At 42.4% G+C, this 144,179-nt stretch overlaps 5 protein-coding genes across 10 annotated transcripts in view; all 5 read right to left on the bottom strand.

Annotated features, from left to right (window-relative positions):
- Positions 1-51,633, bottom strand: part of LOC308301402 (unconventional myosin-VI-like) — a 216,719-nt gene extending 165,086 nt beyond the window's left edge. For all 4 annotated transcript variants that reach the window (XM_080745378.1, XM_080745379.1, XM_080745380.1 and 1 more), the window contains exons 1-2: positions 51,503-51,633; positions 12,893-13,027 (exon numbers count right to left, since the gene is read on the bottom strand). In XM_080745378.1, coding sequence (XP_080601504.1) covers positions 12,893-13,009 — 117 coding nt within the window. In that variant the 5' untranslated portion in view covers positions 13,010-13,027; positions 51,503-51,633. The remainder of the gene's footprint in view (positions 1-12,892; positions 13,028-51,502) is intronic.
- Positions 51,634-57,780: 6,147 nt separating this feature from the next.
- On the bottom strand, positions 57,781-61,536 carry LOC308300923 (transcription initiation factor TFIID subunit 1-like; the record flags this gene model as incomplete). The annotated part of the gene is made up of 1 exon (XM_080744820.1): positions 57,781-61,536. One exon carries the CDS (start codon positions 61,534-61,536, stop codon positions 57,781-57,783), a length of 3,756 nt encoding a protein of 1,251 aa, XP_080600946.1.
- A 1,560-nt stretch (positions 61,537-63,096) lies between these two features.
- Positions 63,097-63,897, bottom strand: LOC308300921 (phosphatidylinositol transfer protein alpha isoform-like; the record flags this gene model as incomplete). The annotated part of the gene is made up of 1 exon (XM_080744817.1): positions 63,097-63,897. One exon carries the CDS (start codon positions 63,895-63,897, stop codon positions 63,097-63,099), a length of 801 nt encoding a protein of 266 aa, XP_080600943.1.
- Positions 63,898-76,837: 12,940 nt separating this feature from the next.
- senp6a (SUMO specific peptidase 6a) lies at positions 76,838-114,214 on the bottom strand. Of its 3 annotated transcripts, XM_080744353.1 has the most exons (25): positions 114,156-114,214; positions 109,367-109,457; positions 107,826-107,886; positions 105,446-105,555; positions 103,707-103,823; positions 103,285-103,302; positions 102,643-102,716; positions 99,419-99,516; positions 98,228-98,726; positions 95,186-95,424; positions 94,093-94,230; positions 93,736-93,769; positions 92,868-93,059; positions 89,340-89,372; positions 88,781-88,974; positions 87,926-88,128; positions 87,353-87,469; positions 86,906-87,028; positions 85,404-85,496; positions 84,492-84,859; positions 83,578-83,666; positions 82,363-82,451; positions 80,936-81,004; positions 80,003-80,153; positions 76,838-77,321 (listed from the first exon to the last, which is right to left on the bottom strand). In XM_080744353.1, the coding sequence occupies exons 1-25, from the start codon at positions 114,184-114,186 to the stop codon at positions 77,055-77,057; spliced, it is 3,498 nt and encodes a 1,165-aa protein (XP_080600479.1). In that variant the 5' UTR covers positions 114,187-114,214; the 3' UTR covers positions 76,838-77,054. The 3 variants fall into 3 exon arrangements, with proteins under 3 accessions (XP_080600479.1, XP_080600481.1, XP_080600480.1); XM_080744355.1 differs by lacking the exon at positions 89,340-89,372; XM_080744354.1 differs by lacking the exon at positions 103,285-103,302.
- A 1,651-nt stretch (positions 114,215-115,865) lies between these two features.
- LOC308300920 (proteinase-activated receptor 3-like) lies at positions 115,866-124,298 on the bottom strand (the record flags this gene model as incomplete). The annotated part of the gene is made up of 3 exons (XM_080744816.1): positions 115,866-115,894; positions 118,290-118,698; positions 123,849-124,298. 3 exons carry the CDS (start codon positions 124,296-124,298, stop codon positions 115,866-115,868), a joined length of 888 nt encoding a protein of 295 aa, XP_080600942.1.
- Between the last annotated feature and the right edge of the window lie 19,881 nt (positions 124,299-144,179).

Here is a 144,179-nt window from a genome sequence, read left to right as displayed (position 1 = left end):
AGCACCAGCACAGACTGAGAGCAACAGCAAAGAGTTACTGAGGCAAACATCAAACTGTGGACACCTGATGGCCTCATCAGAGCAGCTGGAGTTAACTACTGTATGCCCCAAATTCAGTAATCCACATGATGTGTGGCAAAGCTGTTTGCACGAGCATTTCGTGCACGCTCAATTGTTGACGCAGCCCTCAATGAACTGTTGAAAGCAAACGTGTGTAAATGTCCATCTACTACAATACACACAACAGTAGGCCTGGAGAGGCAGTGTCAGCTGAAGCAGGTGCACGGCAACCAAGTGATCAGAAGACAGATATGAGCAGAGATGTCTTCAACCTTTGTCCTCTCATACATGTGGAACGCCCTTCCACAAGCCTTAAAGGAGAGCAAATCCCTAGCCTCCTTCAAAATTGGTATGAAAAGTCACCTTCAGACAGCTGCTACCCGTGACTTGTAAATAGACTAAGCCCACATGTCCCCCCCCCCCCTTTCTTTTCCTTTTTTTCTGCCTTTGTATTTGATATTATGCTTATGAAACTGATATTATCATAGATAAAGTACTATGTTCTATCCGTCTGTCTTTCAATGTTATATGAGATACTTAAAGTGTGGTTCCTGTGGAAATAAGCCTCGGCTTTCTAGGATCTCCTTTTAGTTGACCTTGTACCAGTGATTTGTACTGTCATGAAACTGCTTTTTCTATTGCAAACTTCTAATAAATTCTTCAATCAATCAATTCAGGACATATTTAGGACAAAATCAGTTGAGTTTGTTTGAGGTTGACCCTCATTTCTTTTTGTGAGGTCAAGCAGGCACGTGCACACATCAAAGGGGGCTTGAGCCCCTGCCCTTTTATCCGTCTGTAAAAAGTGCCCTCTCCAGACACAGTTTTTACTATGGTGAAAGAAATGCAAATGCCCTCTTTCCATGCCATACCTGAAGGCAGCATTCAAGAGAATTGCCTTGTCCAAACTCTCCTGAACTTGAATGCAGCATGTGTAGAAATCCATGCCGTACACCACATCTCCAGTATTGACTTGATTATGCTTAGTTCAGTGTGGTATCAAGCACAGAAAATAGCCTACCTCCAACCTCATAACGCGTTGCTGTGCAACTCGTTGTGAGCTTGGAGGTCTGCTATTTTCAATATTTTTACCAAAAAGCCCTTTTAGAAATGTCAGCCCCTGCCTCTCTTAACACATTGACCGCCATTTTAACATACCTCCGTACTCCCACCTGCCATTCGTCTCCATAGACTTCCATGTAATTGGGTGTGCACGGATCATGCACACCCATGCCTAGATAATGCACCACGTGTGTCCACATTGCTCACAGCTTTCAAACAAAAAAATCCGAATGGAAATCCGTTCAGGCATTCATGAGATAACAGCCACTATGTTTAACAAAGATGGCTGCCAAAATGGCTGCCATGCTTGAAAGATGGGGTTGCTATGGGGGTTAAACATGCAATTTCGCGATTGCTATCATGCCTACTCCATTTTTGGGGGTCAAAAAAAAATTTGGAAAAAAAATTTTTTTGATTTTTTTTTTTTTTTTTTTTAATTCTCGGGACTATCGGGCCTGGCGGGGAAAGACATTGGAATAATCTCGGGACTATCGGGCCTGGCAGGGAATGAGTTAACATTCTCTGCACGTCCCTGAGGTCAAGTGACATTATTGCTTGACTAAATGTCCAATATGCTGTACCTAAGACACATGATAAAATAAATACTTAGCTATGGATAATTAGCACCAGGTAAAGCAAACATTCTTCTTGTGCAGGTATTAAACAAATCCAGCAGATTAAAATAGCAGTAAGTCACAGTATCATGTGCATGGTTCCGTCACTCCCTGCCTATAGCAATAGTTCAGAACTGCACATGTATCACAGCTAAAGCCATGCCCCTTCTCAGGGGCATGATCTCTATTGTAAGCCTATACGTATATGCTATTTGACCTAAATGACCGTAGCTTATATCTTGACAGTACTAATATTATGTTTTTCCCTGTCACAGTACGGAGCACATAGCCTGTAGTTAAACAAAGCAATCTCTCTCAACAAATACAAATACGAAATATTTGCAACTTTATATGTTTATTATATATGATATGAGTATTTCCAGCTTGTCAGAAATATAATACCTACGTGTGCAGTTTCAGATTGATTGGCCCAATGGCAACAAAAATGAACACAGACAGACAGAAAATAGAGTTTTCTTTATTGTATCGTAGTCCATACACTACAATACAAGTTCAGTAATAAAGAGAGGAGATCCTCCTTCTCCTGTTTACCGTCATGTCTTTTGCTTTCACTGCCTTGAGCTGCTTCACGTCTATTTGGGAAGTATCTGGCAAATAGCCTAGTAAACTAGACTCCTCCTGCCTTCTGATTGAGTCTGGTTTACGAGGCTATCTTGCGAAATCCTTTTTATCCTTTATTTATTTATTTGTCTGTCTTTAAACCAACTCCCAGAGGGATCAATACGCCAAAAGTTCATTCCAAACGCACAACTACTCTGTCTGGAGTCTGCAGCCTCCAGCAACAAACACAACACACACTGACTGTACTTGCAAGGGCCAAATGTCTACACATACAAGAATAGTATCCTTTGATTCAGGTTGGAGGGTTAAAAACACTGTTCTAAAAGGTTGATGTCCTCAAAAGTATAGTAATGGAAACGTGTTGCAATGGACGCTGAGGGAGTGAGTGAGTAAGCCTGTCACGATTATTGCATAATCGCCTAATCGCAATTATTTGAGATTTAGGTCATTTGTCATAATCTGCCCTGTGCAACTTCAAAGGCTAAAAGCCAAATAGAAATTGATTTTTTTCCCAGTGTTCAAAGACAAAAACATAATTAAATCACTAATCGCAATTATTTAAGTGACAATTAATGAATTGCCAAGTAAAATGTCATAATCATGAAAGCCCCCTTGAGTGACTGACTGACTGACTGACTGACTGACTGACTGACTGAGGTCAGTGAGTCTGTCCCTCCTCTCCCCTCCTGTCCCTGAGATGCCAGTCAGCACCTCCACAGCATCACAGCACAGTCACCTTGCATTATTCACCACATACCTGTCACCAAGCAACACTCATCATGAGTGGCAAACACACCAGGGCAAAAGGCCTCATTTATTTTATACAAATAGACAATTTCTCCTCTGAGCAAGCAAAAAAGAAAATGTCCTTGCACTTGCACCGAAGACGCAGGTTCAAATCCAGGGTAGAACATCAAAGTTACAGAGTGCAGCTTTAACATAAGTTTAAGGCATTTAAATGGTGCTTAAAAATAAGTGTGTGCACTCCTCCATTCTCAGTTTTAACAGTTTGGCTCAGTAACGCCATGATAGTCTAGTAGCCAGAAAGTGAACCCGGACATTTTGAGTACCCTAAAGTTTTATGTTAGAAATGTTGAGTATGGGTCCCCAGCAGTTAAAAACTGCCGGATGCTAACTTGCATATGTTGGGCAATTTTCATAATTAGCATAATCAGATTAAATTAGCATAATCACCTATAATAATGAAAAATATGTCAAAAACTGATTGACCGATTTGAACAATATTGGAGTGGTTTTGGGGGTTATTGAGGATGCTGAATCCATTTCTGACATTTTCTAAATTCAAAATGGCCGTTTTAAACCGGAAATGGCCATATACCAACTTAAATTGGGATGATTTTGATACTTTTTTGTTGATTTTCCAAATGATGACGTGACTATTTTTGATAGGCTATTGTGGCAGTCATTGTTCTAATAATTTGTGTGGATTGTCTATATTTTGCTTTTGAAATGCAGATAATCTATAAGCATATAAATAACCACATTTATAATTTAATTCATAATCAAAATCAACAAAAAAGTATCAAAATCATCCCAATTTAAGTTGGTATATGGCCATTACCGGTTTAAAACGGCCGTTTTGAATTTAGACAATGTCAGAAATGGATTCAGCATCCTCAATAACCGCCAAAACCACTCCAATATTGTTCAAATCGTCCAATCAGTTTTTGACATATTTTCCATTATTATAGGTGATTATGCTAATGTAATCTAATTATGCTAATTGTGAAAATTGCCCAACATATGCAAGTTAGCATCCGGCAGTTTCTACATGCTGGGGACCCTTACTCAACATTTCTAACATAAAACTTTAGGGTACTCAAAATGTCCGGGTTCACAATGGGGCTCTATGGGCTGGCTACTGGACTATGACGGTGACTGACATGTTGGTACTTCGAACCTGTGGCCATGCCCAAGTCTAGCCAACTGCCTCAGTACTGGTGAAAGATAATCTGTCTCTCTCCCTCCCCCAACCCCCTTCTTTAACTGTCTCTGCTCCTATTATCTCCCTGTCTTTCACTTCCCTGCCCGTGGCTCAGTGCTATGGAGGGCTGAGAATGTGGAAAGAATGAATCGGGTGTACGTCACCTTGGCCATCCAACCTTGGCACATTAAACCCATTCAAAACGGGTACACATTTTGTGTATTATTATTTTATGCTTCAACTACTGAAAAATAGCAGATATACAAGCTCACAGCGCGGCACCGAGTGCCGCGCTGCGAGCTTGTAGATCTGCTATTTTAGAAAAATCGTGGAAATTTGAATTTTGACCCGAAGTGTCTTTTGAATCCTTCAAAGGTTTTTTGAAAAAACCTATGTTTCTATGTCAGCAATCTGGCCAGCCATCGTCAAAGAAAAGATCCTTTTTTACTTAACTGGAGCTCAGTTAGTCTGTTCTTGAGAGACTACTGTGTCAGTGGTTCTCAAACCTTTTCATGTGAAGGACCCCCAAAATGATGTGTATTTGTCCACGGACCCCCATCTCAAAATATGTAGTTCCAGGGACCACCCAGAAGCAAAATTTGAGTTACAAACGTTCGCTTTGAAAATTCAAAGATTTGCACACATTTTCACGACTTTTTCAAAAATAGCAGAACTACAAACTCGCAGCGCGGGGCACTCGGTGCTGCACTGTGAGCTTGTATATCTGCTATTTTTTAATAGTTAAAGCATCCAATAATTTTAGGCTTAAATGGGTTAAAGCCCTCGGGCTAGCATTAGGGTGGTGGGGGGTACAGATGTAGCCGTTGGAGAGGAGCAGAGAAGTCCCACGCTTGTGTGCAACTACAGTATAACTACTACATGCTTTGGCTCCGTCCCCGGCTCCCCAGTGAGTTCTATCTCATACTGTGTGAGTGACTCCAGGGCCAGGGTCGAATGTGTTCACACAAACCTCTGCGTATTAGCTCACCAGCGTGGTGAGTTGCCAAATGCCAAGCATGTGGGTGATTAAGAGTTGGAGCCTGTTCACTCAGGAGTAAGGCAGCGTGGTGGAATATAGTGTAGGGTAGGGCTGTCACAATGTGACATTTTACATGACGATTAATTGTCACTCAAATAATTGGCGATTAACGATTTAATTGTGTTTTTGACGTTGATAATTACATTTCTGTTTGCCTTTTAGGCTTTGAAGTTTGCACATGGCAATCATGACACATAACCTAAATATACAAAAAAATTACAGACATATTTGACAACTTTATACTTAAAAAATAACATTGATAGTGGAAATAGCCGATCTACAAGCTCACAACGTGTCGCGATGCGACGCGTTGTGAGCTTGTAGATCTGCTATTTCCACTATTTTTTACTTTAAAAAGAATATATATGAAACATTTTCAACATTCACGATTATGAAGATTGTGAAAAATAATCGCGATTAGACGATTATGTAGTAATTGTGACAGCCTTAGTGTAGGGAACAAAAACACTCTTTCTTAACCCATTAAAGCGCCATTCCCAACTATGTTGTAACTGACAAAATACTTTAAAAACGTTAAGGATGTTCACCATTACAACACCAGAGGCAGTGCCACAGATCACGTTCAACCCAGAGTCAACGAAAAAAAGGGTAAAACTCGTTCTCCTGCTATACCACCAAAATGTGGAACGCCTTACCGAAGGCCTTAAAGGAGTGTAAATCCCTAAAATCCCTTAAAATCGCCCTGACAGGCAGCAGCCGCTCGTAACTGGTAAAAATAAACCTAGGCTAGCCTTACCCTCCCCCTGACCCTTCTATTGTAAATATCTATATATTTTCTTGCACGGATAGAACACTGCAAAGTACTGTGTTCTATCCGTCTGTCATTCAATGTTATATGAGATATATAAAGGTTTCCTGTGTAAATAAGCCGAAAGGCTTACTAGGATCTTCTTTTGGTTGACCAGGTTGTACCAGTGAACTGTACTGTCATGAAACTGTAACTTTTCCTATGCAAACTTCTAATAAAGTCTTCAATCAATCAATTAATCAATTGTTCACCATTGTATTTTTTATTGTCCGTTTTAACACTGCAATTCCCTTGACATAGAACAATTTTTAAAACTATACTTTTATAGTTATAGTACTAAGACCTGAGCCAATTCTACAAATGCCTTCTGAATCAGTAGTTTTAGTGTCAAGGACCCCCAAATTGATACATACTGTACTGTATATATATGGCCGCGTTTGGATTTTTATATAGCCAAAATCCAAAATGACACAGGTGCTGAAACGCATAATAAGCATAAGCGTATTGTATATAGCCAATATACAAGCTGGCAACGCACGGCGAACTTGTAGATCTGGTATTTTTTTTAACATTTTGGAACATTTTCAACAATAATGACCAAAATAGGGACGGCTTGGGGCATTAAGGCTCAGCCGTTCTACCGCTGACCCAGGTTCGAATCCGACCCGAGGCTCTTTTCTGCACGTCCTTCCCCAATTCTCTCTCAACTGCCATTTCCGGTCTGGCGGTCTCACTCCACTATCACTATCCTAATTAAAGGTTTAAAAATGCAAAAATAACTAAAACAAAATCAAAATAGGTACACCAGGTTGAAAGGGATTAAGCTGCAAAAAGGGCCAAAACCCAAGGCTTAATTCAATGCAACGTCAGTAACACTACTGGAGTGACGTTTTGACCACGTGTGATTACGATAGCAAGCTCTAAATAACAACAAATGACTCTTTGAGCAACACCAAAGCATAGGCAGAGTGATGGAGAACATCTGGGATGAATTACACTATAGCGCACACACACACAACTGGTCATTGTAGTACTGAAGTGTGTGACACCAGTGACATGCACTGAAAGATCACCCCCCCCCCCCCCCCCCCCCACCCCTCTCTCTCTGTCACCAATTTTATCCCAACTTTTCTTTTCATGTGCCTTTAATCTAGCATCTCTCCCTCGCTAGCTCCCTTCCTTTTCTTCTCTCCTCCCTTCCTCTGTCCCTTGCCCTTTCAAACAGCGTTGCCAGATTTTGCGAGAGAAATAAGCAACTGGGTCTATGAAAACAAGCCCAAACTATATAGGCCACATATTCACGTTAAACATAATGTGCACTGGCTATTTGAAAGATCTGCTATTTTCAAAACAATCTTGGGAAAAAAAGTGAAGAACTTGAAATTATTACAGTAACTATCGGCTAAATGATAGTTAAGAACCAAATGGACCCGTATGGGTACGTAACTCAAAGAGTGTACAAATGGAACCAAATGGTCTCTAACAGGTCCATTTGGTTCCATTTGTACACTCTCAGAGTTAAAATAACACTGATTTTACAATATAAATTGCGGTATCAGAGATAGAAATGCCATTTAATGGGGGTCTGTACTCCGTAGCCTAATGCATGCCAAACTGGGGTCCTTGAAATTAAAATGGCTGTGAATCACTGCTATAGAGCCATAACAATATTTTCTTATAGGGGGTCACTGGTATACTGTATCTTGTCAAATGGGGGTCCACGGGCTGATAAGTGTCCATTTTTTCCTTGATATGAAAAAGTTTGAGAACCACTGCACTAGGCAACACTGCTTTCAACATCTTTCCTAGGGTGGTTCGTGGGCCAGCAAGCTAGCAGCTAAGCCACAGAGCTGGACTGGTAGCCTGTCAGACACTGGCACAGACTGGCAAGAGCAAAACACAAACAGAACATTGTTACTATGTCCCATCGTTTTAGGCCACAGGAAATGCTACTCAGAGAAAATGAGGTCAAATCCATTCAAAAAAGGGACGGAACGGAAACGCACTGAATAAGGAGTTTAAATATGGCGAAATATACGGTATACAGTAAACGAGGGGTCTTCAACAGGGGGTCCGGGGGCCCTAGGGGGTCCTCAAGAGATACACCTAGCATCACTACTTTGCGGGGAACATTAGCCGGTCGCAACCATTACCATACTAAATATCAAGGAAATATTCAAAAAAATCACACCCGTGTGAACTGAGCGGTGGTTTACCCACCAACCCTCCCCCCCTGTACTGTACTGTACATATTCTGTGTTCTATATCTATGAATTCGATGTGTTCTAGATCTATGAATTCTGTCACCTCCCCCCCCCCCCCCCCAGGCTAGTCTCAACAGCACCCTCTTACCCACCAACCCCTCCCCCCTTCCCCCCTGTGTGCGTGCGTGTGTGTGTGTGTGTGTGTGCCTGGCCTGGCCTGGCCTGAAAACAGCGCCCCTCCCTTAACATGTGTGGTCATAAAAGGTACTACACCACATTCTTCAGGCTACATACAGACCCACCCACCCACCCACATACAAACATACCTACACACACGGCCACGCTATGGAGACGGTGTGACCACCGCTCAAAAATGTAAGTCTTGGACAGCTCCCAAGTAGGCCTTTTTGACATATTATTTCCATCATACATGAGGAGGAAGTACCTTTTTCCATCAAGCACTGAAGAATTATCATAAACATCCTGGTATCAGACTTGGTGAAAAAATACTCAGAATGAATAAAAACCAATAAAGCCACATTGCATTGTAAAATAAATGCCATATTTACTCACTCCTAAGGATCTACAGTATTTGGTTCCATTTGTGCACTCTCAGAGTTAACACACACACAACATCTTACAGTGTAAGAACCAAGCACTAAAGAAGTCATACTGTCCTATTGTGTCAGTCAACAGAATGATCATGATACTTTGAATGATGGGTAAAGTAAAAGATACAGGAAGACAGGTCATTTTTGGATGTAGGCCTATGCATTCTATCTCTCTGTCATTTGGGTTAGGTCATATCTCTCTCCACTCCCCCAGGTAGATAGATACCTTTATTATCCCAAGGGGGAAATTTAGTTAGGTACGGGGCCGAGGGACTATAAAACATTCTCACTGTTTCCATATTTCAACTCTTGTTTTTCTTGTAAATTAATGCCTTACAAGAGTATCACGCAAAAGCAGCGAAAGTACTGTATATGGAATGTTATAGACTGAACCAATACAACTGTGTAACTAAATAATTGGATCCATTGTTTTTCCTTTTCTTTTTTTTCCTGAACAACTTTTGGTCATAGGTTTCCACGGGACAATGATGATACAGTATACGAAACATATTATAAATATGACTCTCAGAACAAGCACACAGTCCTTAATTAAAATGGTCAATGGTAAACAAATCAGACCCAGGGAGGTAATAAGGCCAGCAGTTATGCTTAGCCTCAAAGTACAAATATAGGATACGAGAGAGAGAGAGAGAGAGAGAGAGAGAGAGAGAGAGAGAGAGAGAGAGAGAGAGAGAGAGAGAGAGAGAGAGACTATTTCGCCTACGCAATAACCCGGCTAGAGGCACAAGAAATCAGCACAAGAAAGAAGGAGAGAGGGGGAGAGGGGGAGGGGGATGGAGGGACGAAGAGGGAGAGAGAGCTTTTTTCACCCACGCAATAACCCAGCTTTGGCTGGGTGGAACAGAACAAAACAAATGACTAGAAATTGGACCCATGCAGATTTAGACCAAGTTAATGGTAAGATTAAAGTACAAATTGGATATATATCATTCTCACTAGCGTGCGCGCACACACACAGATCACCATGAGAGCTTTTTCCCTTGTTCCTGTAAACAGCATTAGAGGGCAGACTGTTTGAGGGGAGATACTCAGTTCAACAGACCTTCCGGGGGAAAGCTTAGTGGGCCGGACACCGAGCTTAGGGGTTACTATGGAGAAAGGCTCTCTGAAATGTTAAGGGCTTTGCTTTGCACCGTGTGGATAATAATGTTCAGTACTTGAACTTTAAGGTGGAAAAAGTTGGTGAAAAATTAAAGGGCAGCAAGTTGGAAAACCTATTTGTCGACAGGTTAAGAGCCACTTGACTTTAGACTTTGGACCACTTCACTTTCCTCCTTTCCAACTGGCTTTTCCAACTGGCACTGCAAATTATGCCGGAGCTTCTCATGACGAAAGAATTTCACCCACTTTGGTATCGGTATTGGTACCCGATATCCTACTCATCCGTAGATGTGACATTAAGTCCATACAGAGGATAAATAGTGTTGCCTTACACAGTGCCAGTTATAGTAGAAGGCTAACATCCAGCACTGATCTCTCACATACTCTGTGCTGTTCAGAAATGGCAAAAAATAACAGATCTACAATGCATTGCATCGTGACGGGTTTCGTACTTGTAGAGTAGGTCGTACAACGAAGTATATAGGGCTTAAGTGGTTATGGCAGTGCAGACCAGATTCTTCCTTAAAGGTTATCCAAGAGAATCTATGTAATTCTGATTTGATTAATTTATTAGTCCCGTGGGGGAAAGTGAGGTTTCAGCTCTACAGGGTAGCAGTACAGGGACATTTGACACTTAGGCCTGGAGGTGAAGAACCGGTGACCTTCTGATCACCAGACAGCCTCTCTAGCCACTAAACTACAGCACGGTTGCCCCACTATAATCTAGTACTATATATAGTATTGAGATAAAAAGACGCAGGCTAAGATGGCTTGGTCAATGAACGGTTATCCAAAGTTGCCTTGAGATGGACCCCAATTGGGAAAAGAAAGAAGGGGCAGACCAAAGAACACCTGGCGAAGGACGGTGATGACAGAGCTGAAGGAGATGGGTCTCTCATGGGACGAAGCACAGTCCAAAGCACGAGACAGGGCTCAGTGGCAGAGTATGATTGCGGCCTTATTTCCCATCCGGGACGAAGAGGAGAAGTAAGTAAGTGATATATAGGATTAAGTTAGTTAACAGTTAGGGATGGTCCGATCAGGTTTTTTGGAAACCGATCACCGAGCAAAACCGATCACAAAAGTTTGATCACCCGATACCGATCAATCACCGATCCGATCAAGTTATTATTTATATATTATTTATATTTTCTAAATGTTAATGTTTTAACTTTAATTAATTAATTCACTTATGAATTCATTTATATATTTGCCTTATAGTTATTTACCAGCATTACTATGTATTTATTATCATGGCAGTAACTAATTATTCCTTCAGCACTGTGGAAATCAATACCCCAAAATGGCCTCAAGTGGGCATACTGAACGGCTGGTTGATCGGACGCACCGATCGGATCGGATCGGTGAATTTACCTTTTGATCTAAACCACCGATTATCGCCGATCACGCTTTGATCGGCCCGATCCGATCCATTGCCGATTGATCGGTAACATCTCTATTAACAGTGTACAGTGTCACCTACTAATGCAATCAGTATAGCGTAGCATAAAACTCATGACCCTGATATTGATTTAGCCTGGCTTGCACCTTGTGCCCTGTAATTGTAAACGTAAATTGAAAAGTAAACTGAGTGATGATGAATAGGTTCAATAGGTTTGGTCCCAGATATCAACCACATGAAACACCTCAACACCAGCTCACCTAGTTTCACCCACGTTATAAGAATTATAGGTATTGTTTTAATACTCCCCCCTTTGTCTATGATGGTCATTCAAAAGCCTTTTCTCCAAACCTTGCCAAAACACATTTTGAACACATTTCGGCCTAAAATCACGCACATTGGATGGCAAATCACAACCTCCGCTGCTGCTTTCTCACATGACCCTCTTCTAGCGCCACCATCAGGCCGTTTTTTGCAAAACACATTGTTGAACACTTCTCCTACAGATTTTGCCCTAAAATCACACAAAGCGGGACACAGAGTATCTCTAAAGTCATGTCACCAACATGGATTTCCCATATTCCCTCCTGATTGGCCTTCTAAAGTTTGTGTATGCGACGTGACGGTCACTTATCTCCCGATTAGGGAGTCTTACTGGTTTAAGAATTAGAACCTGCTATAAGTTAGAACTTAACTATATGAACCCTAGCGTCTATATTCTGGGCATGGCAATAATTGGCAAACACTGTGTGAAAATGGATGAACGTTGGCGACAATAGACAAACACCTTAGTAAGACTCCCTAATCGGGAGATAAGCGACCGTCAGGTCTGTAGGAACAGTGTCCAAAAATGTGTTTTAAAAAATCGGCCTGAAGGTGGCGCTAAATGGAACGGATCCATGATGATGACATGAGTGTAGAGCAAGTGTGTACCGATTTGCGTGATTTTAGGGGCAAATTTGTAGGAGCAGTGTCCAAAAATGTGTTAGAAAAAATCGGCCTGAAGGTGGCGCTACATGGGACAGATCCATGTTGAAGAGATGAGTGTAGACATACTGTGTACCGATTTGCGTGATTTTAGTGCAAAAATTGTAGGAGCAGTGTCCAAAAATGTGTTTTGCAAGAATCGGCCTCATGGTGGCGCTAGAAGAGGGGCATGTGACAATTGAAGGTTGTAGTTTGGCAGGCAAGGAGTAAGTGTGCAAAATCTGGCATGGATTGGGGCAACGGTTGCGGAGATATGAGCAGGGCAAAAGTGTGACGTGTGACGTGTGACAGACTCACAGACTGACTCACAGACTGACTCACAGACTGACGGACAGCTGGTCGAGGTTTTGACAGTAACTGCGACCTGATGGTCGCAACAAGCTACATAAGCTTAGCTATCTTTGACTGAGAGATTTGGTGTAGTGGGGAGAAAGAAGGGGAAACAGACCCCTGGGACACCCCAGGAAACGGAGTATATAGGGTAACATGACCAACCTTTCCCTTCTGTTTGAGCGGTTCTATGGTGAGGCTGTCTGATCCGATGTCCACTATGGTTCCCAGCTGGAACCCGTCCGTTGGGTGGGGCGCCCACACCGGCTTCCCATCCTCCATCTCTCCACTCGGAGGACTCTGGAAAATACACACACACAAAAACAAATGTCAATAAAATACCATCAGGGTATATCACCATGCTGGCTTGTGGTGTAGTGCAGGGCCACAAAATGTCCACAAAACTGTGAAAAGTGATGACTCATCACTAAACCATCGTTTTGTGAGGCTATTTTTAGCCCAAGGAAAGTTTTTTGCGCAAAACAAATGCTTGCAATGGATTCAGAATCATGACAAACCCCTAGTTAGACCCCTCACATCCTACTTAAAGCAGTTTTTTTCTGGGTATTTCCCTCCTGTATAGAAAGTCGATGGGAGCCCAACTTGATTTGGCTGCTGTGGTGACCCAGAAGGTCGCGAACTCGGGCGCCCTAGCTTAATCATTAGAGCATGCCCTGGGCTACATCTGTGCAAAATTTGGCACTTTTAGACTGATATCCCCCTAATGCCCCGCACTAGTGGACATTTTTGTCAAAATGTAATATTTACCACAGACATACAAAATGTGTGGACAGACAATAATATTACCAGAAACACATAAAGAGCTATCCCTGAATGACCATAACAGGTCTGTAACTTTGAGTGTTCACTCTCAGAGTTATCCTTGCAAATAAAATGTTTGAGAACCACTAGTACAGTGCTCTCATATAATGTGTCATACATAGTGTCATAGTAAACCAGTGTGATACACATCTGAAGAAAACCTGGAGACTGACATTCAGTAATTGGGTCTTATGATCAAAATAAGATAATTATAATGGTGTGTAGGGTGTATAAAAAAGTAAATCTAAAATGACGCACAAACAAGGCCAAGCCTTGACCCCTGCCAACTGGATAAGATCATAGGCATTATGGGTGTTCACTTGTGGAGTTATGGCAAAGAGTACACTCTGAAACACATTGCAGTTCCTCCTCGGAACATTGTAAAACTGCTATGGAAAACACAACACACCAACCTTCCTACAGTATATGGAAGGAATTACACTGCTTGTGAAAAAGTGTCATCGATAGATTAACCATACAGAGCAACCATTAGCAATTATGTGAGCTTCATTGTATAGAAGTGTACCTACCATTGCATTTAGGACAATTATTATTACAAGCCAGGCATTACTATTACTAAACAGTTGTTTATGACACTGGAATACTGATGCAACCTGTCCTTTTAAGGAAATTCTAAATGTATGAGGAAACCTGCTAATAAACATACACATGCATTCATGCACACAGGCGCACGCACACACGCGCACACACACACACACACACACACAGTCTTATCAAAACACATAATTGCCTTGTCGAAAACATCTGAATAATAATTCGTATTTTTTGCATAATCGTTTCCATGTGGCTATGTCCATCTTCAAGCTTACAATGTTTAGAGTAAAAAAAATATGAATCTTTGTATACTTTTGTCATATCTGCACTGTGCAACTTTTGATTAAAAGGCAAACAAAACACACACACACACACACACACACACACACACACACACACACACACACACACACACACACACACACACACACACACACACACACACACACACACACACACACACACACACACACACACACACACACACACACACACACAGAGAGAGAGTGCTCTCCTGGGCCTTGTGGTGTTGCATTGTGGTGTAGTGTTGTTGTTATCCAGTCAGACTAACAGCTGATCCTGTTACAGCTCATGCTGTGCCAGAATGAGGCCCTTTCACCTCGGGGACAAGTTTCTTACCCCGGGCCGCGGTGTTGTTTTACCCAAAACGGGTTAACCGCAATGACGCCTACCTTCCCTTTTCTAGGTTGAACCTTCGCAGAGAATAACCCATCCACAAGCTCAGAGTGCGTTGCAACGTGATGCATTGTGAGCTTAATGTATATGAGCTATTTCCAGCAAAACAGTTTGGTATTAGTAGGATTACTATTACTGCAACAATCATTCACAACCACTGGTCTAGCGGTCCAGGGCACTTAGGCTCCAATGTCAGCTCATCACAGGCTCGAGTCCCGTTCCCGACGACCTTTGCTGCATGTCTCTCCCCATCTCTCTCTACCAGTTCATTGCCCAATTCCCACTAAAGTATACACAGAAAAGTGTCTAGAATATTTTGTTATATCTGTTACCCGTGTTACAAACATTGTTAAAGGTAAAGTTAAAAGTAAGAGGATAGCTCACCGGAAACACGTAACGTATATATTTCATTACAGTTGAGTGAAAGACCTGGTGTTGTGATTTCATTTACGACCACTCTGGTTTCTAGGTTAGTCTGTGAAAAGCTGTAGCCCACAAGGTCAGGCCACAAACGAACACCATGTGTAAGTAAAACAGGAAATACAACTTCTGAAAGAGCCCTTGGAACAGAGTGTTTACATGAATACAGTGTCCTGGATAGTAAAGCTGTGTAATTATATCAAAAAACTATATTTTAGAGCCAATAACTGACTAAATCTTGCTCATGTATGTAGGTTAATCGAATAATGAAGCAGTTTTTTCGAGAGCCAGCGAGATCCACTACTGACGCTGACGGGTCAGTGACAGGTCGGTGGCGCGTCGGTGACGGCCGTTTTAATTTACCGACCGTCTTAAAAAAAACGACCGTCACCGACCGACATTATTTTTACTGGCAGTCGGAAAATTAAACGGCGCCGTTGGAAAATTAAACCGACCGGCGTCAGTTTTTACTGCCTGCCAGTCGGTGAATTGACCAACTGACTATATAAATACCGTCAGTAATAGTTCTGACCGTCGGTTTTTCTCTGAATATACACTGAATGAATACAGACACTTACTCACCCCTGCTGTTTTTTTCTCCTTAATTTTTTTTTCTATTTCTGTATTTCAACAAATCAAAATGAATATAAGACCTGTATTAAACTTGAATAAAATGTGAAGAGTATCCGATCTAAAAGTGTGTAATTGTGATATCACCTATAGCAGCATGCTGGATAACAACTCAAGTCTCAGTATCATGGTGTAATTCTGGATACACCGTTTCTAATGTCCTGAATCCTGCGTGAGTCCTGCGTGTTCTGTGTGAATGTGTGACTACTGTTTTGAAACTGTTGCACATCCAAAGGCAATCTGGGAAAAAACACTCTTCTGTACTTCTACCATACTTTATAATCAACAAAGTGATTCTCAATCCTTTTAAGTTCAAGGATCCCCAGTTTGATATGCCTTAGGCCACCACAGACACCGGTCCATATGAAGAGAATCTTTGTATTAACAGAATGATCATATGGTCGACTGCAATTCTTACATTGGAATATAAATGCATTACGTAAACAAACAGTCGATCATTTTCTTTAGCTATGTGTGCACGCCGTGCAGCATAGGAACAACCTGACGGTGACATACAGAAAGATGAGAAGCAAATAACCTAGCATGCTGTATGCCACATTGCCTTTTTTTTCTGTAGCTCAGATAAAGACCCAAGGGGGGCTTAGGAAAATATATAAAGGCAAGCAAAATTAAGGATAAATAAATTGCAACGTGGCGAATCGTAATTGCTTCATTGTCTTTTCTTACAGTTCTGTTCAGCTACAGTAGCTCTGAGTTGATTAGCTGCACCTGAACAGTTTAGAGATAGAGCCACTGCTGAATTGCACTTTTTTATGCCTGCTGCTAAACTCTGGATTCACCTATTAAGAACCCTTAATAAAGGGTTAAAGCTACAATTCAGAACTTATAAATGAACAAAACGTTCATTTGAAAAGTTTTCTGAAAAAAAAAAGTGTGTGTCAGTGGCGGTCAAGGACCCGCAAAACTATATGTACAGTATTTGGCCACGGACCCCCATCTGAAAATATTTTGTTCCAGGGATCACCAGATACAAAGATTTGAGTTAAAAATGTTTGCTTTAAAAATATACTGTACATACAGCACGAAGTGATGTGCTATGAGCTTGTATATCTGCTATTTTTGAATAGCCAAAGTATGATATTTTTAAAGTACTTAAAATCTAAAATGACACAGATGCTGTACAGAGCTGTACGGTTTAAATGTGTTAATGCAATATTTAACTTGCACATCTGAAGTGGTTGGAGCTGGGGGTGGTCTCCCCTCCAAAAACCTTGTGTCAGGTAGGACAACCAATGTTTGACAGGTAAAGCGGATGGAACCTTGGAGGAGCGGTAGAAATTTGGTCTCCCACGTGGGAGATCTGAATTTGAACCCAGGTAGGAAAGGAAACACATGGATTGCAGCTTTAAAACCCATTTAGACCTGTTGCCACCTATGCGTTGTTATACCTTTCAAACCGGGAGCCACCTCTGTGTCTCATGACTGATACTAAACAGTGTTGCCACTTGCCACCATGGTAACAATGCCCAACTGAAATTAACAAAGCCCAACTGACATCACTGACTGACATCATCAATACATTGCCCAAATTTGGAAATGACATCACAGACTGGCCTGGAAATGGAACACCATAATATGGGTATAAAAGAGTGCCAGCACGAAAGAAGAAGAAGCCAGAGAGACGTATACAACGGGTATTGCACAACTGGACATGGACGGTGACTATTCTGCCCAACGGGCACCGGTCTGGGTTCTCCAACATTACTTCTGAGACTCCTACATTCAACCCCTCATCGCACACCCCCGGGCACAGGACTAGTTAGTATAATTTGCTATACATATAGCAACAGGATTTATTTTACGTTTTTGGAATTTGAAGGTTTTCAGAAAAAAGGTTAGGTTTTAGAAGGAATTTTTGGAATCGGCCTCAGGTCTAAATGGGTTCAAAATTGTTACTATGTAACAGTGGTAAAACAGCGCTGTGCCACGCCATCCCAAGTCTTTTTGAGCAGGATCACAGGCACGCACATCCATCGATGAAAAACAACCCTTAAGTTCACAATTCTTCTCTGCTTTGTGCTGATTTGGGGGTGAAAACAAGCCACAGTCAACTGGCTATATGTCTGCAGTCTTTTAACCCCACCCGTGGATGGGTCATGGCAAGGCATACAGTAATATTCTATGATTTTTCAAAGGTACATGAAAACACTTTCTGGCAAGGGCAGAGCAGACGATGTTTTAGCTTAGCCTCCATCAAAGAGTTAACATTAGGAACGAGCCTGAATGCATGTCAATGGTCTGCTAACTCCAGTAGTGTAGGTGTTAGGCGGCGTCCGTGTAAATGATGTCACGCGTCCAAAGATAAATTCGCCACAGCAACAATGGATGCAAGGTAGCCTCAATAATGATGGGGGGCAGTGGCGTCAGTTCAGCAAAAGCTAGGGTATGGCAAAGATGGGAGTTATCATGCGCACAAAAAATCTGTTTTTTTACCTGGGTTTCTACGGTTTCTTGGGCTGGATATGGCAGCCTGGAACGGTTGTTCAAGTGCAACTAAACTTGGCATGTTAGTAAACGTGCCACAATTAACAATAATGCATTGTACCTGTGCAGCTGACCTGCAGAACCTGGGAATACCGGTATACCACATAATAACCAGCACAGATAGACAAAGACATTCGTGGATTTATATTTAAAACTAACTTTTGTTTTCACCCCTGGACCCAAGGTATCGCAGCTGCATACCCCTGCCATACCCAAATGACACCCTTGGGGGGGGGGGGGGGGACTTTTACTGCAGACAGAGAGCCCTAGAAGGCTCAGGTTTTTGTGTCAGTCTCAATCCTCAATGCCTGATAATCAATTATTCAGACAATGCTTTGTGAATCACTTAAGACAGCACCGCAGGCCTTGAGTAAAAAATATCGCATCAGTGTGTCCTTACCGGGAAGAACTATCAACAGGCTTTAAATGGACCCTTACAGGTCTGTAACTCTGAAAATGTACAAATATGTTTGTTTTATAAGCAGCCAGGTGAGACTTATTAGCTACTGTGATTGACAGAGTATCAAGGATAGAGTCCGTGGCAGTCTGTCATTCATGGTAATCGGCTCACTTTGTTGCCAACAAACTATGCCAAGTTCTGCCTCAAGTCTTTCCAGCACACAGCTGTGGCTAACTTGAAGCTCGTCTGTAGCAGTCAAGGGCTCTCTCTATGACAGACGGCGATCTTGGCCTGATGTCAAACTGCAAACTCCATGATGCGGGAGAAGTTTGAATGGAGGCTTTCATTCACGGGCCAAACACAGGCCAAACAATTGAGAACTATCCACAGAAAATCCAATTATTAGCACATAGAATTGGACAATAATTGTGTATAAGACAAGTGCAGTTGATTTGTTTATCTCGTGATAGACTGTGTCATGTAACCTAAAGGACATTGTTTTTATATTCACGGCGGTTAATAGATATATACCTTTATTATTATCCCGAGGGGGGAATTCAGTCGCCCAGAGGCGGCAAAGCAGTTAAGGTTACAGTGTAACAAGTAAAAGAGTAAGGAAAAGGTACTGTTATGTAGCCTAGTAAACTGACTCCTCCCATCTTCAGTTCGAATCTGCAGAGGAGTCTAGCCTCCAAGCAACACAAGCCATTCGGGCGGAAGCAAGCGCTCTTCCTCGCCAATCAGCATTCGAGCTCAGGAGCTCTGTGATTGACAGTGCGCTTTGGCCAATCAGGGAATTCTATGACGTCGCTTCGGTGCGGAAGCGATCTGTTTGTTTTTCTCTGCAGTCTGCAGTCACCGTTAACACAGTAGCTTTTTTGATACACTCGGACTGAACGACCTGCAAAAAACACTCTCCCGTTTTTCTCTATGGATGTTTTTCTTCAGATGAAAGGCAACTGCAACAACGTTTAATTTCGAAAGGTACAGTAGACTAATAATATGTATGGCTTTGCAATCTCGGTTCTCTTGCTAATGTTTTCGGTCTGAAAATGATTTAATGGGACAGACTGTGCTAACATAGGTAGCCTAGCTATTCTCCTGTGTACTCGTATTTTTGTGGAAGGAACTAATCATATCATTTTTTGCACTCACCATAGCTTTGGCTTAATCTAAACCATTTCCATATAGAGACAGTCATTCTGGCAGGAATATCGCCTGTGACTTGTGCTGTTTGTCCTTAAATATATCTGTAACATAGACTACATCTAGCCCTGAAGCATGGTCACTCATGACCGTCATGTTTCAGGGCTACTTTATATCAAACCTAGTTTTTAAGCCACTATACTGTTTGCATAATGGTGGATGTTCAGTTTCTGTTGTTGAATACTAATTGATTGGGCAATAGGTGCTGACACATCTGTGATCTAAATGCACGTATTCACAACTTAAATCACACCAAGAACTAGGCTACAAGTTAAATTTAAAAGACCATTGTCTGTTATTTTTGTTGTGATTGGGCCGTTCTTTGTAGATGAAAATACATGAATTGACCCATACAACTAATTAAATGTATCCTTTAGCAATGTAAAACATTTGTGATAGAATCATTACCAAAAACGTATGACAATCAATCTTGTCTCTTTCTCCTCTAGGAAATGGAAGCTGGCGGATGACTGCATCAATGGACAGAGTTTGATCCACACATGCATTGGCTGTCATCAACAAGTTTATTGACAATATTTGTATGGTCTCAATAACATAATAAATACAATTACAGAAATCAATTATAGGAATCATTCGTTCCTCTTAGGAATACACAGAGATGATGTCTACTTTCTAATTTCATAAGAAGTTGACTGTATCTTTGCTTTAGTGTCATTTATTAAACACTTTTTTATAATATCACAGTATTAGAGGAAAAGAACATCAACACAGTAGTCAGTCTTCTAAAGAAATTATTCTGTTTTGTTTAATTAATTTTCTCAGTTATATCTAAAGTATTCATCACTTTTCTGCTACTTCTCTTCAGCATGTACATGTACAAACCAGTATACATTGTATACACTTATTATCTGAATACCCACTGATGGACTGTAAACATGTGTAAATATGCTGCTAACCTTATATCATGGTTGACAAGGTTTAAATGATTATTTTGATCAGCTGAAAATTAAATGTATATGTAATGATCCTGTAGTGTTTACTACACAATTACTTTGTCCTTGGGTGTGAAACATTTACATTAGAGGAACCATAACTATTTAAAAGAAATGCAATAAGGGAGATGTTGCACGGAGGTCTGGAGTCTTCAAGTACAGCAAGAGGATGAGCCATTAAGATGGACGACAGACAGCAAGGAGATGTGTGCTCTCTCCAGTTCCATGTATTGGTGTTGACCTGTTAGAAAAAGAAAAATAAATAACAATGGGTGTTGTTACTCTTAAGGCAAAACCATTTTCTTAGATCGGTCATGTTGGCAGGCATTTCGCCTGTTGCTTAGGCTTTGTTATTCGTGTCCTTTATATCAATCTATAACAAACCATTATATAATTATAACCATTATAGATTTTTAAACCACTGCTGTGTTTATATTGGTGGACAATGGACATACAGTAAGTAGCCTCGTAAACCTAGACATACAGTTTCTGTTGAGCAGTAAAGGAGTTGCATAAAACACAGTGGTTGATATAATGACTAGTTAGTTATTTTACATTGATAAAAATAGAAAAGGAAACCCGCACACTCTGCTCCAAATGACGAGCGTTTATTGACGACATTTCGAGCTACAAGCTCTTCATCTGGTCTGGATGAAGAGCTTGTAGCTCGAAACGTTGTCAATAAATATTCAGTCATTTGGAGCAGAGTGTGCGGGTTTCCTTTTCTATTGTGATATTTCTCACCCAGCACCTCATTAAGAGATGTGCGTAATATTTTCTACTTTTGATCACATTGATACAAATGACATGGTTAACAAAGCGAAGTATACACAGGGAAGTTAGCAATATTAGCATTGCTAGATTCCATTAGCCACATCTTGTTGTAAAATGCAAAAGACATAACCTCAGCAAGGCAAAAGATCGCAAAGTTACTGTCTCTTGACTATACCTTTTGAAATGATGTTGCCTTGGTTTCATCTGGAGAAGTCCATGGGTCCATGCCGGTCAAACAATATAAACATTAAAACGAAATACTGGCGCAGGAGGGAGAAAGCAGTGCTTCAGCGTCTTCTTGCAAATATATCCGGCTAAACTAAGCAGACAAACACCAGGCGTCCCTGATTGGCTGAAGGGGTTGTCTGTCAACGCTCTACTCCCGCCCATGCTCCCGCCCAGCCCAATCGCTCTGACACTGCTGGAGGCCAGTCTCTCCTGCTCGCATTCGAATGAAGGCAGGAAGGGAGACTGGTTTACGAGGCTAACTGTTATGTACAGCAATACAAGGCAACAAAAGCATCAACAATACCGTGCAACGGCATACGGAAGTCAACGTTAATGTGCCCCTAAGCAGAGAACTGAACCCCTACTCAGTAGGCTACACAGTGCTGTCACATGGCATGCCTCCCAAAGGGACAGGCAGACAAGTTGTTAAGTGTTCTCTGGTTTTTGAGTCACACTGATGATATAGAACAAAGGTCATTGGTAACTTATTGTCCCCGTTGTAAAAAAGGCCCAGGTCAGAAGGTCAGAAGGGCTGACCATTACTTATGAGTTTACGGATCTCCATTGCCAATTACAAAGCATTAGATGTATATTGAGCTATTCAATGGTTGTACTGTACAGTGACTGAATACAACGAAAAACACTGAATTCAACGAAAAACATAATAAAGTAAAAAAAGAAAAAAAGTAAGAAGTCCCTTAAGCGAGTCAGAACTAAATGACATCTGTGTTTGTAATAATAAGATGATTTAAAACAGTGATCCGTCGTCAGGATATGAACCTAAAATATTAAATCTGTTTAAACTTCCTTGTACTACTACTGTGACTCCACCCAATGAGAACTGAGATTACTTTAACCCAGTAAGATTGAAGGCCTGTAGACTAGAGCATATAAGCAAGAAAGTAAATGGAATGATAATGAAACGTTTTGTAAAAGGAAAGTATCTTCAGTTGCCCAATTTCAGTGGCTGTGAAATGGCCTAATAAAATGCCACTATGATGTCTTGAAAGCCAGAAATGTTCTAAATCTTCAAGAAGCGTAAATCAATACAACACAAAGCACAAGAAGATGAACCTCAATGAGGAACAGGGCTGGCTTTGATGCTTCTACTTGCCTGAGGCATCAGCAGTGTTGAAAACACAACAAGACCTAGCCTGATCCAACCGTAGCCTGTACAACACACACAGTCACACACCAATATAAAAAATACATTTATCCATTTGTAACTCTGACAGTGTACAAATGAAACCAAATGGACCCTAATTATTGTTTTAAATTAACAACTTGAACCCTCACATCCCTATTCTGAGGAGAACTTTAGCCAAAAATAGAGTGAAAGGTCAAGTTTACTCAGTATCGACAATTTAAGTAGTTAAATGTCTGAAAAAACACATTAACACGAATCCAACATAGACTGATGACTGCTGTCAAACAAGTCTATGAATGTACCGTATCTATGAAATCGATGAGAATCTGCAACACAATTTTATACAAAATGTAGTGGGGGTCCCTGCTGTATCTCCCTCTCAAGGGGTCCTTGGCCTGAAAACGTTCAAGACCCCTGATCTAGAGTTTATATTCTAGACAAATCACTGGTACTACTCAGCAGGGCAGGTAGCACATCACAGAGACCTGTCAATGTTAAAATTTACTGTGATTCAGGCAAACTGATTTTCACATTCTTTGAGGAGTGGTACCAATTTACCGTACACATATAATCCTCACTCAATAATGATCTTAACAACAATAAGGCAAAGTTACAGCTTGAAAAAGTCAAGTCAGAGAACTGGCAACAAACTCACAGGCCAACAGGTCTGCCAACAAGGCAACATACTCTGTCTGCAGGCCCTATATCTACATTTAACATCACATTAATGCAAATGACCAGAGTTGTTCCAAAGTAGCCTAAATGGGCACAAATAGCCTAGTAGACAATAGGCATACAGTGTCTACTGTCTATGCAAAGACATGTGTCTATTGGCTACAGAGTACACTAGTCTAACCACAGTACCATCGATTCCTTTAACAGTAGGGAGAGCTATAATACTGAGAAATATGGGAGAGAGCCCTTTAGGTCCCCTGGGATATGAATACTAATTACTGTAGCATTTTAGTAGAGTGTAAAATTAAATGTTGTCAACTAAACCACAGCTCAAACATCTGGTAATAATGATAACCATCAGCATCTAAACCAGAGGGTTTTATTGGTCAGGGACTGCAGTGCAAGGCATTAAGTTAATGGCGAGTTCACACAAATGAATCCAAATTATTCCGCTGGGAATCAGTGAGCAATGAAGCAGTGAGCAATGATTAGAGAGAACACAGTCATATAAAGAGCCTCTGTAATGCCCTTCCGATAGACGGAAGGGTCAAATACAGGCCAATACTCACGCAGGTAGTGCACGCACACACACACACACACACACACACACACACACACACACACACACACACACACACACACACACACACACACACACACACACACACACACACACACACACACACACACACACACACACACACACACACACACACACACACACCCCTTGCTTTGAGAGCCTTGCTCAAGGGAACACTGAAGGGTGAAAACATGAGTCAAGGTTCTCCCTGTTGTTGACCAATGACCTTCCAGTCACAGTGTTTCTCTGACCTTCAGTCAACCAACATTCCAGGTTAATAATGAGACACTGCTTGGTTCAGCCTGTAGAGTGTAGAGTAGACCTTCACAAAGTAAACTTGTATCATTTCAATCAGACCATGCTGTATGCCTATAAATGTATATATTCTTCTGACATGTTTCTTTCCCGTTTTTCTCCTTGCTCACCCCCACTCTGCCCCCCTTTTCCCCCTGAAATCTACAAATGCTGAAGCTTTACACCTGTACACCTGTGACATGACAATGTATTCTGATTCTGTATGGCATATTTAGACAACAGATTATCTATTAAAACTACTTTAGAAACTTGAATAACAAACAATACCCCAGGGATCCTAGAATGATCGTGTGTAGGCTAAATGAGAAATGCTCGTAAGTCGACAACAGGCAATCATCACAGCAGGCCTCATCACAGCATCAAGGATTATTTTGAGAAATTGGAAGAGCTCTGTAACGCCAGGGCTCACAGACTGGACTAAACTAATGACCGAGACTGCATCGTATGAGTATATGATCGCCAGAAGGAACGATGTTAAAGGCAAATTCCATTTAATGTGGGACTATTTCTTTCTGTATATCAAGGGTTTGCCGGGAGGGACATTGTTTAGGGGAGGGTCCATTTAGTATAGAATCATTACGTATGCATTACGATTTAAACGATCACTACTAATGTATATCTAAGAATTGAAGGGGTGTTGTCCGATTAGCTTAGCTCGACTGCCGTTTTCTTTTGTTTTTGTTTGTCTTATGTATATTTGTATTGGTATTTTATTTATACTTATATATATTTGTTGATGTTGATTACATACTGTTTAAAATAAAAATAAAAATATTTGAATGACAAAAAAAAAAAAAAGAAATGCTCGTAAGTCGTAAGAAAGAATCAAGGAGAGGTTTTGGCATATTAGAGGTTAATTATGTGTACTGTGCATAGAAACCCACAGCAAGACCCCAAGTACAACACAGCAATCCATGTTATTAGAACAAAACAACATTAACCCCTGCCAAATTTCAAACATGTTGAAAGTGTAACTATACTTCTCAAAGGCAAGCGAAAATACAGGCTTAGATCATCTATTTTCGCTATTAGTCATGACATGAGGCTAAGTAAGTATACAGGGCTTCAGTGGTTCATGTAGACAGACACACCTGACCCGTCATGTGCAGATGGCAACACCCACAACGCAGCCAGGTATGAGCAATCCTGGGAATCGTCTTTTCCCTTTTTTTCTCTTTTAACAAAGCAGAGCAGAACGCACCTGGCTCTCACAAAGCACTGACATGTTCACCAGAGACGAATTTGGTTGCAAGCCTGTGTCTCAGAGTTTACATATTCAAAAGATATTGATCTAAAAATACCATTCCAGAGTATATGTTCTCACATGCAGAACCAGAGCGCTATGATAGGCTGCAGAGTTCAAAGACGTGTGGTATAACAGTAGGCTAGTATGAGACAGTGTAATCTGCCGTAAACAAAACAGAATATAGGACATGAAGGGTGCATTGACAATAAGGCTCATTGTTATTTCTGTAATATGGAGTTCAATAGCACCAGTATATAGAACATCAGATAGAATTCCATACATTGCATGTACAGTATTCCATAACACCTATAATACAACACTAGGGTGGATTTTTGACAAAGGGATTCATCTCAGTGGCATTCTAATTTGCACCGTGTCTACTCACCCAATAATTAATTCCTGCGACTTGGGGTCAGCTCTTGTCATCTAGTTTCATACCAATTTGAAATTTGTGTCAGAAAATATGTATAGTATGTATAGTAATAATATGTATAGTAACATATCTCCACTTTTCCATGAGATTAACACAGACCACATTCTCTGTACTCGACGGAAATGCTTGACACAACAGCACTGAACACATGTAAACTTCTTCAAAGAGCACATACTGTACTGTATGTATGTATGTATGTATGTATGTATGTATGTATGTATGTATGTATGTATGTATGTACTATGTATATATGGAACACACAAATTAACAGGTGCAGTTGGTGTGGCGTAATTATAGTCACACCTTTGCGTCCCATTCATAATGCATTCATTGAAGGAAGTTGTGTTTGGGTGCTCCGGTGAATGCTGTCCCATACATAAGTCCTTCCTTAAAGTGGGCCTGTCACGAAAAAACAAGTTAAATCTTTGTCAATTTTTTGCCAAAAAGTTGATGATGTCATGGCGCGCCCGTACTGTACCATAGAGTTATAATGTACTGTACCTATAATAATGTAGGCCTACATTCTCAGGGTCGCACTCGCAGCCCACAGAAAGCAACTTCCTCTGCTCGCACAGGGCTACTGGGCTAGCACTAAAGCTAAAGACACGAAAATGTATATAAATCTGTGCATATAAAAATTATATTTCCACACAAATCTGGTTGTTACATTCCCATTGTTCATGAGAATATGTTTGTTTGTGTTTATTTGTTGAAATGGCGGAATCGCTCAAATTCATAGAGAGGGGATGCTGCCTCTCGCGGGCAGCGGGGCTCTAAAAGCGGGGGGCTTTTCCGCCCGCTCCCCGTAGCGGGGCATGTCAGCAGCACTTTAAACAAAATGTGTTCAGTTTAAATGCCCATGTTGCTACTTGCTAGCAGCAGCAGGCTCATCTGTGTGTTTGAGAGTCACAAGAGGATATCGTCACAGTCAGGAAGAAACCTTGTATCTCCATGTTTTAGCTTTTAGTGTGTTTTCATAAATTAACGCCCTACTTGATCATAGCACAGCATCACACAAAAGCATCAATGGTGGCAGATCTACTCGGAAGCTTTGAACTTCGAGCCTGCGGATCTGGTACTTTTGCTATTTTTGAATTTGAATCCAGAAACCGTTTTGGACATAATGAGGTTTCCACCCGACAGAGACGATTATGTAGAGCATTACAGATGGTGACTCTGGCTCTCTGTCCCAGACGAAAAGTCTCAGCACTTTAAAAAGCAAAGGACACATGCGATAGCAGTCTGTTTCTGGGGGGCAATGATATGCTGGAATACAGAGCTGCTGTGTCACTGTAGCGCAAAATGGTTCCCAAACTGGGGGTCGGGACCCAAATGATTTTTGGGTGATCCCCGGATGATTAGCCTAAAGTGCAACATTGTTTTCTCACTCAAGTCAACAGTAAATATAGAGGGTATCTGACAATTTAAGGACTTTCAAGACCTTTTTAATACCTACAAAATAAAATAGAAATACTAATAAGACCATTACTACGTAAAAAGCATCCAACATCCAAGTATCCATAACATACAGTAGTGTACAGAGGGCGAGGATGCGGAGACACATAACATACTTAGGAAAATGGGTTGAAACATAACATACTTAGGACAATGGGGAGACACATAACATACTTAGGCTTAACACATTCTAGCAAGAGAAACTCTTGCCTAAAGGCTTTAAACGAAAGCACAGGATGTGGTTGAGAATAGCATCGTTTAAAATAGGCAATACAGATGGTGTGAATTGGCTCATTGTTAATTGTGTAGCCTAGGATAGGGAGCAATCCACAGTGTCAGGCAAAGTTATCCGTTTGCACCTCTGAGAGGGTAAAAATATAGTATTTTTTTATCAATATTGAGAGAGACCGCGATTATTCGCAGGCATGGGCTTATCATATGGCCAAGAGCCAAGACATAAGGGGAAAAATGCAAAATAGAGAGGAGCTTATCTACAGTATAAAGAAAGCTTAGATGCTTTCAACAGTTTAAAGTTTAACCACATGAGCCCTAGCGTCACTATTCTGGTCATATTAAGCCAAGATAATTACATTCTGCGAAAACAGGAGAATATTCTACAAAAACAGCGGCGAAGAGATTTGGGAATTCTGTACGGGGGCAAAAAGGAAGTACAGACCCCTGGGGGATGCCAGTGAATGAAGTATAAACAGGGTTCAAGTCAGGGGTCTTCAACAGGGGGTCCGGGACCCCTAAGGGGTACTCAGAGTTACTACAGGGGGTTCTTCAAATCTTTGTGTGATATCAAAGATTTATATCAACCACTTGAACTAGTGTCCATATTCTGAGAACTTAGCCAACTTAGCCAACAATAGCAGATCAATAAGCTCACAACGCCTCGCAGTGCGAGGCGTTGTAGATCGGCTATTTTAGGCAAAGAGCTTTGGTGTAGAGGGGAAAAAAGAGCACACCAAGTACAGAGTGAAAGGTCAAGTTTATATTGACGGTTCAAGTGGTTCCATATCTGATAACAGTAACACAAATTGACATAAATCCAAAATACACTGATGATTGTGTTATGGAATCTGACTGGGGTCCCTGCTTCATCTCTCTCTCAGCTAAGGGGTCCTTGGCCTGAAAACGTTGAACACCCCTGGTTTAAGTGGTTAAAAGCATATGGGATTTGCCTTGGTTTGAATGGCGCTAATGCTGAATAAACTGTGTTTGACCTCAACACTGATGATGAGGGATGATCTAGCACATTGTTTAGACAGATTATTGACTGATCAGATCTAAACACAGACTGTCAAGCTAAGCAACATTTGATTCGTAGTAAAAAAATTCAAGAAAAGGCACAGCAGTAAAGCAGAGGAAGTGGTCGTGAGCAGTTTGATTTGGCCTGGCAGTTATGCATAATGGCCCACTCATTGTCTCCCGCCGGGCGAAAAGACAAACAGGGGATTGTTGTTGGACTCCTGTCCCAACACTGACTGAGAGCGTACTGTGGTGCTGGTGAAACATGTCACGTGACCAACAGAAACCCAGTGATGTGTGTGTGTGTGTGTGTGTGTGTGTGTGTGTGTGTGTGTGTGTGTGTGTGTGTACGTGTGTGTGTGGAGACAATGGCCCTGCAGGCAGCACTGACGAGACCAAAGTCAAAGTCCACAGAGAATATATATAGAATACAGAGAATACAGTGTGTAGGCCTGCCTAGTGCCTACAGCACTTAACGTCAAACTCCATAGGGAATGCAGAAGAGTAGGCCTGCCTACAGGCCTTAAAGTCAAACTCCATAGAGAATACAGAAGAGTAGGCCTGCCTACAGGCCTTAAAGTCAAACTCCATAGAGAATAATTTTTGGGTTTCCTACATTTTGTTTTGAACTATTATTAATTAAAAGATTTTCAAATACATTCCCAAAAGATGTCATGAATTAAAAAACCTTTTTCCCCCAGTAATTTCATGACGTAATCCAAGAAAAATCTAAGAAATTCCATAAATTAGAAAACAACTGTTTATTAAGAAGCAGTGAAAATAGCTGATCTACAAGCTTGTATATCTGCTGTTTTCACTGTTTGCGTCCCAGGCAAATGTCTACTTTCTCTTTTGGGTCACAGGCTAAAATGTTTGGAAACCACTGCAGCAGAGTATGCCAGTCTAGTACAGCCATTAAAGTCAAACTCCAAAGAGAAGACAGTAGGCCAAAGTCGCCTGTAGGCTAGCCTCACAGCCCTCAAAGCCTTAGTGAACTGAATGCCACGACTTCTCCTATCAGCCACCTTTCATAATGAACTCAATGACATCATTTCCTATCACTGACTGAGCCATGATTATTCATCACAATCACTGTATGTGATCAGACTTCTGGCATGTGGTGAAAGAAGGAGCCAAAATGTTGTTCATCATTTGTTCATATCGTAAACAACGTTTTTACTTGACAACTGCTTATGTCGTCTCTGTCGGGTGTAAACCTCATTATATCCGAAGTGCATTCCAGTATTCAAATATGGCAAAAGTTGCAGATCTATACAAGCTCAAAACTTGGCATGAAGCTTGCAGATCTGCTACTTTTAACACGGGTGTTAATTTACCAAAGAATACAAAATGTTAAATGTGGAGAGGTTTCTGCCCGACAGCAACTATATCGTCGTTGTCGGGTGAAAACCTTGTATGTCCAAAACCGTTCGGTTTGCAAACTAGTGAAAACAGCCGATCTACAAGCACACAACGCCTCGCACCTAGATCTGCTGTTTTCACTACTTTTGTGCAAAGCCTTGTATGATGAAGCAGGGCTTTACTTTGCCAAAGAACATACAAATTTGAAACTTGGAGATACGAGTTTTCCGCCCGACAACGACGATGTATATATACGTACACACACACAGTGGAGGGCCTGTATGAGGCCATCATCATGCAAGTTCCAGTGTCTGCTAACAAGCGTTATGCTCCCTTCCTTCCCTCCCACAAAGCTGAATGCCAAACCTCACTGGCTGCTGCTTCTCTAATAGCAGCAGAGTGGGCCCACACTGACTGCCGCAGAGTGGGCCCACACTGACTGCTACAGAGTGGGCCCACACACTTGTCTAAACCAGGGGTCCTCAGAGTTACTACAGGGGGTCCTCCAAATCTTCCAATCCTTTGTATATTAACAATTTGAACCCTAGTGTCCATATTCTGAGAACTGTATCCAAAAATAGCAGATCTACAAGCTCACAACTGAGCTTGTAGATCGGCTATTTTCGGCAAGGAGGTTTGGAGGAGAAAAAGAGCAGACTAAGTACAGAGTAAAAGGTCAAGTTTATTCGGTAATGAAGGCTCAAGTGGTTAAATAACTGAAAACACAAATTTACATGAATCCAAAATACACTAATGATTGTGCTGTCAAACAATGAAGCTATATGGAATCTATGAAAAGGTTGAGGGGGTCCCTGCTTCATCTTTTTCTCTCTCAACTAAGGGGTCCTTTGCCTAAAAACGTTGAAGACCCCTGGTCTGTGTAGTCCTATACTTCATTCTCCCCAGGGCATTAACTTAGACCAAACCTAACTACTCCCCCACCTAGGAGGAACCAGTTTTGTCAGATCAGGTGTATTCTGGTCGCTGTCAATGAAAGTTCTTCTGAATGGGATGCGGGCTGTGTGAATACAGTCATGATTATATGACTACAACAACATTAACACTAACAGGATTATGCTGTGCTGTTCACACTACTGGCGACATAAAGCCACAAAAACACTCAAGGGTGGTCATTCAACTACATTGCAGTGTTGCTCAAGCCATAATGTGAAAATGAAAGGGAAAGCAACGCAAGAATACGTTTTTCTCCCTTTCACGGAACGGAGCAGTAATTGTGGGGAGAGAGAAGGCAAGTGGAAAATAAATGGTGAAACATAAACATATGACTGACTGACGACGTCATTGACACACAGAAAAAAAAGGCGATGCCAGCCAGCTCAAGTTTTGTTTTGTAGTGCGTCACGCATCACATCATGCGGTGACAAGTGTCGCCTGTCAGTTTGCATCTTTATGTCTCTGGCTTCCATTGGCAGTGTTTCCCCTATAGCATTGGTTCTCAAAGTGGGGTTTGGGAACTCCCAGGGGTCCTTGAGGGAGTTCCAGGGTGTCCCCAGCTAAATGATAGTTAGGAACCAAATGGACCCTTATGGGTGTGTAAATCAAGGAGTTATGGAACAATTTGTACACTCTCCGTAGCCTAAAATGCATGTCAAACTGGGGGTCTTTGAAATGAAAATGTTTGAGAATCACTGCTAGAGTCGTAAAAATCTTCTCTTATGGGGGTCCCTGGTATCTTTTCAAATAGGGGTCCGCGGGCTGATAAGTGTCAATTTGGGGGTCGTTGACATGAAAAGGTTTGAGAACCACTGCCATATAGGCTATGCATTCAGCAGCAGTGCCCCTGCCGCTCTGCAGTTGAACTTTTAGAACAGAGCAGAGAGGACCGGAGACGAGAGGTGACAGCTCCATCCTGTCCCACTGAAAAAGTTGACGACACTCTTTGATCTTGCCGCTACTGTACGCGATGTCACTTATTCACTCTTCTTGTTCTTGTTATGTCTGAGTCTGAGCACACAGAAACAAATTCCCAAAGCAACTGTAAGTTGGTTTTGGCAATGAATGTTCTGACTTTGAATATTATGTTAATGATCTCAGTTTACAACGGAAGTCTACAGTGCGTGCCGGGAAAGTCACAGGCTACTGTCTTGTCTCTGATCAGGAATGTCATTTGCCGAAAGACGAGACCTCTGGGGACTCCCTGTTGAGGACCCATGTCCTAGGGGGAGGGACGCTGATTGGAAATTATTATTTTGCAGCCTTGTAGTCGCTAGTGAGACCGCAGCGTTTGATGGCGGTCTGTTTAACCTCACGTACCCGTCACACACAGCCAACAGGCAAACGTTAGGCCAAAAGCAGGCAAACATTTGGATCCACCGTGAGCTTGTAGATCTGCAATATTTTGCTATTTATAGTACGTACGTATATATAGTGTTTAACACATTGGCCGCCATTTTAACATTGACTGTATGGCTCTCCTGCCATTTTGTTTAATAAAAAAATGTATATATTTTTTTTATATTGACATTTTTCCTAAATTCTGTGTTTTTTCGACAATGTCATACAGTACCTGAAATGAAATAGGACAACCTCTAGTCTCACCAAAAAATAAAAAAATAAAATAAAAAGCTTTTTTTTCTATAGTTGCAGCCATCTCAAAATAGCCATTTTTGACCAAAATCCAGCTATAATTGAAAAAACTGGAGATATTGACCTTTTTGTGATCGATCGCTTTTCAAGTGGATAATTCAGTTGATATTTGTATTTATGGCGTCAGGCACTTATCAGATAAGTGTACTAGTGTAATAAGTGTAATTGTGTAATAGGGCAATAACTGGAATAGTGTAATAGGGCTGTAATAGGTCACCTCTTGCCCTTAGGGCGTCATACTGACTTCACACAAATAGAAATAAGCTTTTTACCTTTTATTCAACATTCAAGTGTTTTATTTTGCACAGATCACATTTTGACACTTGCTTTGGTGATGTAAACGTAGCCTATGTTTTCTCATGCCAATAACGTTCCTTTGAATTGAATCGCTCTCATGCTCTGACAGAGCATGAGAGCAGCTCTGTTGATGTGCGCAAACTACTGGCTTGCCTCAGTGGCTTGGTAGAGAACTGATAGCAATCAAGTTACTCTGCTTGTTGGTGATCCGGCCTGGGTCTATACCGGATGCGGAAACGTGTCTTGCATGCATGTGAGTGTTACATAACCGGATACAGTAGGCGGGCTTTAGAACGGAACAGACTGCAGCGATCACACACGCCCAGTGGTGATATTGCTCCAGGCGCGAGCTCGTTTCCTTCCTTCACGGCTTCAGGCTGCAAGCACTTGTTGCGCGGCGCGCCTCAAACACGCGCACATGCGCGATTGCGCGTGCACGCCATAGGGTGGACGCACGCAGCAGCATCAGCCAAGTGAGGAGGAAGAGTCTTCTAGGTAAACTAACTGTTACAGTTAGTTTAGGTTAGGAGGATGGAAACAACAACAGTAAACTTACTGACAATGACGATCGCCGTGTTTGCGTTTCTTCCTGTTGGATTCCACTCGTCGCGACGCGTTGTAGATCTGCTGTTTTCACTCCTTTTTTTTGTTACACCGCTGGGAGTTTGGACGCGACCCTTTCGTGATAACTGGAATATAATACACCTAGAACAACTCCTCCATCAGGCTCCATGGTCGCGCTTGGATGCGAGGCGTTGTGTGCTTGCAGATCTGCTATTTTCACCAGTTTTGTTACATACCGATGGAAGTTATATGGACGCGACGCGTTGCTTTTCTTCAGACCGAGAACAATGGTCGCCTGATTGAGAACTCCGCCGGGGGGGATATTTTCTCCTCTCCACTCCCGTAGCAGGGCTTGAAGATCGTTTGTTGGTCGAGTGGACCGGCCGACGGCGCTGCATCTTGTCCAGTAGGTGATGTCTGTGTTGTTTGTAACCGCCTCACCAGGCTTTCTATGTGTTTTGTAGTGGTGTTGTTTGGTTCAGTGGCGTCAGTTCAGAAAAAGGTAACGTATGGCAACATGACTGGTGTCTTGCACGCGCGCGACACCAGTCATTTTGCCATACCTTAGCAACAGGCACAATGAAAAGTACATTTCATTATTTCCCCCTGTAGCCAAGGTATGGCAGCTGCATACCCCTGCCATACCCAATTGACGCCCCTGGTTTGGTTCAGAGAGGCTGAGGATCTGTTCGGTGTCGGACCAAATGCTGGGCCCTGGGTACAAGGATTCACTGCGGCCCCCCCATGAATTTTCTTCATAGGGGGATTTCAAAAATAGATATATACAAGCTCACAGCATGGCACCGAGTGTCGCGCTGCAAGCTTGTAGATCTGCTATTTTTCAATAGCAAAAGTATAAAATAATGAAGCCCCTTCCACCTTGGGCCCTAGTAACTCAGACTCAGTCCCACTTTGTGACGCTCCTGCTCTGATCTTGTTGTCTGGCTGGGACATAATATTTTGTCGTGGAGACTTTGGGGGTTATGAAGCTGTGAGTTCTGTTGGCCCATGTGGCAGGTTATGGATTTCCAAGTGAACATTTTACTGGATTTTGTTTGATTTGTGCAAAATGGTCTCAGATCCAGCTGCTCCGTCGCTTCTGCTAGCCCCTGCACCAGGGACCAGGCATGTACACACATAGACATCAAAGGGGGCTTGAGCCCCTGCCCCATACCATAACTAAAAGAATGGTCCACCAAAAGGCCCCTTTAGAAATGTCAGCCCCTGCCTCTCTAAATATTCTCTGCACATCCCTGCCCCACATCCCTCTACATGCGTGTGCCCAGTGTGCCACTGATTGCACTCTGCGGGCTGCCACGCTAAATGCATTCACTGTGGTTTATTGAGAGTTTTATTCATTTTTATTGAGATTTATACATTATTACACTCTTGTTTTCACTTTGATGAGTGATATTGTTGGTTCCCTTTATGACAGAAGGCTAAAACTTTGTCACGGGCTGGGGAAGAGTGTAATTAAACATTACATTATATAAAAGCAAATTCTCGGGACTATCGGGCCTGGCAGAGAACGACATTTAAAATTTCTCGGGACTATCGGGGGAGACAGGGAATGAGTTAAGAGGTTAACAACATACTGTAACTCCAGTGAAGAGGAAATAAACAAAGAGCGCTGCGTGTGTGTGTTTCACTGACTGTAATACTGTAAGTGTGAATGCGTTCACTGTTTAGAGGCTATGCACCATGCTGACAGGCTGACATGACCTGTGGTGACCCCTTGCACCAAGCAACCTGCCTCCATCACAGCACGGCAGAGCCTGCATCAGCAGGCCTGTCAAGTGTCACCACTGTTACATAATGTTGGCAATTGTTTTGAAATGATAGCATTTATGTTTGCATAGTCGCAGAGGTGTAAAATACTGTACTAAGTACATTTTCTTAAGTACTGTACTTAAGTACAGGTCTGAGGCTCTTTTACTTTACCATTCCCATTGTTTTATGCTTTTACTTCTACTCCCCTACATCTCAGTCAGACTCAAATGTTGTACTTTTTACTCCACTACAATTAATTGTAAAACTTTAGTTACTAGTTACTTTGTGGATTTTGATAGGGCTGAAGTGTGTAATGTATAATCTATTATTACTAAACATACATTACACACTTCAGCCCTATACTGTATACATTTTGGCCATCTGAAAATAGACGATCTACAAGCTTACAATGAGTCGCGATGTGACGCATTGTGAGCTTGTAGATCTGCATTTCTTTTAATAGCAATTTTTTATACATGTTATACATTTGGAAACTTGTGAAAACGGACATTCTGCATAATGAGTACTTCCTGCTTTTGGTACTTTAGATACATTTTGATACCATTACTTTTACTCAAGTCAATTTTGAAATCCGGACTTGTACATGTAACAGAGTTTTTCTACTGTACATTGCAATATTGATACTTTTACTTAAGTAAGAAATATGAGTAGTTTTGCCACCACTGCATAGTAGCCTCGAGCGTCTCGAGTGTGCAAATCGGCTATGTTTGCAGCGCAACACCGCCGTACGATAAAGTATTTAATACAAAAAAAGGGCTTAAGTGGTTAAGAGCAGTGCGGCATCCTTTATTCTAAAAGCATTTAGTGTGACAAACTGTCCTGCCGTGCAGCCATTTGCCTTTAAGAGGATCACCGTGTCATTAGAGCCGGTTTCGCTGAAGCCACAGGTCACATGAGTCCACGACCGCACATCAATCGCAATTAGCACGTGACGCTACCACCACCACAACCCATTAATGGTTAATGGCAGGTTTGTTCACTCCACCAAACTCTGGTACGCAGCCAGCCAGCCACACCTTCTCTTTTCTGTACTAAAAGCACTTTGGATGATCAAATATTCAAAGTGGCTGCTGAATTTCCACAACCTCCACAATCAATCCTGTCCTGCCCACTAATATTTACAACCGGAATACTTTATTTCAGAATATGTCCGTTTTATTGTTATAGAATACCATACTTTCCTGTACTGTGCTCAATGGCCTGGAAATCTGAAAACCATAAGACTATTATGTCGTCCATGTCGGGGTGCCCAAAACTGTCACTTTTCAGGATTCAAATATATGGCACGTCTATCCAAAAGCACCTTACAGATTTTTCACTTTTGTGACATTTTTGCAGCAGTTTACATTGCTTTTGTGACGCCCCATCCATATATACATCTTTGCCCCCATTAATGTTGCATTGTTCATGTCCCCCCAGTCTGCCCACAAGCTATATATAAATATATACTCTATTCATTTATTTATTCATGCTTCTATCCAAAGCACAAGAGCTCTGCCGTGAGTGCATTATCAGCTACACTGTACATCAGTGGCAGTGGTGGTCCAGAGAGCATCACAATCATTAAAACCACTTTATCCATTTCTACATTGGCCATTTAAAAATAGCAGATCTACAAGCTCACAGCGCGTCACGTCATGCCACGCAGCGAGGTTGTACATCTGCTTTTTCTTTTTTTAAATGTATGGAAAATATCTAAAATGTTTGGAAAATGTTGAATATAGCCTATATTTTTTTAATGGGACAGTCTGCTCAATGAGTACCTTTATGCCAATACTTTTTGTACTTTTACTCAAATACATGCCAGACCTTTACTTTTATTTCTGCATTGTGGTGAAACATTAGTCATGTTTCCATAAACGTATTCGAATATAGGAGGCGAATTATCAGAAATGCGCATTAAGACAAAGCGAATTTAGCCTGTTTCCATTAAACTGATGAAATGTGATTCTTGGGAGCTCCTGCCTGGGTCTGTCTGACCGACCTGCTGTAAATACTTCCCGCGGGCTTGCACACAGTGCTGCACAGAGCTGGGATGGGGCTGATTTTTTCAGACCGAATCCGAGACGTGAGCACTGCTGTGACTCGCTGCACACTCATCCTGCAGCGTCGCGGATGCGAGCTGCTTTGAGCTTGTAGATCGGCCACTTTTGGCACGCAACACGGTGTGATGACGAAGGGTTAGCCAGGATTTACTTGGATGATGTGACGGACGAGGCTTGAACACAACGGAGCCGTAAAATAAACATCCAATGCAAGGTACAGTAGTAGGGAACACAGCGCTAACAAGTTGGTAGCTCCCTTCAGCCAAATCGATATCATGCAAGTTCAATGCATTTTCATTCAAAACTTATTCACTTCGTGTTTCCATTACACTAATGCAAATTACGTTTTTTCGATAAAGCCTCAAAATCCACCTCCTCCAAAAGCATAAAGGTTTTTGCGGATAATGAAAGTCTATTCGAATTTTGAAGTGTTTCCATAAAAAGATTTAAGTGTAAAAGCCTTAATGCACATTAAGAGGCTTTATGGAAACGCCACTATTTACTTAAAGGAGTAGTTCACCACTTTTCAACCTGTCTTCATATAATAGGTCCTCACTAATGTTCATGATAAAATATCACCATTTTTTTCTACTCAGTCCAAGTCTCCTAGGAGAGCTGTGGGAAGTTCAGAATCCATCGTCTTGTGACATCATCATTTTCCAAAAAAAACAATTAATCAAAAAACATATTTAGATTTTTATTATCGCGAGAACAATGGCTTCCACTTTAAAATTGCAACTTTTCAGGAATAGAAAGCCTGCAGTTTCTATAAGCTGGATTGGCAATCAATGATGTCACAAGACGATGGGTTTCTGACCTGCCCACAGCCCTCCTCTGAAAAAAAAAGAAGAAAAAAAAGCTATTTTTGAGTGAGGACCAATTATATGAACATAGGTTGAAAAGTGGTGTAGTGCCCCTTTTTTTATAATTTCTTTTTTTTTTGGCTTTTATTGATAGTATACAGTAGACTGACAGGAAACAGGGAGAGAGAGAGAGATGGGGAGTGACATGCGGCAAAGGTCGTCCGGATCAGGAATTGAACCGGCGACGCCGCGGCAACCATGCCTATGTGGCGGTGCCCATGTGGTATGCGCCTTGACCAGTAGGCCCCTTTAAGTCAAAATTGCGATACTTCTTCCATCACTTGTAATGACTGTCACTTAGCATTCTTTGAACTCAACTGTTCACCCAGACGGTGCTACATAGGGTGGGAGTGTGTGTGTGTGCGTGCGTATGTGCGCGTGCGGGGAGGATCAGCCCATAAACAGGTGACTCCTTTCAAACATAATCAACACACCCAGTACGGGTGTAGTTGGAAGAAGTACACTGAGACTGAGTAGTAAGTAAGAGTATTGTATTCAAACTATTCAAACAGTATTGAGTAAAAAATACAAAAGTATATTTGCATGAAAATATAATTCCAGTAGAACCAAAGTAAAGTACTCACATTATTTCCAAATGTATCAAGAACAGTTCTGTTCTACGATCGATCTAACAATGCAGTGCAATGTGAAAAACTGTGCTCAATCGGTTAAAGTATGTCTTGTGATAATAATCTACAGTAAATCAGAAAGGTAGCCTAATAAATCAGTCAAATAATTGTTGTTGAGTAAAAAGCACAATAAAGATGCAGTGGAGTATTTCCATTGAAAAGTGGAAATAATAAAGTAAAAGTGCTTGAGTAAACGTAGCTACTTTCCACCACTGCACAGTGCACACACCCATGAGTGGACATGGACACACGCACGCACGCACGCATGCACGCACGCACGCAGAGGGCCTTCCCTTCCCAATCCCAACACACCCACACGTTTATGTCATATGCTTGTTTGTACTGAGTCATTGACTCCACTAATATAAGGCCTTTAACCATTTTCAACCTGGCATCCCTATTTTGAGCATGTCTTTATATGTGACCAAAAGTAGCAGATCTACCGTTGTTTCCAGTTGAGATTGGCACATTTAACCCAGGTTTTTTAATCTCACTCACGTCACTTTGTCTGCTGAGTGCTGACCTCACTCAGCAACGAAATAAACAAAAATAAAAATAAAACAATTCACAGGAGGCAAGCAGTGATCAGCCCATGATGTGCACTGCAATGTAGTTTCAAACGCAAAAAATAAGAAGACGCATGTGACATGTGTGATCTGGGCTGCTTGCCCCAGGAAATGTGCCAAGCTCAATAGGGAATAACGGTACAAGGTAAGTTGTTCAAAGCATAGTATGTAACTTAGCCCTGTGCTGTTTACATAACAAAACAAATTTAAAATAATTGTACCAATCATTTAATCAAGAATTATACCAATCATTTAATCCATTCATTCATACATTGGGAAGTGAAGCGGCGAACCGTCGACGCCAGCGTCCTCACTTCCCACATTCACACACCAATGGTGGCAACTGGCAAGCTAACACCATTGGAGGCAATGCGGGGTTCAGTGTCTTGCCCAAGGACAATTCCACACGTGGACAGGGCTCTCAACGCTCTCAACGCCTCGCGCTGCGAGACGTTGTGTGCTTATAGATCTTCTAGTATTTTCACAAGTTTTGTCAGTCTTGTATGTTGAAGCAGGGCTTTACTTTACAAAAAAAAACTTTGTGTGTATAATATATCCTACATGCACACACACATTTTATGTCAGATAGATTCAAAGTCTATAAATGACCGAGTGACACGTTTAAACTCCTCCCCACAAACACACCTGACTCACCCACACCCTTGTAAATGACTGAAAGGTATTTTTGATGATTTCAGCACAGAAGCCTTTCATTTCCTGGTCTTAAAGTGCTGAGCTTGTACAAGCCCTGTGACACAGCTTAAAGATTGACCAGAACCGTCTTGCCGAGTCGAAGTCTAACGCCAATAAAATGTATCCATCCCATAAGCAGCTGAAAAGTTGTACATTACACAGACAAGACGAGAGGAAGGGCTTACGGTAAGTCAAGCAATCGAAATCAGCCCCAGAATCCATTTAGGTTTCCTGCAGGGACCTTCTTTGAAAAGAGGAAAGCGGAAAAATAACTATTTTTGGACCTAAAGAAAGCTCTTTGAAGAGACACTAAGGAAGACTGTCAATTCTACAGCTTGCTCTCAGCCCAACTCTGTCGAACACAACACACAACACAAAGTCACTTCAGAGCAGGGGTCTTCAATGTTCTTTCAGGTCAAGGACCAGAGAGAGAGATGAGGCAGGGAGGCCACCACTACATCTTATACAAATGTTTCTCAAACTTTTCAATTTCAACAAATGTCTCCCTTTAACTCTGACAGTATACATTTGTACACTGTCAGAGTTACAGACTTGTATGGGTACATTTAGACCCCCCTAAAGGAACCCACAGAGTCCCTGGAATCCACTTTGAGAACCACTGTCTTATACAATTATGTTGCAGATTAAACCTTTTCATCAATTTCATAGATGGCTTCGTTGACTATCAGCATTAACTTGTGTAATCAATGCTTTTGGACATTTAACCACTTAACCTATTTAGGACTGAGGCTGATTCTAAAAATGCCTTCTAAATCCTAACCTAAGTTTTCTGAAAAACTTCAAATATTGAATTAAAAAATAACAAAAAATGAATGCTGCTATATACTGTAGTGTACAACAACAACAACCCTAAAAGGGGTTCTCTTCTCGTCTTAAATGAGTTAAACCCTCAACACGTAAGTAAACTTGACCTTTGGCTCTGAACTTGATCTGCTCCTTTTTTCTTCTACATCAAATCTCTTTGCTGAAAATAGCTTATACAGTAGGTCTGCTATTTTTGGCCAATGTTCCTCTCAGAATAGGGATGCTATAGGGTTGAAATGAAACTAAAAAGGTTACTATCACACAAAGCCAAAGAGCAAGCATAGACGTGTCTAAATAACATGGAATTGATCTTGATTGGCTGTAGAGCAGGGGTCTTCAACAGGAGGTCCAAATCTTCCAATCCTTTTTATATAAACAACTTGAATCCTAGTGTCCATATTCTGCGATCTGTAGTCACAAATAGCACATCTACAAGCTCACAACGCCCATTGTGAGCTTGTAGACCAGCTATTTTTGGCAAAGAGGTTTGGTGTAGAAGGGAAAAAGAGCAGACTAAGTACAGAGTGAAAGGTCAAGTTTATTAGGTAATGACGACGGCTCAAGTGGTTAAATATCTGAAAACACAAATCGACATGAATCCAACATACACTGATGATTGTGCTGTCAAACGATGAAACTATATGGAATCTATGAAAAGGTTGTGGGGGTCCCTGCTTCATCTCTCTCTCAACTAAGGAGTCCCTGGCCTGAACACGTTGAAGACCCCTGTTGTAATGGGTTTAAGGGTGCTGCCCTGGCAGAAATCTCTTCTTCTCTCAAGCATGTAGTCGGTCAGTATAATCTGCGTCTCCTATGAGAGTTCACTTCCTCAGAGCAGCCTATCCAACAGGATGGACCCACAGAGACACTGTGCAGACAGACAGCAGACATGAGGAGGAATAAGGCAGGAAGTCTCTGTGGCGTCAGAGTGCAAGAGACACTGAGATAAGACACTGAGCAGGAGACAATGAGGAACAAAAGAATGGAGCCCCTATTCCCTGTATTCCCCAAGACGAGAAGCATGCAGCCTTGGATCACTGTGCTTCTCAAACTGTTTTATGTCAAGGAAGAACCCCCAATTCCCAAAACGATACGCATTTGGCCACAGACCGCCATCTGAAAACGTTTCATGCCGGGGAGCCCCAGAAGAGAAAGATGTACATATACTGTATGTACAAACTCACAGCACGGCACGAAGTGACACACTGTGAGCTTGTGTATCCGCAGGGCCGCCACTACTATGACGTACACAACGCGCTGTGAGTCACACTGACAAAGGGAACCAAAAGACGACAGCCAGTTGTGGGTCAGGCACCAAAATGGTTTGCAGAGGCCCTGTATATCCGACATTTTTAACTGCCAGATTTTGCTGGGGACCCCCTGGAACATCCCCAAGGACCCCCAGGGCTCCACAAACCCCACTTTGAGAACCACTGGCCAAGGCTCTCACACAGCGCATCAACACATACTGTAGAGTGTACACACGCTAACTGCTAGCTCAATTTGTCACACAAGGATAACAATCAAAGTGCAAATTGGCCAAAACATCGGAGTAGTTAACCAGGAAATGAGCAGCAATAGACGTCAACTACTACACTGTCAATGGGGCATGAAACCACATTGGTCTCACAAGGAGAAGGTTGTTAGGAATAGGATATGAAGAAGTCCCCATAGAAGACAAGCTCAAACACCTCTTTCTCTCTTTCTACGCGACTAGAAAATGCAGTAAATAAATGAGTCAGTGAGGCATCCCTATATTAGGGCATGTCATTAAACTAAGGTGGTAAAAATATTAACAATTTAGAAAATATTTCAAAAATAGCAGAAAAATAGCAGTTCACAACTTCATGAAGGAGTAGATCAGTTATTTTCAAAAGTGGCCATAGCACTTGGTTGTCCCAGGTACGATTCCAGGCTAGCCTAAATTATAACCCTCGTAGAGAACTTTTATTTTGAAGACGTTTCTCTCTACAAGAGTTATAAGGTGGAGAGGGGAATCACTGCTGGTTGAGCCCGGTTTTCCGCCTAGCTGCTCCAAACATGCACAAATGCAATATATAAGGTGCTCACCGCATTGACCAAACTGTTCTCTAGTGAGCAGGCAACACTGCGACATGTGTCAGTCCATATGTTCCCAATAAAGAAGTGTTTACTCAAGCTTGTCAACAGTTTTTACTAGTAAGACGCCTCAGGGCGACAAGCAACTTAATTAAGGGCAAAGTCGCGCCATGTCTTGGATTGAATTGAACCGAGTGAGCTTGAGCTAGAGGGCTGCTAGATTCAAACATCTGTCAAAGTTTCCCTTGCATAAAGCTGCAGCATGAGCTACGAGATGGGCGTAACCACTTAAATTGGCCTATATAGTCCCCCAAGGCTCTAAACTAGGCCCTGTCCTTTTTTCTCCTTTACGCTAAATATCAACCTCAACTTTATTGTCAGCCTGTAAAGTGAAATGCTTTGTAATTGGTCCGTCATTTGCAATGTTTCGAATAGGGGAAGAAGGATTAGAAAGAACGATCTGATATTTCTCTTAAAATGTCCTTTTCAAAAAGACAGAATGCAGCGAGTGGTGATTGTCTGTCAGCTTGTAGATCGTTTTTCTTTTTTGCTGAATGTTCGCACCCAGAATAGGGACGCTAGGGTTCGTTCATATGGTTGTAGAAGCCAACATCAAAGCAACGGAAGTCAACACAGACATGAGGATTTAAACAAACATAGCCCAGAAGTGCATCACGCTAGAGTCAACAGGGATGTCTCACTGCACTAACAGCTGGAGGCACAGCACAGTGACACAAAATAAACTGACTTGCCTGTTCGTTCTGGCTGACAAGCGTCAGTTAAATGCCTCAAATGTGCATGTAGGCCTGTCACAATTATTACATAATCGCCTAATCAAAATTAATTTGAGATCATCACAAATATTTTTGGGGATACAAACAAAATTTCAAACATTTTAATAGTGGAAATAGCCGGTCAACACGCGCAAAGATGATTTTTCTTTTTAAAGTATAAACTTCATGAATTATGCAAGTTAGTTGTCATATACTGTATGTCCTGTGCAACTTTAGTTTACAAACCCTAAAAGCCAAACAAAGATTATTTTTTTATTCATAATGTTCCAAAATTCAACGACAGAAACGCAATTATTTGAGCGACAGTTAATCATCAAGCAAAATGTTATAATCAAGAGTGACAATCCTAAATATGATGGCTAAGAACAGTCTTGCTTTTGCAAGGAAGTGGCACCTGCTTCCAAAGCATGAACTGTTACTGTGTCACCTTTCACAGTCCCAATACTACTCCTACCTTTATTGCCATTTTTCTTTGATCTAATATTCATACTGATCAAGAGAGAAAGTTAAAATGACACGAATATTCATAACCCCACACAAAATCATTGACGTCGAAACAGCAGGCTGTTTCAGCAACAAGCACAGGTAGGCTTACTAGGCTACTGCTTTAACCCTAATGATAGTCTTCAAGAGATAAAGTGGCTGCCAGTGGTGGTTTCAAGTAAAAGAATGGAATTCTACATTTACTTGAGTTAATGTAGGTTTTATAATAATAATCCAAATCTATAAAGTTTTCAAATAATTGTAGTGGAGTAAAAGTACAATATTTGCCTCTGTACAGAAAATGTGAAATACTTCAATAAAGTAAAAGAAATACCTAAACATTTTACAAAAGTACAGTACTTGAGTACTTAGTCACTTTTTACACACACAGAATATTTTAAAAAAATGCACCATTTACACCACTGGTGGCTGCACAATGCACACTGATATTCTATTCTGGACGCAGAGTAATGAAAACCAAGGTTTTCGGCAGCTAACGGCCTTCTTCAGGGTAGTACTTTAAAACACCTTCCAAGCCCCGGCAGAACCCCCTGAACCCCGGTACTGCCGTGCAATCAGCGTTTTATTTATAAACATATTTTAAAAAACAAACACACCAAATGATAAACAACGCGCGCGGGTCGTTCAGTGCAAGCCAGCAGGACGTGCACACACTACGTGTTTGGGCGGCCACTTACTTGGAAGCTGCTGCTGGCTGTATTTCTGCCGTTCATTTGCATGGAGCGAGATGGGGTAATCCGCGAGAAAAAACAGCGTTCGAAAGTACATTACGTCCTCGTCGCACGCACATCGATCTAATTCCATGTATTCCACTCATTCCGAAGCCTTGATTTCGCCTGTCGTCTGGTCGAAAAAGACGAGGGGATGGGCTAAACCAGGCTGCAGCACACACAGTGAAGGGGAACGTAATGGCCGCTCGTGGAGCCAGTGGCAGAGCCAGCCGATGACGTCATCACGTTTCTGACGTGATCCGATTGCACAACGTCTCTTAAAGAGACAGAGCACGACCTGCGACTGTATTTTTCAAAAAATTATGATTAATTTCATAAATTACGGGGAAGTACGGGAATAGACGATTGGCTGATGGGACCCAGTAGGAAGTCCGAGGGAGTGCGGCCAGGCTTAGAAGGTGTTAAAGTTATACCATGTAACTTTTTTTATAAAATAAATCTTAAAATGGTCCTAGCTGTTAAATCGCTAAAGTTTTAGAACCCCCACTCCGTTATTTTCAGCTTCTAAAGCCTTCTCTTTATATGTTTTCTATGATCCCTGCCTGGGACCGGTTTTCGCGGAAAAATTGCGTCATCACACTACCGGCCAATTACAGCGAGGGTTATACACTGCCGGCCAATCACAGCGCAGAACATACACTGCCGGGCTCTCTGGTGGGTTTAGGAAACACGCCTTCAGGAACACTGGAGGAGTCTAGCATGTAACTCCCCAACCGCTGCTCGTAGAAGGACACGGGAGACCTCATTGAAAGCGTCTCGGCGAGGCGAGGCGGACGCGGTGGTCTGACGGCCCGGTCCGCGAGCGAAAAGCGGACGAAAAAAGCAAACGCGACCGCGGTTTGCTATACTGCTACAGACCACCAGTTGAGCAACTTACACAGTATAGCTTTAAGCCTAACCCAGCTAACAACAGCTAGAACGCCTTGGCGTGTCCACACACAGTGCAGTAGCACGTGCGCGCAGACCAACCGGTGTGAGGTAATTACTGTAGCTGAGGCACTGTCTGCCTGGTACAGTGAGTGAGTGAGCCTATAAACTCCATACCAGCAGGCCTTCTGGGGGCCCAAAGGTCACACCACAACACGTGACCCTGCACACAGCAGCAGGGACAGGCTTCTATGTACTCTTTACATCAAGGATCTTCAACAGGGGGTCCTCAGAGTCACTACAGGGGGTCCTCCAAGTATTTGTGTGAAAGAAACGTTTTTCTCCTTTTTAATATTAACCACGTGAACACTAGTGTCCTACTGTCCTTATTCTGAACTTTACCAAAAAAATAGCAGATCTACAAGCTCACAACGCCTCGCAGTGCGAGGCGTTGTGAGCTAGTAGATCGGATATTTTTTGGCAAAGAGGTTTAGTGTAGAGGGGAAAAAGAGCAGGCTAAATACATAGTGAAAGGTCAACTTTATTAAGTATTAATGATTCAAGTGGTTAAATATATGAAAACACAAATTGACATGAATCCAAAATACACTGATGATCGTGCTGTCAAACAATGAATTATATGTATTATGTATGGAATCTATGAACAGGTTGTGGGGGTCCCTGCTTCATCTCTCTCGCAACTAAGGGGTCCTTGGCCTGAAAATGTTGAAGACCCCTACTTTACATGACCATTATTATTGTCACACAAATAATTTGCGATTAACGGTTTAATTGTATTTTATTTGTATTTCTATTCTTTTGTTGAACACATATATGGAATATATGAATAGAAAGGTGCATTTCTGTTTGGATTTTAGGATTTGAAGTTGCACGGGGTTACAAATGACCTAAATATGACCTAAAGAAACGACTGACATATTTAATAACTTTCAGACAGTCTACAAGCTACGACTACAAGGTAGTAGATCTGCTGTTTCCACCCTTTTTGAATTTTGAATGTTTTCAAAATGAAAATATATGAAAATGTATAGAAAAGAATATGACGATTATGCAAAATAATTGGGGCCATCTCAAATAATTGCGATTATGTAATAACTGTGACAGGCCTTTGACTGTGTGTGCGTAGTCATGGTTACAGGTGGCTTACAAACCAGAACTATGGGTGTGGTACCTTTGCATGTTTAGCTAGGCTGAATCACCTGAAAACCACTGGTTCTCAACGTCTGGTCCATGGACCACCAGAGGGTCCAAATGGACTCTTAAGCCCCTATCAGAGTCAGTACCGCGGTGAAGAGCTATCCACCGCGGTGTAGTCTTTTTGAGTCATAAAACTACAACGTTACGTCATTCCTCGCGGTGAAGAGCTTTCCACCGCGAGTCCCGACACATCTCTCTGTTTTTACTTTCAGACAGATAGGCTCTTCACCCCGTTCACTGATTGGTCGATCTAGACCAGTCAGTCACAGTGAATAGGACTTCACCGTGACTGACTATGATGGCCTTCACTTATTTTCTGACTTGAGGTGGAAAGCTTTCCACCTAAAATTTGCGGTGGATAGCTCTTCACCTTGGACTCTGATAGGGGCTTTACGGGTCTGTATAACTCGTCTTGAGTGTTTACAAATGGAACCCCTGGAGAAACTTGAGAAACAAGGACCTACAGTATAAACTCGCAGTCTTGCATCATCCTCTCAGTTCACGTTGAACTCTCATTTCTCACAAGGACCTCTTCTAGCGCCACCATCAGGCCGATTTTTGCAAAACACATTTTTCAACACTGCTCCAACAGATTTTGGCCTAAAATCACGCAAAGCGGTACACAGTATCTCTAAAGTCATGTCATCAACATGGATCTGTCCCCTTTCCCATATTCCCTCCTGATTTGCTACAACTGCCTTCTAAAGTTTGTATATGCGACCTGAGGGTCGCTTATCTCCCGATTAGGGAGTCTTACTGGTTTATATATCAATTACAAATCCAAATAAGCCTAGAATTCAAGGAGATTTGTTTGTATTTGTCACATTCCTGAGCCAATAATATTTGGGCACACCACTCCTTTAAATAGGAAAATCATTAAATAGATGTAATCTGCAGGACAGGTGCCTAGTCCTTGTGATAAATGTCACTACATTATGTATTCAACAATGTTTACCAAAGAATAAAAAGTGCATAACTTTCCAATTGTTTGACTGATCCTTTGCAAATGTTCCAAACTTGTTTCACTTATAATTGTTTGACCTCTGTGTGTGCGTGCGTGTGTGTATTGTCTCTGTCGGGTGGAAACCTCATAGGCCCAAAAACTGTTACTTTTCAAGATTCAAAAAGCAAAAGTAGCACAACACCGCATTTCGAGCCTGCAGATCAGCTACTCTTGATGCTTTAAGAGTGGGACACTGTATGTATGATCAATCGACAAAAAGTTCAAATATGGACATATAGGAAGTTTCTGCCCTGACAGCAATGGTATAGAACAGGGGTCTTCAACAGGGGGTCTGGGACCACTAGGGGGTCCTCAAGAGTTACTACAGGGGGTCCTCCAAATCTTTGTGCGGTAGAAACTTTTTTTTTCGTCCTTTTTTATATTAACCACTTGAACCCTAGCGTCCATATTCGGAGAAATTTAGCCAAAAATAGACGATCTACAAGCTCACAACGCCTCACGCTGCGAGGCGTTGTGAGCTTGTAGATCGGCTATTTTCAGCAAAGAGGTTTGGGGGAAATAGAGCAGACTAAGTACAAAGGGAAAGGTCAAGTTTATTAAGTATTGACTGTTCAAGTGGTTAAATATCTGAAAACAGCACACATTGACATGAATCACTGATGATTGTGCTATGGAATCTATGAACAGGTTGTGGGGGTCCCTGCTTCATCTCTCTCTCAACTAAGGGGTCCTTGGCCTGAAAACGTCGAAGACCCCTGATTAGGAAAGCATCTGGTGTGAAGGCTCTTGACACACAGACGGTGTGTGTAAGGTGAAACTCTTCATCACAGGCACCGCGAGACCGCGGTCTGCCCTGCCAGGCATGACTAATACAGCTCATATTCCACTAATTACAAAGGCACATGGGGGGTGGGGGGGGGACTCAATGGAGGTCCCGGACTCTCCCTGTCTTTACAGTATCTCTCACCCCCAGTAACAGGACACTAGGTGCACGCCCTGCCCCTTCCACTGGTGTGGTGATGATCCGTCTCTGCTAAAGTGAAAGTTCTTCAAAACAATATTCTGGCGAGGTGTAATCGGCATTTGGGCCTGTCACAGTTATTACATAACCGCCTAATCGCAATTAATTGAGATAATCGCAATAGCTTATTTTTAGCACAAGAGATGAACACGTTTCTTTCAAGCTTGTAGATCTTCTACTTTTGATACTTTTGAATGTGAATCCTAAAATGTAACAGTTTGGTACATATGAGGTTTCCACTCAACAGAGACACTTATTCAGATATTTCTGATATTTTTATTTAGTGTTGGTGTACTCAAATAACTTATAAAAAACAAGAGCCATGGTATGGATGGACATGGACTTTTTTTATCAGGAGCGTGGACTCATTTCCATAATGTTGCATACAGGTAAACACACTCGCTGACACCTGCATTCAAACAAAGTGGTATTATAATCGTATAATAACCACGGAAAGATACAAGGAGTGGCCATGGCCATGTCTTTTAGTATTCAACGCTGACAGCAATAACTACTGGTACTGGTGTTAAATACTTTTTCCTGGAAGGACTTTGCTCTCTCTCACTCACTCTCTCACTGAAACTTTTACTGCAGGATGTCAGTAAAGAACAGGACTGCACTTTAGGACAATGAATGCGTGTATCTATCTATGATATGTGGCATAACTTCTTTAACTATGTCAACTCACTCATAAAAACGCTGCTATGTAAAAGAGAGCCCAAAGGTGACATTCTTTTCATAAATGGAGACATACTGTAATGTTGTAGTTTTTTTGTTCTTAGTATTATTATTATTTTCAATTTATGACTCAAAGACGATCCTAAATCCTGTGGCTTTTTAGCCTGACAACTCTTCCAGCAGTAGAACAAAAAAGCTTCAGAGTGATTATATAATCATCCAACCAACTTCAAATGACAGTGTTCACTTGGCCATAAGCTCTCAAAATACATAGTTGGGATTGCATTATGACACATACACTGCTATATAGGGGGCTATTGTAGGGGTTAAGTGCTAGTGTGCCAAATGTAACCGGCTGATATAGGGTCTATTATTTGGTTACATTTTGTAAACTCTCATCATAGGCAGAAATGGACACAACTTGTAACTCTGAGCATGTTCTGTGTGGTAGGGCCTCTCCGAAGAGGCCAATCCCACCACTTAATGGTGTCTCTTTTTAAAACACACTGCCACTGGATTCATCACAAGCACCACAGGCATTATGATGTTTGCATCCCCGATTCAAGGCCTATACAGTATGTAACATGAACAAACAATGGCATATTGACTTTCCTATTGAAAACAGTGCAGCAAGATGCGTACAGTATGTAGCCCATGCATGCGTGCATGGATGGGGGGGGGGTCAACTAATACACGCACGAGTGCATTCTCTGACTGTGCAGCCCGGTGGGTGATGTCTTTCTGTGTTAACTGGACTGGACTGTACATATCGGTGTGTGTGTGTGTATTGTGTAATGAACCTTAGTTGTAGTGATAATGCCAGCAGCAGCATTCTGCTGCTAGAGCTGGCATGATCACTACAACAAGGTTCATTACATAATTGACATGCACCGACCCCGCTGGGGTGGGTGGGTGCTGCTGCCTGTCCCTATTATAGCCTGTTGTTGTCAAAATGAACGCATTATTGTTTTACAAAAAAACCCGGCTTACGTGGTTCTGTGTTGTTCTGCACAGCTTGCATGGATAAAATACAACAATAAATAAATCTCGCTCGTGGAAATCAAACTATAACAAACAGCAAACAACAGCAGAGTGGCTGCTGCTATTGTTTACGACTCTCTTTTCCTCCCGAGTCCCGACCCGAACAATCAATCGCCTCCTCGCTCTCCCTCTCTCTGTCTGTCCCCGGTGAATGTGTGACAAGGCAGGCAGGCAGCCTCCCTGTGTGTGTGAGTCTGCTAAAGCTCCAGCACTACCACAACCACCACCATACCAGGCTAACTAACATCATCACAGTGTGTGTGTGTGTGTCCTTGCTTGGAGAGCCAGGCATTCGTTCCATAATAATGTGTGCGTGAAATCAGGATTTTCGTAAAAATAAAGCCTAGGTAATTGTTGTTACCTTACCTCAATCAGCGATCAACTCGCCCGACGATGGGTCTCCACCCGTCCCCGGCCCGGATCAGATCTAATACAGAATAAGGAGCGAGTTGTGCACTAAGGCTGCTGCTGCTAGCTTATTGCACCGGGGTTGGTTGGTGGAGATCGGATGAGACGGAGCTCTCCTAGCAGTACAGCAAGCAGCAGGCTGGGCCAACCTCCTCCCTCCCTCCCTCCTCCTCCACCTCCTCCCAGTGGCGTCAGTTCAGCAAAAGCTAAAGTATGGCAACATGACTGGTGTCTTGCAAAGACACCAGTCATGCTGCCAAGCCTGCCATACCTTAGCAACAGGCACGATGAAAAGTACATTTTATTATTTCCCCCCCTGTAGCCAAGGTATGGCAGCTGCCATAGCTTGCCATACCCAATTGACGCCTCTGCCTCCTCCCATACTCTCCTCCTCGGTGCGACTCCCTCGCAAGTCTATGGGAATTGCAATCGTGACGTCACGCGCACCGTGTAAAACCCAAAACAATAGCGTGTGTTTCCCACTTGGAGGCGCTGTTGCGCAGGTTGGGCGATTTGTCCAGCGATTGGTGGTGGTGCACTCTTTATCCATGGGCATTTCAGCCATCAGGGCCAGTGGCCAGTGGGGTGGTATTCATGGAACTGAACTGACCAGGTCAGGTGACCTTTCATACTAGTCACACATAACACTGATAGTTTTACTTTTGTTTTGTTTTTGTAATTATAATGAATGTATTATTTATGTGTCTGTGTGAATCTGTGCATTTTCAGAAAACTGTTAGGATTTAGAACATGGGGGGGACCCACTGCTCACTTCAAACTGTGTTAGATTTTTTTCTTTAAACCAGGGGTCTTCAACGTTTTCAGGCCAAGGACCCCTTTAGTTGAGAGAGACATGAAGCAGGGTCCCCCACAACCTGTTAATAACCTGTTAAAAAAAACCTGGTGTACAAGATATTAGTATTACACTACACCACTAAGATACCCATGTACCTGGCAAAATACTTTATAAAGGTTAAGGATGTCTATAATTACAACACCAGAGGCAGCCCCACAGATCACGTTCAACCCAGAGTCACCAAAGGGTCAAACTCATTCTTCTGCTATACCACAAAAATGTGGAACGCCTTACCGAAGGCCTTAAAGGAGTGTGGATCACTAGCATCCTTTAAAATCGCCCTGAAAAACCACTTACAGGCAGCAGCAGTTTGCAACTGGTAAAAACAAACATAGCCCAGCCCTACCCTCCCCTGACCCCTCTTTGTATTTATCTATACTGTATGTTTTTATTTTTTTATTTTTAAATTGTTTCCCCCTTTTTTTTCCTGACTATACTGTGTTCTAGCCGTCTGTCATTCAATGTTATATGAGATACTTCAATGGTTTCCTATGGAAATAAGCTTAGTCTTTTCTAGGATCTCCTTTTAGTAGACCTTGTACCAGTGAACTGTACCGTCATGAAACTGTACTTTTTCCTATGCAAACTTCTAACAATCAATCAATATAGATTCCATATCACAATGACGGCACAATCATCAATGTATTTTGGATTCTTTAACCGTCAATACTTAATAAACTTGACCTTTCATTCTGTACTTAGTCTGCTCTTGTTCCCCTCTACACCAAAGCTATTTGCCGAAAATAGACAATCTACAAGCTTGATCTGAGCTTGTAGATCTGCTTGTAGATCTGCTATTTTTGGCTAAAGTTCTCCGAATATGGACGCTAGGGTTCAAGTGGTTAATATAAAAAAGGAGGAAAAAAGTTTCTATCGCACAAAGATTTGGAGGACCCCCTGTAGTAACTCTGAGGACCCCCTAGGGGTCCCGGGCCCCCTGTTTAAGACCCCTGCTTTAAATCCTTGAAAAATGAGTTATCATTGTGATAACGGAACGTGATGTATACCACATTAGTTCCATTGATCTGAGCTGGAACACAATTGATCGACAGATCCTTTAAATGAACATGCTCTGAAAAAGCACACGGCCCACCCAATGTCCACTTAACACGGCAGCCACATTAAGTGGTCAGATGGGTGGGAACTGGGAACTTACTGTAAGTGAACACTTTCTAGACGTTTCAAGTGGGCCCTGATCCAGTCATTCTGCCGTGCAGCCAGGGGCGTCACAACGGGGGGGAAAAGTGGGACTGAGTTACTAGGGCCCAAGGTGGAGGGGCCTGGAATTATTTTGTACTTTAGCTATTGATGAAAAATAGCAGATATACAAACATTTGTAACTCAAATTTTGCTTCTGGGGGGTCCCTGGAAATCAACATTTTGAGATGGGGGTCCATGGCCAAATACATATCATTTTGGGGGTCCTTCACATGATACATTTTGATCACCACTGACAGAAACATACCGGTAGGTTTTTCAAAAAACCTTAGAAGGATTTGAAATATTCAAAGACTTGCACAAGTTTTCACGATTTTTCAAAAATGGCAGATCTACAAGCTTGCAGCGTGGCACTCGGTGCCGCGCTGTGAGCTTGTATATCTGCTATTCTTCAATAAAGTACCCAGGGCCCACAATTTGGTGCGACACCCCTGCATGCAGGGTTCGGATTGGTTCCTAAACGATTACCTCTGAAAGGAGTAGTTCACCCCCAACATTTTGTTCCTATCGATTACTCACCCCATGCAGACTTGAATTCATGGATATGTCTTTGTTTTTGTTGCATTCTTAATAAGCCAATAATTTGAGGAGACTCAATTTGTGTCTTCATTACAGGGAACAAAGCAGGCTCTTTGTGTCTCCATAGGGAACCACTGCTGGTCATCAAATTATTGGCTTAGGAAGTCTGAAGTCTAGGGTGAGTAATCGATAGGAAAAAAGTATCTTTGGGGGGTGAACTATCCCTTTAACGGTCCGATTCCTTAACGGTTCCCTTTAGCGATTCCTATAGGGAGTTCTAGATCCTAAGGGGTCTGCAAGAGAGCGTACAAATGGAACCAAATGTTGCACAGAATGCACACTCTCAGAGTTATGGTGGTCCATGAAATGTAAAAGTTTGGGAACCACCGGTATTGCATGGCAGAAGTCCACAACCAGCTCTGATGTGTGATCAAAAAAGGGTTCCAGTAACAGTAGCAAATGTGATGGAACCGATCCCGGTTCCTCAATTTTGGATCCGATTTTTCCCATCGAGGTTTCCAAAAATATTTACATCAATTATTTTAAGCCTAGAACCAAGCCATCCAGAATCCTGTTGATTCATGACCATAAAACATTTGATTCTGTGAAAAACGTAAAACAAAGTGTATTTATTAAATATAGAATATGATAAAAGTATTAATATTATTATCTGTCTTCATAGAATCAAATGTTTTATGATGATGAATCAGTAGGATCCTGGATGGCTTGATTCTAGGCTTAAATCTCTATGGCAGGGTTCTTCAATGTTTTCAGGCCAAGGACCCCTTAGTTGAGAGAGCGATGAAGCAGGGACCCCCACAACCTTTTCATAGATTCCAGTTTCATCGTTTGACAGCACAATCATCCTGTATTTTGGATTCATGTCAATTTGTGTTTTCTTATATTTAACTTGAACCGTCAATATTTATAAACTAGACCTTTCACTCTGTACTTGGTCTGCTCTTTTCTCTGCCGAAAATGGCCGATCTACAAGCTCACAATGCCTCGCAGATGTGCTATTTTTGGCAAAAGTTCACAGAATATGGACACTAGGGTTCAAGTGGTTAATACAACAAACGTTTCTATCGATTTGGAGGACCTGCTGTAGTAACTCTGAGGACTCCCTGTTGAAGACCCCTGCTCTATGGGAAAAACTAATGGGTTCTGGATGGATGGAACGAGAAAATGGCCGCTGCTGCTTTATGCCCTATAGCAGGGTTTCTCAAAGTTTCTCAAAGTTACTTTGATAATATTTGGAATGTATCAATATCACTTCAGTTTAACCACTTAGACCCTCAAGACTTCATGCATTCTTTTTTCAATCTACACCAAATGCCTTTGCCAAAAATTGCTGATATACTGATCACAAGATCAGCTATTTTGAGTCGAATGTTCCCCCCTGAATAGGGATACTGGGGTTCAAGTGGTTAAACGTCAAGTATAAAGTTATTCAATCTGTCATGATGGAAACAGAATAGTCTCTCACGGTTTCCTCATGACATTCTGTATATTCACAAAGTGTAAAACTAAGACGCCTCAGAGCGACATGCCAATTCTTGGCCATCTGGCCAGTGATGTAAATCGGACCAGTTACCCATATATGGAGACCCCTGGAACCCATATATGGAGATCCATGTTCTGTATTTTGAGATATGCTGTGAGAGCCCAAACATTCTTACTCATTTATTCGTTATGTGAAGTCCTATGACATCTATGACATCTGACATCATACCCTTTTATGCCCATAGCCATACATGGAGATCCCAGCCACACAGATATGGGCTGTCTTGGCCATCTGTCTTAGCCATATATGGATTCAGTTAGTGTGGTATGTGGCCGATGTGGCCTCCATATATGGGCATTCCCATATTAAGTCCTGTTAGATATGGTCTTAATATTGATGACATCAGGGAACTCCATATATGGGCATAAAAGGGATTCTGTTAGTGTGACATCAAAGTGAAGCCAGAGCGTGATGTCAGAGCGGCAAACCCATTCTGTTCAGAGTGGTTCCCCTGACATCACAGTGACATCAGACTCGCATGATGTCAGAGCGACAAACCCATAGAACCACAGTGTCAGGCAGACAGAGATACATAAAAGTAAGGTACTGTAAAGTAATAATAACAGTTTAATTCAGGGGTGTCATGGATGAAAACATTATTTACAGGGGTGACCTGAGCCAAAATGCCAATGTTTGAGAACCTCTGCCCTATAGTGCCGTGCAGCCTAGATACTGTCTCCCATACAGCTTGAGGCATGTGAGACAAACTGGGGAGTCAGGATCACAGTTCAGGGTTTCTCCAATGTGTGGTTCGGGGACACCCCAGGGGTCCCGGGAGGGGCTCCATGTGGCTCTCCAGCCAAATGAATAATAATTCAACTAGCTTGTAATAATAACGATACAAAGTGCTTCAAAATCACCACCTATATTGGTAGGACTCTCATGTATACTTTCTATTCTATACATGAATCAAAATCATCGTTTCAAATCAGGGTCCCAAAGAAAGAATAATTAGTCATGGGGATCCATGACCTTTTTTTGAAAAGCACTGACCTAGTATTTAGAGGAGATAGAAAGAACAAGAAAGGTTGAGTGCATGGTAAAAAGGCCTCCATTCAGTCCAAACATTGCAGAATACAAATGCAAAAGAACCATCTTATAATTGCCCACAATCTTTTGCCTCAATTGTAGGCTACTATTTGATTTGATTGATGACTTTGTTTCATTTCATATTAAAATACAATAAACTTCTTTATATTTAATGTGGTGAAAGTTGCACACATTCTTGCTGACCAAACCACCAAACCAAAACTTCAACATAAAACGTGAAGAATTCGCAACGGTCTGTGTAGTAAGAGATATTTGCAATGCTATACCGCTCTAGATGCCAGTACATGCTTTCACCTTGGGAATGTGGCGTGAGACAAAACAAAGTTTAAGAATTCATGAGTCTTCCCAAATCACAAACCGCTCATCTCCTTGGCCTAACTTTCCACACCAAAACATAATTCAAGAATCCATTAATGTTTCATTGGGCAGTAATATAAAACTGAAGTCCCCTCCCAACAGTCTATACCAGGTCGTAAGTGGATAGCAGTAGGATGAGTGTGTTTCATTATTGAATCACCTGAAAGACCTTGTGCCATACTGCCCACTTCTATGGAACCTAAACTACAACACAAAGTGAGGCATAACATGAATGTCTGCCATACTAATTAAAGTCCCAGCAGCTAGGTACACCCAGGATTAAAGCTGTAGTTGGTTAGTAAATAGACATAATTGGAAATGTTAAAGGTGTTATATCTCAAGAGACATTTTAAAATATGGGGGAAGATTGTGACACATACAATCTGTAATTGCTTACTTAGAGATGTTATTACCTGCACCAACAGAGTGCACAAGTACTGCGTTCGGTGTATCTGTCCATTCTGTTTGTTTACACCTAGCCAATCAGGGACCAGCATTCCTGGTGAAGCCACCAACAGTCAATGAGGTACCAGCATTCTTGGTGACGTCACCATCAACAAGTGCGACCTGATACAAATAACAAGGGGCGCTCTGCTGAGCACCATGAGTGCACGAGACGCAAGTTGCCACCTCGACAGAGTGCAGTCTAGTTTCATACTGTGTTGATGAACTTTACTTGATCTTGAGGCCTGTCCTACCCTTGGTCCTCTTTGGCTTCTTCTCCGGGGGGCCCTTGAATTTGTCTTTCTCCTGTTTCCGTTTCATCCTCTTTGGCTCCTTCGTACCTCCTTTGTGCCTTGCTTCCTTCCGCAACCCCTGTGTGTGCTCGTCGGAGACGGCCATCCTGGTGTAGGCGTCGATGACCGCTGCCTTGTGCACCGTCTCACAGCGCACGTCCTCCTTGCCATCCTCATCCCTGAAGGTGCGATAAATCTTCAACTGGCGCCCAGCGGCAGAGGAGTTCAGGCTGGTCACCGAGGAGGCATCGTCCTTAGAGGAGAATCCTTTGGAGCGTTCCTTGCGCCCCGGGCTATCGTGGTCGCTATCCTCACGCATCATCATCCTCTGCAGTTCCTTCCTCTCCTGCTCCTCCTTCTCGTGGGACAGCTGGGAGCTGGTCTTCTTGTTCTGCAGCAGGCTCTCAATGTTCTTTCCCATCTCCTCCAAGGAACTGTCCTCGGCCGAACTGCTGTCTGTGTCTGTGGAGAGCACCTCAGCGGACTCCAACACTTTGTTCTGCAGGTCAAAGATCCCCTGGCACTCTTCCTTGTATTTCTCCTGGTGTTCAGCCACAGTGCAACGGGCTCCTCTGGCGAACCTGCTCAAAGGTTCCTCGCCCGTAATTGCTTTATTCGTTGACATGGCTCTTACCACGGAAATCACCTCCCAGCGGGAGAGCTTCTTAATCTCTTCTTCTGGAACATCGAATTTGCGCAACAGTTGCTTAGCACTCTTGAGTGGCAGTCTCCGCAGATCGGCGTCTGTACCCGTCACAGTCTTCTTGGCTGGCTGAGGCTCTCTGTCATCCTTCTGTTGAGTGGGCTTGTTGGGCACTTTGACATAAGAGAAGCCCTCTCCGCAGCCCGTGGGATCCGCCACACCAGTGACCTCTAACAGACACCTCCCCTTTATGGCAGCAATGAAGGCTCTCGTTGTGTTCCACGGGGCTGTTCGGACCTCATCGTCAATCTTCATCTGGAAATCCTCTTCGTTCTCCTCCTCTGGAGCTAAGAAAGATTTCTCACCATATCCAGCATCCTTGAGCCTTTGTTCGCCAACCAGCATACTGTAGTAAGCACAGCACTGCTCGGGAGACACCATGGCTCTGAGCTCCTCTTCTGTGGGCAGCCTAAAGCCAGTCTTCAGCACCCACCAGTTAGAGTCCTTCCTTCTCGCCCTGTCTGTTCGCTTGAAATCGGCACAGAGTTTTAGGCGTTTCCGGATGCTGCTCTCTGAGTGTGACGGAAAGGCCTTCTTTATGTCTTCCATACGAATCCGCCGATCCTTGCTTTTCGAAAACAGACGATAGATGAACACCTGGAGGAGGTTTCTGATGTGGGTGTTTGCTCGTTTGGAGTTAGGCCCTGGAACCTCAAACAGGGGACATTCTTGACCAACCACAAAGATGTTTGTGACCTCTCTTATGTAGTAGCCCTGACGTGTTCGCAGAACCAGGAAGTCTGTGTCCGGCATCTTGTGATGGTAGATGGGAGCACGGAAAAGATTGTTCTCAAACGCTTGCAGCATTTGTCCCTGGTGCAGAGAACCCAGGAAGGGAGACGTATGGCAGTACACCGTCTCACCATACTTGCAGTCCAGTGCACCAGGATCCTTCCCGGCGTTCCTTTTGTAGTGGTTTTGGATCTTGGTGGCCATGCCAACTTGCATGACGAGCGGAGGGTATTCCTCCATGTACTCTGCCAGGATGAGGTCACCATCTTTGCCTGTCAAGTCCTGGGCTGTTCGCATAAAGAACATGTCTCCGCCACCTGATGCCTGGCGCTCCTGCTCCCTCATCTGGGCCTTTTTCGTTATGTGTTTGAGCAGAGGCTGGGCAGAGTGGGGACCAGGCTGAGCCAACGGTCCAAAAGAATACTTCTTCATGGAGGGTCGGTGGAACATCCGGAGTTTGGCGGGGGTCATGTGGGTCGGGAAGAATGGCTGTTGGAGCTCTGCAGCTGGGGTGGAGTGCTGAATTACATTGCCAACAAAGCTCCCTCTCGGGCCCTGTTGTTTGGGGTAGTAGAACTCATCATTGGAGAGATTCCAAGGGTCCTTCTCCACATCAGGCTGAGACATAATCTGCTGTGGTTCATCCTTTATCACCCCAGTCTTACCCAACAGGATCCGTGTCTTCTTCATCACTGACTCCTTTTTATCCTCTCTGGATGGGGAGTTGGACGTCCTCTCCTCCTTCTCGTCGGGAATTTCAAGAATGATGTTTTCGTCACTGTCCACAGTGAGGACGGGTGGCGTGAGCAAACAATCCATTGCCTGGTCGTCCCAAATAATGTGGTCCTCCCAACGGCTGTCGATGGGGAAGAAGTTGTCTTCATGAGGGGCTTGATGGTCATTGTTGTCTTTGTCCTGCTTTGAGCCATACATCGAAGATGCTTTAGGCACTTTTTGCATTTTAATGCCCTTGTGCTTCACATCCTCTCCATTCCAGATGATGTCATCCTCCCACGGGAGCTGGGTGGCCATCAGGAACAACCCATCCTCAAGGCCCTGTTTGTCCCTCTCACCACTATTCTCTTGAGAAGGCTCTAGTAATTTGGAAATCTTCTCCTCACTCTGCTCCTCTTTCATTTTGAAGCCGTAGTTAAAGTTGGTGCCGTCCTCAGGTACATCCAGCATGTCATACCACAGCTGAGCAGGACCATATCTCCACTCCGGCACACTGGGCCGAGACTCTGTGTCCTTGTCCCTGTCGCAGCATGTCTGGGAAACCTTGGATTCTACAGGCGCCATCATGGTTATCTCATCATCTGAGATACACTGTTCTGGTGGTGGAGGGGGAGGGTACTCGCAAGTCCAACCAGACTTCTTGAGTGGCTGATCCATGTGCTCATTCTCCGGAGATTGCGGCTGATGCTCACGATGTTTACGTTTCTTCTTTCTGCAGGCTGTTCTCCATCGACTCCATGTCGATGGTATGTTCTTCCCAGGTCCAAACAGTCGTAGGAATCTAAGCACCTTCCCAGGCTTGAATTCCGGGAAGAGCTCAGTAGCACTTGGCAAGGCTTTGGCAGCATCCTTCTGCATGATGCCAGCCAGTGGAAGGGTGAGGCTTCCTGGAGGACCACCTGCCCCAGAGCCCTGACACACACGGTCAGTCTCTACCTCAGAGTCTGACAATGTGCTGTCCATCTTACATCCTACTGAGGAGGGAGCAATGATGGAAGGCAGGATGATGCTATCACCCTCTTCCCCAGCACTTGCAGTAGTCTGAGGAGAAGGTTCCTCTTTCTTGCCAGGTGTAGGGAAACTTGGAGGTGGAAGGGGATGCATGTGATTAGAATCATTATCCTCCAAGTCTTCATCATAATTCTCGTCCTCATCAGTTTTCCTTTCTGGCTGCAGACTTCCCATGGCCTGGCAATAATTTGTTTCATCAATCATTTGTTTTGTCTCATCTTCAGCGACTTCACTGATGTCCGAGTAATCAACTGCATCTTCTGTGCTTTTCAACCAACCCTCTGCATCCGCGGCACCAGTGTCCCTGTTCTCTTCTTGCTCGTCCTCCTCAGCGGCAGTGATCTCTGCAATGAGTGAGCTCAGACCCAGGGAACGCAAACCGGCCAGGTGCTTCTTGCACTCAACGTCTAGAATGCCGTCATCCTCAAGCTGGCCATCCTCGTTGATGTTTCCAAAGAGGAAGCCAATCGTAGAGAAGGGGCAGTCCTCGTCGCTGTCTGAGTCTGACATGCTTGTGTGGCCTCTGTTACATGAATTCGAACGAGATGCCACACAAACACTTGCTGCCATTGATGACAGTTACCTCAGCTGCCAGCGCTGCTCAAACTAAATAAGAACAAAGAACTTGGAAGCCAGTCTATGATGTCAGACATATATTATGTCACTACTATGACATCATGATGTAGTCATCTCCATATTTGGGCAACCAAAGCCACCTCTCCATTCATTCAGCAGTTAAAGGATTGGAAAAATGTAATATTAAAGACTTCAAAAAGTTACCAATGACCTACCTTCCCCAGATCTTAACAGAACATTTTGTTTCAACTTGTCATTAGTGTGTCAGGGAATAATATCAGATAACTAGAAATACTGTTCCAACAGTGTGGGCTCGCTGCTCCCTCATTGGCTAAGGGCCCTGCCTTTGTACTGCTGGTAATGTTTTTGAGGAGAATAAACTTGACCTATAAAGTTTTTGTATAACATACTGGTCTAGTCTTTCAGCGACCCCAAAGGTTTCATGTGGGTGTTGTTGTCATACTACGGACACGGACGGACACACAAAGCCGTGCTGTACATCTGCAATTCTTTAACATTCGATAAAGCCTGTTTCTAGCGAAAATGTAACTAATTCGGCGACAGTAACATTAGCGTTTTCTCACCATCAGTTGATTCTTCATATCCATATGAGTCAAACCGCTGAGATAATTTTGTTTATAATTGGAACACAGTTCTTATATGACGCGATATGAAAAAGGTCTATGGGAATTCAGAATGGGAGAAGAAAACCACGAACCAGGTACGGTAGGATGTGTAAATTACGTCACACTTCACTACTCTATTGACCAGCTTTGCAAGCTGGTGAAAAATCTTGAAAGTATTGAATCTGATTTAGAAGGCATTTGTAGAATCGGCCTCAGGTCTTAAAACAATTTTTACAATTGGAACAAATGGACCTTTAGAACTCTGAGAGTGTACAGATTTCAGACATCAGGGATCTCCATAAATGGAGATTTACTGATCCGACCATATATGGGGATTTTAATATTTAAAGATTTAGATATTATTATTATTATTAATTACTACTAAGAAAGGACTGTTATTCAAAGGTTGGAACTAGGACCCGCCACAGTGGTGTCTGACTAGACTTAAACTGGGATATCTAACAATATGTTAAAGGTAGTCAAAGGTTTGTGCGGTACAAAGATATCTGGGTTGTAAGGCCAAATATTTTGGGAACTGAATTCCCAAAAACTTTATTTAGTCCATTATAATACAGATCTGCTCAAATGTACCGCTCACTTCAACCTGGGTTTGATTTTACTGTTGTTTTTGGCTACTGATGATGTTTTAGCTGTATGACTGTTTTTATACACAATTTGTTGTATCCTTGCTGTGAAGTGCACAGAGAACCCTTGGGGTAACGATCTTTTATTTATAGTCTATAAATAAAAAATAAACTGAAACTGATGAATTGGAACTATATTCAACCTCAAATTCAAAGCTGATTTTAGACATTTCTGAGCACACAACTTCTCTTGAAAGAACCACATTGCAGTTCAGTTTCACAAGTCACTCCAAAACCATTCCGCTGTATTCACCGTTCTCCCTCATTTCATTGAGCTGCTTCTGAGTGTCCTCCTCCATACATCGTATGTTGTCCATTGACAGGTTGATCCATTTGTCAATCCAGCAAAACAGCTGTCTATTGAAGAGATTGACCAGGCGCTTCAGTTGGCTGTGTATCCAGTTCTCCATAGTATTTTGGATGCCCCACCACTTGAACTTCACTGTGACAAGCTTATAGGCACACATGCGAGGACAACCGGAGTCACTCGCAACGCCTTCCTTCCAATTGGGTCCCAGGGGCCCTCTTCCTGTCTCCTCTGACCTGAAGGTAGCAGGATCCTCATCAGGCTTGTAGTTCTTTCTCGATACTTGACTTGCAACGTCGATGTCAACAACCTCAGCATTCTCCCATTCGTTTGCGTCTAATCCGTGAACATTGTCCTCCTCTCCCATGTCAGGCTTGTGCCACGTTTCACACTTGACGAAAAAGTTGTCCTTCATGTACAAATTTGTAGAAATGGTCCGACAGTAAGGGTATGCATTCCAGGACTCCTCGTGGAGAACAAGAGAACCTTCTGGCGCAAGCATACTGACTATTGTAGGTACATTATGCTTCATGTGGAAGACCTTGTGTGTGTATTGGCCTTTCACGCCATTTTCTTCGTAGGGCTCATTGACCAACACCTCCACGCCCTCTCCTCCGCCTGTCTCTTTCTTACTCGCCACTGCGGTCGAATACAGCTGGCCCACCTGGTACTCCTCCACCGAAATGGGCAGGACGACTCGATATTCTTTAATGATCATTCTGGCTGTTGTTGTATTCTGTCTAAAACAGTGAGCAGTGGCTGTTCATAGAAGACTCTGGTCACCTTCTTCTTGTGTCCCTGCCTTAAAGTCTAGCTCAGGTCTCTATGCGTCTATAGACATATTTACCTTATATACTGTCTATACTGTGTCTTCTGACATCACAATGACATCACAATATAGCTGAATGCGATTATTATAGACTATAGGAGTCGTGTCAAGAAGATAGGCTAGTAGAGCTTCTGCTTGCATCTGAGCTCAAGGAGTAATGGCCACCCTTTATATAGAGCTTGGCTGTGTGCTTGTGGCATCAGACACCATCAGGCTGATGTCAGCAGCTAGATGTATTTGCCGGCTCCATATATGGAGATATAGGTTGTCCTGGAGGTGAAGGCACCTTGTCCCTTTTATGCCCATATACTGTACACTGTACAGTATATTGATCTCCATACTGTACAGTGTACAGTATGGAGATCCCTGACATACCGGTATATAATATCAGACCTCAGTCATATCTATATTTGGGAAAATATGGACACATTTTGTCCAACTTAAACAACCAACTGCAACCACTTGCAAATGTTTCCGTCCTTATCCCTTTTATGCCCATATATGGAGATCCCTGATGTCATCAATATTAAGCCCATATATGGGTATGCCCATATATGGACATCTCAATCTCATGTGGTCTATGACAACAAACATCTACAGATGTCAGTCATCTCCTTATTTGGGGAAATATGGCCACATTTTGTCCAACTTAAACAACCAACCAGGTCTGTGCACTTTTTGGTCAAAGTTGATACCATGGCAAAGTGCCAGCGCTCACCCATCAGTCTGCAGTCTCTGCACGTGCCCATGTGCGCAACCCCGCTCTTTATAGTGAGGCCACTTCTCGCCCTTAGGACATATCACTGGTATACTGTAAGGCTGACAACACACAACACACCCATATATTGTAACATAGTTTCTGTCGGGTGGAAACCTTTAATGTTCAAATTTTGGAAGTTCAATTTCGACTCCCAAACGGCTGATTATCAGGAAAATAAAAATCTTTCAGAGGTTAAATATATAAACTACAGACACACTTAGCCATTTATAAAAATGGTCCTCGGAGATTGTCTGGAAACTTTGGTTATGCACATCGACCAGTGGGTGCTGGGCTAAGAGGCTTCAGTTCACAAAATGGATAGAGCCCGCACACACAGAGGTACAAAACCTCTATATTTGGACATTTATTTGGACCTCTTCATCAGGTCATTCCTTGGATATTGTTTGAAATTTGCAAATGGTCCAGAGCTCAGAAAACCTTTAGAACCACTGGTTTAGAGGTTCAAATGGGGTAAAAATGGGGTGAATTGTACAATGCGTTCATTATTGTCTCCACCAGGCCGAAGGCATGGGGAGACTATGTTTTAGCCCCTGTCCGTCTGTCCATGTGTGCGTGTGTGCTACTGTCCATCCGTCTGTGCGTCCATCCGTCTGTTAGCAGCTAATCTCCAGCGTTGTTGGCCGGTCTCGGCCAAATCACGAACGCAGCGTGCAATTTTCGTGAAATTGTGTACGCATATTTCCACTAGGCAGAGGAAGAAATGCCACTTCAAAATTTACAAATCAGCCTCATGGTGGTGCTATAACACGTCGATTCCTGTTTTGACCGCACTGTTCAGTGTCTTTGTACGGGCACTCCCTAGAGGCCAAGAAAAAACCTTTTTACCAGCCTTTCATAGCGCCACCAGGAGGCCGACTTATGTAAAACACAATCGCAAAACACTATGAGACTTTATCTTGGTCATGTAGGTTAATTGATTAATCAAGAATAGATTGTGTTGTGATCATTATATTTCTTACAGTATATATTAACAAATAAACACAGAAATATTCAAATAAGGTTTTTATAATAGAGTAAAGCGATTATTCTGATTGTAAATAATGTTTCATATAGCATATCTGCTGATATTCATTTCATAGATGCATACATGAAGAAATCATGAAAAGATATTTCATGAACAAAAACTCCCGCACTCTGCTCTTGCTCAGCTGCTCATCTTTATTTTAATTGACAGACGTTTCGGTCCCCCTGGACCTTCTTCAAAAGTGTCTTACAGCCATTGTGAAAACCTTTGGACTGAGCCAAAGAATGCGGTAATCAGTCTATGCAGAAAACAACTGACTGATGCACACATCTCTGTTCTGTCAAAAGGTCTTATTTTGTCCGCACTCCGGTGGATAGACAATTTGATGCAAGAGTTGACTTGTTTTTTCGTAAAATTAAACTGAAACAGATTTATTCAAGTAAGTCAATAGACCAAGATCAACCTTCTGTTCATGAAACTAGTAATGCTACACCTTTTAAACCTAAGAGCTGCACCTTTAGTCCATTTGTGAACAATGCCTCTGTAAATACCTATTGCAGACTGGTGGAGCAAGAAGCAATGTCCAAATATGGGAAAAAACAGCTCCACCCACCAAGGAATATGTCCTGTGAAGAAGAGAAAGCACTAGATGATTTGGTAAAAGCCAATTGTAACCATTGTACCATTGTAATCAAACCATCAGACAAAGGTGGGGCTATTGTAGTACAAGACTATGAAAAATATAAGGAAGAGATTTTGAGACAAATTGGAAATGAGAAATTCTATAGAAAACTGAGTGGTGATCCTACCCCAGGTTTTCAAAAGGAGATTTGTGTGTATCTGGAGACTGCCCATCAGAATAAAGTAATTTCAAAGAAAGAATTGGAGTACCTGAAATGTAGCCATCCTATACGCCCAGTTTTATACACCTTGCCTAAAGTTCACAAACCTAAAACACAACAGAATAACTATCCAGGCAGACCAGTGGTAGCTGGTATTGGTTCATTATTAGAACCACTCTCCAACTTTGTAGATCATTTCATAAAACCATATGTACAGTCACTACCCTCTTACATTAGAGATTCAATAGATTTCATGAATAAGATCTCAGAGATAAACAATGTGAGTGGTGACTGTCTACTGTTGACCCTTGATGTTGAAAGTTTGTACACCTCTATCCCCCACCAGGGGGGGTTAGCATCTTTAGCACACTATCTTAATAAATATCGCCTAACAAATGACATGCCGCCAAATGAATTCATTTCACAGCTGGCAGAATTTGTATTAAGAAAGAATTACTTCAAATTTGAAGAAGACTATTACCTCCAGATTAATGGGTGTTCAATGGGTAGTACGGTAGCTCCAAGCTATGCCAATTTATATGTTGGTCTCTTTGAAGAAAAGTTTGTTTATAATCCCACAGAGAATCCATTCCTTGACAAAATTTGTAAATGGTACCGATATATAGATGACATTTTCTGTCTTTTTGAAGGGGACACAGATGAACTGAATGAGTTTTTAACACTTCTCAATGGGAAAGACCCCAATTTGAAATTTACAATAGAATATGCTAGAGATAGAGTACACTTTCTTGATATGTGGGTTGAGAAGAAACAGGTACACTATGTACCACCCTGTATAGAAAAGATCCAGATCGAAACACCCTGTTGCTGGCCAATAGCTATCATCCCACACCCCTCAAGCGGGGTTTACCAAGAAGTCAATTCTTTAGACGGAGGCGTATCTGTCACACTACTGAAGATTATATCGAGAAATCATTAGACATGAAACAAAGATTTCTAGAACGAGGTTATCCAGAAGATTGTGTGGAAGAAGCTTATCAAATGGCCCTGCAAAAATCAAGAAATGAATTGTTACAAAATAAGATTCCAAACAAAAATAAATATTCAATTATGTTCAGTACAACTTACACCCCCAACAGTTATACATTGGGACCTATTATTAAAAAACATTGGCACATACTATCATCAGATTCAGCCATATCAGCAGATCTGAAAGATCCACCTCTGATAGTGTATAGAAGAGGTCGCAACCTTAGAGATAGCCTTGTACATGCCAATATAAAATCAGACAAAAAAAGTACACAGACTTTGTTGAAACCTCTCCCGAACGGCTGCTACAAGTGCCCAATGTAACAATATGGTCAAGGGTAACCATTTTTCTCATCCCCATACGGGGAGAAAATATTCTATCAATGATGTCATCACTTGTACTACTACTCTTGTCATATATCTGATCAAATGCCCATGCGGGCTAGTCTATGTTGGTAAAACATCACGCCAGTTAAAACAAAGAATGAGCGAACATAAAAGCACCATAAGGAGAAATGATAGGAACTATCCAGTAGCAGTACATTTCAATGACTTCAAGCATGATATCTCATCATTCAAGTTCTAGGGGATTGAAAAGGTGACTCTACCAGAGAGAGGGGGGAATATAGATGACATCCTCAACAAAAGAGAAGTTTATTGGATTTACACCTTACAAACACTAACCCCTAAAGGACTGAATGATGATATTCGTTGGCATGTAATGCTAACGAATTCACTGTAATTCACTAAGAATCACTCCTTGAGAGGAGTGAGATTGTCTCACACCTGTGAACAGGAAGGGGAGTGTATATATACTAGAGGTTCGCGGCCCTTCGGCCTGCTCACATCTAGAGATCGTGCCTGCTTTGCAGGCGCTCACAGCTACGTTGCAGCAGTGATCCACCCACATCCATCCATCCATCCACAACCATCCATCCATCCATCCATCCACATCCATCCACATCCATCCATCCATCCATCCATCCATCCATCCACATCCATCCATCCATCCACATCCATCCATCCATCCATCCATCCATCCACATCCATCCATCCATCCATCCATCCATGCATCCATCCATCCACATACATGCATCCATCCACATCCATCTATCCATCCACATCCATCTATCCATCCACATCCATCCATCCATCCATCCATCCATCCATCCACATCCATCCATCCATCCACATCCATCCATCCATCCGTCCGTCCGTCCGTCCGTCCGTCCGTCCGTCCGTCCGTCCGTCCATCCATCCATCCATCCACATCCATCCATCCATGCATCCATCCATCCACATACATGCATCCATCCACATTCATCCATCCATCCATCCACATCCATCCATCCATCCACATCCATCCATCCATCCATCCATCCACTTCCATCCATCCATCCACATCCATCCATCCATCCACATCCATCCATCCGTCCATCCACATCCATCCATCCACATCCATCCATCCATCCATCCATCCACTTCCATCCATCCATCCACTTCCATCCATCCATCCACATCCATCCATCCATCCACATCCATCCATCCATCCACATCCATCCATCCGTCCATCCACATCCATCCATCCACATCCATCCATCCATCCACATCCATCCATCCATCCGTCCATCCACATCCATCTCCATCCATCCGTCCATCCACATCCATCCATCCATCCATCCATCCACATCCATCCATCCACATCCATCCATCCATCCATCCATCCATCCATCCACATCCATCCATCCATCCATCCATCCATCCATCCACATCCATCCATCCATCCATCCATCCATCCACATCCATCCATCCATCCATCCATCCATGCATCCATCCATCCATCCATGCATCCATCCATCCATCCATCCACATCCATGCATCCATCCATGCATCCATCCACATCCATGCATCCATCCATGCATCCATCCACATCCATCCATCCATCCATCCATCCATCCATCCATCCACATATCCACATCCATCCATCCATCCATCCATCCTGTACTGTACTGTACTTTACTGTACTCTACTGTACCCGACTGTACCGTATTGTACTGTACTTTACTGTACTCTACTGTACCCGACTGTACCGTACTGTACTGTACTTTGCTGTACTCTACTGTACCCGACTGTACCATACTGTACTGTACTTTGCTGTACTCTACTGTACCCGACTGTACCATATTGTACTGTACTTTGCTGTACTCTACTGTACCCGACTGTACCGTACTGTACTGTACTTTACTGTACTCTACTGTACCCGACTGTACCGTACTGTACTGTACTTTGCTGTACTCTACTGTACCCGACTGTACCGTACTGTACTGTACTTTGCTGTACTCTACTGTACCCGACTGTACCGTATTGTGCTGTACTTTGCTGTACTCTACTGTACCCGACTGTACCGTATTGTGCTGTACTTTGCTGTACTCTACTGTACCCGACTGTACCGTACTGTGCTGTACTTTGCTGTACTCTACTGTACCCGACTGTACCGTACTGTGCTGTACTTTACTGTACTCTACTGTACCCGACTGTACCGTATTGTACTGTACTTTGCTGTACTCTACTGTACCCGACTGTACCATATTGCACTGTACTTTGCTGTACTCTACTGTACCCGACTGTACCGTATTGTACTGTACTTTGCTGTACTCTACTGTACCCGACTGTACCGTACTGTGCTGTACTTTGCTGTACCGTACTGTGCTGTACTTTGCTGTACCCGACTGTACCGTACTGTGCTGTACTTTACTGTACTCTACTGTACCCGACTGTACCGTACCGTATTGTACTGTACTTTGCTGTACTCTACTGTACCCGACTGTACCGTATTGTACTGTACTTTGCTGTACTCTACTGTACCGTACTGTACTGTACCCGACTGTACCGTACTGTACCCGACTGTATCTTACCGTATTGTACCGTACCCCCCCCCCCCCTCTCTCTCTCTCTCTCTCTCTCTCTCTCTCTCTCTCTCTCTCTCTCCCCCTGTGCAGCTGACCCCCCCCTTCCCTCTTGTAACCTGAGAACTTGGTGATGATAATGACACATTGGTCTACAGAGGATTGCGCAATAGGTATTGCGAAATAACCATACAAACACAAACTGTACGGTAAATATGCATTTTGAAAACATGAAATGTTGACAGCGCAAAGCGTCCAGGTTAGTCTGTCCTGGTGTGTGTGTTTATGAGAGGTGTTGTCAGATATTGTAAATGTAGATACAGTTTGAAGTGTGTCAAGTGTGTCTCACCATTGGAATGTTGGTTGCTCGAATGTAGGGATTTGATGAGAGGGGTGCACAATGGCTGTAAGACACTTTTGAAGAAGGTCCAGGGGGACCGAAACGTCTGTCAATTAAAATAAAGATGAGCAGCTGAGCAAGAGCAGAGTGCGGGAGTTTTTGTTCATGAAATATCTTTTCATGATTTCTTCAGTATTCACAGTCCTACGCACCTGCACCTGAATCTAGTGGATGTGCGAATACTTCCCCTACATAGATGCATACATACCACCACAAGGTAGCCTGTGTCAGTGTGTTGGAGAGGATGATCATGGAACAAGGGGTCATCCGAGATGCCCAAACAAGGAGCAGGCCTGGCTCCACCTATAGGTCACACGAGACTGACGTCATCATAGAAAGTATGCAGAGACCGATATCAACACAGCTGATGTCAGACAGAACTACAGTAAATAATAACCAATTAATAGCCCGGTGGCAAACTGCCGCCTGGTCTCTTTTAAACGCCCGGGGTCTGACCCCATTTTGCTCAATAAACGCCAGGTTCGTTTAAACGCCTGGGCCATTATTTGCAATTTAGTTTAACTTATGGTCATTTATGGTCCAGAATCACTCATTACCTAAAATAATTATTATTATTAATTTTCAATTATTATTACTATTATATAGTTTGAGTAAAAAAAATACCAAATAATGGCCCAGTGCTGGCCGTGCCAAAATAAATAAAAGCCTGTTACCAATAGCCGCCTGGCCTCTTTTAAGCGCCCGGGGTCCGACCCCATTTTGCGAAATAAACGCCCGGGCTACTAATTGGTTATTTACGGTACCCATACAAGGAGATACTGTATGCACACTCCATTAATTGCAATCTAGGCAAAACTAATCTTTCAAGTCATATTGCCCAGCCCTTACTCTGCTCCATGCATGGTTCGGAGGAAAAATGCATTTTATTATGGTCCACCCTTGAGATCCTACCTTCTGTGAGGATTTGGTCGACTCACACCTTGCCTAAACCTTTCAGACATAGGCCTGCCATCTCCACCAAAGCATTGAGATGATTTGGAGCATCTGGTCTCCTCCTCCAGTACATGTACTCAAGTACTGTACCTACAGTACAGTAAGATCTTTACTCAAGTATTTCCAATTTCCAGTACTTTTACTTCTAGGCTACTCCACCTCTCAGAGGCAAATATTGTACTCCACTACAATTATTTGAAAACTTATGTTACTAGTTACTTTGTGGATTTTGATAAAAAGATACATTACCCACTTCAGCCATTTGTAAGTAGCCGATCTACAAGCTCAATGCCTTGCATATCGTGATTCGTGACACATTGAGCTTGTAGATCTGCTATTTTCAAAAGATTTGTATACATTTTGAACTTGTGAACTGCGACATTACTTTTGTACTTTAAGTATATTTTGATACCGACTTTGATACCTTTGTACTTTTACTCAAGACACATTTTGAATCCCGGACTTACTTGTCGCAGAGTATTATTTTCTACATTGATACCTTTTACATAGTAAAAAAAATGCAAGTACTTTCTCCACCACTGAATCCTACCTTCTGTGATGATGTAGCTGACTCAACCTTTTCAGACCATCTTCACCAAAGCACCGAGATGATTTAGAGCAGTGGTTCCCAAACAGTGGGTCGGAACCCATTTCTGGGTCGTGGACACATTTTTGTGTGTCCCTTAAATTTGTGTTTCCTACTTTGTTTTTAATCATTTCAAAAAACATTCCCCCAAGATTTTCATGAATGTAAAAAGAAAATGCAATGATTTGTCAAAGTAATTTCATTAATAAAATAAATCAATAAATTCCATAAACTAGAAAACAAATTTGCAATTGGAAATGGCAAGTGTGGTAGCCTTGGTGCCCTTTCAAGTCAATGGGGAAAATGTATTCACTAATATTTCAATGCCCATATATGGAGATCCCTGAAGTCAATATTAAGCCCATGCCCATATATGGACATATCGTGTATCATCGTCCTTGATGATTGGTAGGAGACATTTTATTTCACAAGATTTCTTGTTACTTAGGGGAGGCCATGAGGTGGCTGTCGTCTTCTCCCCCTTACTGACGTCAGCCTAGGCAGGGTTTGAACCACTCACCTACCGCATGAAGGGCATATGCACCAACAGCTACAAATGTGGTCTATATACAGTATGGACATACTCTATCAGTCTCATGTGGTCTATGATGTCAGACATGATGATGTCAGACATCAAATCCATATCTGGGAAAAGTGTATTTTTAATTTAAGTCAATGGAGAAAATATATAAATTAAACCATATAACGTATCTCTTAGTAAAATGGCACGCACGAGTCTCCCGATGAAGCCAGTCGAGTTGGAAGATGGAATAAAGTCGGACAAGTACTATTAGGGTCGTTTCATACCATTATAAGGAGCCTAACTAATTTCGGTTCGGGAGTGCTCCCCGACCCGAAATTATTTAGGTTCGGGGGGAGTTCATCCATACTTTCTTAACGGCTAGTGCCTAGTCGCTTGTAAATATTGGAGGTCCATGGCATGACGACGTTTGTGGCCGATACATGAGCGTTGCAGCCAGGGCGGATATATATCTGACTGACCTCGCGCTGCAAGCTGAATGACTGGAAGTCCATTAAGTAGCAGGCAGCTCCAGCAGGCAGCAGCACCAGTGACGGGGACACGGGGTCTCTTCTCTCTCTCTCACTCACTCTCACAAACGCTCAACATTTAATCTACAAGCTCACATTATAGATGTGCCGCGGCCGCCTCATTTGCTGCATGCATATATCATCACGCAGTCACAACTCGTGGAAAACCTATCAACACGGAACATTAGCAGAGTTGTGTCTATGCTTTTCTTTTCTCTTTAAAACGGTCGGCGAGAAGCGACCAAAGCTCTCTCTCTCTCTCTGTGTGTGTGTGTGTGTGTGTGTGTGTGTCACGCGCGCGCCTGCCTGCCATCACTCAGACCCAGCTGCTGTCTGTATTCGCTATGAAACACTCAATACACGGCGTCCACAATCATTTGGAAGTCGGCGTGTCTCCCTCCCAGAAACGAACGCTGTTTCCTTGGATTCACAGCCGAGAATATGCACTTGAAGCCGGGCTGAATGAATGAGAAGACACCGCTAAGTACCGAAATTAAGTCGGGAGGTCACAACATTTAGGCAGCACCGTAGAGCCGACTAAAGTCGGTTGACGCCCCCCCGAACCGGGAATGGAAACCCATATTTGGGTCTGGACACTGCCGAACCGAAATTAGTTAGGCTCCTTATAACGGTATGGATCGACCCTTAGTCTGGTTGCTCCGGCAGGGGCACCCACACAAACGAATAAAATAGCCGATCTATAAGCCTGTGAAGAATTGTGAGATTGTAGATCTACTGTTTTCACTAGTTTGGGTTACGGGCAAATTTCTAATTTCTCTTTTGGGTCTCGAGCTAAAAAGTTTGGGAACCACTGATTTGGATCTGGTGGAAAACCTGACAACAACCCAGGCAGGATCAGATGGACTGACTTGAGCATCGTTGTCAGGGCAGAAACCTCTCATCTCCATATTCAATTTATTTTTTTGTAAATTAACGCTCTACTTGATCATACCACAGCGTCACACAGAAGCACCAAAAGAAGATGATCTGTACGCTTGAAACGTTGCGCCAAGCGATGCGTTCCCGAGCTTGAAGATCTGCTACTTTTGCCATTCGTCGAATCCTGAAAACATAACAGTTTTGGACACGATGAGGCTTCCACCCGCCAGACGATTGGATATTATTCCACTGTTAGTCAGGGAATGGGAATATTATCAGAATACCTGTCAAAGCTGGGAATAAATTCCTTAATCAAAAGAAAAACATTCCTTGGTCCAAAAGTGGACCCCCTGCAACTATAAAAAGTGATGACTCATCACTAAACCATAGTTTTTTGGGTCTGTTTTAGCCAAATGAATGTTTTTCGTGCAAAACAAATCCTTGCAATGGATTTAGAATAATTAAAAACACCTAGTTAGACCCATCACATGCTACTTAAAGCATATTTTTGGGGAGTAATTATTTTCCCTTATAGTATAGTGTATAGTAAGTGAATGAGACCCAGAATTACCCTAGCTGTCAAAGATTCTCCGAGGGATGTTGAATTTCAATCTTTGTTAGATACGTTACTAGACAACTTTACGAACACATTGGTGAAGAAATTGTTTGGTAAGGAATTTATTCCCAGGTTTTATTAATATCCCCTGACTATGTCTAATGTGCCCTTTATTCTCCTGCATTCTAACAACAACGTAAAGAACTGCATGTCAGAATGCATATCCCATTAACTACCGCACCCCGCCATCTGTTTGGTCTCTAGGATTAGTTTCTGTTCTTTTGTGTCGTGGTACCACCATTTTAATGAAAAACAATAAATACATAATAAAACAAAGACAGCAAAGTTGATCTTTTTTTCCTCTTTTTTTTTCTCACCGCGCTCTACTACACCACTCGTTAAAGCATAAAAGAAAATAAGATGCAGGAGCATGAACAGTATATTCCGCACAAGATCCCCCCCCCCCCCCCAGATTAACACATCTATTGAAAACATAAATTAACGGTGAGGGGTTGTCACGCCATAAACGAGTCAAGTCAAGTCAAAAAACGTCGAAATTACAAAGGCAGCGAAAAAACTGATATTCGCATATGTACAGTTAACGTTTCTTCTTTTTATTTATTAAAAATCGTGTGTGTGTGTGTGTGTGAGAGTGTGTGTGTGTGTGTGTGTGTCTGTTGTCTGTGGTTAATGGAAGGAATAACGAACAGTTTTAGATATGGAGGGGTGGGAGTGAAAACACCAGCAGCATACAATCAATGATTGGCCCCTCTGTGGTGAAAGCCTTGATGGAGGCTAAGGGGGAGGGGAGGCTAGCAAAGTCATGGGCAGGGCTCTGAATAGGCTCTATACACAACAGCCATACCGGACACAATTTGGGCCTCTTTTTTGACTTCCTTCACAGGTGTTACCGATGATACTTTTTCAAGGAGCTCTCCAGAGTTACACTCTGACCAGAATGGAACAGAGCCTTCATTTAGTGTCACTGGTAAGACCTGTGAAGGAAGTAAGGTGAAATCATTGAATTGCCGGTCAAGACATGGACCCAGAAATACGAGGAGGACGTGTTGGAGACGTTGCTTAACGACTCAGAGAAGATCATTACCGACTAACAAGGAGAACCACACTGACACAACGGTGCGGTTCTTGGTCACCCTGACGCCGGAGTAACTGAAGGAGGGCGAATGCTGCCGGCCTCCATAAGGTCTTCAAACTGCTCAGTTTCTTTCCAATATGGCTGCCGTGCATAGAGCCCACTAACAGGACTGCACCGCGTTCAAGAGATTCAATAGGCTATACGCACAGCAGCCATTTTGGAGAGAAGTTGGGTCTCTTCTCACTTCCTTCAAAGATATTACCAATGATACTGATGCAGGCTCTGTTCCATTATCATGTAGCATGACCCCATGACTCTGAGAGCATACAAATGGAACCAAATGTACGGGTATGGGTCCATTTGGTTCCATTTGTATGCTCTCAGGGTTACACACTTTTAAAGGGGTCGTTTGGAATTGGAACCCCCAAGGAGCCATGAGGGACCCACTGGTGTAGCAGAGTGTTTCCAGCGAGCCACAATATCAGATAGCAGATAGCAGATATACAAGCTCACAGCGCGGCACCGAGTGCCGCGCTGCGAGCTTGTAGATCTGCTGTTTTTTTTAAATCGTGAAAATGTGTGCAAGTCTTTGAATATCTTTGACCCGACTTCTAAATCCTTCCTCTAAATCAGCTGTTCTCAAACTTTTTCATGTCAAGGACCCCCAAAATCAAGCAGAGATTTGAGTTACAAAAGTCTGCTTTGAAAAATTTGGACACATTTTCACGATTTTTCAAAAATAGCAGATCTACAAGCTCGCAGCGCGGCACTCGGTGCCGCGCTGTGAGCTTGTATATCTGCTATTTTTCAATAGTTAAAGCATTCAATAATTGTAGGCCTAAATGGTTAACAGAGCCCCATTAGTATCATTGGTAACACCTTTGAAGGAAGTAAGAAGAGACCCAACTTTCCTCCAATATGGCTGCTGTGCATACAGCCAATAGGAACTCGGCGGTGCCAACCAGACCAGGGGGGGGTGTGTGAAGAGGAAATCGGGGTTTCAGAGTCTTTTTAATTTAGTTTTTTTGTTGTTGTTGTCATTTTAGGGGCTGATGGCTCGGTTCTGGGTGAGCAGAGGAGGTGCTGCCGAGCCCGGCCCCGCGGCGAAACAAGTCTCTTCGATTTCAGGCTCCTCGTCGGGCGATTCCGACGCCAGCGGCGGAGAGGAGTCGCTCTCCTTCCTGTCCAGGTCCTGCTGCGTCTGGATCTGCAGGATGAGCTCCCGGATCTCCTCGCGCTTCGTCTTCATCCGCTGCTGAGGGAACCAGTCGGCCAGGTGGACAGGCAGGTGGAAACTGGGAATGGGGTTCTAAACGTTGACAAGGAGGGAAATGAGAAAACACAAGGCGGCTGGCTGTTAGAGCAGTTGTTAAATGGAGCTGCTACGTAACAACTGTTAAATGTCCAGTTGAAAACTGTGATGAAGATGAAACCATAGAACACCTGCTGGTAGACTGTCACTGGTCACAGTATATCTGGAGGAAAATGTCACTAATTGGTTTTAAAGTAAAGATTACTTATGATGCTGTAATGTATGGAGTGTTTGAAGAAGAGCTGTCTGCCATGGACCAGGAGTTCATGTGGTCAATTGTATGTACTGTGGTAAATAAAATCTGGAACACACGAAGTGCCATGGTTATCAAACAGGAGGCCATCTCAGGAGAGGTGGTCCTCAAACAGATAATAACTGAACTGAAAAGACAGAGAACACTGGACTCCAAACAAAAAAGACTGAAACCATGGCACCTATTGACTTTGTAAAGAAAAAAAAGGGGGGCATTTGTTTTGTCCTAATAACTTCTACTTATTTATCTACCATATGTCTATGTCTTTATATAAGCCTTTTCTGGCTCACGTGAAAAAAGTGGTTAAAAAAAATAATGCCCTTACATATTTTGTATCTAATTTAATATATATGCTCTTGTATTTAAATGCCTAATTTAATGCAAATGTTTAAAATGATTGTGAAACATGAAATGATTAAGATAGGAAGGTTGCAGAGAGAGAGAGGACGAGGTCCAAAGACAACTAAACAAACTAAATGAGAACAACAACAACAGCAAAAGGAATAAACCCAACATTTGAGAAAAAGCCAAGTAGTACAGTGTGTGTGAGTGTGTCTTTGGGAGGAAAAAAATAGCAAAACTAGCAGATCGACAAGCTCATGACACGTCACGTCTCAAGATTGTAGATCTGCTACTTTAGTGTCACGCTGTAGGGCATTCATTATGAAATAAAACAAAACAAAACATTTAAAATATGCCTGGAGATAAGGTTTCTGCCCAACAGCATCGATATGTGAAGTGGTAATCCCTCGACTAGGCCTGTCACAATTACATAATGCCTAATCGCAATTATTTAGGATAATCGACATACATTGTTTCCATGTTGAAAAATTGTGAAAAAGAAATAGCTGATCTACAAGCTTGCAACACGCCATGAAAAAACAGCTGATCTACAAGCTTACAACATGTCACAAAATACAACATTATGAAACTTTGTCAGTAATTTCTTTGTACAGTATTTTTTAAGTTTAAGCTATTTGTCATGTCTGCCCTCTGCAGTCAAAATTGTACTCATATGTTCCAATGCTTCCAAAAAAGAATTAAATATATCGTTGTTGTCGGGTGGAAACCTCGTATCTCCAAGTTTCAAATTTGTACGTTCTTTCGCAAAGTAAAGCCCTGCTTCATCGTACAAGGCCGTCTCACAAAAGTAGTGAAAACAACAGATCTACAAGCACACAACGCCTCGCGGTGCGAGGCGTTGTGTGCTTGTAGATCGGCTGTTTTCACTAGTTTAAATCATTTTTAAACTGATAAATGCAAAATGAACGGTTTTGGACATACAAGGTTTTCACCCGACAACGAATATGTGTAATCGTGAGTGACAGCCATACCCTCGACCCCACCCACCCACCCTTCCAGCCTACACTCTAACCTCGAAGAAGCTCTCCACATATTGCAGGATATAAACTCTAACCTCGAAGAAGCTCTCCACATATTGCAGGATATAAACTCTAACCTCGAAGAAGCTCTCCACATATTGCAGGATATAAACTCTAACCTCGAAGAAGCTCTCCACATATTGCAGGATATAAACTCTAACCTCGAAGAAGCTCTCCACATATTGCAGGATATAAACTCTAACCTCGAAGAAGCTCTCCACATATTGCAGGATATAAACTCTAACCTCGAAGAAGCTCTCCACATATTGCAGGATATAAACTCTAACCTCGAAGAAGCTCTCCACATATTGCAGGATATAAACTCTAACCTCGAAGAAGCTCTCCACATATTGCAGGATATAAACTCTAACCTCGAAGAAGCTCTCCACATATTGCAGGATATAAACTCTAACCTCGAAGAAGCTCTCCACATATTGCAGGATATAAACTCTAACCTCGAAGAAGCTCTCCACATATTGCAGGATATAAACTCTAACCTCGAAGAAGCTCTCCACATATTGCAGGATATAAACTCTAACCTCGAAGAAGCTCTCCACATATTGCAGGATATAAACTCTAACCTCGAAGAAGCTCTCCACATATTGCAGGATATAAACTCTAACCTCGAAGAAGCTCTCCACATATTGCAGGATATAAACTCTAACCTCGAAGAAGCTCTCCACACATTGCAGGATATAAACTCTAACCTCGAAGAAGCTCTCCACATATTGCAGGATATAAACTCTAACCTCGAAGAAGCTCTCCACATATTGCAGGATATAAACTCTAACCTCGAAGAAGCTCTCCACATATTGCAGGATATAAACTCTAACCTCGAAGAAGCTCTCCACACATTGCAGGATATAAACTCTAACCTCGAAGAAGCTCTCCACATATTGCAGGATATAAACTCTAACCTCGAAGAAGCTCTCCACATATTGCAGGATATAAACTCTAACCTCGAAGAAGCTCTCCACATATTGCAGGATATAAACTCTAACCTCGAAGAAGCTCTCCACATATTGCAGGATATAAACTCTAACCTCGAAGAAGCTCTCCACATATTGCAGGATATAAACTCCACAGTCGCTGAAGTTGTCCTGCTGAGGCACACGTGGGCTGGAGCCCTTCATCACTTCCTTGGCAAAGCTCCGCCGCGTCCCTTTACGCACCTCCCACTCCACCTCCAGGTACCTGGAAAACAATCACAGACAGACAGGTGTTTTAGTTTTGGTCTTTTGGATAGAAATGTCATTTAGTGTTAGTCATACTTTAGTCCTCTGAAAAGTTTTAGTCTACAGTTGATTTTGTGGATCAAAAAAAATACTTTGGCAGGCCTTGATGCTGTCGTAATGCCCCTTAACTACTAGGCCAGTGGTTCTCAACCTTTTCAGGCTGTGACCCCCAAAATTAATCATATTTGAACTGGGGACCCCCCAAAATAATCATATTTGATCTAGGGGTACACAGATAAATATTGTGAAAATAGCAGATCTACAAGCTCACAATGCCTTGCTACTGGCTATTTTCACAATTATTGTCTCCTCATATTATTTGACAACCAGTTACACCAAATTTGATAGTACAGTTTGTTGATTATCAATTACTTTTGGATGCAGTAACGTTTTTTTCTTTTTTCTTCTTGAGGTCTTGGATACTCAAATACTGTACTTATGTACAATTTTTACTTTACTGGAGTATTTCCAATTTTCAGTACTATTACTTCTACATCTCAGAGGCAAATATTGTACTTTTACTCCACTACAATGATTTGAACTTTATTAACTAGTTACTTTGTGGATTTAGACTACAAAACATGGGTCCCGCTTTAGCCATTTCGGCCATTTGAAAATAGCCGATTTACAAGCGCAAAGGTCTTAAAAGCCCGGGACCCCCACATGTCCTGACCCACAGGTTGAGAACCACTGCACTAGGCCCCACCATAGCTAACAATAAAAGCAGCAGTAGATACTTACTCGCGCAAGGTTTTGACCACTGTGGACCTGGTAGGACCACGTAGGGAGTCCATGATGAGGATACAAGGCCTGTGAGGAACAAAAAAAGATGTATATATATAATTATTGAAGCATATTCAACACTAGGCCAGAACATTCCTAAACCAAACATATGCTGCAGCCATATTCCTGACATCCAGAGCAATTGAGGGATTTAAAAGAATAATAATTTTAATGCACAATAGCTCCCACTAGTGGTTTAAGTACAGAATTATGTGACTTTTTTGAAGGTGATGGCATGCAAGAATGTTTCTAGAGCCAGGGATCTTCAAAATTTCTCAGGCCGAGGACCCCTTAGCGGAGAGAGAGAGATGAAGCAGGGACGCTCACTACATAATTTATATTGTATAAAGTTGTTTCTGATTAAACGTTTTCATAGATAGATTCATAGACTTTTTTTTCCTCTTTTTTTATTCCAAGATTTTGCAACCCATTTTTCACCCACTTCCAATTGCCTAAGCTGTAATCCTGTGCTCTGCTCTCCCTCTGCCAACCTGGGGAGGACCCCGAACTGAGCTCATGCTTCCTTCAGTGCATGAGAAGTGAGCAGGCCGCTTCTTATCACCTCTGACAGGGGGGAGCTTTCCCGGTTGGACGTAGCACGCGGAAGGAACACGTTATTCCAACCAGTTCCTTTCCCCTGCGCCCCAGCTGGCCAGAGGGAGGCATTATAGAGACCAGGATTACTGCATGTTTTTGTGAGGGTATCTAGCTCTGTAATTGGTTTTCTCATTTTCTTTTCTTTTTTGGCACATGTAGGATGCTTGGGTTCAAATGGTAACAAAAAAAGAAATAAAAGATTGGCAGCCCCCGCTGTAGCAACTCTGAGGTCCCCCTAGGGGTCCCGGACCCCCTGTTGAAGACCCCTGTCTCTAGAGGCTGGGCTTGGAGGAAAATGTAGGACAGAGTTTATAGAGCACGGAAGTCTGATGTCATTTACACATCCTACCTGGGTCGCGATTTTTTCATTCTGAATTCCCATACTTTTTTTAATATTATAGATAGATACCTTTATTATCCCAAGGGGGAAATTCAGTAAAATTGTGTCAAGCAAGAACCGTGTTCCAAATATGAAGAATCAACTGACAGTGAGAAAAGGCTAATGTTACCGCCGCCAAATTAGTTTTATTTTCGCCAGTAACAGACTGTATCAAAAATGAATGGCTTGACTATCGTAACCGATAAAGAGCCACCTCCCCGACAATATCGGCGAGACGGTTTGTTCATTTTGGACCACAATGCTTATACGGCACGATTTTCAGATGACACCAATGTTATTTTCCGTAGAGAAAGACTTCCGCGACCCAGAGGATGAACCAGTGACGTCAGGACTTCTCCATAGCGGCTGTGTTTAGGAGGCCACAGCACAGAGGTTGTGTTTGACTCACTGTTTACAGAGGGTGGGTTTGGAGGCCCAGGCAGAGTTGTCAGGACTCACAGACTCCTCAGCAAGAGTCCCATCCTCACTGCACTCATCCTGCACATGGAAACACAACATTTCATTTAGAGTTGGGACCCGGAACCGGATCAAACATTTAGGGCTGTCACGATTATTACATAATCGTCTAATCGCAATTATTTGACATAATACTTTTCAGATGACAGACTGTGGTGTTATATCACATGATTATACTTTTCAGATGACAGACTGTGGCGTTAAGAGGGTTAGCTCAGACTGAAGTCTATCGTGCCAGTACACCTCTGCCAGAGTAGCCTACAGGCCCACTGAGCAGAGAGAGTACCGGCACTCAGCCCTCATCATACGGCTGAGATCGGGACCCATGGCAATTCATCATTGCAAACCCTGCTCATTAGCAACAGATGCCATCCTAATGTGTAGTTAAAGTTAATGTGCACACATTTGAGCGGTGCCAAAACCGCTCCTACAGCTGACTTTGCACATAATGAAATCAACTCATAAAATAGGGGCGCTCACTTTACATATTTGTGAGATTGAATTCTGGTATGCAGCGGTATTACATTTGCAAAAACTGTCCAGACCAGTGGTTGTTTAGCAGGGACAGTGGAAAAGTTATTTAATTTCTTATTTCAATGTTCTTTTTTAAGTATAAAGTTGTCAAATATGTCAGTAATTTCTTTGTATGTTTAGGTTATGTGTCATATCTACCATGTACAGCTTCAAAGCCTAAAAGCCAAACAGAAATGTAATTGTCAATGACAAAAACAATCGTTAATCGCAATTATTTGAGTGACAATTAATCGTCATGTAAAATGTCATAATCGTGACAGCCCTACAAACATTGAGGAACCGGAATAGTTTCCAACACATTTGGACCGGGTTTAATCACACTGTCAGAGCTGGTTATGTGGACTTCACGTCTGCTATACAATTACAATATCACTGGTTCTCAAACGTGTGAACCAAATGCATTCATTCCCATTTGTACACCGAGTTACAGGCTTGTTGGGGTCCATTTGGAACCCCCTACAGGAATCGTTAAAGGGAAGCGCTCTGAATAACAGCATCAATTCCATGTCTAGTAGTCAAATGTAAATCTCCATATTTTTACCTTTTTAACTTAAGGTTAACAAGGTTTCCACCCGACAGACGAAATGTAAAAATAAACCATAGAATCAAGTACCTGACAAGAGCTTTGGTCATCAGAGAAGGTATAGGTGTCATCATTTCCTTTCTCTGACCCGTAACACACGCTGATTCTGTGCAACCCACCTAAAAAAATATATATTATTCAACAATTTCCAAACTTTCTCAAGCAATAATTTCCACAAACACCACAGTTCAGATGTTCGATGATAAAGTTAGCGGTTCAGTGTCTTGCTCAAGGACACAATTGCAGGAGGATTGATCTGGGAACCTTCTGGGACCCAGGTGAGCTCTACCTCCTGAACCACTTTCGCATGGTTGTTTTGTATGGATAAGAGTTTCAACTAAATGCCTTAACGCTTATCTAAAAAGGTTCTTTACAAAAGAGCTAAGAAACAAAGCAGAAAGATAATAATGGGAATGGAATGAATTGAGCAAAGACATTGAAGACAATTCAAACAGAGGGACTCACTTGTGTAATTTAATCCATTTAGGACTAAACGCAAATCTGTAATTTTAGATTGTAACCACTTTAACCATTATTTTATGCTTTAACTATAAAAAAATAGCAGATCTGCTGATTTTGAAAACTTGTGAACATTTGTGCAAGTCTTTGAATACTTTTGACCCGATTCTATAAGTGTCTTCTAAATCCTTCTTCTAAATGAGTGGTTCTCAAACCTTTTCATGTCAAGGACCCCCAAAATTACATGCATTTGGCCACAGACCCCCAATCTCAAAATATGTTGTTCCAGGGACCACCCAGAAGCAAATATTTGAGTTACAAATGTTTTAAAAATATATTTTCAAATACTTAAAAAAAAAAGAAGAAAAAAAATCTAAAATAGCAGATCAACAAGCTCGAAGCTGTGAGCTTGTAGATCTGCTATTATTCAATAGTTAAAGCATTCAATAATTCTAGGCCTAAATGGGTTAAATAGAGGGTCTCACTTGTGTAATGTTGAGGCTCAGCCTCGCCCTGCACACCGTTAACCATGGGTGCTCCTGCCGCACATGAAGTCTCTTGTGCCCCGTTGCTAAAAGAACAAGCGTCCTTGGCCTGGTCCCCATCACGGTTCACGTCCGCCATCACCTCCATTAGCCCACCAGGGGACCGGTGCAGCGCAGGGCCCACTACGTCATCTCGTTCTGGGGACAGAGGTCGGCAGTGGTCTGCTAGGCTGTTCTCTGGGGGAGGCACAGAGGAGGGGGCTGGAGCGCTACCAGAGGCAGGGCAAGGGCCCTGGTACAGAGGGTTGGTTTCGTACTCTGGGCCCCGTAGGCCCGGGAAGCAAATGACTGCCAAGTACCAGTGGGCTCTGTGGAGAATGAAAGAACACAACAACGTTGTGTTTTACAAAATGGTGCAACGGTTTGTTTTACAAAATGAGACAATCTGCCATTTGATTTTAGAACTCAAATTCAGATATTAATTAATTATGTTAGAATAACTAACTGTAAATATACTTTTGGTAGTATTTGCGATACATTGCGTTATACCATTAATACTATAAAGTTTGTTTATTTATAATAAAACCAAATTCAGTTCAATGTCAATTTAGCATATTTTTGCTATTCTAAGTAAATCCAAAATTATCCATGTTAACAAATATGACTCGTCTGTCTGTCCTTCACATATCTATAAAACCATTCATTTGATCGACTTCACAGGCTGAGGAACCAAGGAAGTGCCACGACAAGTGTGAAATCCATGGGATGAGTGGTTCCCCTAGAACAGACTTGGCCTGCTGCAAGCGAGCATCAGGCTTCACACTTGGTGGGTGTTTGCTGATCGGAGGAGCCACCAGTGTGTGTGTATCGGCAATGCACCAACATGTATAAAGCTGAGACTGGGAGACTCACGACTCGTTGATGGGTACAAAGATGAAGTCTTTTTGGAATAGGTCTACATGTCGAGTCCACGTCTTCACTCTATTGTGCTTCCTCTTCTGGATTCTAGCAACCACAGGGAGAAAGACAGGACTCCGTTAGCAATCTGAAAGCTTAAGGTTAAACAAACACATGGAAGGTTTTATTTAGTCCAGAAATTGAAAATACTATTTTGGTGATTAGGATTATTCTAGAGGTGTAATGAATGGACATTTCTTTTAGCACTGGAGGGGGATGGTAAAAAGAGCAAAAAAAAAACAAAAAAAACATCATTCAGTTATCGTTTTGCAGGACTTCATACTGGAAACAGTATATACTTTGCATTTTGTAGACAAATATTTTCACCTGAAGACAGTGTTTATGCGTTGCAGTCGTGAAACCAATGATCAATTACCTTAAAGTCACCCCACTTGATTCCCAGTACCACCAAATGCCCCTTTTTTCCTTTCCATTCTTACGGAGTAAGTTATGAAGTCCAAAAAAGACCACAGCCCTTCTTGTTCAAATCCACTCTCTAGCTCATGTAATATCATCTCTGTCGGGTGGAAACCTCTTATGTCCAACACTGTTACTTTTCAGGGTTTAAAAGTAGCTAAAGTAGCAGATCGACAAGCTCAAAACACATCTCCATGGGTCTATACTTGCCGCCCCCCCCCCCCCCCCCCCAATAAATACAAATCTCTTTGCTGAAAATAAGCGCTCTACAAGCTCGCGATGTGGTCCACAATAATGTCAAGTGAGTAAGCATGTGGAGAATCATCGATACGAATCAGTGAATCGATAAACGTGTGAGAGCACCGGTTGATTTAGTGTACATCGGATACCATTGACGGCTGAAATTGCGATGCATCGTTCGCTGCGTGCCTGCATCAGTAAAATCCACGTTGCACTGATGGGACAGTTGGACACTAACACTAACCATGCAGTTAAATTGCAAGATTAGTACCACACTTGGCACTTAACATCCCTGTCCGGTGTCCGCTGATCAGTTGTTGTGTCATTGTAGCACACAGAGTAATATTATGATCCACAGTAGTTTGTTCTTCTTGCCGATGCGCTGTATTAACTACAGTATATTGTACACACATATGAACAACAATGTTGCTGGGCGTACTGCTTACTGTGTAAAGAAATGCCATAATCCTGGATTATATTCAGATAATGAATGTTTTTCAGGTCAAGGACCCCTTAGCTGAGAGAGAGATGAACATTGTATCGCAGAATTATGTGCAGAATTGAATCGCCATCAAGTTGCATCAATCAGGAACAGGGGCGAATCCTATCGCATCGTATCGTCAGAGGCTTCAATGTACTGCTGATATATCGTATCGCTATCATATCGTATCACTGGCAGTCACAGTGTATCGAATCGCCCTCGTGATGGAGATCCACATGCTTACAAGTGAGTAATCAATGGTTTAAACATGCCCAGACCACAGGTATGGTCCTTTGTGCCGAGGACCACACTGACTCACGGTAGATTGGCTATATCTGGAACATTCCGCCTCTCTCTCTGATTCAGCCTCTTGTAGAAGAAAGAGCTGAACACGTGGCTTCTTTGCGCATCTTCCTTTTTCAATTTCTCCAAGACTACGTATCTGGAGGAAAGACAACAGCGGAGTTAGGTTTTGTTTCACATCGTTTTAGTGTGGTAATTAGAATGTTGGAATGTAAAGATATGCAGTATTTGTTGCTGTCTGGTAGAAACCTTGTATGTTCAAAACTGTTCCCTTTGTATCATTTTAATAACCGATCTACAAGCTCAAAACCAACTATTTCCACTACTTTTGTGTGATAATCATGCATGATGAAGTAGGGGACTCATTTACGAAAAAAACATGTCTACCCGACAGCAACGGTTTGCATGTTTGACTACAGTTCGATAAAAACAAAGGACCCACATTAATACAAATTTAACTCACTTTAAATAAAAGTCTATGATGACATCGTTTAGGAACTCTCCGTCATTAAGGCAATGAAGGTCTTCATTAGTAACAGTTATACCTCCTTTGGCTGGGGGAGGGGGGTACATAATGAGCCTGGAAAATAAAACAAACGTTACCATGATGACTGGAATAGTGGAATATCAGAGGAAAAATATTGTACTTTAACTGCACTACAATTATTTGAAAACTTTAGTTACTAGTTACTTTGTAGATTTTGATTATTACAAAACATAAATTAACCACTTCAACCCTATATAGCTTTTGGACATTTGAATAATAGACAATCTACAAGCTCACAAGCTTGTGGATCTGCTATTTTCAAGAGATTGTTATACATTTTATACATTTGGAAACTGCATAATGAGTACTTTCTACTTTTGTTACATTTGGATGACTATACTTTTACTCAAGTATTCTGGACTTTCACTTGTAACAGAGTACTTCTACATTGTAGTATTGATACTTTTTCCACAACTGAACACCGTCCTAAACATCGTTCTAGACTAGAGCAGACGTTCTGACAGCACAGAAAACGTGGACGCTGCTTACTTGACGATTGGTCCAGTGAAGGTGGACTGGAGTTCGCCCATGTCCTCTTCGTCGTCCTCAAAGAACGCGTTGGACTGCTGGCGGGTGGTCATCCGCGTTCGCACAGGTGTGGTCACTGGACTCACCTGGGTCACCTGCCCAGCAACCTTGGTGACCGCTGTAACCGGCGAGACCGGGGTGACTTTGTTAGCCGTCGGCTTTGACTGTGGAGAGAAAGAATAACGTTTTGCTTGTGAACGGGTGTAGTCTCTCCCAGATGGTACGCCTCCCAGAATAAAACCTTATGAACTGTAAATACATGAACGGTATATAAAACACATCGACGAGAAGAGGATAAAAGTCTAAAGAGAGCTGCTTCCCCTTTTTCAAAATCTAGAGCAGGGGACTTCAACAGGGGGTCCTCAGTGTTACTACAGCGGGTCCTCCAAATCTCTGTATGATAAAAACCTTTTTCTATTTTTTTATATAAACCACTTGAACCCATATGCTGAGAACTTTAGCAGAAAATAGCTGCTCTACAAGCTCACAACGCCTCGCAGAAAAGAGGTTTGGTGTAGAGGGGGAAAGGTCAATTTTATTAAGTATTGACATGCATATGCACTGCTGCCACCATCTGGCGGAGTCAGGTTAACGATTATGCTGTCAAACGATGAAACTAAGTGGAATCTATGAAAAGGTCGTGGGGGTCCCTGCTTCATCCCTCTCTCAACTAAGGGGTCCTTGGCCTGAAAACGTTGAAGACCCCTGCTCTAGAGGCTATTTGTTAAAAGTAGACAAGGTACAAAAATCAATAAAGGACTTAAAAAATAAAGTAAAAAAAGCGGCAACCCGCTAGTTGAATGGAAAACCCCTCACCTTCTCCTCTTTCTCCTTGGTGGCCTTGTTGTAGTTGACCAGTCGGATGTTGGCCTCATCAAACGTCAGCTTGGCGGGGAAGTCGGTCAGGTTGTTGTTGGTTCCGATCTCCACCAGAATATCTTCCAGTATCATCTGTTCCTTCATGTTGAGTCCGTTCTCGAAGATCAGAACAATGTACTTCTCGTCAGACTCTGGAGAAAAAGACAGGAGCAAAACGTTACACACGGTAATGAACTTTTCGACCAAAACCCCTATCAGAACTGTGCACGAGCGCTCTTGGCACAGGCTTATCATTTGCACCTAACATCCGACACGAATGATTTTGAGACAGACTTTTTTTTTTTGCACATCGAGACTCAAAGAACCATTTTCATTCCAGTGCAACCGTTTCCCCAGTGACAGTCAATGGACACAATCCTAATGTGAATGACATTGTGAATGAACTAGACGTGGCTCCACCCACTACTAATTCGACTGTAGGTAAAACCCACACCATTCAGAGAAAAGGTCAACCTTCGTTCCTCCGAGAAATAGGCATGCATCTCTCGATACTTACTGCCGTTTGGTAGAGTTTGATGTACGGGCTTCCCTAAAGAGAAAAAGGGAGTATAAAGTGTTTAATAATATGTCTAAGTCAACTGCTTCTGCTTCTAAATTGACTGTACCTGTAGGGACATAAACTTATGTATTTGCACTGAGAGTCCTTCTTTCTTCTGTTTAACAGCTGATGGTGTGGTGGTTGGTGGGGTGGGTGGGAGAGGGTGAGCAAGCTAACTGTATGAATGTTTTTATGGGACCCCCTCAAAAATGAGATGCCGCATCTCAAGGTGCATATTTCAATAAAAATCGGGAAGAGACTGAATTACAGAAAGACACTACCATTATATTTCACCCTGTAGACAAAGGCTATCATCATTCAAAACTTCTATGATTACAACATTGAAATTAGGAGACAATTAAATGATGACACTACAGAAAACTCCCGTCTGATCCCACTAGTCACTTTAGGGCAACTGTACAAGAGCAATTGCAACATTGGTTTGAAAATGGTGAAATCATTAAAAATGAATATGCATTCGTGAAAAGCGATTTTCCTGTCATTCCTGTATTCTAATTCTACACTTTGCCTAAGGTGCATAAATGTCAGGCGAATCCATTAGTGGGTAGACTAATAGTAGTATTGATTGATTCTCTAACTACCAATGTTTCTACTTGTGTTGATTCTCTTAACTACAAATATTTCTACCTTTGTTGACAACTGCCTGAAGGCATGGGTTATACTTCTCTCTCCTCTTATACAAGGGATTCGATTGATCAAGTCAAAGGGGTGGTGTGGAGGCTGTCAACATTTGTTTCTGACGCAAACAGATTGTCTATCAAACCCAGCACAGCCTGTGTCACTAAACTAGCGTCTGTCAACTACAAATTACCTTCTAAACAACGCTGTATTTTTCCTTACAGAACAAGGGGACAGCCATGGGTAGTAAAATGGCCCCATTTAGTTTGAGTCTACTGTTACCATTCTTTTATATCTGTGTTGTTGTGTTGATGTCCTGTTCATTCTATGGATGAGCATGGCAGACACACTGAAACAGTTTAATGATTATTTAAATTCAGCCAATGAACATCTACTGTTTACTCAAGTTCAGTTTCCTGGATGTGTTAGTCTTAAAAAATGACATCTCTATACAGACAGATGTGTATTGCAAACCCACAGATAGGAATGCTCTGTTACGAGGGGATAGTTTTCATCCCACACAACTCATTTGAAGTCTGCTAATAATCAGGCAGTTTCAAAGAGTACGGAGGGTTTGGAGCACAGACTTGGTTATAACACACAAGCAACCGATCTGACCAAAAGATTCATGGAAAGAGGGTACAAACAGGAGTGGATTGATGGTGCTGCTGACCATTTTATGAAGAGGAATGCCTCATACCTAAAACTAGACCTAAAAAGTCAAATTCTCTGCTCTGTGTGCTCAGGTACTCATCCATCCATTCTTTTATAAAAAAAATATAATTACAAAACACTGGCACATAATTCAATCAGACCCAAGACTCAACAGTTTTTAACGAAGCCCTAGATTACACACCTACCTGCACAGAAGAAAAGTACCTTTTTAGAAAACATTCCAGTTCGGAACTACTAGCCTAGCACAGCCAGTAGTGTTGCGCGGGTGAGGTTTTTTTAATAACCCGCACGACCCACAGCCCGCACGGAACGTAACCCGCCCGCGCCGCAGAACAATATACAAATCAACGAATCCGCCCGCCCCGCAACCCGCATTGTAAAAAAAGATGGTATATCATCTCCACAATAGCTCATCTTTATATACGGCTCTTCTAAGTACCCAAAGTCGCTTTACAGAAAGGTTTACAGTAGCACAATATTGTCATGGGCTAAATAAACAAACGTGTTGTTCAAATTGGGGTTTAGCCTAAAAGACATTCATTCCAAGACGTTCATTCTCTCTAATCGCCGGGCATCGTCGGGGTAAGAGTGGCGGTTTTATGTCAATCATATTTATACAGCGCCACGCACTTTAAACAGACAGCAAAAGACGGACAATATTAAATCCTGTTGGTTATTGATTAATCACCAGATTGGAGAGATGGGAGCGACTCGAGCCGAGGTAAGCGTGGTTGGTTGGTTCATTCAGTCAAAAAATCTGCCTCACTTGTGAAAGTTGTGTTTCAAATCGTATCCGTTGACTGGTTATATAACTTAACCGACACAAAGTATTTAGCTATAAACGGACTTGTGTGGATGACAGAGAGTCAGAGCTCAGAGACATTTAAGTGAAATCCTGATCAGCGACACGCGCTGAATTGTTTGTGCATCTTCTCTGCTGTGCTCACGTTGTGTCAAATGTTGGCAAGATGTGGTTCGCGGCCCCAACAGGAGCGGAATTGGGACGCTCCTCGCACCAAGGAGCGGAGGAGAAACCTCGCTCCTCTCTGGCGCATTTTAAAACTCGCTCGCTCGTGCTCGTATTCAAACGTTGTATTCTCATTCTTATAGGCCTACTCTTATTAAGAATAAAAGGCAAATAAGAACAGGTGATTATTCTTATTTATTTTTTGCACGTGAGAGTGGTGATAACCCACCCGCCCGCCGCCCGCCTGAAAAGGTCTGAAACCTTGACCCACCCACCCGCTGGCGGGCGGGTTGGCGGGCGGGTGGGGGCACCGGGTCGGCCCGCGCACCACTAACAGCCAGACAATCCACCCATGTTAAAACAAGGTGGGGATATATACTGCAGTTAGTTAGCTGCATTAGTATATAGTCTGGCCAAGCCAGGCTAGGGAACTACAGGTGTGGTAGCCGTGCCCAATGTGGCTTCACCACCAAATCCACGACTTACACACCACTGTTAATTTCGTCGACTAAAACTAAGACAAACCTTTTTTCACTGATGAAAACTGAATAAAAAACGAAATAAAAACTACGCTATGGTGACTAAAACTGAGACTAAATATAGTGACAATATCACACACAAATAAAAACTAGACTAAAATGTTATAGGGAGGGACTAGTGGAGAAGAGTTCCTGTAGAACTAAAAGACACTCAGGTGTTGCACTCTGAAAAAAGCAGATCTACAAGTTCACAACTCGTCGTGCTACAACTGCGCGCCGAGCTTGTAGATCGTCTATTTTCAGCATGCAACCTGTAACCAACAGACTCCTTCGCACCTGCATTAGCGAGCACTTGAAATGAAAAGGTTTGAGAAACCACTGACGTGCAGCATAGGTTCTGTGTACTCAGTGGTGTAAAGTAACTAAGTACATTTTTACAGTACTACTGTACTTGAGTACACTTTTGAGGTATTTGTACTTTACTTGAGTATTTCCAATACTTTTACTTCTACTCCACTACTTCTCAGATCCAAATATTGTACTTTTACTCCACTACAATCATTTGAAAACTTTAGTTACTAGTTACTTTTGCAGATGTAAATTTGGAATATTACAAAACCTTGGCTTTATACCTTGGCCATTTGAAAATAGCTATTTTCATTGATACTTTGACTTGAGTAAAACATTCGAGTTACTTTTTTCCACCACTGTAAAGTGTGTACTCACGGTCCCCAGCAGAGTCGTACCACTGGCCTCCCTTCTCCCTGGACATGTTGAGCTGCGTGCGGAGGCGGAGGCACTCCTCCGGCGTGGTCTGGAAGAAGAGGACGGGCAGCTTCCGCACGCAGCACCACTCGCAGCTGATCAGCTCCGACGCCCGCAGGCTCACCTTCTCCAGCGCGTCCGACTTGGTGTTGGCTGCCAGACAAACCCATGGAACAAAGCAAAACCTAAATCAGTCATGTCCGAGTCCTAATCGGTGATTTGTGAAACAGCATGGATGTTGGACCAGGGAGCGCTTCTTCTATTGCTAGTTTGACCTTCAAAGACCCTCTAATCCAGGGATTCCCAAACGTATTTGTCTCAGGGCACCCCATAGATATTTGTTTAATCCGAGGCACCCCTACATTATAATTTTCACCCACAGCACCTTATATTTATAGCATATCGTTGTTGGCGGGTGTCCAAAGCTGTTTGTTTTGTATTTATCATCTATAAAATGTACTAATGTACGCATCGCGAGGCGGTGTGTGCTTGTAGATCGGCTGTTTTCACTAGTTTTGTGCGACAGAGGTTTCTGCCTGACAGTAATGATATTTTAGTGATTATGTTGCGAGGAAAACGTTGAGATAATAGCCATTTTGGTTAGAACTGACTGAAAATAACTTTGTACTTCAAGTTTAAAATGATACTAAATATTTTTTCAAGTGTCCAAATAAATTCCAAATATTATCAAATGATCACGCGGCACCCCTGGACTGCTGTCGCCCAGGGTGCCCCGTCACCCACTTTGAAAACCCCTGCTCTAATCCAGTCAAACAGTATTATGGACACAGCATTGCATGACCATCAGTTAGAAAGGATTTTCACTTACGTTCTGTCTCAAGCTGGATGTGCTCTATGGAGAACTGAAAAGAAACAAACAGTTACTTATTGACCATGATCATAAAGAATTCTTGCAGTGTGCGCTTTTGGTCTACTGTTTTTTATATTTTATGATTCACATTTTATTTAGCTTTTTCCTTTTACACAATATTCTGGCCCGTATGGAAATGATTATGACGATCATGCGAAACATAATTATGATCATCTCAAATCATTGCGTGATGATGTGACAGGCCCGGCCCGGCTAACCCTCCACCTGACCGGCCTCAGGCCACACACTGCAGGGCCAGCGCGCCAAGCCTCCACCCCCCGCAGTCGCAAACCACATGACTTATAAATGACTTACTATGACAGGCTTTGTCACCATCCTGCGCAGCGTCCCGACCCTCACACTCCGACACTCCAGTATGATGCTTCCACACTTGTCAGATGGTTTGGATTTCTTTGTCCTAGGGGAGTCTGCTTCCAAGCTGTAGTTTCCATGCTACAAGGGCAATGGGGAGAGGAATGCGTTTAGCATCAGAATCATAAAGGACAGGGTTTTCTTTCTTCCTCACACTAAAGGCTGCAGTGTACTCCTTGTGGCGCGTAGCGCTATTCCGATGTCTCGTTGTTTCGAGGTCACAGTAGTCCTAGGCCAACCTGCCGACGCTGGTGAATGCTAACCCTAAGCCCAAACCTAACCGGACTGGGACCTTGAAACAACGGGACCTCGGAATATATCCAGATTTTGCCACTCCTCGTGGATTAAGAGTTCTCAATTCCGTTCTCTGATAAATTTGTTCGGTTCGGCCAGCCGAAATGTCTCCAGCATTTTTGTCGCCAGTGTTTTTGAACAATTACTTGGTACCAGTTCATAGGTTTATTTATCATGTGAAATCTAAACCCTAGACATGGCCTGCGAACACAAGAAAGTCGCCAGTCATGATACAGTATGAATGGACAGTGTTTGTTGTGTAATGCATGGGTCTTCAACGGGGGGTCCGGGACTCCTAGGAGGTCCTCAGAGTTACTACAGGGGGTTCTCCAAATCTTTGAGTGATTTTATATTAACCACTTGAACCCTAGTGTCCATATTCGGAGAACTTTAGCCAAAAATAGCAGATCTACAAACTCACAACGCCTCACGCTGGGAGGCGTTGTGAGCTTGTAGATCGACTATGTTCGGCAAAGAGCTTTGGTGTAGAGGAGAAAAACAGAAGACTAAGTACATAGTCAAAGGTCAAGTTTATTAAGTATTGATGGTTCAAGTGGTTAAATATCTGAAAACACAAATTGACATGAATCCAACATACACTGACGATTGTGCTGTCAAGCAAACTATGGAATCTATGCAAAGGTTGTGGGGGTCCCCGCTTCATCTCTCTCCCAACTAAGGGGTCCTTGGCCTGAAAACGTTGAAGACCCCTGGTGTAATGGGACTGTTAAATTCATCATACCTGATCTTTCATTCGAGACCTCCGGGTTAGCGAGATCTTCATGTCCATGTCGGGGAACATGTCGGAGTTCACGTCCTCCTGCTCGCCGCTGCTCTTCACCGCCGCCTCCACCCGCCCACCAGACGGTGCTGGAGATGAGTGGGCGGAGTCTGCCGGCCGAGGCGAAACGCTGTCCAACCGGTTGACGCTTCCCGTGCTGGCGTTGTCCAGGTCCTCCTCTTCATCACTGGACAGTACAACTGGGGGAACAACAAACGCGTGTTTTAGGCCTAGAATTATTGAATGCTTTAACCAGTGAAAAATAGCAGATATTCAAGCTCACAGCGCGGCACTCGGTGCCGCGCTGCGAGCTTGTAGATCTGCTATTTTTTGAAAAACAAAAAACAAACGTGTGTTAACAGCAGGAATCCCTCTTTCATTGGTGAGTCTTCCATGTGCGCCTAAACCTCGACATTAAACTTCACAAAAACTATGCCTAAACCTAACCGCAGGGGTTGACCCCAAGGTCTCAGAGGCTCTTGCCCGTCGGGCAAGTACAGGTCAAGTTCTACTTGCCCACAGGTCATGCCCACTTGCCCGAAAAGTAAATCATCCATTACGTAATTATCCATTATATAATTTATTTCTTTACTTTTTGGGGCTGTGTGATAAAAAATGTTATACTGTATCCTAAATACTTCCAAATTCCAAACACAGTACCTACATAGCTATGATTGAATATGTCTATGGTTTCACACTTGCCATTTTAGATTTTTAATAGTGTATAGCAACAGTAAAAACAGCACATTATAGGTAAACAAACAGTGCTCTTATTTTACATTCCACAGACCAGAAGACATAGCGTGCGGCTGCGCTGGCCACATTCAGGCGTTTAGACAGATATCTTGTGCTGTGTTTATAGACTGTTGCGTCCCCTCTCAAATGAGCACTTGCTCGGTCGGGCAACCTGAAAGCAAAATTCACCTGCCTGAAAGTTTTATTCACCTGCCAGGGGCAGGTGGGCAAGCCTTAGTGTCAATGCCTGCTAACCTCACAAACACTATGCCCAACTCTAACCCTAGCCTCACAGAAATTATGCCTAAACCTAACCCCTAACCACCTAGGCGAAACACTGGGAAGACTTACAGCAACTCCATGATTTTACACCTGAATGGGTGGCAGATGCTCAGCAACAACCAGTCAACTACCGTTGGCCACTGATTTGTTACTGGAACTGAAAATTCAAAAAGGTAATTCTGTACTGTATGTTTCTCAGTCATATTCCCCGCCCACACTTCGATTGTTTTATAATCGACCATGACATGGTGGCAAGTTTGCTTACCCAATCTTTTTATACTTACTTGATCTTTATTTTATTTTTGAGCGGTGCTAATCACTCCTACGTCTGGATTTGTGTGTATGTCCCCATGTCCGTATGAGCACGGAACTCCATGTATGGAGTTAACTTACGTCACGGACACAACGCCCCCATACAAGGAGATATGCAGTGCTCACTTCGCACCGGTGAGATTTTCAGGAAACCCGGTGAATGTAATCTCATACAGTATACACCCAAAACTATAAATAAATGTTTCATTGTCCAGAGTTTGAATTTGTCATTCAACTAACAGTTTATCAACAGAAGGACCTTCATATAAATTTCATTGAGCGGTGCTAACCGCTCCTACGTCTGGCTTTGTGTGTAAGTCCCTATGTCTCTATGTCCATATGAGCACAAGACTAACGTCATAGAAAGTACACAGAGACCGACATAACCACTGCTGGACATACTAGGAGCCCACACAAGGAGATATGCACGTGTGTCGTCATGTTTAAGAGAGGTCACTTCGCACAGGTGCGAAGGTGTGGTTTTTTTAAAGACATGTTTTTTAAAGAACTGTAAAATGAGCAAAATAAAAATCAAACCTCGGTTCGAAGTGAAGCGGTGAATTCTTATTCTATGTGTACTAGAGCTTTGAAATCAGTGTTCCAGATGTATACATTATGTGTTCTAGATCTATACTTTCTATGTGCTTTAGTTCTATACTTTTACGAATTCTGAATGAATGAATGATTTTGTCTGGAGGGCCAAATTGTCATGTGAAGCTTGACCAATCCTCAATTCTGCATGCACGGGACATGTACGGGACATGTACGGGACATGTACGGGACAGACATTCTCACTCCTTGAGAATCTATGGGAATCCTCAAAAAAACAGGTACGGGACAGACAAAGCCACTCCTTGGAAGCGGCTTTCACCACTTCAAAAAAAGGAGCTCTAAAAAAAAAGCCACATTTAATTCAAATTCCCTACAACTAGAGACTGAGACTATACTGAAAATACATGTTGGTAGATTGATCTCTCTGAAGGCAGGTACAATAGAGCTCAGCTAAATTTAAATGTCGCACATTCATCGTCTCTTGTCTCTAACGGCTCCCGTTCACAAGCAGATGTGAGTTTCATGGCTGACCTGGAAAGATTCAGCAGCAGGTGTTTTGTGGTTTTCGTAGTATTACTAAACACTTGGCAAGCAGCTGCATTTCAAAATCCTCTGCCTATAATTAACTACCACCGGTGAATTAGCTTTCCAATTTAACTTGTTCACAAATTATTCTCTTATCTAGAGACGCATAAGAGTGCACCTGGGGGTAATCTCCAGTTCCTAGCTCAGCAACCTTCCCTGTGAATAATAGAGCGCAACAAACTGACCTCCTTCCTGTAATCGTCAGATTACACAACATGCACACGCACGTGGCTTACGGGGCTCTTCAAAATAAAACGCAAGTGAATGACTGTAGCCCATGTGTTAAGTACTTTGTAAACCTTAAACTGCTGTGCTGTCTCCGGGCGGGTATCTATCAATCTATCTGTAAGTCAACTACACTCCCGTTGAATCATCCTGATCATAAAACATTTGATTCTGTACATAAAAAAAAATTGGACAATGCAATGCAGTGTACATATTTTAAGAATGAATGAACAAATTCTCCCATGAGCCGCTGCAACACATTAGGATTGTGGGTATTGAAGTAGGATTCCTTTGTTCCCTTGGAGAACTTACTGGGATCATTGAGTTCATGTTGCTGCCTGGACACCGCCGTCCTCTTCCCTTTGGTGGACAGAGAGATCCTGGCGCCGCAACAGCTCGGCGCCGTGCCGGCTAGTCCTGCGGCAGGCCTCCCGTTTGTATTGTTACTGGGGTGGGGCAGCAGGCCGACCCTGGCGTTCGTGATTCGTACCGGGAGGATCTCCATGCGCGGCGCCCTCATGGTCGACCCCGGACCATAGAAGGCTGGAGGCTTGTTGTTGAGGTGGAGGCCGCCGACGGCGACCAAGGTGGTATTGGTGGTGGCGGCTGGTCCGGGGGAGGTGGGGGGCTGCGAGCGGAAGGGGGGCCGGGATGCCAAAGAGGATGGTGGAGGGGCTTGCTGGACGACGTGCTGGCAGGAAGGGGGAAGGGCCAGGCTGCTGCCACAGTGCTGACACTTGGAACCGTCTACCTGGCTCGTCGCCTGTTTGCACTTGCCGCAAACCGCTAGGTGCACACTTGGTCGAATAGGCTGCGGGTGTATGAGGAGAACCATGTTATATATCGTCGTTGTCGGGTGCAAATCTTGTATGTCCAAAACTGTTCGTTTTGCATTATCATTTTAAAAATGATTTAAACTAGTGAAAACAGACGATCTACAAGCCCACAAGCACGCGATGCACTGTGTGCTTGTAGATCTGCTGTGTTCACTACTTTTGTGCAACGGCCTTGTATGATGAAGCAGTGCTTTACTTTGGGAAAGAACGTACAAATTTGAAACTTGGAGATACGAGGTTTCTGCCCGACAGTGACGATATACTATATTAGTTACTCAATGTCATGATTGCTTCAGGCTTTTGCCTCGAGAACAGCAGATCTACAAGCTTACAATGCATCAACATGCAACAAGTTTTTGTACCCCACCATTGGACTAGCAAGGGCTACTATTGGATTATCAAGGGATAATCGACAGGGAGTCAGTCATTACTGAAAGATAAACCCTGACAGTGTGATTGGAACCCGAAGCGAGGCAGAGGGGTCTTTATCACACCTGAAGGGGTTTGTTTCTCAATAATAACCGATTCCAGACAATTATCCCACTTATTACGGCTACTTAAACCAAAACAACAAAATTATTTAATAGATTTTTTTACAGTAGCCTTTTTACTTATGCCAGGTGCATCCATTGCACCTTGATCGGTTTGGAAAACACTGGTATCTTACCAGTGTAGTTTTAATAGCAGAGGGGAAACCACTGCAGCCTTCTAGGAGGGGCTTCCTCTTCTGTGGGAAACGGCGCTTTATGTTCAAGTGATCTTCACCTACCAGGGAGGGAGGAGAACAGACAGAAAGACAGATCTGCGTTAATATCAATAGTGTTATGGTGTGACAGGTGAGAAACCAGAAGCTGACAATGAAACAAGGGCAGGTCAAGTCTAGTAAACATTTATTAGACGGAACGAAAAGGTTAGCCAGGCATACGTGGCCATGAAAGACACAGACTGAGGACTGGTCTAAAGAAAGAATACGTTATTCATGGCATAACCACGGTCATAATGAGGACATAGTTAACAATAGATCCACCCCAAAATGAGAAAAAAGTGGCAAAAAAAATCCTAAAAAGTAAAAATTGTATTACTTTCAGGCAAACAATGCTCGATTACATAGGCAGGTCTGGACCAATTTCAACCAATATAATTAATGTATTACATAGCCTGATTTGAGACTCAGCTCACGCTTTAGTCTGAAACTGTGCCCTATTCTAAACGATTAACGGGGGAGGGACTTTTTTGCAAGCGTGTAATCGCGACGCACAGCCGTGGAGTGTGTGTGTGTGTCTCTCTCTGTCTGTGCCAGTGACTGCTTACACACAGAACTGCGACCAGAAACATGTAATCAACATTAACAGCTTGGTGAACTCAGCGTGCGCGTGTGTGTGTATGTGTGCCTGTCGTGTGAGAACTTCCATTTGAAATCGTTTCAACTGCTGCGCTGATTGGATATTCGTTAGACCCACCCCCCGCGCTCATTGGATCAGCCGAATCTTTTGGCTGCTAAACTGCCTATTCATGTACTCAGTCCACTCTGAGAGTGGGCGGGGTCTATGGGCTGGAACCAGGCAATGTATTACACGAATATCAAGGTCGCAGGACGCAGTAATATAGAAAAGAAAAGGTGGATGCAGTTACAGTTCTTACAGACAGGTAGCTACAACTAGAACTGGGTGCAAATAACCGCAATACCACGCACGGTTGTGTAAAGGCATACCGCGGCGCTGAGTTAATTACCGCGAAAATGGGAACGATGATCAGGTGTATGGAATGCAGACCTGATAGGATTGGTTGAATGGGAAAATGCTTTTTTTATTACTACAATTTCAATGTACAAGAGAGACAACATGGCAAAAAAACAACAACATGAGGATATAGTCCATATAATGAATATAATGAGTAGCCTATATGAAGTGTACGGTCTAACTAAAGTGAATATGAATCAATGCACAGACAGTCTATCAACCATAAATATGATGAAGTCTCACAGCAGTTATCCATAACTGATGTCTATTCTGTCATGGTTCTTCAGCAATAATCATTTCTTTAACCCATTTAGAACGGGTACACATTATAGTGTATCATTATTTTATGATTTAACTATTGACAAATAGCAGATCTACAAGCTCACAGCGCGGCGCGCTGCGAGCTTGTAGATCTGCTATTTTTTTTAAATCGTGAAAATTCGAATTTTGGCCCGATTCTATAAGCGTCTTTTGAATCAATCTAAGGTTTTTTGAAAAAAAAAAAAACATGTTTCTATGTCAGCAATCTGGCTAGCCATCGTCAAAGAAAAGGTCCTTTTCACTTAACTGGAGCTCAGTTAGTCTGTTCTTGAGAGACTACTATGTCTGTGGTTCTCAAACCTTTTCATGTGAAGGACCCCAAAAATGATATGTATTTGGCCACGGACCCCCATCTCAAAATATTTAGTTCCAGGGACCACCCAGAAGCAAAATTTGAGTTGCGCGACTGTCTTATATGATAAAGCAGGGCTTTACCTTACAATTATTTGAAGGGCACACTTCTTTCTCAAATCGTATTACTTCCTTGCATTTTCAGCTTTTTGTTTTCGATCGTAAAAAGACCAAAAATAAATAAATAAATAAATAAAAGATGTTGATAGATGATGATTAAATATGGCTGTGGAGAGCTCTGCAGCACCAAGGTCACTTTTTGTACAGAAATCCTCTAATCACTTCCTGGATTCAGAGACTTGGCAAAGCTATACAGCCTTATTAAGCTAGTCTACAGTATGTGAGTGTGATGAGCCGTCCTCTCTTTGCTCATCTGATGCTGCTGCCAGGGTGGAAGGAAGGGAAGCAGGCACGGGGGAAGGAGACGGGGACGTAGGGAAAGACAAGAGAGGCAAAGAGGAAGGTAGAGAGAAAGAGGGAGGAAACAGAGAAGGCAGGCACACACAGAAGAAGGGAGACGGGTATTGAGAGATAGGGAGGACGGGTAGGGGAATAACAGGCACACAGGGAGATGGAAGGAGGCAGAGAGGCATAGATGCAGGCAGGCACAGAGGCTTCCTCTCTCAGGGGCTTTGTGGATTAATCTGAGAGGGCTCTGATCCCCCTCTCTGGCAGACAGCAGGCAGGAGAGTCTGCCCAGATCTGCAGCCCCACAACAAAGCCACAACCATTTGCCTGTCGATGCTACAGAGTACATGCACACACCACATACACAGTACATACTGCATTTGTTCTCATACACGGTATGTTGTGCGCACGAACACAGATAGATGCACAAACACGCTGCACGGCGCACACACAATTTCTTCATTCACCCCCTCCCACCTGGCCAGAAGAACACAGTGTTCTCCTTGAAACTCTGTCTATCTGCAATTGTCAACAATCCTATCAATTAACTGTCCTACTGCCAGATGTTATAATGTATTTATTGGGGCTGGTGCCAGCAAAAAGCAGCTTACCTTTGCGATGTTATAGAAAATTATCTATTGATATTTTCAAACTAATTCTTTTTTACGGTACGACGCTCATATGTGTACTTTGGCCTAGCTGGCGGCATGAGGGCAGCCTTATACAAAGAATTCATGTGAATTGGGCCGTTTCGCTTGCCATCCAGTCAGAGCATAGAAATACATTTTCTAGAACAGATCCACAGAAAACAGCCAGGAAGTGATTTGGGACTCCATTATTGCTAACGTGCGGTGGATTTTTGAGAGCAGCATTACGGGAGATGTTTTTACAGTACACGGCGGCGCAACCCCCCTATGAGCTTACAGTCATCAGAAGAGGTAAAAACGAGCCGTATTGGCAACGCGCCGCCGTCAAAATTGGGGCGAACGGGAACGTCCGAAGCAGTAAAAGAGTTAAAGAATTAAAGAAAATATGACGTGGTGACTTTCTCATGAATGTGGATGCTGCGTACCTGTTATCTCTGGACAGGTGAGCACAATGCTGTCGACTTCAACTGCTTGCTGCGCCGGGCTGCAGAAGTTATTTCTGGAAGGGTAAAAGAAATTATGTTGTTAGTACTTATTCGGTTGACCTAGTCTCTCAAACTGTTTGTTCGTTATGCGGATTTTCCGGAATGTCACAAAAATAAGCCAAACATTATTTCCCCTTAGAAACAGAATATGAAGTATATCAAACAACTAGTTCATATGGATCCTGCTACATGGCAAACTACAGCATTTCACAATTAGGGTCAGGCCAAAGGTTGGTTAGAGAAGACAGATAACATGCACTAAAGCCATCAAGTATTTCACCAGAGCATAGTAAACAATAAGAGTACATCTGTACTGTTTATAACTCTATAAAGAAACGGATACTGTTTGCGCTGTAAAAATACTGGATACAACCCATTTCCCAATCACAAACAGCTGCTATGTTTTTAAACACATATATGAACATGTCATTACTCAGTACCCACACACTGAACAAAGTCTGGAGAAATAAGCTCTGACTGTATATTATTGTAATCCGATACTAAGAATTGAGCGGAGAGAAAGCAACAAAAGTGCATGCAATGGTTCTGAGCCAAGTAAGGGGCTCAAGAGCGACTGCTTACCTTTCCTTAAAGTCAAGGCTGCTTAAAAAAAGAAAAAAAAAGAAAAAGAAAAGAAGAATCATGTCTCACTAAAGCATTCAGTTCACCTGTGTTAGTTAGATGTGGTTTACACCTAAAGCAACGTCTCTCTCCACCTGCGTTTTTGACATGAATGTTCAAATGTACAGTACTACAAGTCGTCCTATTTTAGGTTCTACTAGTCTGTGGTTGTCTGACAGACATGGTTGTACATCGAAGATTTCATGTATGAATATAACATTTAATTTGCCTTTATTGATCCCATGCCCTAATTGTCTCAAATCCATCTTAAAGAGCAGCATATAGATTAATACATATGTCAGATACTGATGGCCAATATACATGTACAACCCAAAACACAAACCCACAGACTGAACCCGACTCAGAGTGAACTGTAATTTCACCTTTGGGGTTTCCTTATTGCGTGCTGAAAGCTGCGTCCTTGTAGGACTACTGTTGGCGTGTGACTGACGATGCAATAGTTGTTGGTTCTGTTAGGGATAATTGGTTCTGGGAGATCGCTGCAAAAGAGGAACAAATGGTCGGTCAAACATAGCCGATATGTTCACAATAGAAAAACATTCATTTTCTTTCTATGCTTTTGGGACATTTGTGTGAAATTGCAGGTTACGGGTGTGAGTATGCAGTAGAGTGTGTGTCAGTGTGTGTGTGTGTGTGTGTGTGTGTGTGTGGGGGGGGGGGGGGGGGGGGGGGGGGGTTAGCTCAGTTTATGTGTGGGAGTGAGTGTTCACTTCCAGGTGCTGATCATTATCTGATTGCTGGCTGCCAATCACTATTGCTTCTGGTGATTGGGTGGAGAAGATTGAAGAAGACTACATAAGGCATTCAAACACCTGTGATCTCAGGCAGCACTTGCAGTAGTGCTGTCCACCCACACGCTCTTGGTGTTCACTGTACTAATAGTTCTCATTCTCTCAAGTATTTGTTCACAGTTTAATGGCTTTAATGAGAAGAAGTTAACCTGTTTATGGCCACAGAAGCCTGCTTTTTTTTGTATTAGTCATATTTTTAACCTTTGCTTTTATATGAAATATCCAAGACAAGAAGGACTTATGGAAGATGCTTCCTGAACAGATTGCTAGTCTGACCACTTCAAATGCTCTAATCTTAAAAAAGGTTCAAGGTTGTACTTTATTCATATGTCTTTTGTAGAGGTACATAAGAGTAAAACTTATTTTTATTCGGCTTCCTTTCAGACATTGCAGTGGTATATATAAAATAACAGCAGAACAACAAAACAACACATGTAAAGATAAAATAATAAGTAATAATGAATTAGGAAAGAAAGAGTGCAAAGGCAAAAGAGCAAAGAGAAGGTAAAAAGCATCCTCAGCTGTACATGTGCATAAGGTTATTGTATACACCCATGACATTATTTTCCCGAAGTAGCTACTGTACTATAACATTTTGTAAACAACTTCACAGTGTGCGTTCTATGTGCAACAGGTTAGTATAATTAAAAACTTCAAGTATATATATATATTTAAGTACAGTAGGTGCCGTTCAGCCTCACAGTAACTATTATGTACTGTTGGTGAGGCTTGAGCCTAATAGTGCAGGGAAGGGAGGGACGAGGGGGATGGCGGGGGGGTCGGCTAGCTATTCTTTTTGCCCTGGACCGTTCTCGTCTCTGACAGATTGTTCATGTGCCTGATTGTTTGTGGAAAGAAGCTTTTTAGCAGGCTGTTGCTAGTAGCTTTGAGACTGCGTAGCCGTTTTCTATGCAGCAACATCTTGAACAGACTGTGGTTGGGTTGGTGTATATCTTTGATGATTCCCTGGGCTTTTTTGACACCGCGTTCGTCGTACAGGGCTTGGATTGGGGGGAGATCGCATCCGCTGATGCGTTCGGCTGTCCGCACGACCCTCTGCAGGGCCTTAAGGTTGAGGTCGGTGCAGCCGCCGTACCAAGCAGTGAAGCAGCCAAATAATGACCAAAAATAGCCTATCTACAAGCTCGCACTGAGAGCTTATAGATCGGCCAGCGCAACATGGTTCCATAGAACACATGCTGGCTTCTATGGAACCCAAATGACTAAAATCAGCCGTGGCGACTGAGAACTTTAATACATGCATGTGAAAAGCAACAAATACAGGTTCAGGCAATACTTGCGTGACATACCCGAGTCTCCTGCCAGGCGATAGTTTGTTGAGAGGCCTACTGTGATTGTTTGTCCTGCTTTCATATGGTCTCATGGGATCCGGCGACAAGTAGTGCCTAAGGGCTGGAGACTGGAGTGGAGAGAGAAACAACAGATTATTTACGGGGCAGAGGCATCTGCTTGGAAAGGAAACATTACGTTTAGAGCGCACATCTGTTTAATACAGTGTGATAAACTGAGTAAAGGCAGTTATTATGCAGGAAACCACATCATTTCCTGGTATAAGTCTGTGTTCATGGATGTATCCTGGACCACTAAAGTCAATTCATTTCCAGTGCCATACAACAGAACATCCACTTTCTAAATGGCTTCCAACAAACTAGTAGATTTCCTTTGTAAAAGCGGACAACTACAACTGCTCGATCCACATACTTAAACTTGTGTATTTGATATTATATAAAAAGGGGCTATCATCATAACAATATGCAGGGGTCTTCAATTTTTTTTCAGACCAAGGACCCCTTAGCTGAGTGAGATGAAGCAGGGACCCCACCACATATTGCATAGATGAGAGAGATGAAGCAGGGACCCCCACCACATTGTATACATTTAAAATACTGACAAAATACTTTTCAAGATTATATTTCCTTTTTGCATTTTGTGCTTTATTTTAGATAGGAGAGCACAGAGAGACAGGAAACTGAGGGCAGAGAGAGACTCCTGTGAGTCCCTGGACTCACAAGGAGCATGTGGTCCTTGTGGTACCATGAGGGTCCTGTGCCACCAGGTACCCTCACAAAAATACTAGGACCACATTGCCATGTTACTTTAGGATTATTGAATGCTTTAACTATTGAAAAATAGCAGATATACAAGCTCACAGCGTGGCACCGAGTGCCGCGCTGCGAGCTTGTAGATCTGCTATTTTTGAAAAAGTCGTGAAAATGTGTGCAAATCTTTGAATATATGTATTTTCAAAGCGAACGTTTGTAAATAAAATTTTGCTTCTGGGTGGTCCCTGGAACAAAATATTTTGAGATGGGGGTCCATGGCCAAATATGTATCAGTTTGGGGGTCCTTCAAATGAAAAGGTTTGAGAACCACTGACATAGTAGTCTCTCAAGAACAGACTAACTAAGCTCCAGTTAAGCGAAAAGGACCTTTTCTTTGACGATGGCTGGCCAGATTGCTGACATAGAAACATAGGTTTTTCAAAAAACCTTAGAAGGATTCAAAAGACACTTATAGAATCGGGTCAAAATTAAAATTTTCACAATTTTTCAAAAATAGCAGATCTACAAGCTCGCCGCGCTATGAGCTTGTATATCTGCTATTTTTTAATAGTTAAAGCATAAAATAATTATACACCCGTTCTAAATGGGTTAACTTGCATATCCTGAATAACTGAGTCAATATTGGCTAAACACCATTAAAAAAACCATGGACATTTGAATTTTGTTCGTAAAGTAAATCTCTCCAGGGAGAAGCTACAGTTTGTGCCCCAATCCACGCTTTAAGATGCAGAAATAACTGTGCATGTGCAAAACATTTCATTGTGTGGGTTAAACTATCTCAAAACAGTTTACAGTTTATTGTCATACTGAAATAATCCAATGGCTTAGAGAGAGAGAGAAAAAAAAAGATAGCTGAGGTAATGGGAAATGGTCTCTGCAATAATGTCAAGTACACCGTGGGTTGTAGTCAAGGGGCAAGACATGCCAAACCACTGTTATGGTCCTTTAAAGATTAGACTCTTTAACAACATTGGCTGCTACACTCCTGGCATAAAATATGATAAAACAAACAGAATACAATGAGATGATCCCACTCCCAAATTGCCACATGCACCCCCCCACCACGTGAACCACAAGGGTGGTTCACGAGAATGAGTAGAGAATGAGTCCCCTAGCCAGCTGTGCATTGGACCTCCAGGGTGCAATTGCCCTGTGACACCAGATGCCAATGATGCATGCGGTTGGCACAGATGACAATCCATAGATGAGTCGGAGACAATGACAGAGAGAGCGAGAGAGTGAGAGAGAGAGAAGGGTCCCTGTCGACACAACAGCAGCAGAGATTAAAGATGTACTGAGGACGTGAGTCATGGAAGAGAGGAGGGGGATGGACAGGTAGCAGCAGAGAAGAGACTAAAGAGGAGAGGAGAATAAACCAAGAGGAGAGAAAGCGGGATAATGGAACAGCGAGAGAGAGAGCAGAAGGCAGGGGAACGGGGTAGATGAAACGAGAAATGCCGGGGAGAGAAACCAAAGATCTTTCGAGACGGGTCGAAAGGAGAGGAAAGGAAAAAGGATGAAAGCGAGCAGAGAGAAGAGCAGCAGCTACGAGGCAAAAGGTAGAACAGATCTTTGGGGAGAAGTGAAGGAGGTATATAGCCTGTACCTTCTTCCCTTCAGGGGAGGTCTGCTGTCGCTCCACCTCCTCCATGGTCATCACCGACAAGCTGCAGAGAGGGCAAAGAGGAGACCAGAGGAAAGGAAAGATGGGTGGGGGTGCCAATATTCTATATACCTTGACCTCACTAATATGTATCACCAACACACGTGTATTGTTGGAAAAAATAGGAATGCCGCAATATTTGTGTGTACTACGTACTAGGGTTGCATGATATGGTGAACAAATGCCATGTGTGATAAACTTGTCGGATATTGCGATTGTGACATGAGATGCGATCGAACAAAATGTTCAGCCTTTTAATTATGTCTAATCTGAGCAAATATGGTCAGCTTGTATGTGTGATCTGTCTGTGTGCTCTGACCACCAGAGACAATGGGTACTACTGATACAAGCCAAGTTAGTAGAGGTAGTAGAGTAACCATTCACTCAACACGCATTACTGGGTTCACATTATGATTTTCTCACGGTTCTTAAAAAGAGAGAAAAAGAAGATACCAGTGCACTGGTATATGTTCACAACCTTAAAGCTAAGGCCTTGTGTATACTCCATAGTACGACAGTGTCATGCAGTGATCAAGCAAACTCAAAACTAGATTACATACTGTATTGCGATTCATTTTTTCAATGAATCGAGATGAATAGTCACATAATTAACAGTCTCACAAATGAGTAACATCCTTACAAGGTATTTTTTTAAAGACTAAATGGCCGCATTCCTTCATTCAAAACAGTGCTATTCGGGTGCCATGCAACGCAATGTTAAGGAGACGTGCATCTGGCACATTTACACTCGTGAACAATAAATCTGACATGTACCTTGTGTGCACAGCCTGAAGCAGAAGAATGTCTGTCAGCCCTTTGCTTCATTGCAGTGTTAACTAAATCTATGACTTATGTTCGTCAAATACCTTTTCGTACTGACAAAAACTAAAGGAAAACTAAGCTACTGTATGATGACTAAAACTAAATATATTGACAATTTCATCAACAAATAAAAACGAAACTAAAATGTTAAAGGGAGGGACTAGTGGAGAAGAGATCCAGTAGAATTAAAAGACCAGTCATCTATGTTTGGTTGTGCTCGGGTGTTGCGCTCTGAAAATAGCAGATCTGAGCAAATGTGGTCAGTATGTGTGATCTGTCTGTGTGCTCTGACTAAATTATGACTAAAACTAAATGAAATTAGCTGTCAAAATTAACACTGGGACATTGTGGAAATTCATAGAGCAGTGACAACAAATGGAACAAAAAATAAATTGGACCGTTGAGGGGACAAAATAGGATCCGACTGTAATGAGGACATACATGTTCATCACAGAACAAGTATTTATGGATGCACTGTATGTGGAAAGCGAGTGAATGCACGCTGGGGGGGGGGTCCGTGGTGTGACGATGTGCGTGCGTGCGTGTGTATAGTTATGAGCGAGAGAAAGATCAGTGGTTGTGGTGTGTGTGTGTATATGCATTTTAGAGGTTGAAGCAGAAAATAAGGGCTATAAAATAGATAAGTGCTTAGCACTGCTTACTCATGTCTGGCCTCCTCGCTGTCATTGGAGAGGGAATAACCCCAGGTGTGCTTGAAGCCTCCACCTCGCCTCCCCTCAGTCCTGTCCAGAGCTTCCATGAGAACACGAATGAAGGAGAAGAACATACATTAATCCAGGTCAGTTCAAGAGGATCCATGACACAGCAGACAATGGGTCATCTACCTCAAATAAATGTTTGGGGGACAGCCCATAAGTCTTACGTCTCATTAGTCATAGTACATCTCATTAGTCCTACTTTGGTTAGGTTTTAGGGTTAGGTTTAGGCATAGTTTTACTGAGGTTAGGGTTTGGGTTAGGTTTAGACATAGTTTTACTGAGGTTGGGGTTAGATTTAGGTTTAGGCATAGTATTTTTCACCAGGTTATCATCATCAGATTTGGACTAATAGGCTGTAGGAACAATGAGATGTCAGACCAATGCCATGTCACCAAATGTTTGTATAGCATGTATGACATAATTTAGGACTAATAACCTGACGGTCGCTTATCTCCCGATTAGGGAGTCTTACTGGTAATAGTTTATTGTGTTACATGTGTTATTTCAAATATATTGTTTACTTGTGTTATAGTGAATGTGGGTATTTATTGGCTACTCTAGTCTAGAAAACATGATACAGCATACAACTCATCCTACGCATTTTAACACTGTGTATTATTACGGTACATTCACCCATTCACTGACACACCGATGGCAGAGGCAACCAGGCAAGGCAGTAACCTGCTCATCGGTAGCAGTTAGGGGTTCAGCGTCTTGTCCAAGGACACTTTGACACAAAGCCACTTAAGCCAGAATGAGCCAGGGATTGAACCTCCTGGCTCCCAGAGAGAGCCGCTATACCTCCAGAGCCAGTGCCGCCCCGTTGGTGTTATTTCCTTGTGTGACACTATGTTTGGAATGTTTAAACAACCCTGTTTGGCTCTCACTGTAGAACACTGCCTGCTGAATGTGTACAATTCACCGTTTAAAAAACAGCTACCGTAGGATGGCTGATAAAAGCTCCAAGTTAGCAGATGTTAGCATTCCAAAATGGCTGGTTCAAATTAAGCTATATTTTGTGGTCACCATACCACTGTGGTAGTTAAGTAGTACGCGCATGTTGACAAAGCAAAGATTCAAATAAGTGCTTAAATTGAAATGTGGTTCTTGATATCAATGCTGTTACTTCAATGGTAAAAAGAACACAAACACACAAGTTAATTGGTTTCTCACATGGTAAAAGGCAAGAGCTTTATAAGCTACTTCTGCCCAAAATACCTTTATTTGTATTACTTTGCGTGTATTACCTAAAGACATGTATGTGCTCAATACACAAAGTATCTGACGTCACAGACAGAACGGCCCATACAAGGACATATGCACGTGGGTCGTGTTTGCACCGCTCACTTCGAACTGGTGCAATTTTTATCAGTTTGGCAATAAAGTGTTTCTGATTCTGATATAAAGCATAATGTGAGAAAGAATTTATTTCTGTGGCCTACTAGCAATGTGCACAAGAAATATGGTGCTGATCGGTCCAGTGGTTTTTGAGATTTTCTCTAGATACACAGACAGACAGACAGACAGACACAGACAGATGATCTTCTAGAGACAGCTAGAGACCTGCAGAGCCACTATGTAATAACATTACCGGGTACATCTTTTTATATTTACAGCTGGTAATCCCTACAAACAGGTATAATGTGATGATTCTCATTACTTGCGTGCTATGTGTGCGACCTACTGCCAACTTATGACTCGTCATTGAGCCAATGAGCACTACAGTAAAATCAATGACCATACATGAAGCTAGTTAGCATTTGTTTTTGTTTTTTAGGTTTTTTAGAACTTTGATTATATTGTGTTTTTCTCTAGATAGATATCCATTTACATTGTTATATTGCTGTTAATGTACTGACTTATTATCTTGTTTATTATTGTGATGTTTTTTTGTATCTGCTTATTGTAAATCGCTTTGGATTAAAAGCGTCTGCTAAATGCCTAAACTGTAAACTGTAAACTGTCATTGCAGTTGGCCTCTCATGTTAGCAGCAGGGAACAATGGGAATTTAAATTGACATTAAAGACTTGTCATGGCATTTTATGAGGCCGTTTTCAGAAATCCAAGCAAAAGTTTACAAAGCTACATATCAGTCTACGTCCAAGACCGGTAAAATAGGCCATGCAATCCTTTTGTCGTTCCAAATGTAATTTGGAGCATTTGGAAGAATAAGAGTGCTGTATCTAGGAGCTGAACTAACCATTTTGGGAGCATTTAATTATCGTCACTGTGTTCAAAGAAACATAATATAAAATTCTTAAAATAGGTATGGTTAACATCAACCAGTCCTGCTGTCCATAGGCAGTTTAGTCCTCTAGATCAAGACTATTTAGACCCAATTAGTAATTACCTCAATCACTACCCTACATTCACCTACATACAGACGTAGCTAGCTACTGTTAGATGTCACAGTTTTTACTGCATACTTGACATACTCCTGCTCCATCTGCTCCTTCAGAAGGCACCGACAAAAGTGGAGATTATTGTATACAGTGTAAATGTGGGTGGCACAGATGCCGTGGATAAATGCAAGGTGGTGGACTTCTTCAATGGCGACCAGTGTATGTCTTTTACCCCATGCAGCTGCAGTACAGTGAGGGAGTGCGACTTGTGTAATCAGAGTAGCTGAAAGAGGGCTTTCATACATGATATGCTATGGAGGTATAAATCCATAGCACTTACCAACACTGTAACTGCAGCTTTGTTTTATCTACATCATTCCCTGCCTTGAACTATGGCTACAGTACATTGGGTCACTTCATAATAGTATTATGCACTAGTACATGCAGACAGTATACTTTAATCTGATGTAGGCTACGGAATTCATATTTCATAGCACATTTTGCCAACATATCCTGTTGAGAATGGAGTTAGTTTGTAGGTACATACATCAGCTATGATGGTGTACACATAGACTGTAGCGAAGGCAAGGTAATGAATTACGCTGTAACGTTGTACTGTATTTCTATTAAAATTACATTTAGGCCTTCTTTTTCAAACTTTCAGGGGCCATGTGTAGAAACAAGCTACTCATCATACCTCCATGAGATTTTCTATTTAATAATTATGGATTATTTTCATGTAGTTTTGATTACATATGATATGCATTATGCACCTGTAAAGTTAGCAAACCAAATTAGTAACCAGCCTGTGGCACTGAAATGGACTTTAGGACTAATATGGGAACTGTGGATTAGCATTATAAATATCCTATGCTTTATATTAAACAAGCTCAGGTTGTTAACTGTGTGCTAATACACTAGTGGTTCTCAGTGTAGTCCGGGGACCCCAAGGGGTCCTTGAGGGCGGTCCACAGAAAAATGATCAACACAACCACTTATATTTCAAAACAGCTAAAATCTATAATTAGCTCACGTGTTGAGATGCAATGCACCGTGAGCTTGTAGATCTGCTTTTCCACCCCTATTTGGGGAAAACACTGCTATTACCCTGCTATACATCAGTGGTTCTGGAAGTGGATTTCAAGGACTATTTGGGTTTCTATAGAAGGTTCGAAATTTACCCCATTTGTACACTGTCAGAGTTAAGGGGAAGACCTCGAAATGTAAAAGTTTGAGAACCATTGCTATACATCATTAGTTCTCTAAGTGGGGTCCTTGAGGGAATTCCAGGGGGTCCCCAGCCAAATGGACCCTTAGGGGTATGTAACTCAGCTCAGAGTGTAAAAATGGAACCCTAACAGGTCCATTTGTACACTCTCAAGAGTTAAATTAACATTGATTTTACAATAATACATTTGAGTCTCAGAGATAGAAATACCATTTAATGGGGGTCTGTAGTCTAAAGCATGTCATGTCATGGGGGTCCTTTGAAAATTAAATGGCTTGGAATCACAGCTAGCCGTAAAAATCTTCTCATGGGGGTCCCTGGCATCTCTTTTCAAAGGGGGGATAATAAGTGTCAATTTGGGGGGTCCTCCTTGACTTGTAAAAGTTTGAGAACCACTGCTAATACATGACGTTAGCTCAGTGGTTCTCAAAGTGGATTCCAGGGACTCTGTGGGTTCCTTTAGGGGGGTCCAAATTGACCCATACAAGTCTGTAACTCTGACAGCGTACAAATGGAACCAAATGAACCCGTCAGGGTTCATTTGGTTCCATTTGTACACTGTCAGAGTTAAGGGGAGACCTTGAAATTTGACAGTTTTGAGAAAACACTGCGTTAGCTTTGCCTGCTAGCAGAGACAGGAAGGCCCTGTCCACAGACAGACAACCAGTTAGCTAACGTCAGCGCTAATGACAGCGAGCACCAGACACAGCACTTAAATAGCAAAGGCCAGCTTTTTTAGTTTTCGTACTCGCAACATTTCACCCTACTTAATGCCCTGCTCGAAGTGCTTCCTTTCCGGGATAACGAGCATAGAACGTGGCGTCGTTGATAACATTATCGACCGGGATAAATAATGAGGAGGAAGGGAAGGATATCAGTGCATATCGGGGGGGCTAACGCTTAGCTTAGCGTATAGCTTGCTTAGCCAACCCTCCTCCCGTGTTGTGTTGGACCCCAACACACACAAATGTATTTATTTTTTTGTGTGTGTGTGGAAGCGGAATAGAAAACGTTCAGTGGGCTTTGCTGTGGTTATTTAAGCCGGTGTCGGTAACCGTCGGTTCGCGGTGTGACCCAGCAAGCCGCCCCGCGGTGCCATGCAAGCGAGCACTGCCCTGCCTGGCCGGCTGGCAGTCTGTTTGAGACGTTTTGCCTGCTTACCTTCAAAGAAAGAGCTTCTATTGTGAGCCATGTTTACTCCATCATGTTCTGTTCCTGTACGACGAAACGGAGGAGGAGGAGGAGGGTGACGATGATGATGAGGATGACGAGCATGCGTGCGCGGTGCTGCTCAATGGACCGCCGCTCGCGCGAGACCTGAAAGGTGGGGGGGCCGGGCGGTTATCTTAATTAGAAAACTAATTAAGAGAAGTTTAGTTGGTCACTTAACTTGAAGCACTAAATGAACCATGAACTTGCATGCAGGTTTTTATTTGTCACTATTAAAACTAAACAAGCATCGAAATGTTGGGGCTTGTTCCTCAAAAAAATTGCAACATTCTACATTCTAAATTCATTTAATTATTGCTAATATTATTATTAGTAAGAGTAAAATGAATAACAATTCACACACACACACACACACACACACACACACACACACACACACACACACACACACACACACACACACACACACACACACACCAGTTACCCAATCTCAACAGGCAGAACATGCCCATATATGGGCATTACCAAATTTGGGCATTCCCAGATATGCCCTTAATATTGATGACATCGGGACAGAGATCTCCATATATGGGCATAGAACGGACAAGGACGTAATTAATTTGCAAGTGTGATCTGGGAATCCCAGATATGTCCTTAATATTGATGACACTGGGACAGGGATCTCCACATATGGGCATTAAATGGACAAGGATGTAATTGATTTGCAAGTGTGATCTGGGAATGCATGTTCTGACATCACATTGTCGACTATATATGGGCATAAAATATATGGGCATAAAAGGGACATGAAGGCAGAGTGTGATGTCAGAGCAGCAAACCCATTCTGTTAAGAGTGGTTCCCCAGTGACATCAGAGCATGATGTCAGAGTGATGTCACAGTGATAATGGAACCAAAATGTGTAGGCCTACTGACTGACTGAAGGAATAAGGACACAGACAGACGGAGACAAGCTGCGACATTTCTCATGGTGTACTGCGACCTTCGGTTGCAATAAGCCTCGGCTTTCCTGAGCGTATCCTTTTAGTTGACCTTGTACCAGTGAACTGTACTGTCATGAAGCTACCTTTTCCTTTTGATTGATTGATTGAAGACTTTATTAGAAGTTTGCATAGGAAAAGGTACAGTTTCATGACGGTACAGTTCACTGGTACAAGGTCTACTAAAAGGAGATCCATGAAAAGACTAAGCTTATTTCCACTGGAAACCATTGAAGTATCTCATATAACATTGAATGACAGACAAATAGAACACAGTACTATGCAGTAGATATGTAAAGAAAAACAAAAAAGAAAACAGTAAGTCTAAATAAACAGTATTATACAAAGAAGGGGCAGGGGAGGGTAGGGTTGGGCTAGGTTAGTTTTTTACCAGTTGCGAATGGCTGCTGCCTGTAAGTGATTCTTCAGGGCAATTTTAAAGGATGCTAGTGATCCACACTCCTTTATGACCTATGCAAACTTCTAATAAATACGTGAATTAATCAATCAATCAATCCATCATCATTCCATTATTACTAACACCCTACCGGCAAGATTTGAAGAACTGCAATTTAAGACATTTCAATGTTATCCAAATGTCAAGAATAACATCATGTTTGATTATGTATTGTCTCACTGCTGCTATATTTATTTCAGCTCAGACCTCTTTTAAATTGCTCGAGTTGGCTATACTATTAATCACTAGATGGCGCTGTTCCTCCTGACCTCCTCTGATCCAGAGAGGCACAAAAAAACGACCATCTACTCATATAGTAGGCTAAAACTGTAAAAACTCCATACATTCAAAGATAATTGCTAGATCATACATCCCAATGTTGCTATAAATCTTTTGGCTGGTTTTCTCTTTTGTTGTTTCGTTTGTTTCATTTTATTTCTGGGAATAAGTGGTGAAAACATCTAACATTTTAGCCTACAGCTGAAGCTGGGTCCTTTATGCAACAGGTGAGCCTCAAACATAACCTGGTGCTGGTCCTGACAGACGATCAGACCTCAAACAATCATATGCAACACATTTCTAATAATAACTATAGTATGTAGAGTTTTGGCAATGAACAGTTTGAGTTGGAATTAAATTGAGGTAGGCTATAGATTTGATTTTATTCCAAAATGGACATTGAGCATTTTGGAAAATATTTTTCCATTTCCTGTATAATGTGATATACAGCACTGTGGAGATATAGTAGGCATTAAGATGCAGAGTTATGAGGGTCATTTGGAGCACATGAAAGCCCAGAGGGAAGCACTAATGGGTGTTATCTGATGCAGTGTTGTATTTCAGACAAATAAGTTGAATTTCATTGGGGCCAAAGTCCATCCTGTTGTTTTTGTTCCTCCCTTGATGGTAAGAACAATGGGAAATGCTTACACAGTAAAATCATCATTAAATTAACAGAGAGTTACAAATGTTTAACTTTAAACTTTAAACTACTGTGGAGATTTTGCTGTGTACCAAAAATAGAGACTGACTCTTATTAGCACTCCTCTCTAGATGCCCTTTTGACACCTGTATGGCAATGGTTCTCAAAGTGGGGGTTCCAGGGAGTACCCGGGAAAATGTGTATAGCATCAAATTTACTTTCACAGCTATAACCCGGTATGCATGAATAGACACTCACAATGAGTTGAGATGCAACATGTTTGTAGCTTGTTGATCTGCTATTCAAAAGTTTTGTTTTAAAATTTAGTCCAACTGCAAAAACTAAACATATCCAATAGTGGTTAAAAAGTACAATAGTTGCCTTTGAGATGTATAGTGGAGTGAAAGTATAAAGTCTGAAAAATGGAAATGCTTAAGTAAACAAATGGTTCCTCAGAATTGTACCAAAGACAAGTAGCCTACTTGAGTAAGGCAATGGAAGGGACATTTATTGATGGCACAATTAAACAACAAGGTAATTCAATGTATATTGAACAAAAGAAACACACTATAAAAGCACATTTGAATTCAGCAAAAATGAAGGAATTAAACACCTGTCTCCAGCAATAGCCGAGGATACAAAGCGAAAAGCACATCAGCCTCTAGTTCTGATTATTCTGAGCTTGTACCTGTTTGGGGACCCTTACTTTGTCCAATTACTATATAAGCAAGGGTGGCATAGTCACATGCATTTCTAGCTGTGCCACATTTAATTAAAGACAATTACGGCAATTATGGTAAATGTTCTTAGTAGTCACCAGTGGTTGCTAGCAGCGTCAAACTGCACCTGACAACTCATAGAGGGGATGATAATGTCTCTTATGTGTTTCAGCAGGTCTGAGAATATGTCAATTACAGTAAATGTACTTAGTTACTTGCCACCTGTGGTTGCTGACAGCCTCAAACTGCACCTGAGGACTCTCACACTGGGGAGGAGTATGAAACGACCACCTGAAATGACATGAACTGTTCCACACCAAAGAAAATGTCTCCCACTCTTAAAAAGATGCGTGCAGACAAGGATATAAAGGCTCAGATGGAGGTACAGGGCATATAGATTTGAATTATATGAAGTTACTCTTTAACATGGCAAAAAAGAAAATTTGCAACATGCATGGTGATTGTACAAGATTCCCAATATTAATCTACATTAATATTGTGATGTACTATTATAGATTTAGGTATATACACAACTAAATAACTGTTTTACTGTAAGTGTTGTTGCAACTGATATATGGCTTCATAACAGATTATTTTGAAATGACTATTTGAGTTTCGATGTGGAGTTTGTCATTTGTGTGCTTCATTTTGTGTGCATTTGTGTGCTTCATGTCTTAAATTAAAAAGATAAATGCATATTATCCCTGCATTTGCTGTATTTAATAAATTAAGGCAATTGTTTAGATTTTTTCTTTTTAATTAATAGGGAAAATAAAAACATTATAACCTATAAAAGTCTACATAGTCTTAGCAGAAGAGCTAATGCAAATAACTTAGAATCTGTAAATGTCTTATTCCTTTTACAATAAGATTGTTTAAAATGTTTTAATATCTATGACACATTTTGAATGTAATAAACAAAAACAACCTCTACAATCATTCTTCATATGGATATACTGTAGGGTCTTCACCAAATTAATTCCGTGACCCCTGATTACTTTGGCAACATAGGCCACAAGTACAACAACCCCTTGGCAGCCTCTCCTTGGACAGATTGGACAGATAAAGCAGAGGCTGGATAGTACTGCTGAAGTCCATCAGGCCAAATGCAATATAGTGAACATAGCAACGGAACACGTCAGGAGAAAAGTAATGCTTGAAAGGGAATAGTGCTACAGGCGGAAAGTAGTTAAAGATTATGATAGCCAAAATGGTGAGAACCATCTTGAAGGCTCTCTTTTTGACGGGGTGCCTCTCGTCACGCCCGGGCCCCGACTGCCCGAGTGCCCAAAGGATTGCAATGTTACAGAACACCATGAAGGCAAACGTCCCTAGGATCATGGCAGTGAAGACCCTGTAAGAATGGACAATCACGTCCGCTCCCTTGGCGGTGGAATATGCCAGAGTGACAAGCCATACTACTGTGACTAGGACAGCTCTGTTAGTAGGGCAGGAGAGAGGGGTCTACCAGCACCCCAATGACATGTTTTCGAAACCTGTTTTTTTTGGACCGTTATGATGTCTAGTCATGATTTCTGCTTGTTGCCGTCACCAACTAATGCCCCATGGGGTTCATTTTTAACCTTTTCTCACAACTATTCCCAATCTGAACCATACAATGGTCATAACAGAAAATGCCATAACTCTTGATGTAAACAACCTACAGGGACAAATGAACACACTTTTCTATATGATTTTGACCCAGGGAATTCATTAAAGTGGTTATTTTTAACATTTAAGCACATCTTGACCCTATTTCAGGACAGAAACGGCGAAGAATAACCCAAAAATGATCAAAACACGTCTATACTTCTCTTTGTACAGATAAATTAAGGTGTATTATTTTTATACCACAGGTTTTTTAGGACCCTTATGATGTCTAGTTATGATTTCTGCTTGTTGCCGTGGTCAACTAATTTCCCATGGGGTTAATTTTTAACCTTTTCTCACAACTATCACCAATCTCGGGAATGCCCAAATGTGTCGTCATTCTGGAATATGGTTGCCTCAAAACTTTCAACTATTTTTAGTATTAATATCATATCTTCTCCTTCTTTATTTTTATTAAATGACGTCTCACAGTTGCAACTAAACAATATACGCAAGCGCATCTTCTTTGCTGGATTAACGGCGGCGAAGAAGATGGTAGCTACGCGGTGGAAACCTCCTCATACGTTAACGTTTCGCCAGTGGGCCTTAACCTTTCTAGATATAGTATATTTAGAGCAGTCGATAGCAAGGTTACACGGAGCAAAAGAAGAAAACATTAATATGTGGTCGGACATTGCAGATAAGCTTAAGGCTATGATTCAAGAAATCACTATATAGTGGTAACAGCCTAGCACAGGCATGCACTATTGTACATTCCGTGTTGGTCCGGGGAAAGGGGGTGGGTGGGTTTTCTTTTCCTTTTCTTGTTTTGCTATTGTTTGTGTTTGTCTGTTAATTGCATTTTTCTTTGATTAATGTTTTACTTTTTCTTGTTCTATTCATATGTATGTCTCTAATTTTATGTTATGGAAAATAAAAATAATTGATAACAAAAAAAACTATCACCAATCTCAACCATACAATGGACATAACAGAAAATGCCATCACTCTTGATGTAAACAACCTACAGGGACAAATGAACACACTTTTCTATATGATTTTGACACAAGGAATTCATTTCCGGCATCATTTTTAACATTAAAGCACATCTTGACCCTATTTCAGGACAGAAACAGCGAAAAACGACCAGAAATGTTCAAAACACATCTATATTTCTCTTTGTACAAATACATTAACGTGTATTCTTTTTATACCACATGTTTTTTAGGACCCTTATGGTGTCTAGTTATGATTTCTTCTTGTTGCCGTGGTCAACTAATGTCCCATGGGGTTCATTTTTAACCTTTTTACATCTATCCCCAATCTGGACCATACAATGGACATAACAAAATGCCTTAACTCTTGAAGTAAACAACCTACAGGGACAAATGAACACATTTTTCTATATGATTTTGACACAAGGAATTTATTTACGTCATCATTTTTAACATTCAAGCACATCTTTACCCTATTTCAGGGCAGAAACAGCGTAAAACGACCAGAAAATGTTCAAAAACATCTATATTTCTCTTTGTACATATAAATATTAAGGTGTATTCTTTTTATACCACTTGTTTTTTGAACCCTAATGGTGTCTAGACAATATTGCTTCTTGTTGCCGTGGTCAATCAACGTGGCTTGGGGTTCATTTTAACCCTTTCTTACACCTATCCCCAAAACAAAACATAAGATGGAGATAATAGAAAATACCATAACTCTTGAAGTAAACAACATACAGAGACAAATCAACACATTTTCCCACATAATTTGCACCCAAGGAACTCATTAACGTGGTTATTATTAAGATTCAAGCACATTTTGAAACTACTTCATGGCAGAAACTGCAAAAGATTTGCAGAAAATATTCAAATCACATCTATATCTCTATATCTATATTCTCTTTGTACAACATTTCTAAGGTCACACGTCATGTTTCTTAGTACCCTAATGGTGTCTAGTGTCAAGATTTAGTAGTGTTGCCCAACTCATGTCCCATGGGGTTCATGTTTTTTCCCCAGATATGTTTTTGGGCTTTTATGCCTTTATTGACAGGACAGTAGACTGACAGGAAACAGGGAGAGAGAGTGACACGCAGCAAATCTGGACGGGCTCGGGGATCGAAACAGCGACCCACCGCAGGCTACACAAAGCCTACTGTATGTGGGATGCGCCCAGACCATTTTGAATCGATGTCCGTAAGTTATCAAAGAACAATTTCACTGGTCAGTGTCTTCCATCTCATCAAACTCCACCTCATCCTCTTCCGATATCATCATCATTATCATCACTGAGGACAGCCAACAGGTCAATGAGAGATTGGGGAAGAATTGGCCCACAAGACCAGACAGGCTCCAAAGTCCATCCTTCCGTCTTCTGCCACCCCTGACCTTCGTCATAGGTTTAGGCCCCCACAAGATTGGCTCAGCTGCTGGCTTGTAACAGGCCACTCACTCTATAGTTCACCCGCTGGATGTGGGGGATGAGCATATTGGCAGAGGGGCAGGTGGGCAAAATGCACTCTAGACCTGCTGAAGAGGGTCTCGTCTTCTCCCACCAGTTTATTCAGCATCTTGCTCCTACCATAGTTCACTGATGTATCACGTGCTTGATTTTACATCACACACGTGAAGGCTTCCAGCTGTTCCTGCACTTCCGGCTTCAACTTACACTCATTGCCCAGCCGGCTGTAGAATGATTGTTTCGATTATTGCTAAATATGGTCTCTCAAAATGTTGCATTATACATAATGCAACATTTTGAGAGAAATGCTTGGCGATGAGTGTAAGTTGAAGCCGGAAGTGCAGGAGCAGCTGGAAGCCTTCGCGTGTGTGATGTAAAATCAAGCACGTGATACATCAGTGAACTATGGTAGGAGCAAGATGCTGAATAAACTGGTGGGAGAAGACGAGACCCTCTTCAGCAGGTCTAGAGTGCATTTTGCCCACCTGCCCCTCTGCCAATATGCTCATCCCCCACATCCAGCGGGTGAACTATAGAGTGAGTGGCCTGTTACAAGCCAGCAGCTGAGCCAATCTTGTGGGGGCCTAAACCTATGACGAAGGTCAGGGGTGGCAGAAGACGGAAGGATGGACTTTGGAGCCTGTCTGGTCTTGTGGGCCAATTCTTCCCCAATCTCTCATTGACCTGTTGGCTGTCCTCACTGATGATAATGATGATGATATCGGAAGAGGATGAGGTGGAGTTTGATGAGATGGAAGACACTGACCAGTGAAATTGTTCTTTGATAACTTACGGACATCGATTCAAAATGGTCTGGGCGCATCCCACATACAGTAGGCTTTGTGTAGCCTGCGGTGGGTCGCTGTTTCGATCCCCGAGCCCGTCCAGATTTGCTGCGTGTCACTCTCTCTCCCTGTTTCCTGTCAGTCTACTGTCCTGTCAATAAAGGCATAAAAGCCCAAAAACATATCTGGGGAAAAAACATGAACCCCATGGGACATGAGTTGGGCAACACTACTAAATCTTGACACTAGACACCATTAGGGTACTAAGAAACATGACGTGTGACCTTAGAAATGTTGTACAAAGAGAATATAGATATAGAGATAAAGATGTGATTTGAATATTTTCTGCAAATCTTTTGCAGTTTCTGCCATGAAGTAGTGTCAAAATGTGCTTGAATCTTAATAATAACCACGTTAATGAGTTCCTTGGGTGCAAATTATATGGGAAAATGTGTTGATTTGTCTCTGTATGTTGTTTACTTCAAGAGTTATGGTATTTTCTATTATCTCCATCTTATGTTTTGTTTTGGGGATAGGTGTAAGAAAGGGTTAAAATGAACCCCAAGCCACGTTGATTGACCACGGCAACAAGAAGCAATATTGTCTAGACACCATTAGGGTTCAAAAAACAAGTGGTATAAAAAGAATACACCTTAATATTTATATGTACAAAGAGAAATATAGATGTTTTTGAACATTTTCTGGTCGTTTTACGCTGTTTCTGCCCTGAAATAGGGTCAAGATGTGCTTGAATGTTAAAAATGATGACGTAAATAAATTCCTTGTGTCAAAATCATATAGAAAAATGTGTTCATTTGTCCCTGTAGGTTGTTTACTTCAAGAGTTAAGGCATTTTGTTATGTCCATTGTATGGTCCAGATTGGGGATAGATGTAAAAAGGTTAAAAATGAACCCCATGGGACATTAGTTGACCACGGCAACAAGAAGAAATCATAACTAGACACCATAAGGGTCCTAAAAAACATGTGGTATAAAAAGAATACACGTTAATGTATTTGTACAAAGAGAAATATAGATGTGTTTTGAACATTTCTGGTAGTTTTTTGCTGTTTCTGTCCTGAAATAGGGTCAAGATGTGCTTTAATGTTAAAAATGATGCCGGAAATGAATTCCTTGTGTCAAAATCATATAGAAAAGTGTGTTCATTTGTCCCTGTAGGTTGTTTACATCAAGAGTGATGGCATTTTCTGTTATGTCCATTGTATGGTTGAGATTGGGGATAGTTGTGAGAAAAGGTTAAAAATTAACCCCATGGGAAATTAGTTGACCACGGCAACAAGCAGAAATCATAACTAGACATCATAAGGGTCCTAAAAAACCTGTGGTATAAAAATAATACACCTTAATTTATCTGTACAAAGAGAAGTATAGACGTGTTTTGAACAATTTTGGGTTATTTTTCGCAGTTTCTGTCCTGAAATAGGGTCAAGATGTGCTTAAATGTTAAAAATAACCACTTTAATGAATTCCCTGGGTCAAAATCATATAGAAAAGTGTGTTCATTTGTCCCTGTAGGTTGTTTACATCAAGCGTTATGGCATTTTCTGTTATGACCATTGTATGGTTCAGATTGGGAATAGTTGTGAGAAAAGGTTAAAAATGAACCCCATGGGGTATTAGTTGGCGACGGCAACAAGCAGAAATCATAACTAGACATCATAACGGTCCAAAAAAAACAGGTTTCGAAAACATGTCATTGGGGTGCTGGTAGACCCCTCTCTCCTGCCCTACTATGTGGGGGCCGTCCTTTAGTCCACTGAAGGTGATGGGGTGGAGCACGGCCATGTAGCGATCCAGGCAGACGCAGCAAAGAAATATCGGCGAGGAGTCTTTCACGCCGTAGATGAAGCGCAGTACGTACCAGGTGCTGCTAGGTGTCGGATAGACTTTGTTGGCGAGCTCCAGAGGAATGGTGAGGCAGAAAAAGATGTCCAGCACTGCCAGGTGGAGGATGAAAATATCCGAGGTGGAAGATTCCCCCTTGCTCTTGTGAATGAGCCACAGCACCAGTATGTTAGCTGGAATACCTAACAACATGTTAATGACCTGCAGAATCAGGTACCACAACAAGAGAGCGGGCATGTGTTTGCAGCTCTCATACTCTGTCTTCTCTCCAAGGCTGTCGTTCATGGGTCTTTGAGAGATGAACAGCAAAGAGGAGTTGATGTAAAATACCTCCATGATGGCCTTGATGTCTCACAGGAGGACAGCAGCCGGATATTAAACCAGTAGTTATCTGTCTGGGCAAAGAATAGACAATCAGTATTTGCATTCAGCATGAGTGAGATATTCAGACTGTGTGTGCTCTTATCAGACACAGCAATGTATACTTCCCCTAAAGCAGTCTGTTGTAATTTGTCTAATGGAACATTTAAATGTTCCCCCAAAAGTCGCACATCACTTGAAAAGTTTCACTTTCATCTGTTTCTCGTCTTCTCTGCCTCTGCTACTCTTGGATTCTGACAGAAACCTTTTTATTTTCGGCATAAGAGCACTTTATATATTGTCACTCGATGTGGAAGATTCAATGAAAAGAAGACAACCAATATCAACAATCAAAAGGTTTCTTCCTTGCTCAGTATTATAGGTATAATCTCACTGGAGCTTAAAGGAAACCTACCTGCAGATGTTTATCATACTGCCATTCTACCTGTACTTTAATCCAGTATTATTACTTTTATTCTTTATTATTAATATTATTATATCATATTGCAGGTATGTGTTAAATCTATTTTACTCATGTGAGCAAGTACTATCTCCATATTGAAAGTAATATTATGTGAACGTACAGCTTATAGATCCACTACCTCCTTCAGTTGGTTTAGCTCATTGACTTTACAGGTGATTGATAAGTATTACTACTCTGTTCATGCAAATTCTTTACTCAATAAACGGTATAAGGCTGTCCATAAAGCAGATTATACAGTAGGCCTATATGAACAATGTGTTTAAATCTAGGCAAATATAGGAACTTACCTATTCAGTAGAATGAGTAGAATTAGTGACTCATGACCCAGCTCCCTACTTCATCCTTGTGACTGCAGTTTACCTCTACCCAAAAGTGAGGTGTGGAAAACACCCCTTCACTCATGACCCAAGACAGATCCTCCTACATCCAATCAGTGTTGAGAGACGCGTGTGGAACCTGGAACCTCTCCCTCTGGATGTGATAATCTCTCGTTTGGCCCTCACCTGTGACACGTTAATTTGCTGCCTGCCTGTAACAGTACGAGGAGTTTGATTCGTTTGTTTAGAGAACATGTCATGGATAGCACGCCATTGTCTGTTCTCACCAATTGACAATGATGCAACAGGCCATTGTTGGCTGAAAGTCGATGGTAAACAACTGACGCAACCAGGCCCGCTGTGTGTCTTGTCTGTGCTCAGGACAAGATGATCTCCACCAACCTGGCACAGGTCGGTGACTCGCCATAATGCACACATAACTCATGTTACATTTCGTCACTGCCGGGCAGAAACCTTGTATCTCCAAGTTTCAAATTTTGTATCTTTTTTTTTCGTAAAGTAAAGCCTTGCTTCATCATACAAGACTGTCGCACAAAACTAGTGTGCTTGTGGATCAGCTATTTTCACTATTTTAAATCATTTTTAAATTTTTAAATCATTTTTAAAATGATAAATACAAAACAAACGGTTTTGGACATACAAGGCTTCCTCCACCCGAGAACAACGATTTGCACATGGCAAAAGAGCTCTTCAGTCCCAGTGCCCACATACTAATCCAAATAAACGGTACACTACAGGCCCCACTGAACTTTGTGAAAAATCATATTAGATACTGGCTATCATTCCAAAATGTAATGGTTTGAATAAGTTATTTATGGAAAATTGATAACTCATTTTTTAAGGATCTGAAAAGGCTCACTCCAGGCCAGACTTATATAAAATTTACATTGGGACCATAAACAGACCAACCAGACCAGACATACTGTATATCTAATTATAATATAATCTAATTATAACACACATTATCAACCAAATTAATTACTTACTGCTATTAACCATTGCTTTTTCATAACCACAATGGTCAATATTTCTAATGTAAATGCATACCACATACTAGGCTATGATGCCTGCTGGCGTCGCCGGTTTGATTCCCGATCCGGACGACCTTTGCCACATGTCATTCCCCATCTCTCTCACCATTTCCTGTCAGTCTACTGTCCTATCAATAAAGGCATAAAAAGCCCAAAAACAAATCTTTAAAAAAAAAGAGTACTTTAGCCATATAGTCCGTAGAATAATGTAGCACAATTGGTTTAGTGATTGGTGTCCCCATTCCCTGCTTCATTGTGACAGCTGTTCAACTCATCCACTGTATAAACTGAGCCCTCAAGACACCCCTTCACTCATGACCCAAGACATTAGAGATCCTCGAATCAGTGTTGAGAGAAGGAACTTGTCCCTCTGGATGCATGAAACCTAGCTTAGTCCCCACCTGCTTTGCAGTTATTTGCTGTAGCGTCTAATAGAACGTAATTATAAAAGTACTGCAATTCACACTAAGGCCATTCAAGAGATGTATTTAACACTGAAATCCAAAACCAGATTTGGTGTAAAGAGTTTGATTTGTTTGTTTAGAGAATATGTAGCAAGCCACTGACTGTTCGCACAACGATTTACAATGATGCAACAGGCCATTTGCCCTGATGGAAATTTGGTGGTAAACAACTGATGCAACAAGGCCCGCCATGTGTCTTGCACAGGACATGGTGAACTCCAAAGTCACGCCCAACCCGCCCTTCCCGGTACCAACAATGCACAACTCATCGTCGATAACTGGCTAATAACTAATAACTCACACACAATGCGTGTTTCATTTGATTTGCACAATTTAAAGATTGTCTCGTGCAAATTGTCTTAGTCTCTGTTGAGGCTAACTCTGAGTATGCCATTGAGCCACGTTCTGAGGTGCCACCACCTAACAAAACTAATAATCTGTCGCAAAATATTCCTGAAAACCTCCTCCCACAGGTGAATGCTGTCTATTTTGAGTCGCTACTCAAGGAGTATGATTCCTGTAACCTGAGAGGCAGCGGTGGCTGAACGTGAAGTTGTTGGATGGGGAGCCGCAAAAGTGCACTTGTGGCTGGGGTTGCCACAGATACTGCATGAGACAGCTACCCTGCCTGCGAAAATGCGGCAGTAAAGTTCCTGGTCCAGGTGGCCCCAGTAGGTGGCCAGGTTCCACCATTGCAGCCTTGCTGCGGCTGTGGCTGAAAACTGGCGGTGATATTTTTGGAAGAGGTAACCTCCAAACCAGACTGTCAGGTAGTCGTCCAGCTCTTGGCGCTGGGAGGGGTAAACTGAAGTGAATAGATGGCGTCCCGGTAGATTGAAAACACCATCAGGATGGAGGGCCGTGTGGGTGTGCGGTTTCAGGAGATGAATGGAGGTGTCGCCGCAGACCAGGAACCGTGGCTGGGTGTTGCTGGTGGAAGGGTGGAGGAGAGAAGCCAGGTCAGTCACTCTTGTCTTGTTACATAGAAAGATCTGGTCGTGGAGGGATATGGGATGGTTTGGGGTTTCCTGGCGATGGCGTTCTGCGGTGGGTCCACGAGACGGGCTGTGGAGAGAGAAAAGGGAGGATGGAGTGAGGTGTTGTTGAGCAGAGGTCAGGAAAGAACAGAGGAGGGACTGCAAGGCAATACCATTGCTGGTTGTGGCAGACGAGGTTGGCTGGATGGCATGCCCGGAGGCAGGAGGGAAAGAGAAAGCAGGCTGGGCCTGGGGTGCACTGGTGTCAGGTGAGGTCACGGCAGTGCTTGGAGTTGGAGGAAGGAAAGAAACAGAGGAAGACTGATGGATGTAGGGGTGGGATGAAAGTGCAGCCTCCGAGTCAAGGGATGATAACGCAGACAACCACGAAAACAAAGGGAGGGTGTAGGCACATGGGTTACAACATTGGAAATAGTAGTACAGTACTAGTATGGACATGCCTTTATTAATGAGTGACATGACACATGTCCACTGGGCCGAAATTAAAGTATAGTGACAAAATGTTCGATGCATTTTAGTGCATGGATTTCAGGTTTACCAGATCACTGCGTCCCCAGAGTTAGTGTCGAAGTGTCCTTGAGCAAGACGATGGACCCCTAATTGCTCCCGATGAGCAGGTTGGTGCCTTGCATGGTTTCCTCTGCCAATGGTGATGAATGTGTGGTTGAATGCTTGAATGTATGTACAATCTATGTAAAGCGCTTTATATATATATATATATATATATATATATATATATTGCTGACTTAGCATTCATCTCCATATATGGGCATAAAATGGACATGGACTGACAGATACAGATATCTCCATATGTGGACATAAAAGGGACACAGGTAGACAAACAGAAACAGACATTTGGGTTGGTAACATACTGGAAATACATTTGTTCCTTATAGAATGTAGCTACGTGTCTACAACATGTGCAAGTGTAAAATATATTTTTCATACATGATAAAAGACACTTACAGTATTATACTGATATGACTGCCACTAGAGGGCGCTGTTCCCCTGGGTCATCCCACTAGAAATTCAAATTCCCCATAGAGAAAGCTTAGATCAGGTTAAGAACTGTTCCAAAAATAATTAAACAAATCATCCCAGAGATTTTATTCATATAGATATGAAGCATCAACTGGCAGTGAAAAGTACTCATGTATCCAACATCTCCAACTACAGAGTCACATACCTGACAGAATAGTCACAGTCATCAGTGATCTCAGTATACTTCTGAAGTCTCCAGGGGTTTTCAGACCCCTTAGCTGAGAGAGAGCGATGAAGATTACTGTTAAATGTGTGCTAGCTTCAACCCTCAACGCTTTGTAAACTTGACCTTTGGGCTTAATCACTGGATCACTGATTCTGTGATTCACTGTTTATCATTTTAGGCCTATAACACCTTATTCTGACCTGGGTTTTATTGGGAATTAGCAAATGTATATATGTATACAGTAGCTGTGAATAAATCATTTTATGTTTGAAATGACTCACCTGGCCCTTGTACAGCCAGGAGATTTGTTCCAACTAAGGTAAAATGCTGAGCAGGTCAGTGGAGAATGTCCACACCAAAACAATAAACAACAGTCAATTTAATGTGTGCCCACACTCATTAGTTCACATGGTTGAAAAGCAGTAAAACACAAGAGTTTCATTCCAAATCACAGATGTCCACTATTTGAGATTTGGAACACACTACCCCTCACAAAAAGCTTGCTGACACGAGATAAAAACTCAAATAGTACTGGTCCTAATTATCTTGAGGCTGTTGTGTTGTCAGCATGAATCTGGCATCAACCGGTGGCTTTAAGGATGACACCATTACATTTGAAATGAAGTGCAAGAGACATCAATCTCAGGGCACTATTATTCATGAAAGGGATGAAATACTTTAAGCATTGGAATGAAAGGGCTTCTGTTATACCTTAATTGGAAGTTCTCAACTATGTCTTTAAAACAGGATAAGTTGCAGTCCTCTTAGTAGAGCTGTCACAACCCTACCAAACCTGAACTACAATGTTAAACTTACTAAAAAAAATATATACTTATACAGAACAGAACCTAAACTAAAGTAAAAAGTAACCCAGAGCTTCTTGTAACAGGAGTGGTCAGTAAGCTAGAGAGACAGACACAGAGCACTTCCCCAGAAAAAGGGTGCGTGCGTGCGTGCGTGCGTGCGTGCGTTTGTGCTTGTGTGTGTGTTTGTGTTTGTGTTGGGTGGGGGTCTCCCTCAGTCTGAATCCTCAGCTGCTGAAAGAGAGAGAGACTGAGAGCAGCAGTTTAAATATAGCCCAAACCAGACTCTACTGGGCTCTGGATTCTTCTGTCCGTAGGAACAAAAGCAGAGAAGTGGCTCCTTCCTTCTGACAGAGGCCGTTCATGCTCCTCTCCCGCGCTACTGAGGTCACCACATATACATCTAGATGTGAGTGAAATGAGCGAGTTCTTCAAAGCAGAAACGGACAGCTAGAAGGAAGAGGGGACTATAAAACGCTTTGTCTGTATGTGTATCCCTCACACTAGTCTATACAGTAGCTCTCTCGTTCTCTCGCTGTCCCACTCTCTTTCTTTCTGTCTCTACCACCCCCTCCTCCCTCTCCTGGTGCTCACACCCATCCTCTCAGTGAGAGCTGTCAGACTGTCACACCAAACTTCAGGAGACAGGACTAGGCTCGCCGTTCTTCTACCACATCGATCTTCTATTGTGCTTTTGACCTGGATGGAAGAGAAGGGAAAACAGAGGAGCAAAATTCAAAAGAACTGTTTGAGGGGTGGAAAAGGAGAGACAGTTCACGGCTTTGTGTGATTTTGTGTGAGAAAGAAGAAAGAACTGTGTTCTGACAATGCGTGACCTCATCTTCATGCTACTAATCTGACATACCGGTAAGTGGACTGCTACTGAATTTGAAATTCTGGAATTTACTTCACTACTTCAATAGTTGGTACATCTGACGCCAGGTAAGACTGCCTACCTTGATGACATATCATTTCTGTAAATGTGCTGGTTCTCAAGGTGGGGCCCGGGGACCTCCAGGGGGATTAAAAGAGTACTTCACTCCTAAAATGACTTTTTTCTGTTGAATACTCACGCCATGGAGACTTGAGGTCAATAATATTTTGAGTTTATATATATATATATATATAAATATATATATATTTGAAATGAACTCAAGTCTCCATGGCATGAGTAATCAATAGAAAAAAGTCATTTTGGGGGAGAACTACTCCTTTAAGGGATTCCAGCAAAATGAGTTAAGCTGTTCAACTTATCGGCTATTTGAAAATAGAAGATCTACAGAAACAAATGGTGTATGGGGGGGTCCCCTGGCACAACATATTTTCAGATGGGGGCTCCGCGACAACATCCATATTCATTTGGGGTCCTTAACATGAAAAGTTTGGAGAAGCACTGCTCTAGAACAGGGGTCTTCAATGTTTTCAGGCGAAGGGCCCCTTAGCTGAGAGGGAGATGAAACAGAGACTCCTCCACATATTGTATAAATGAATGTGATGGAGAGTCTCATCGATTTCATAGATAGATTCATAGACCTGTTTGACACTTAACCACTTAAAATCTTAAATCGTCGATAGTAAACTTGACCTTTCACTCTGTAGTTGGTCTGGTCTTTTTTACCTATAGACCAAACCCATTTGCCAAAAACAGACGATCTACAAGCTCTCAACGCCTTGCGCTGCGAGGCGTTGAGAGCTTGTAGTTCTGCTATTTTTGGCAAAAGTTCTCCTCAGAGTATAAGGATGCGAGGGTTCAAGTTGTTCATTTAAAATAATTATCCTATCACACAAGGATTTGGTGGCCCCCCTGTAGTAACTCTGAGGACGCCCTAGGGGTCCCGGACCCCCTGTTGAAGACCCCTGCTCTAATGCAACAACAAGTCAATGTTTACAAATTCAAGTCCTTCAGACATGGGGAAAGTGGAGCATAAGTCAGCTGTGCTGTATGTGATGCAAATTATAATTGAATTACCGGTATTAATTCGGGGTTCAAAGCTAAGGCAGGACCCATGGTTAGCACGTGGAACAAATATACTCTTTATGGGGTTATATAGATTAAGCTACAGCTCTTAATAAACTCTGTTATGTTGGTAAACTCTCCATCAAAATGAATCATAGGGGGATATTATTATTTTGTTCAGCCAGCACCAATTTCTGTTTTGAAAGGGTTTTACAACTAAATTTAACTCAACATAACTTGACCAAACACTGCACAGTGTTAATATAACTCAAGGGATACATTGGTAGATTGGTTCATTTGCTTCCATTTTTACACTGTCATAATATGGATTTGACTGTACTGTATATAATGGAGTGCAGCCTATACCCTCAATTATATTAGCATTAATCTTCCTAACTTTCAACCCTTATCCAGACCAATGACAAGTGCTGCTTAACCACTAATCACAAATACACCCCTTGTGCCTGTCAGTGGCATTGTGGTTGAGACAGGTGCCTCCACTCCAGACCCACAATAGTTGGTCCCAGCAGCTTGGAAGAAGCATCCATAGGAACACATTTTGGGTAGGATGCCAATCTCAAGTCTGGACACAGACGACATGAAAAAGAAAAACGTCAACTAATGGCTTACATATCGGCCAAAACGATGTCTCAGTCTGGCCCTGGTAGACTGACACAGTCATGAAGTCATGAATGGAGCAGCACGAGGCACACAGTGAATCAGTGAGTTATGAGGCACCTCTTACACAGCCAGTAAATGTCTGTGTTTCAGGAAATGGTGCATTAGTGGGGGCATTAATTGAATAGATCTTTTACCAGAGTACTTTGAAAGCTTTACCCCTGGGGAACGAACTGAGCAGCACTAATAGCTGCAGCATCAAGATGCGAGGGGAAGTAACAGTGATGCAGCAATAATACAGTGAACCACAAGTTCTAGTGATCATGACCCGTTTTTGAAGGGGAATTTTGGCTTCATCAGTTTTACTGGAGCTGTATAGCTAAAGGTTCAGTGAAAAAAAAGTACAGTAAACCTACTTTTTTACTGTCCACCACTGGATATCACCACAGCCAGCTTGCGATGCCCGGCCCAGACATCTCTAGGGACAAATCATTAATAGACTTTTTCCGCTGTTTTCATTGCAGGTTATTTTGGAGGACTTTCCTTTGTTTAGATACAGCTAGTGGGAAATAGTTTATGGACAAGAGTGTGGGAAAATGTTTTTCATTTTTCCCCTAATTATTTTGCTGCATACTCTGGAAATATACTGATCTTTGATAGAACAAAGAGTAGCCTGCGCTTATTTATCGCCTTGAACATACTATAATTAGCCTAACCCTGGAATCCCTATTTATTTATTTATTTTTAAACGTATTTTTATTCCGATGTTTTTGTAACATACAGCCAGACTCTACAGACATACCAAAAAAACTAAAAACGGACACAAGACAAAACACCATACTCAAAAGCAACAACAAAAACACAGAAAAAAAGGAAAAGAAAAGGATAATATTATAGGATAATATATAGAAAATAGTTATACATCAAATATAATACCAGAAGAGTCGCCGGAAAGAAACACGCCTGAGCTGATGGTTTATGCCTTTTGATTGATTGAGGTATTTATTAGAAGTTTTTTGGATAGGAAAAGGTACAGTTTCATGACAGTACAGTTCACTGATACAATGTCGACTAAAAGGAAACTCGGATAAGGCAAGGATTATTTGTTATTTTCCATTGATATCCTTAATATCCTTATATACCTCTGTAAACTATGCCTAAACGGTTAAACCTAACCTTATTCCTAACCTTAACCTCAGTAAAATGGTGCCAAACCCTAACCCTATTCCTAATTATAACCTCAGAAAGATATGCGTAATCCTAAAGTTATTTCTAACCTCTCAGTAAAACGAATACAAGAATACATTTCTTCCCGGCGACTCTACCGGTTACCATCAAATACATATATATTGCCACAATACTGCCACAACAGGAGCATCATTATAAAGTACAGAGCTTAGGAAAAGGTATTTCAATATCTGAAATCACACATTGACATGAATCCAAAATACACCGATGATTGCGCTGTCAAACAATGAAACTATATGGAATCTATGAAAAGGTTGTGGGGGTCCCTGCTTCATCTCTCTCCCAACTAAAGGGTCCTTGGCCTGAAAACGTTGAAGACCCCTGCTTTAAATCATTTGCTTCAGTATGTGACGCGGCGCTGTCATGCTTCTCCCAGTGGCAGCCAAAGGCCAAGTGATAAGACTTGGAACCATGAGATCACATTTCTAATTCAGCTCAGCAATCTCTGTGTATACGTGTGTGTGTGTGTGTGTGTGTGTGTGTGTGTGTGTGTGTGTGTGTGTGTGTGTGTGTGTGTGTGTGTGTGTGTGTGTGTGTGTGTGTGTGTGTGTGTGTCTGTGCATTAAGGTGGGGGGGTGACAGCAATGTCTGCCCTCGTGTTTGGTTTCATAACAACTACTGTTGCCATGCCATCAAAACAGAAAGCTGAGCACACCACATGGATTGTTCGTTTGGGTGTCATTTCTGTCACCCAAGGACAATCACACCAAAACACTATGCGGTGACATCACGCCCAAACACTGCTGACATCATCAGCGGTGGACAACATACTCAAATCCAGCAGGCTTACTTTGAGTCGAAGTAGAGATACTCCTGTGGTCAACTATTCCTCAACTAGACATCTATATTTGTACAATTTATTTCTCAACAATGTGAAAATCAATAAAGACATGTTTAAAAAAAAAAAAAAAAAAACTATTCCTCAACTGCAAGTGAAAGTTGATCTGTCAAATGTGCTTTAGAGTTAAAATACTGGAGTACTTGGTTTTCGAAAAGACAATATTCAGACAATATTCAAAGGTACTAAAAAGTAACATTTATTTTTAATATCAACGAACGTGCATTGGTGTGTTAAACTTTGGACAATATCCCCTCAAAGATTTTCCAGAAATTTTCAAAAAATAAAAATAATAGTAAGAATAACACATCTAAAAGCTCACAACGCCATGAATGAAACAGCCAGTGAACTAAGAATGTAACCTCAACCTCAATACCACTTATTTAAAAAATATGGTAAAAGATGACTCTCTTTGTGTTGCGGCTTTTCAAAATAAAGTAAAATAAGTATAGCATCTTATTGGGTTCCTCGGAATGTCCTTGTGGGTGAAATATAGAATAATTTATGATGTATAACCTATATAGGCCTACTGACTGTAATGAAAATGGCCAATGGCCATGCATTTCTCGTAAAACCAGTGACTAGCAGGCCAAACTTTCAAAAGAAATGGGAAAAAAAGAAAAGAAAAAAGGTTTTGCTGAGCTTCAGGAGTTGCCAATACAGCCAATAAAGTCGTAAGTGTACAAATGGAACCAAATGGACCCCTCGGCTCTCAACGTTATCTTCATGCTCCTTCTATCCTTCCCATCCCCTCTCTCATAAACCTGTTGCCTGTTTCCATCTATCTTATCTCTTTCCTGCCACACCTGCGGCTTGCGTTTCCTCTCCCTCTTGCCTTTTCTCTTCTTCCATTCCATCCATCTATCCCCCTTTCTTGCAGTTCCCTTCTCCCTTCTCCCTTCACCCGTTCCCCATACCTTGACCTCCCCAACAATCACCCCCCACCCCATCACTGCTCTCCGTTTAAGTACAAGTACTCGAGTGAATGGACTTAGTTACTTTCCACCGCTTTCTGTCTGCCTGTGTCTTTATGAGGGAAGTGACATCATGCTGGTTCAATGTGAAGTCTGGCTGGCCTGTTCGACAACCCCCATCTGTGGGAGTGGTGATGTCATGGCTCTGGACCCGTTCCCACTGATTAGGCTCTGGGATAAAAGGAGGGGCGTGAGGACACAGGACAGCAAGGTGACACATGTGTCCCCTGTGATAGAGTCATGGCTCTTTTCTTAGTTTTTCTCTTTTTTTTTACATTTAGAGTAGCCAATTATTTTTTACCCCATTTTTCTCCCCCAATTTAGTCAATAGCCAGTTAATTCCTCCCAATGCTTGCCACTGCTGTTATTTCACAGCGTGGAAGCCGCAGGAGTGAGAAGAGACACTTGGAGCATTGGCCAGGGTTGTGGGAAGGGGTGTAGAATCGAGAAGGTTTTATTTGTCACTACTCATACAGGTACAAGAAGTGAAATGCAATTTTGTGAGGTCCACAAAGTATTGTGCTACAACAAACAATGAGTCTAATAATGATAAAATATATGATTGTGCAATGAGACGTAAATGTGCTTTAAGTCATGGCCATTTTGATGTAGAAAAACATGTGTATATACAGTAGAGACAGCGGTGCTAACATTCAAAAGCCTAATTACAGTATGTACATTGTTTGGTTGATCACACGATGCAAGAAGACTACAGTTTCCGCTGGAGGTGCCTTCTGCCTTGTAGGTCATCACAACTTCACAAGACAGTAGCCTATGGTATCAGCAAAAATTACAACATGTAAATTATGATTCGATTTGAATGAGGATGTGGTTAATTCTCTGGCAGCCATAAAGTAGTCAGCCCCTTCAAAACCATATGTGACTTGTGAATTGAAGCTGCTTTACCCCCCTGCCTCCCCCCAGGTAAAGCAATGGTAGTGTGCTTTTTATGTGTGAGTCCAGCCTAGGAGCAATGGGCACTATCTAAATATTGAATCACGCAACATAAAAACTATCTGCGTAGACGTTAAAATGACATGTTTTAAAGTTGAAATATTGCTTCAAATCTCAGGAGTTAACTGTGTAGTCTGACTTTCTGTTAAACCTGCTTCCCTCTGACCTGGTTTTGATGCTATTAAACCAGGTCTGCTTTATGACTTCTATTTCTGCCCTGGCCTCTCTGTGGCCCAGTCTGCTCACTCTACTGTGACACCTTAAGACTCCCATGTAAGGTATGTAGGTATGGATCACTGCCTGGGCTAAAACAGTGTTTCTCAAACCTTTACATTTCAAGGTCTCCCCTTAACTCTGACAGTATACAAATGGAACCAAATGGACCCTAATGGGTCCATTTGGTTCCATTTGTACGCTGTCAGAGTTACAGACCTCTATGGGTCAATTTGGACCCCTCTAAAACCATGGGCTAGAAGAATGGGCTCATCCATAATCTCCTGTAATGTTTACCATCTCATATCGTCGCTACAGTCATAAAACTGCAAATTCGAACTTTTTGTGTTTCTTTTTGTTCATTAACGCCCTACTTGTTCATACTACAGCGCCACACATTTGAAACCTAACAGTTTTGGACGTATGAGAGGTTTCCACACGACAGAGATGATATAGTATAGGCTCGCTAGGAATGAAATCTCAGGAATGAAATACATTTCAATAACCCAATAACAAATATAGCGCATTCATAAACCTGCTCTTTCTGGCTAGTTCAGAGGCTGATATATCACCCACCTCTGCACAGAAATAGCAGCATTTGTGACGTGGTCATACGGTATAGCACGTGCCACCGCTACAAGTTGTCACTAGCAAGTGGCAATAATGATCTGTCTATTTATGCTATATCCACGAGTCGTGACCCTGCTAAAGATTGGTAACTGCACACAGAACTGATATTCAAGCCCTCGCCGTAAGTGTCACTATTTCAAGCACGGGTGCTTGATGCCGATATTGGTCAAGTACTGTACTGTACATTACGCCCTACAATGTCGAGTGGTTGGTTCTCCACGTGGATTCTATTCAGATTCTATTCAGTGATGGACAAAGAACTCAACCCCAGTATTTGAGTCTAAATATAATTACTCTGTAATGTCTACAGTATACTGAATCAAGCAACTAAGAAACTGTCTGGGGTGCACACAAACAACAAAGTAGACGTTACAACGACCCAATGTTTGAAAGTGAAATAATGTCCTGTTAAAACTTAGTTCACATTGGCATTGTTTATAATGAAACTAAAAAGGATCTCTGGGTTGAGTTATATGGTGCCTCATGCCAAAGCCTACTTTAGATTATTTTCCCATGTAGGCTATATATCACCTCAATTATTTTAATAAACCTTTTACTGCAAAATCATTAAGGATGAGGGTAACTTTCAAGTTCAAGGAATATATATATATATATATATATATATAAATCACAGAAGATCCACTATCTTATAGCATGGCACGAAGTGATGCGGATATGAGCTTGTATACTGTATCTGCTATGTTTAAATAGCCAAAACATAAAATATGGTTAAAGTGATGTTTGTGATGCTATTAACTATTAAACCCCCCCCTCCTTTAAGTAGACCAAGTCTACTTAAAGGAGTAGTTCACCCAAAAGTCTAAAAATAAACAAATCTCCGTGAATTCAAGGCTTCATGAGGTGTGTAATTGATAGACAATAAGTCATTGTTAAGGTGAACTACTCCTTTAACTTGAGTATACAAATGTGACAGGGCAAATCTTAACTTGTAGACGAGTGAACAGGTATACACTTTTCAGTTGAGTACTGGGTTCTTTATGCCCACCACTGGCAATAGCAACAGTACACACTGCACATCCCCAACCTGCTTGTGAGTTATGACAGGAGCATCCTCATAATCCCTCCGTCCCAGACCTCTCATTCCCTTATTTAGTCATGTCAGAGAGAGAGAGAGAGAGAGAGAGAGAGAGAGAGAGAGAGAGAGAGAGAGAGAGAGAAGAGAGAGAGAAAGTTTCTGTGCGTGCGTGCGTGCGTGCGTGCGTGCGTGCGTGCGTGCGTGTGTGCGTGTGTGCGTTCGTGTCAGTGTGTCTGCAGACTCTGCATGGCTGAACAGAATTCTTCACTGAGAATACAAATCGTTGATGTCTGGCAGAAACCTTGTATGACCAAAAACCTTAATGTCCAGGAAGTGGAGAAAATAAAATGTGAGTTCCAATGGATCCAGCAGGCATTGACACAAAGGCTTGCCCACCTGCCCGACCGAGCAAGTGCTCATTTGAGAGGGGACACAAACATCTATAAACACAACACAAGATATCTGTCTACCTGAATGTGGCCAGTGCGATCTGTCTTCTGGTCTGTGGAATGTAAAATAAGAGCACTATTTACCTATAATGTTCTGTTTTTACTGTGGCTACTGTGTGAAACCATAGACATATTCAATCGTAGCTACAGTATGTAGGTATTTGGATTTGGAGGTATTGAGTAGTGTGACATTTTGAAATAAGTTAAATTCAGCGGTAATTAAAATCTTTAGCTATCATCTTATAATGGACGATTTACTTTTCGGGCAAGTGGGCATGACCTCCGGGCAAGTAGAACATGACCTGTACTTGCCCGATGGGCAAGTGCCTCTGAGACCTTAGCGTCAACCCCTGGATCCAGTGTCATTATAACTTAGTCAAAAGCTCTTGTTAATACTTTTCATAGCCTCGCATACAGTAGCAAGCCAATATCACTGCGGGCAATGCAATGGCATATTTGTCTGGCTACGCGAGGCATTCATTTAATTGGTTCAATATACATAAAAGACACACAGACTTTAACCATGTTCACTTTCAGTTGGAAAAGAAAGAAAAAAGTGAAAGTGAGCTTATAGAACATCTATTTTCCTGACCTCAAAATGTATATCTCTGCTGTCGGGCGAAAACTATCTAACTCCAATATATTCATTTTCCAGAAATAGTGCGACGATTCGTAAGGATCAAAGCTAGTTCAGGGGGCGGTCCCAAGGGAGCGCGCGCGCGGAGGGGGGTGGGTCACTAGGTCCTGCCCCCCCCCTTACCCATAGTTCTTAGGGAAGTCAGATGGTGGGACTCAGTCTTGTTGCATAGCACTGCTGCTGCTACCACGCTGCAGTACACACACAAGTGCCACACTTGTTGCTTGCAGGTAGCTGTGCTGTTGCCCACCGCTTGGAGAGGGTGCCTAACTGGGCTGAGTATTTCTGGCTGTTTCTGCTATTTTACTATCGCTCAATTCATATTCTTAGCTGCCAAACTAAGAAGCTGTGTTATTGGCCAGGTTGTATGGGAAGTTTGAGATTGTTATTCTGGTAATCGCTGAATTCTAAACTGCTGTTTCAAGGTTCAGATTGCTTGCTATCGTTGCTGGTGCCTAGCTGATTTCTGTACTTTCAGTTGTTTGTTGCTAAAGCTATTTCAAAGGTGCTACAGGCTTGCTAAAGTTGCTAAAGGTAAACTCAGTATCATAGAAGTTGGCTGTGGCTACGGGCTAAATGCTAACTTATTTCGTGCCCTGGTGGGCCTATACTGGGCTACCATGAGTAAAGTAATCTCAGTTGTTGGGTTTGTCGATATGTCAGTGCTTTGCAACGGCGCGGGCCGTATCAGCTAGCGCGGAACAACAGGTTTAATGTACAGTCAGCTAGGAGCTAGGTGGCTATTGCTAGCCAGCTATTTCGGTAAGGATGCTGTTAGCTGGTAAATAAATGGTTTCTGTCGCTTCTTGGACCACAGTAGGGCTGCTGCCAGTTACCGTGGCGTAGAAGCCCTCGCGGGATGAATTATTAAATACAGTAATCGCCTCTTTGAGAAGCCTATAAAGGATGTCTGTCTGCGTGGGCTCCTGAGAGGAGGAAACCCGCAAGCTCATAGGTGCCACAGTTTACGTGCAACAATGTTTTGCTTCCGCTAACGCAAGTCGTGCCTGTTGTCCTGACGTCACCAGTTGAACTCGCTAGTGCATGCAGGGAATCGTAGTCTTCTCTATATGCTCGGTAGCTCCAGCTAAATATTCTCTTCTGCTACGGTAGGAGCCATCGTTCATTCCAGCCACGAGCTGTCTGTTGATGGTCGGCTAGCTTGCAACTCAGAACTCATGTAGCTAAAGAGGTTTGCTAACGTTCCGTAATGACTCTTCAAGCTGCCTATTCCATGGGGGTTGCGTGTGTCCGTGGTCAGCAGCTACCTAGCATACAGGCTAGCAGAGGGTAACGTCACGAAGCGAAGGGTGGCGCACGGTCTGCGCATTCTGAGCACATGGGTTATGTGGCTCTCTCTAGCATTTAACCTCCAGGTCATCTGGTCCGTTACGATTCTTTTTCGTTATTATATTATTTTGTGTGCACGCGCAGTTCATAGGGCAGGGATGCGCATGTATTATCCATGTCTATGCTTCGCTTGTGCGCACTGTACAAGCTTAGCATACAGGCTTCGTTTGCTGTTCATGAGGATCTTGCCTGGTCTCGGTTAATGCTAGCTTTGCCCAAGCTGCGGCTGCCTGCTGGCATAGCAGCTGATGATGGTTGCCGATCCTACTCTGGTGAAAACGCTAACATCTGTTTATGTTTGCAGCTCGGGCCAGAAACTGCCGCGTGTCTGTTGGCATCAGGGCGGCGTCGAGTGTGGCAGCGTTGAAGTCATTGGATACTATCCTCTATCGAGCTGCCGTATTGTTTCAATCTAAGGTTATAGTTCTAGGTCTCTGCGTATCGCACTGTATGTCCTTGCGGTGTTTCCGTAGCTGCGGCACTCGAGCTAATAATTACAGCTAAGGCTACTGCTAGTGAAAAATGACGAGTTGTTTATCTTTACAATCACATTAAAGCGGCCACAGGACTGTTGCATCATGTTCACCATTGCAGCTCCAGGATAAAGGCTGCTAACGCCATGCTTTCTTTTCAGCTCAGGCTAAAGTGCTACATGTCTGTTGCTGCAGCTCACGCCAAAGCGAATACTTGTTGGTTGCTAACATTCTGTTTGTTATTTCAGCGCCAAGCCGGAGTGGCTGCAGGCCCACTGCTACGTCATCAGGTTATCATGGCAGCTTTATGCTTCGCCTAAAGCGGCTACATGTTCCACTAATCGTGTTTTACTTTTTAGCTTCTTGCTGCGGCTGCTACATGTCTAAATGCTAACATAATTTCTATCCTTTCAGCTCATGCTGGAGCTGCTGCATAGCTGCTACTACAGCAGGTCGCCATAGCAGCATGGCGCTGCAGCTGCTGAGGTTTTCTGCTAACAGATTTATCATTACAGCTCCAGGCCGGAGCTGCGGCATGCCCCCGCCACGGCATCAGAATAGCATGGCAGCTTTATGCTAAAGCTGCTACATGTTCCACTAAATCGCGTTTTTCTTTATAGCTTCGGGCCACGGCTGCTACATGTTGCTGCTAACATCAGGTTTGTCCTTTCAGCTTCTTGCCGGAGCCGCTGCATAGCGGCTGCTACAGCATGCCATCATTGCAGCGTCGCGCTGCAGCGGCTGAGTGTTTTCTGCTAACATGTTTATCTTTATAGTTTCGTCCACTACTGCATAATTCCATGAGACCAGTCAGGAGTCGGTTAGCACTGGAGAGGGCATTGCTACTACAGCTTCCGCTACTTCTGCCGCTACCATGAGCTGCCAGCCTGCCCGCCCGCATGCCTGCCCGCCCTCCCGCCCGCATGCCTGCCCGGCTGCCCGCCTGCACGCGCCATATTCAGCAGACGGAAGTGGCCTACCGCCAGCCCGCCGCCGCCTGCCTTCCCGCCCGCCTGCCTTCCCACCTGCCTGTCGGCCCTCCCGTCCGGCTGCCCGCCCGCCCGCTACAGCATCAGTTAATGCTATTACTGCTGCTACCATGAGCATGATCCAGCGCTGCGTCGTGCTGGAAGCCTGTGGTGCCGGCCCATCTTCCGGAGGCGCTGTCAGGCTGCGACCGTCGTCGCCACCGCCAGGTCGCAAGGGAACATGGGAAGCTGCAGTTCCAGCACCAGCGGTGGGAACTCCATTCCTCTCGCCAGCTGCAGCTTTCCCAGATGCCCTGAGGAGCCACACTCTAGCAGGTAAATAGCAACGCATTTGCTTGTTCGATTCTGTGAGCGTTCAGCTGCTCTCTAAGCTTGCTAATAATAGGCATCCATAGTTGGATAGCAGCGACTTACTTGTACTGAATGTTGGGCTTTAGCCGCTCTCTAGGCTTGCATAGCTTGCCTTTAAAGGTCAAGACGGGTATCTCGTGGAGATTCTCATATGTGCAGCAGCAGACTCTGCAGCAGAGCGCTCCGTGGGCTGCGAAAATCTTCTCTGTGATCCTAAAAGTCAGCGACCTTAGGCGTGGTTTCATTGTTATGGTCAGCTAAAGCTAAGATGGTTATTTCTGCGGCAAGCACATGCGGTCACCAAGGCCAGGCTTAAGATGCGACTAGCACATGGCCTCTGAAGATTGCAGCTCGCAGTTTAAGCAGGGAAGGTACACCAGTGTCAGTCGCAGAACTAACTCTCCTTTCTGTCCTTTCATGTCCATGCTGAACACCGGGCTGTCTGCCCGACGTCCTCGTCTCACGACCCCCGGAGAGAGCTGCCAGATTTGCGGCCCGCCCCTCTTCACTCTGCATTCTCTCCGGATCGGAGCAGCCACACCACCAGCACTTCTGGTGCCCTCAGCTAACTCAAGATCCTGCACGCCAAGCTATCAAGCACACACAACACAGGACTGACCGAAGCGTAATGGTTCCAAGCTGGAGTTGGACGCGTTTCAGTTAACGCTTCTGCTGCTGATGCTAATAGTGCTGCAGGCACTATTAGCAGGGTTGTTCCATAGGGTTCATTTTGCTGCTTCTGCTGCGTTACTCGGGGCACGCGCCCCTGATAGGTTGCGTGTTTTATTTGCTGCTTCTGTTGCGTTACTCGGGGCACGCGCCCCTGATAGGTTGCGGGCCACGATAAATATTACGCTTTAATATTTCAATCTTGCAAAAGCTAGGTGGTTGCTGGGGTGTTAGTTAGGTAGGATGTGAAGCTGTATGGCGCTGTAGTTATATGAATTAAAGGTTTCATCGCTGCTTCTGGTTCTGCTGTCTATATATATATACGTCCATGTTGCTGCTCCCGCTTTTCTCTAGGGTGTTTTAGTATGGCTTCAGTCAGATTGCAGTATATCGTTATAGTCAGCAGTACCACCTTCCTCACCGTTGGTTCGGTCTGCCAGCTGCTAACATTCTTAATTATTAAATTGCTTTAGCAGTACTTATAGCGTTTTTGGCAAGCTGCCAATATCATTGCTTAGTATTTTGCCTTAGTAATATTCGCTCTGCCAGATGCTAATATGCTTAATTATTATATTTTTGCGTTAGCAGGAAAGGCAGTTCATAGTTTGCCCCGCAGTAATGATAACTTAATCGCTAGAGTCACAGCAGAGCTGCCTTCCTCGCAGTTGGCTAGCACTGGCATGGGATTCTGAGATTTTGGCGTGCTTTGGGGGTTTGTAGTTTTGGGGGGTATCGGGCCAGGGCTCGCTGTAACTAAATTATGCCCTCGATGCTCATGGTAACATGAGGATCGTGGGTTCAGCGAGCCATGGCCCGAGGCAGAACCCCATGCCAAACCATGCTAACTTAGGCTATAGTTTCTATGCTGTCTTATAGTAGAGCTAAGGTAGGCTGCCAATACTATGTGCTTAGATATAGGCTTAGATTCTATGCTGTCTCTATAGTAGGGTGCTCAATATGCCATGCTGTGTGATGCTTGCTTTCTGCCTTCATTCTGGTCAATAAAGTATATCTTAACCCAAGTGATCGTCTCCTGAAAGTTTGAAAACATCGAGCTCAAGTGGAGTTAGGAGGTTTTGGCCAAAGCGCTTTTTTATTACTTTTCATTGGTTCAATATTTTTTAACCAACACAAAGACGTATTAAA

This window comes from Nannobrachium achirus, assembly GCF_963921795.1.
Source record: "Nannobrachium achirus genome assembly, chromosome: 16".
Taxonomy (NCBI): Eukaryota; Metazoa; Chordata; class Actinopteri; order Myctophiformes; family Myctophidae; genus Nannobrachium; species Nannobrachium achirus.
The sequence above is the reverse complement of the archived record's forward strand: the minus strand, read 5'-3'. Positions and strand labels throughout refer to the sequence as shown.

Bases quoted from the DNA above. Each gene is read 5' to 3' on its own strand.
- senp6a (XM_080744353.1), bottom strand. From the start codon at position 114,186: ATGGCTCACAATAGAAGCTCTTTCTTTGAAG. The intron at 93,770-94,092 runs GTAAGTCATTTA...GTTTCTTTTCAG, and splicing joins TGGTGACAAAGCCTGTCATA to TTCTCCATAGAGCACATCCA. The intron at 85,497-86,905 runs GTGAGTCAGTGT...TGTGGTTGCTAG, and splicing joins CCAGATATAGCCAATCTACC to AATCCAGAAGAGGAAGCACA.